The 111,061-nt window shown below is 38.9% G+C and overlaps 2 protein-coding genes across 12 annotated transcripts; both read left to right on the forward strand.

The window, feature by feature from the left end:
• The first annotated feature begins 13,308 nt into the window (after positions 1-13,308).
• Positions 13,309-48,521, forward strand: CAPRIN2 (caprin family member 2). 10 transcript variants are annotated; one of them, XM_059817162.1, is made up of 19 exons: positions 13,309-13,494; positions 15,529-15,591; positions 19,274-19,360; positions 21,927-22,165; positions 23,566-23,648; positions 25,636-25,800; positions 26,305-26,348; positions 27,729-28,348; positions 28,457-28,571; positions 33,850-33,981; positions 34,176-34,263; positions 34,986-35,041; positions 35,682-35,783; positions 38,259-38,411; positions 41,346-41,529; positions 43,783-43,968; positions 45,234-45,334; positions 46,089-46,155; positions 47,639-48,521. In XM_059817162.1, exons 1-19 carry the CDS (start codon positions 13,324-13,326, stop codon positions 48,205-48,207), a joined length of 3,225 nt encoding a protein of 1,074 aa, XP_059673145.1. In that variant the 5' UTR covers positions 13,309-13,323; the 3' UTR covers positions 48,208-48,521. The 10 variants fall into 10 exon arrangements, with proteins under 10 accessions (XP_059673145.1, XP_059673146.1, XP_059673147.1 ...); XM_059817163.1 differs by having other exon boundaries at positions 43,786-43,968; XM_059817164.1 differs by having other exon boundaries at positions 43,846-43,968.
• An 8,560-nt stretch (positions 48,522-57,081) lies between these two features.
• Positions 57,082-103,102, forward strand: IPO8 (importin 8). Of its 2 annotated transcripts, none has more exons than XM_059816490.1 (25): positions 57,082-57,165; positions 65,664-65,745; positions 67,854-68,010; positions 70,249-70,407; positions 71,212-71,368; positions 72,412-72,501; positions 73,318-73,412; positions 73,979-74,063; positions 76,617-76,751; positions 77,590-77,689; positions 79,353-79,429; positions 80,716-80,832; positions 83,121-83,210; positions 83,895-84,060; positions 84,656-84,816; positions 85,264-85,389; positions 87,164-87,230; positions 87,935-88,060; positions 88,561-88,658; positions 89,704-89,799; positions 91,280-91,509; positions 99,618-99,823; positions 101,275-101,511; positions 102,190-102,306; positions 103,003-103,102. In XM_059816490.1, exons 1-25 carry the CDS (start codon positions 57,082-57,084, stop codon positions 103,098-103,100), a joined length of 3,156 nt encoding a protein of 1,051 aa, XP_059672473.1. In that variant the 3' UTR covers positions 103,101-103,102. The 2 variants fall into 2 exon arrangements, with proteins under 2 accessions (XP_059672473.1, XP_059672472.1); XM_059816489.1 differs by having other exon boundaries at positions 91,280-91,500.
• The last annotated feature ends 7,959 nt before the right edge of the window (positions 103,103-111,061 follow it).

Here is a 111,061-nt window from a genome sequence, read left to right on the forward strand (position 1 = left end):
TGGGAAACTTCCTGACAACCATGAGATTCCTGTAAAAGGTGCTGGCTAAAATTAGCTGAGCTCTGTGTGCGGAATGCTGCACTTAGAGGATCTGCTGGAACAATGATTAACGTGAGCCTAACAAGCCACTTATTAGCTAACCAGTATACTTTTTAGAAGTCTAAATAAACTAAAAATTCACAAAAAAGTTGTTTAAAATTAAATTGGGGTCAGTTGAATTTTCTGTGCACTTAAGTATGTGCTTTGCTGGACCAGCACAAAGTAATCACATAAAATGCGCATCTACTCAGAAATAGCCCTGTTCCTTCTCAAGCTGCCAAATATGAATAGCCCCTGCCTCCCCACACACACGAGTGAAGCACATGTTCCTCTTCTGATAATTGCAATGTAAAAGAACAGCAACTTCTTCTTCCTCTGCATATTTGGAGGGGCAGGCTGTTTGGAAGGCTGAGAAGGCATCTGGTCAATTTGCTTAAATTCAGTCTGCTAGTTTACATGATTTTTTATCTATATTTGACACCGATTTTCAAGGGAAAGTCCCATGTAAAGTTCTGTTCAACTGTACCTGCAGGCTTGAATGGTGTTCCTAACTGCAACAGTAACATCAGCTAAACATGAAAAAAAAAAAAAGGTTAGAAATGTTTTATAGTCCATTGAACTGCTATATTTTTTCTACTTGAAGTCTGTATGAGTAAATAATCGTATCTTGATGAGCTGTGAGAAAAGTCATTTGCTGTGAGGCTGGGGAGGAGGAAGCTTCACAAAAATATTTTCTTTAAGCTGCACTGGAGATTTAGACAACTAATTTACGTTCCACCCTGAGGGTCATTCTTAATTGTTGGGGTTTGGCATGTTGTTTTCTCTGCTACATCCCACCATGTAAAGCAAAGAGCAGAAGATGAGCTAAGCAGTACTGTATTGCACTATGTGGAGTCCTTTCATACTTGGGGATGTGCCTGGTCTGTGAATCCCCTGTATCATTTGAAAAAAAACCCCTACACCTATCAAGTAAGAGAGACTGAGACTCAGCCTGTGAGCCACTGAAGTAAGACAAACAAATAAAAAAAAAACCCAGTTATAAATTATATTGGCATTTCATATGGCCATCATATCGGAGTATCTTCTTTATAAAATCAAGGTGAGTAATGCAGTTTCTAATGTATTTTTAAGATCCTCTGAGTTTTTACTGTACATTGCTCTATTCTGTTTCTCTGCAGAGAGCAGAAATGTCCACCTAAGTGCGGTCAGCCACTGTTCTACGGACCTTTCTGTAATGGTATAATATACTTGAACTACACAGCAAATGAAACTTCTGACAGGAGCAAACTAAAATACAAAGCTGAAACTAGTAAACCTTTGGCAGAGTGAAACTAACAGCAGCAGCATGGGTAGGCATTACGGCAAGGTAACGGGGAATGTGGAGGTTTTTAATTTAAAATCTCTCTCATAAAATATATCCAAATATTCAGGGTTTTTTTGTGAATACATAAGTCAAATTTAGGCCTGCTCTCAATACACAAGAAGCCCAGTGGGGAGTGAGGGGCAAAATACTGACCGACGAAAAGCCCATGGCAATATTTCCAATGGCTTCAATGAAGGCTGGATGCTGTCTTGCAGGATTACATATGTACTTAAAGATAACCTGTGAATGAATATTTACAGACCCAGGGGCTTTTGGTTTTATTTTCAGAGTGGCTGAGCATCTCTGGTTACCACAGACAACAGAGGGAGCTGTATGTGGCTCGGCATTTCTGGAAGTGGAGGCTTTTAGCTACGGAGTGTCTGCTTGGTCTAGGGCTACCAGGAGTCCTTCCTACCCTGGGGGACTTGAAGGGTGTCAAGCTGGACTGGATCCTGGTTCTGCACATGAGATCTTATCCACTCATCAGTCACACAGCCTGTGCTGGGGTGCACCCAGCCTCTGCCCTGGTGCGTGCAGCCGGCTATCTTGGGAAGGAAACTCAAGTGCAAAACAGGCTAGTGTTCATCATCTCACACACCGACATGTAACACTGAATAATTCAAGTGATTCCAAAGGACTCTGAGGCCTAGGAAGTGTGGCCACGATCCAGGCATCCAGCGTGGCCCAGGATTTTGCACTCTTGATGTACTGATGGCAAGGACAACGTGGCCATAACCTAGGCGTGTAAAACAGGGCAGCATTCAAAAGGGAATTTTTTTTTCAATTTGTGTTAACAATCCTGTGTATCATGCTGTTGACTTTTGAGTCAATCTAGGTCATTTTCGTCTGTGAAATGAATGCATATTTACTTATCACTGAAACATGAAGATAACCACATCTGTTCATGCTGCCTTTCAGCCTTACTGTAAGAGAAGATTTCAAGGTTGTGCTTCATCGTGGTTTTTATAGTTTTCCTTCCAAGCTGTAGGATGGTCACTAAATCTCTCTCTCTCTCTCCCAGGCTCACCCCTGGCTCTTTGTTTTCTTATCAGCAGTGGTAGTGGTGTAGGAGTGTAACACTGGTCTGCTTTTCTGAGGATCTGAAAATACTCTGCTGCCACTAACTTGACTGGAGGCTGAAGGCTCTGATTATTTCACAGGCTTTTGTCTTCAGTCGTGCTGGTGTACAGCTGGTTGAAAAACAGAAAAAATGAAATTATTCTCCTATATTCTGGCAAGCTTCAGGGCTAGTTCTGGTATTTTTTTACCAGAAAATGTTCCCAATATTCCATTGGCTCTAGGAGGTACAACAGCAGTATGCTTTTGACAACATTATTCATTGCTTTTTTGTAACTATGTTTCTGCATGTTCAAAGTGCTGCAGAAACACTAGGTTTTTGTTTTCCTTCTTTCTTTAAACAGGATCTCTGAATTGAGCAGCACTTACAACTTTTAAAACATAATAATATATATGTATCTGAATTACATGAATAATACAGAGAGTAAACAATTATTCATAAACATTTGTGTAAAGTTCTTTCATGTCACTTTGCCATTAGCATACAAATACTATGCTGGAAAGCTGTCAAGATTTTTGTCTCAAGGAAGCACTCACTCCTCCTCTTTAACAAGATGAACTGTCCCATTAAGATCACAATTCTTGTGAGCAGGAAAAACAGCAAATGTAAAAATCCCCATGCTTTTCAATATTGAATTTTTAATAAAAATGAAATTTATAGAGTATATTGTCTTAATTAAGTCAGTGGGATTAGTCAAATGCTCAAAGTTAAGCACGGGCTTATGCACATGTTTAATTAGGGTCCTGCACAAAAAAATAATTTGCAGGCTCAACTGCAGTTTATATTCCCTGTGGCTCCAGGCTGCCATGTTCCGACACTTGTGTAAATGGCTGCACTCATATCAACACGGCCAACATAAAAATGCAAAGTACTTAATCAAATTGTTCTAAGTGAAAGCTTGCTTCTTGTGGCAAAACTTAATAATGTAAAAGAAAAACAGATTAGTTTCTATGCAGGCATTTTAAGAGGGAGTATTTGAACTACTGTTTGTAACAAATATTGAGAGTAAATGCAAATGGGAGTTAGGTGAGGAAGGTGATTAAAACAATGTCCAATATTTAATTCATTTTAATAGCATAAAAAATACTAAGACCCAAGTTGTCAGGATGCATCCTGCTAGTTATCTAAGAGTTTTATGAAATTGTTGGGGTGGTTTCAGCCCTGTTACAAATTGTCAACAATATTCCTATTTCTGATAAAAATAAATTCCTAGTTTTAAAAAGATACTGATAGATCTATGAGCAATGTATTTGCTGGTGAGTCTAAGAAAATCATGGTTGCAACAGAAATAGATCTTTTTAGAATACCAATTAACAAACAGCCTAGATTTTATTAAAAGGTAGGAAAATGAAGGACTACGATAAAAATTGTTTTTCATACTTTGAATTCTACAGGGAATCATTGGAGGTCTTCAAGAAATAGAGGCCCTATCTTATACATACTTAAACTTGTGTTTATTAGCATTCATGTGATCATTATTGTCTTATTTTGTAAGAAAATGGGCAACATAAAATTAAGCATACACATGAACATTTTTAGAAAACACCCCTCTACTTTATTAAAGCTGTCAGAGGGCTGTTTTGGGTCTCCACTTTATGATTTTTTCCTATAATTTCTATTTACCATGCATTTTAAACTTCTGTTAACATCTTCCCCACATAAATAACATACTATTTCAGGTAAATTTTAAGTTTTTACAGGAACACAGATTAATGAAATAAGCTAACTGACAATAAAAACTCTACAGTCTTCAAGCTTTGTTCCCTGATCGTTTTGGGTGGGTTTTTTCCTCCTGACTGAATCTCATAATAGCACTTTGTGAAGTTGCTGGATTCTGCCCCTCTTTTTAGGTGATTACATACAGGTGCATAACATGTTGCATATGAAATTGCTCAGAACTTGCAGAAGAAAAAAAAATGAAGCCACAGAAATTGAGTCCTGAGTTCAGGTCACAGACAGATTTCAGGAATGTCAGTTTGTCTGCCACTCCTCCTTTCTTTCTAATAAGGAAATGTCAGAAAGTGGGACCTTTTTTTTTCTTTCCTCACAATGTATTGGGTAATAATGCAGAGAAATGTACCAGATTGCAGAGAAAGTCTGCAATGGTGTGAAATGAGACTTAATTTAATTGAGCCCCAGAATGCAGCTGTGACATAGTAAGATTGAGAGGGAAACACAGTGAAAATATTTTCTACAGGACCACCTGAAAAGCCTGAGATCAAAGGTGTTTAGGTGACAATAAGGAGGAAATAAATGTCATTAGTATTTCCCTAGGAATAATAAAAATCCATTAACTTCTCTGGAGGAGTTAGGGTTATTGCTCATAGGATGAAAGACACGAAAGCTTCTAGCTGTCCAAATCATCACTATCTAAACCTAAGATGACCAACTGGATAAAGAAAACAACCAAGTCAGACTGTTATATTTTTAAGACCTATTTAACGTCAACATTTTTGAGCCATGCACCCATGGTCATAAGGGTACAGCCAGGACATCCTCTGCTACACAGAGACTGGAGCCATTAGCAATGAAGGATCCTGCAGCTGAGTCACTGGACAAGCAAGCAAATCAAATTCTGTGAGAAGAAAATGTGTTCGTGTAAGAACTCAGAAATCTGAAAAAGAAGGACCACAGATGTTTGAGGAAGCTTTTAAAAAACAATTGGGAAGCTACTTTAATGGAGATGAAAACCATAGCAAAGAAGTGCTCTAACAGAGAAATACAACATAACAGAATAATATTTTAATGGAGACCTGCAGCATCAAAAGGATCTTCAGGGCTGCGATGGAAGGACAGAGTCACTAAGCAATTTATAGGTACTTCTTGGGAAGCAAAGAAGCACTGGTCTGTCTGGGTTCTGCCAGAGGAGCAGATAAAGGCAGCACACCTTCCTCACAGTATCACGTACTTAATCCTTGTGCAGAATGGTGAGCATGTGCAGTTCTACAGTTCCTATTTGTAATAAATTCTTCCCATCACAGAAGTCTCCTTTACATTTAGGAGAAAGAAAACATTTTTCCACAGACTACTAAAACTAAATAAGAAACTCTGTTTTGGAAACAGATTTGGTTTTGAATGGAGAAATACACTGGGCAGCTTTTTATCAGCATTCCTCTGAATGGTGGAGGTGGTATTATCCCCCTTTTCTACAGGCAAAAGTTAAGACACCGAGAAATTGTCACAGATGCTACTAACTTTGAGTGCGTAATGTGAGACACTTAATGCCTCATTATCCAGAATACTTTGTATGCAAAGGACTATATTAGACTCAAAGCATCCCCCCTGTTGATGTTACTTGCAGCTGTGAATGCTCTGTATCTACAACCAGATCCTAAGCCTTCTAGAAAATGAAGATCGTATCCATGTAAAGTTCTTCAGAATTTTGTAGCAAAGATAGGGTTACATTTAGCTTAAAGGTCAGTGTTCACTTGCATTTTCCATGAAAACATCTTTTCCTACAGTTATTTTGCTCACTCACTGTAAGTCTTCTAAATCCCACAAAACCTAGGTATGAGTCCTGAACTCATCAACTGTTTTAATGCACGATCCAGTTTTGTTCTAAGGCCACATCCATAGCAGGCACAGAACAAAAGAGGGGCAAGGGAGAGGTTTCATGGAGAAAATAACACTCTAAATGTGTTAATTTAGCAATTTACCAAAATGCCAACAGACAGACATAAAATTAAATTAATTAATATTGGTTTTAATGGAAAATTTACTTCTACTATTTTCTAATTTTTCAGTGCCTAATTTTACAAGCTTACTAATATTTTAACATCAAACTTCCAAGGTTCCCCCAATAGTCTATCACTCAGACTGTTCTTCTGTCCCATATATTATCTCTCTGCCTTTTATCTCCTCTGCATCTGAATTAAGCATCTTCTTGCCCATGTGCCCAGTAGTAGAAACACAGAAAATGTAGGAGTATGATTCCCGTCCTGAAAACAAGAGCAGTCCTCACAGCAGAGCACAGCAGCCATTCACAGCCTTACAGTCTGCATGTTCTCTGCACATAAACTCTGGAGAGAGTTTAGCTGCCAAAAAACCTACAAGCACAGGTGTGACTTCCAAGACTTAAGAGGAGGTGAGCTTTTTTCATAGGGTCAATGAAAGAAATGCACAAACAACAAATCCACTTTCACGTGCCAGTCCCTCTTGCAAAGCATTTATGGGCAAATGTTCCCTTTAATCTCACCCTTGGAAATTAATGGATTTCTTTTGAAATTTTCACTCATGTACACACAAAAGAAGAAATTCCATATGAATGCCTGCTCTGCAATGTTTCCCCTTTTGCTGCTGAGGTCCTAAGCGAGGGCAGAGAAATTAACAAAAGCAGGCGTTGCTACATGCACTGCTTGGACCACAACATATCTCTCCGCAGCTGGCCCCTCTAGTAAGGTTGCGCAGCACTTCCCAATTTATTTTTTTTAATTTGCCTTCACCTTAACAGGTTTTTCAGTTCCAGATGAAATCTTCCATTCTAGGTGTCTGCCTCAAACTGAGTTGAGACCCACTGGGTTAGCCATTTTCAAGACTGGGACTGAAAAAACAAGCAGTTTGCAGGGTCCTTTCTGTGCTTCCACTGAAATTCCAGGAATCCGCAGCCTGGGAACAGGAATTTCAACTTTGCTGTCAAGGAGTGGCTTTTGTGCAGTATGCTTATATGTAGGCAGTCGGCACATACTGCACAGAGAGCTCTTTCAGCTGAACTTGTAAATTCTCCAAATATCCTTCTGCCAGGGAGCATAACTCCATCCCCGTGCAGATCTTATAGGTGTTAACACGGGCTTTAATTAAACATATTCTGTTTGGCCTGCAGCTACATAGGTGAAATTTGACTAAGCTTGTAATGGCTGCTCCCAGACACAGTAACTGTTTCTGCTTACTTTCATGGCTCCCATTCCTCTTTCCCTTGGACATTATGGAAGAATAAAATGTCTGATGAAAATGCAGAAAATGGGGGGAAAAAGCAAAATGAGGGGAATGGAAAGGAGTCAATAGAATCAAGAATTCTGGTGAGGTGAGATCTGAGTGAGGAGGTTAAAACTGGCTGGGAACTGGAAAGGGTGCCTGGCACTGATTGCACGAGAAGAACAGGAATGTGAACCAGTTTGCTAGGCAGGATTGAACATGGAGGTAAAAAGGAAGAAGAAAAAGTTTCTATACAAAGAAACTGAAACTAGGATCCTGTGAAGAAAACACGGAAGATAAGGAGCTGGATTGTAAAGGGATAACTGTATCTTTAAGAAACATTTGCAAAAGTTAGTTAGAAACCATTGTGGTGTGCAGCAGCTTGTGTAATGCAGTGCTGGACACTGAGTGAAGCAAAGTGACAAAGTGACCCGCTTAGTGGACAAGGGAAAGGCTGTGGATATAGTCTACCTAGACTTCAATAAAGCTTTTGACACTGTCTCCCACAGCATTCTCCTGGAGAAGCTGACTGCTCATGGCTTGGACGGGCACACTCTTCGCTGGGTAAAAAAAAACTGGGTGGTGAATGGACTTCAATCCATTTGGCGGCTGGTCACAAGTGGTGTTCCCCAGGGCTCAGTATTTGGGCCAGTTTTGTTTCATATCTTTATCGATGATCTGGATGGGGGGATGGAGCGCACCCTCAGTAAGTTTGCAGACACCACCAAGTTGGGCAGGAGTGTTGATCTGCTTGAGGGTGGGAAGGCTCTGCAGAGGGATCTGGACAGGCTGGATCGATGGGCCCAGGCCAATTGTGTGAGGTTCAACAAGGCCAAGTGCCGGGTCCTGCACTTGGGTCACAACAACCCCATGCAACGCTACAGGCTTGGGGACGAGTGGCTGGAAAACTGCCCGGTGGAAAAGGACCTGGGGGTGTTGATCGACAGCTGGCTGAATATGAGCCAGCAGTGTGCCCAGATGGCCAAGAAGGCCAACGGCATCCTGGCCTGAATGAGAAACAGTGTGGCCAGTAGGACAAGGGAAGTGATCGTGCCGCTGTACTTGGCACTGATGAGGCCGCACCTCGAATCCTGTGTTGAGTGTTGGGCCCCTCACTACAAGAAGGACATTGAGGTGCTGGAGTGTGTCCAGAGGAGGGCAACAAAGCTGGTGAAGGCTTTGGAGCACAAGTCTTATGAGGAGCGGCTGAGGGAACTGGGGTTGTTCAGCCTGGAGAAGAGGAGGCTGAGGGGAGACCTTATCGCTCTCTACAACTACCTGAAAGGGGGTTGCAGAGAGGAGGGTACTGGTCTCTTCTCCTGAGTAAAAAGTGATAGGACAAGAGGAAATGGCCTCAAGTTGAACCAGGGAAGGCTTAGATCGGATATTAGAAAAAACTTCTTCGCTGAAAGGGTTGTCAGGCATTGGAACAGGCTGCCCAGGGAGGTGGTTGAGTCACCATCCCTGGAGGTATTTTAAAGATGTGTGGATGAGGTGCTTAGGGACATGGTTTAGTGGTGGACTTGGCAATGTTAGGTTAATGGTTGGACTTGATGATCTTAAAGCTCTTTTCCAACCTGAATGATTCTATGATTCTAAGCACTCTTTCACCAGACTCCTTGGCTTTGACTTGTGAACAGCAGACAGGTAGCCACAGGGTGTACATGAAAAAAACTTGCAGCATGGCATAGCTTTGCAGCAACATATTTCCTAAGATCCTCCAGGTTCTTCCAATAAATTGGGTGCAATTTTGACTAATACTCCTATTTGTGAAATCTAATTTATTCATCGTTGCTGGTTCCAGAATTCCTCAGCCTTCCTTTCGGAGAGGTGTTCCATGACTGAAGCAGGCTTCTCTAGTCCATCACTGTATAATCTTTGCAGCACATTTACTGTATGTCTTTCTCTCCTAAAGTTAACAAACAGCTGATCTTATTCTATACATACATTTACTTTCTGGTGTTTCACAATACGATAGTAAAAGTGATGTCAAGGAATGGAAGTGGGAACCTTGTCTCAGTCTTCACCCCAGCCAGCTGGGTGTTGGCCCACTGTAGCTGGAGGGTGGCAGGTTGACACTGGATGCCATTGGGATTAGGAAGGGTTTTGGTAGGCTGGATGAAGAGTCAGGTGTGGAAAACTGGAAGTGCTCGGGCAAGGGTTGAAATTGTATGCAAAGGAGATACTGCTTCTCAGAGGAGCCTGTGACTCGGACAGCATGCAGACCTGGGCAGAAAGACCAAGCCTGGGGTTCAGGAATGGAAACAGAAATGAAAGAAAAATGAGAGTGGGATAAAACGGCTGGGACTGGGAAAAAATGAGGGCAGTCCCAGTTGGAGGGGATAAGCAGAATCAGTCGAACATGAAAAAATGAACAGCATGTTTTTCTTCAGCCATTAGAGTGCAATCCCCTTCAGATCTTGCAGTAAAGTGCACAGACCCCTGGGTTAGGAATACTGACAGTCTAGGACTCCGTGGCTGTGATTGATGTGTGGCTAGACTGTAATAAGCTATGACCATCTAATTAAAGATGATCTCATGACGGGTCTGCAAAATGGCATTAAATTAATTAATTTAGGCTGTTCTGAATCCTGGCATTTCCTAACTTTGGTGTGCTTGACCTTGCCACATTAATAATGCTCTTTAAAGTACACTAGTGACCACACACATATACTATAAATGTATATAGCATCAGTCTCAAATAGTTATTCTGTATTTGTTTTAAAATGAAGTTCAACTATCCTTTGATTTTAAATATGGATTTGGTTTATATGAATCTTCCTTTCAATTTTTTCCTCTTTTATACAATTTCCTTATTGTAAAAGTGCACTATAGTTTGCCAGCCGTAATTATGATTTATAGAATAGTCCCAGGTGTCTGCACATTAATTATGACTTTTTGTTAATATATGCATTAATTGATCATTCATTTTATAATTACTTTGCAACGATCTAGCCCATTAGTGCTAGCTTTGAACACAACCTCACAAAGAACAGAAATCTACTGGAAGGACTTTCAGTGTACGTTGCTGATCCTGGACACAAGCAGTGTCTTATTCATTAGCATTTCTTCTCAGTCATGAAAACTAGCTTCACAAAGGGACCTTATTCTAGGAGCTAGGGCTTTAAGAAAAATAAAGTATTTTGAGACTTGTGATTAAACCAGGAGAAGTGGCAAGACTCTGGATGCTACAGGTGGTTCCATATGGCAGAATTGGATTCTGCGATACTCTGTGAATTCTCCTTATTTTTTGAATCACTTATAATTTCTTTGGTTTTTGCAATCTTTCTTTTGTATGAGCCCTTCCTCTCCAGTTCTCTCATTCATCCTGTGTGCTACAGGAGCACCTTTTGTGTTCTGTAAAACCTCTCTTTGCAAGCCTTCCTTACTCACCCATTTTCGTCTCTTTCAAAATGACTCTATTTTCATAATCTTCACAATTTTCCTAATCTCTCTGAACTTACTGTATTATTTATTGCTTTTTGAAGTAATGGCCACAAAAAGAGAAACACAGAAAACATAATTCCAGCTTAATCCTCTGGTCTTTGGAAGGTTTTCTCTAGTCTTCCAACCTTTGATATCTTGTAGAGCATTGATGCCATCGTTAGAGGTTACCGCAAGTTTGTTTGTGATTATTTTATTGTCTATGTTCAATGGACTTACGTGCTTTTACCAGCTATCAAAATTGGGTTGCATTTATAGGGAACGTACACATCTTTTGTTACATAAGATGACCCACAGTCCTGTAAGTCTCCTCAAACGAGTCTGTACTGGCTCGGAGGAACACTTCTGCTGGTTTAAAAGAGGCACAGACCAACATTTCTTCCTGTCCCATGGCCACCCAACCCATGCTAGTGAGAGAGTGCGACTGGGTGCTGGGTTATGAATGGGTGGAAGCCGGGATCCCCTTCCCCTGGGGTGGCAAGACCTTTTTCTCAGGGCTGCCCGGATTGAGAAGCCGGCTGGCCTGGGCTGGCTGTTTCAAGAGGCTGCTGTGATACACGTGACTAGAGCGCGGACCACAGCTTCACTGGAGACCTGTGTGAACCTCTCCCTCACGGACAGAGCAAGGCACAGGGTCGCGTCACGCCATACATCCCCTCCCTATGAACCTGGTGGCAGGCCCTACTCTCCCTGGACGCCCTGTTCCCCACCTCCCGCCAGCGCCGTCGCTCGGGTCCCTTGTCCACACAAAGCTCCGGAGAAGCACCAGGACTTGCCCGGAATCTTGACGCCTCAGCCCCCAAACCAGCAACCCGCCGATGCAAGGGCGGCCCCCGGGTGGGGCACCCTGACCTTCACAGGGAGACGTCCCGCCCTTTCGCGCACGCTGACGGGTAACGGCTCCCCGCGTCACGTGAGGCGCGGCAGCGCAGAGCGGGAAGGCAGACGGACAGGTGAGACGGCGCCGGCGATTGGGAGGCGGGCGGTGACCTCCGCGGCGGGCCCCGCCCCCGCCCCGCCCCGCCCTTCCGCGGCCGCTATATCAGGCGGGGGGGCGGGCGCTGGGGCGGGCCTGAGCGTGTGCGGGCACCGAGGTGAGCGCGGAGGCGGGAGCGAGGCTGTGCGGGGCTGGCCGCGGCTCCCCCCCACAGCCCGGCGGCCGCTGCCGCAGCAGCGTGGGCGGCGGCGGCGGCGGCGGTGGTGGAGGAGGTGGTGGTGGTGGTGAATCCCCGGGACGGCGATGCCGGCAGGAAGGAGCTCGGCGCTACTCTCTTCTCCCTCTTCCTCCCTGCTTAGGGAACGGCGGCGAGGCGTGAGGGGCGAGGGGCCGGTGCGGCCGTGCCCTCCCTGGGAGGTGCATCCTCGCCGTCCCTGGCGAGGGCGCGATGAGGGGCGGACCACAGGCTCCCTCCTCGGCAGGCCTCAGAGCCGGCGGGGTGGGGTGCGGAGGCACCTCCCTGCCCGCTGGCGGGGGCCGCGGCAGGGGCTGAGCGGGCGTCCCGGGGAAATGCAGGTTTTCCTTCTCCTTGGCCCCTCATCGTCCTCGTCGGGGGTGGCTGGTGCCCGCCGGGGTCATGTGCTGCAGGCCTCCCTGGCGGGCAGGGAGGCAGAAATGTGGTGTCATTGCTTTCCAGGAGCAGGTGTAAGTAGTTGAAGATGAGGGTGGTGGAGCATCTCTTGCAGAAATTCTCTGTTCAAGGTTAAAGTCCAGCCCCTCCCATCAAAGCTGGTGTCTTGCCATGGCACAAGCAGATCTTTTGGATGGGTGTAGGCAGAGGCCAATTCCTTGTGAAGAATGATGCTGTTTTAACTGAGTGTGCTGTTTGCATTATTAAGCAGTTTTTTTAGTCTTCACTTTTTCAGTTGAAAGCTTTTTAGTTTGAATTCTTGTTTGGATTGCTGCAAAGGTCATGAAGGGGTACAACTGATGTAATGGGGGTGAGAAGAAGAGGGGCTATAGATCAGGCGTGCCACTTCTAAATCTTCATTCCGGCTGCAGCCTGGATGCAAGGCTGGCGGCGTGATTTGCAATTGCTTGCTTGCAGTTTTTCCCTTGTGGGTGATGTGTGCAGGAAACCCGCCTAGTTTTATATGGACACTATATTGGGTTTCTGGAATCATCCCCTGTGCTGTCTAATTCTGCCTATGTAAAGGTTTTCTGGTGTCTGGATGGGTGGGGAGACTTGAACAATACAAAGTTTGCCTGGCTTTGAAATTCCTGCTACAGATATTTTGAAAGGGGGAGGGAGAAGAGTGAAAGGTTGTGGTGAATTCTTACTGAGTTTTAATTTTTTGGCTACATTTTCTGAATGTGTGATAAGAGAAGATGTAACTTAAAAAGGGGGGGGGGGCGGCTGGTGATGAGAGAGAGCTAAATAAAAGGAGTTTCTTTGCAGCTCCATCCATTTCAATGGTGCAGCTTTCCCAAGCCCCTTTCCGTCGCCCATCATCACCTTCAGGCCGGTCAGAGGAGGGGGAGGATAAGAGCATGAAGGCGGCCAAGCAGCAGGTGAACCCGTCTGGGGAGAGCCAACCTCCCTCCAGCCCCCTGCAGTCTGCGCTGAACTCGGCAGCCTCTCCTTCCCAGGCATATGAGACTTACATTGATAATGGGCTTATCTGCCTCAAACACAAGATCAGGAACATTGAGAAAAAGAAGGTAACTTGGGTTTCTTTGGTATGGCACATACTTAAATTACTAATTGTGAAACTCGGTGCCTATTTTATAATAGCTGGAATAAGGATGTGTGTGTATATAGAGAGTAATCATGGATTATTTTTAAATAACCTGTGAAAGGACCTAAAGGTGTATTTGCTAGGGTTTTTTTGTTATCAGTTATAACCCCTGTACAGTAAAGAATGGTGTTCTTTACTTTTACTGTTCTGGAATGGGCTGCTTGCATTTGACATCTATGGTTGGACTTGATGATCTTAAAGGGCTTTTCCAACCTAAATGATTCTATGACATTGTGTGAGCATGACATTATTGTTGCAGGGAATCAGGAATGCAGCTAACTATAAACCTGTTCTCAGCTGCTGGCTTTACAGTGCATGTCTAATAGTTAGCAAAAGTAGTTGAATATTGATCAAAACTGGGGATGCTTCTCTAATAGACTGAATCAGTTCAGAACTAACTTGGAACTGATTTGGAGATGGTTTATAGTCTTGCAGAAACATATTTCTTCTATTGATAAGATGCATCTAATATTTGGATGTAGAGATATATGTAAAATGGAAATTAGGAAAAGGGTTACCTCTGACTTATGAAAACATCAAATTGTATTAAATATGTATTGCACTTCACTTCGTATAGCTCTTTGACTTCTGTATTTTAAATATAGACAAATGTTGTTCACTAGGAAGCTTTTAAACAGAAAGTGTTAAAAGCCTGCTCTCTCGCTTTGAACTGTGTTTCTGGGGTGGGGGGTTAGAATAGTGTTAAGAATAAGAACTGAGATAATAATATACCTAAAATATTGTGGCTATAGCTGGTCAGGCTTTTGCATTCTAAGACTTTTCAGTTGATTGGCAGGTGACTGAAGGCTATGTGTATGATTTTTAATTGGGGAAAATGCTATTTTCTGTAAGATAAAAGAAATAATGATGCTGTTGCTTTTGGTACTGGGTCAGGATTACATGTAAAGCAAATGTATGAATATGTTGTGCTTCTCAAAATGTCTGAAAAGCTTTGTGTTATGTCTTAGGGTGAGAAGAGGGAGTAGATCAGACTTCTGGCCATGTGGCTAGGGGACTTGATCCACCTGCAGGAGATGCAGTATTACTGCTGTCTCATGTCATGCATCATGCTGTAATTTTGAATAATGTCAGATAAGCGTCTTTTCCTTGTGTGATTAACCAACTTTGTGTTGTATTCTAATTCTGTCCAAGGAAGCTTATTGTTGTGGATTTCTCGGTATCGTTTTCATTCGCATGAATGACAATATGGCCTCACCAGCAAATGAAAGTGTGACTTACTAGAATGAGTAGAAAGTATTCCTAGTCCTAGGCTCCTATAGGTACTGTGACAGTAAACCCTATGTGGGTAGATACACAAATAATATAGTATTCAACTTCATGGCAGTGAGCTTCCCTTTCTTTTCCCTGTGGGTATAAAGAAACTTGTAATACCTATAGTTTAGTTTTGTATAGTTTACATGAGCTTTTAAAGACTGTTTCAGTATATTAGAAATCTATTTCTTAAAGACATTAGTCCACTTTCTTAGGAAATAGTGCTATAAAATCTTGGTGACATAACTGAATCGAGACTTTGAAAGACATGCTCTACAAAATTAAGATTATTCAAGGGTAAGATAACTAAATTCAGCATTGACTTGGAAAAGCTAAAAAAGCCTAATTTAAAATGAGGACGCTGGATGTGTTTGAAACCCCTTAAAGATCTAGGGTCAATGCATTAGTATTTCTTAAATGAAACAAAGGTAGCCAGTAAGAAATGAAATACCAAAGATAAGAAAGGGAAGTAGGCAGCCCTGGAGACTGAGATTGCTATGCCTTTGGTTTGGTAAAACTTTCTATGTTCCTTTCTCATCAAAATGAGAGGAGGTAGTAAAATTCCTATTCTGTTGCATTATGCAGGTAACTTAAAATATGGAAGAAATATGTAGCTTCACTCGTACCCCATATTCCACATTAGACAGAAATCAGTATAAAAAATTTGCTTTGGATTTTCCTACAGCTCAAACTAGAAGACTACAAAGATCGCCTGAAGAAGGGAGAAGCCCTTAATCAAGACCAGTTGGTAAGTTTGCTTTATGCAGGAGTGGGCGGCCTCAAAATCTTCAAATGTGTCAGAAGGGATGGGTTGCTGAAGGAGGTGGTGGTGTAGATCTGCAGAAGTAATGCCTACAGGCTTGCATTAATATTTGCACAAAACCAAATGGATAAATTATTGGTAATTAAACTGAATGGTGAGCCCACAAGCTTTAAGTCTCCTACTTAACCTTCATGTTGTGTACTAAAGTAATAGAAGGTCCTTGTTTATCTTTGCTCTATAGACTTTTCAGCTTCAGTGCTCCTGCACTGTTATTTCTTGATGAGGTGTCTGTATGCAGCTTATCTACAAGGCATTGCAGTGCTGGAACACAAACCTCAAGACTTCTGGGGTAGCTAATTAATCCTCATGACTTCCTGTTTAACAGGTGTTACTTGAAATTGCCTGTTGGCTATGCAGTGCTGTTGGTTACAAGTAGCTGTTAAAGTATAACTGAGAAACAGTCCCTGTTAGTACCAAGGAAGACACTGGTTTAATGCGCATGGGATCTAACGGCTTCCCTAATACAAGAATATAGCTACATGTTACTGACTTAGCTGGGAATACTCTCCTGTCCTTCGAGTGCTGCTATTAGATGGCTGGGAGTTGCCAGCACTCTCAAATGCTGTTAGATACAAAATAGACATGCTGTTAGATACAAAATAGACATACTGTTCTAAGGTTGCTGGAGTTTGGAATGCCAGGTTGCAAGATCACTACTCCACAAATGTGATCCACTTTGTGGAGCTAGCTTAAACTTGCCTGATGTTAAAACAGTGGTTCTGGGTTTTTTCTGTCATGGATTAGAATGGATTCTAGAACTGAAACAAAGTTTCTGTAATGTGAAAGCTATTGCTTCTTAGGCATGTCTGAGTAGCAGTGTCACATAATCCACAGGGTTTATGGCTGGAGTCATGTTTAAAATGTACCCGATGCACATGCTAAAGAACAATTGTGTGATGAAGGGCACTGACACTTCAGTGGTAGTGCTGATCCTGCTAATGAACCAGTTGGAAAAATACTTCATTGTTAGCTTTATCACAGCGCAGCAATGTGAGAACACAAATACGATTTCCTTCTCTGAATCATTTGTAAATGAGAACGGGATATAAATGGGGTAAGAGGGGAAATGATAACTTGGTACTTAGAAGTAGATTAGACCTATTGGAGTGAATGTTCATTTAGCACTTAACTACAAAATCTGATGTAGTCTCTTGCCATCTCAAGTGCAGAAGTAAACTAGTTAAATCTGATGGTTTGTAGTAGGATGATGTGTTAGTTCCTCTAAACTCAATCTGGAATGAGGTGGGCAAGAGCCTTTTGTGTTTAGTCTCACTAATAGTGAGACTACTGAACAGTATTCTGTGTAAGTTTGATTAGTCTTGAACATGTTTTAAAGCTACTTCTAAATTTTACTATTTATTTTTTGGTATATACCCTGGACTGTGAAAAGCTGTTAAGTGAAATTAAGACATGGGGAACTAAAGAGGTGAAGGATTCTGCAGATGTTTTTCTTGCAAATGTATCCCACAGCACTAATGTTGGAGAATGTATGGGCAATTAACTTCATTACTGGCTTTCGGTATTCCCAGCTGAGCTTAACTTTTCAAGTATTAGTATTTTCATCCCAGTTTCTGGGGTATCTCAGGCTTCTAAAATAGGGAATTAGATTCAGTCTTGCTAGTGAACTGACCAGTGGTAGTAAAAGTGTTCAGATGACTATTGTAGAAGCATGTATCAACTCAGTATTTAACTAATAGTTTAGTCAAGACCCCCATTTCAGTGGTTAAGATACAGAAATACTGCATTTGTACCTTTCAGGTGCAAATTCCCAACGTATATACAAATACTGGGACCTGGTGATTGAAGCTAGAGCAGAGCTTAATAGTTTGGACACTTGCCTAAAGAAACCTAAATGCCTATAATACAGTGGAGCTCTAATGTAACTTGATGTCATCTATATTTTTCATTGTTTCTCACACAGAGGAAGAAGTGCACATCTGGTGATGAACTTGTTTTGCAAGCAATTTGGATTAAACTGTAATTACTTATGGTGCATGCCTGCCAGAGCTACTGTGTGTGGTAGCCTTACTTTAGGAAACATTTGTTTCAAAAATGAGGAGCTTCCAGCAAGTTAAATGCTCTCACTGGTAATGTGCTGTTTTGCAAGCTGAGCAGACTTTCCTCAGTAGTGTTATTCCAACGTGCTGTTGATGAATGTTAATAACGGTTGTGACAAGAGAAAGCTATTGCTTTCCTGCAGGCTGAGTTATAGCTTGTCATCGGAGCAGTGCTAACTGTTCTTGATGTTTTCAGGTAGGGAGTTTTACTCTGGGATTTGCATGGTTAAAAGCACAATTACCGCAATCTGTCTATAAGTTGGTGTTAAATTGTGAGTCTTCCTCAAATGTCAAACATGTGGGCATTAGGTTCTTTGAAGTCATTCTTCCAAATGCTAAATGAACTTGCTAGTTAGTTCTTAAAAGTTGCTTGATAAATTGTGTGAGGACAACTTAAACTACCAGATAAGTGCTTTACAGTAACTCATGCACTTTGTTATGATGAGTAGCATTTAAGCCTAGTAATGTCTAATATACTACAAATAAGTGAATACAACTGAACAATCAAACTGATTCAACAAATGAATGTGTAACTTGTTTTCCAGTTGCTTAGGAACACATATGGAATTTGCACATGTCCCAAAACTTAGTAGGACAGTAGATTAAGCTTTTGTCATGGCACTGCTGAAACACTTAACACTAATGCTGCTTTGAAAGAACTTTATGTTACACTGATGGGCCCATTCTAGAAAAACTTCTGCTATCATGTCATGAGTGTAAAGCACATGTGAACAACTGAAATTAAACTTAACTTGCCTTATGGTATGAGGATGTGGGCAGCATGTCTGAACTACAGCATTTAGCTATCTTCACAGCTGTCAAGGAGACTTACAAAAATGAAGTGACTTGTTAGTGGGGAAGAACTCATAAAAAATATGGTATATCAAAATGCAATTAATGATCTACTTTAAGTAGTCTTTTGGAAGACTGGTTAGTACAACATTGGTTAAAGCCATTAGTGAAGACAGGAACACTGCTTTATATGTGGAAACTAAATTTGAAAGGCTTTTTTCTGAAAGTATGACTTGCCTTCTATATTGTTTTCTTTCTGAAGTTGGTACAAATTATCTGTAAAGGTATTCAGCTAAGCATCAGGGTAAAAGATCTGTGCTGAACTTGTCTGTCTCATGTATTCCTTCCAGGCTTTCATATCAGTATCTGATTTTACATAGCTGTTTACCTCTGATTGCTGACACTTATAGGAACAAAAGGAAAAATGAAATAACTGGTATCCAGGCTTTCCTGTTTCAACATTAGGATACCAAATATTGTACAAGATGTTGCCTGGAAAGTCTAATGCAGACAAACTTGTAGGATATCTGTGTGGTGGTATGAGCTGGCTTTGTACTGCATCTCACAATCATGGGTGAGTGATATTCACAACTAAATTCAAAGTACCAGTTACAGACATAGTATCTTTAAAAAAGTTACAATTTCAGAGAAGTACACATTAAATAACTAGTTCTCAATGAGGAGTTAAGTACAAGGAGCTTGAGGTGCAACCAGTAGTCTTTAGATAAAAAGTGTATTTTTCATGCTTTTCCTTGTAGGAGGCAGTAGAGAAATATGATGAAGTAGTACACAACTTGGAATTTGCCAAGGAGCTTCAGAAGACTTTTTCAGGACTTAGCCAAGATGTAAGTACAAAATGCTCTTCCCTATATTGTCAGGAGGTAACTGCAAAGTTTGTGCTGCCCTTCTAATGGCTACACTTATATGCCAATATGCAGAATACTAGGAAGTTTCTATCTTGGAATTGAGGGAACAATGTGCTTAAACTGTCTGGAGGATTGAGTAGAACAGAGTAAATGTTGACAATTTTTGTGTACCGCTGACCTCCACAATATAGTTCTTCGCTGCGTACCCCTGTAAGAACTTGTGCTTAAGTAAATTGAGTCATAGGAACTCAGCCGTGTTCGAGATGACTCCACTTTACTTAGGTTTGAAACTGTTAACCGTCTTGCTGGTAGCTTGTGTCTGAGGTAGACTTGTCACCCGCATAGGTGCGGACTGGCAGGGGAGCCACTCTACTGGAAAGGACATGCAGGTCCTTGTGGGCAATAGGCAAAGCAAAGTAAGTGTACTCCTGGAGCAGTGAAGGTTAGAATTAGACTGAGGACCAGTAGATTAAAGGGAACTGATTATTTGGCAATTGTTAACTGGTTGTGTCTGTTTCTGGTCACTTGGTACACGAAGGCTATAGATAAACTTCAGTGAGTCCAGTGGTGGGCCTCTGAATGGTTAGGGGTTGGGGCATGAGACCTGTGAGGAGAGCCTGGAAGAACTGGGCTTGTTGGGCCTGGTGAAGTGAAGGCTTAGCAGGAGATGCGATATTAGCCTTCAAATACCAGATTACTGGAAGGATGGAGCCAGGCTTTTTGCTAAGAGATGTGGTAGTAGAGGGAATGATCATAAATTGGATAGTAGGTTCCAACTAGATAGGAGGGAAATGGTCACTCTGAGGATTAATTGAGCAGTAGAGCAGGCTGCCTAAAGAAGTAGTAAAAACTGTCCTTGGATCTTTTCAAGACCTGACTGCACAAAGCTCTAAGCAATCTGGTCCTGATTCAGTGTAGCTTTTGTTCTGGAGGCTGGGCTAGATGTCATCCCAACATCCCTTCCAAACTGAATATTTTGATGTTTCCCGTGAGGGAAAGTGCTGGGGTTAAATCACTTTGGTTTCAGTGAGAAGTACAGCTCTCAGTAAAATTTTACTGAAGCTTGTGGAGTTTGCCACTTCTTCTGCTGTATTTTCTAATTATGGCTAGTCACAGATTTAGTGCTTTATTTAGGTTTTTATTCAGGATTTAATGCACTACATTATTTTTATGTAAGCAAGTGTTTTATCTTTGGAGAAACTGGTTTCTTGGCTCAAGCAAATACTGTCCTTATGAAAAGATCTGATTCAAGGTAGTGCTGGGGATGCCAAACATGATTAGTCACTGCTCTGGCATTATTCCTCTGCCTCTTACAGAATGCTGAAGGACTAGTAAAATGACTTGTCTCAGTGTTGACTGAGACCCAAGCAATTTTGCTAGAGAGGCTTTTCTTGTATATGTAGTAATTCCAGCTAGTGCAGTAAATATCTCAAAGCACTAGGGAGCAGAGATTTAAGAGCCTCTTCAGCAGTGTTGCTGCTTTGGGTTCCCCCAGTCATTGTATGTTGAACATAAACTACTGTGCTGAATGTCAAAACTTGAATTGCTTCCTATTGCTTTCCTCCATGTAGCTACCCATAAAATATCAGAAATGAAGGATTGTGACCCAGTGTATCTTTCTGTAGGTGTTTTTAGTAATCCAGCATTAACTTCTACCAATTCATGTTTGTTCTTGAACTTATGTTATGTTTAAAGGTTAACCCATTTTGTTTTTTCCTTGGCTCTACTTCTGCTAGTATGGATTCTACAGCCAATATCCATTACTAGAATACTAGGGGCCATTTTGGCAACAACATCCTTATATCCTTTGCAGTGCATTCTAGAAAACTAAATTTTCATAGATCTTGCGAAGAAACTTAAGATACCCCATATTGAGGCATTTTAAATTCTGCAGTTACTTGGATAGCTTTTGGTGCATAATTCTATCAGTACATGATGAGAAACTTCTCCTCAAGTGCATGAGGGCTGTGTATGTTCTGTGACTTGTGTTGTTGCTTATTTAATGAGTGCTTCAGTCTTCTGCCAAGGGAAATAAAGGTAACTGTAGGATTCTGCTGTATCATTTAAACTGGAGTATGCAAAAGTGAAGAGGCAGTTGTCTCACTAGGAGAAATTTGAGACAACTTCTGCATCACTAACTTCATGTGATAAATGTTAAAGGTCAGCTAGGCTTGGATTTGTGCATTGGTATCAATTCTATCAATTCCTAATATTCAGTTGTGAAAGCTGTTATAATAAAGCAACTAGCAGGCATAATCAGGATCTAAATATCATAAAGGCATATCACAAGTGAAGCTACCAGTACCCAGTTTGACTAAAAGCTAGATGTGTAGAGAATTAGTAGATAAATGAGGAGCTCTTCCAGAGGAGGAGCTTGAAAGATCTTGGGTATCTGAAGAGAGAATTAGGAGCTTCTGTTATCTAACCAAAATTTTCCTACATCGATCACAATAACTGTTAATGAATACTAGAACTTGATGTGTCTTATCCTAAATCCTGTTACTAAACCACTGTGTTTAACTGTTGAATTCATGTATTGAAATAGCTGCTGAAAGCACAGAGGAAGGCTCAGCGAAGAGAGAGTCTATTGAAGCTTGAAGCAGAGAAGAAAAAACTGCGTACAATACTTCAAGTCCAGTATGTGCTGCAGAACCTCACTCAAGAGCATGTTCAGAAAGATTTCAAAGGTGGTGTGAATGGTGCAATATACTTGCCTTCTAAAGAACTAGACTACCTCATAAGATTTGCAAAACTGACGTGTCCAGAAAGAAATGAGAACTTGAGGTAAGTTCAAGATTTTTGTGTAGTTGGTATGCTTCATTCATTATAGTAAATGTCCTCTGTTTGACACTGCCATGTCTTAACGTACTATGTTTTTGGACTCTAATGAAAATTCTATTCAGTACACTTGCTTTAGTCTGAGGCTAGGAATGTAGCAGATTTACCTCACTCTGACTATTGAAGGAAAGCTGCAGTAATTACAGCCTCAGTTGTGCAAGTTACGTGCAAGCCCTGCGGTTTTGTCTCCCTGTGGGGTTGAGGGGAGATAGTCCAATACCATCATAAGCAGGGAGGCTAGTGGCCTGCTGCTTCCCTGAGGTCTTGCTGTTCATGAAATGAAAAAAGTGTTGTAAACACAAACTGCTCTATATTCCATTCACATGATGACCCAGATGTGCTGCTTTATTCCAAAGGAATGTAAGGTGGTAGTACTGAGGCTCTCTTGCTATTAGCTTCAAAGTAATTTTAAAAATTTGACTGAAGGTTTCTAACCTCTGCACTAAATGTCATACAACTTAAGGTAACAGGTTGTCAACAGATGTAATGTATGTCAGTACTAACTTGGCATCATGCTTGTACTATGATGGCTTATGTTTAACATGACAGTCTGTCTGTTTTAAGACAGTGTAGCAAGAGTTGTATTTAAATATGGAAAAAGTAGTTATTAGGTGGCAAGTTGAAACACTTTATGGATAAAAGCAACTATTTCCATATCCAAACATGATTTAAGTTCCTGAAACTTCTAATCACTTGTCATAGGCTAAACTGGTCTAATCTTTGCTCTTAAGTTAATTTCTAAAGAACAGTTGTTTATAAAAAGCCACACAATAGGAAGTCTCCAATCCCAGTGAAATAACTTTTTTATTTCTAGCTTATAAATCTTATTCTATTACACTTTCACAAGAAGCATAATCCTTTCCTTTGAGATACTGAATTTCATCATGTAGACTTTAAAATCAATTGTCTGGAGGGGGTGGAGTGGATTATGGACCTATGTCAAAGCTTCTCAATAACTAGTAGAGTGGCAGGAGCTGTTGATGGTTGCACATGTGCATCTAATAAACAAGGTGATCAGCTGATTAAACAGCAATTATTTCCTGGTCTGGGAATCCTGGCTTGGAATGAAGTCTAGCCATATGGTCTTGTGGGGTAGTGTGGGACAGCTCTCTAATCTGTCTTAATTACCAGTGAAAGAACTTACACTTGCTAGATTAAACTATGTGCAAACAGATATAGGTGCATCACTTTCAGTAGTGGATAATGAGCTTAGGATTCACTCTATATACATAGCTTTAATTTGCAAGGCTAAACATTAGTCAGTGTCTCAAAATGAGGGATACTGGGATACTACAAGACTTGATCTTGGCTATGATTCTACCTGGTAAAACTGTCATTTATTTTAGTGTGGAAGACCAGATGGAACAATCATCTCTTTACTTCTGGGACCTTTTAGAAGGAAGTGAGAAACCTGTGGTTGGAACAACATGTGAGTGTCTCATCTAGAGAAATAACTTAGATCTGAGATTTGTGTGCCATTTAAACATCTTAAAACAAATTAATATACATGGAATGCTACTAAATTAAGCACTTCCAAGTGCTGTGTGTTAACATGGTTATCCAAGGATGAACTGCTGTTTGTTTTAAGTTCTGTTTTTAAGTACGGATCAAAACAATACAGTAAATCTTTCCCTGTAAAAAGAAAAGCATGTTCTTCTACCAATGTACTAGAACCTTTTAGAGGAATAATTATGGTAGAAATTCAGAAGGTGATGCATGAATACCTTACAGAACCAGCAGTGGAAAGCTTTTTGGATAGTTATGTGCAAATGGGTTAAGACTAGAACACTGTTCCTGGCCATGAAATGCTTAGTTGAGTATACTGATGTGTATTACAAAGCTTCAGTGGCCCCAGGCTGAAGGTCCCATGGCGCTGAAGATTCTCTCTTCTTGGAATTCCAGGCTCATACCCATTGTCTGACTACAATGTAGGATATACCACGCTGAGGAAGGATAGTCATTAATGGAACTTGCTGCGATCTCTAATTATGCACAGTGCAGTCTTGCTTTGACCTGTTGCAAATGTCCTCATCTTTAAAATCCCACAGATTTCAGTGTGCTTTACCTATTTTCTTCCATCTGTGGCTTTTAGTTTCGAAACCCTGGTTGTAAGCTAACATTCTGTGTTCCTATTTAGAACTTGCTTGTGAAGAAACTGTCCTTAACTTGAGTTGTAGTGTCTTTCCTATTGCAAACAGACCTTGCTTGTCCCATTTACTCCAGTCTTGTAATGGCTGTGCGGTGGTAATCCTTCATTTGTCATTGACAATAGTGTTGCTGAAACTGTTAGATGAGAGCACTAATGTGCCCTATCTAATTTCCACATACAGATAGTTGAACTGACAACTAAGTGTTAACTCTATTCATAGTTCTGGACAAAGTGCAAGCTGGCCTTGTAGAGCTACAAGCTGGTAACTTTAGCCTTGTATCTGTTGATATGAACTGATAGTTGCCTGGTTATCTTGGACTCCAAATTTTTGTAGCTTTTTGGTTATCTAAACTCTTGTGACTATTTTGTCATACCTCTATCCCTTTAGTGTTAGTCTTCCATCCTTTTGTGTGCAAGCTAAACTTCAGATAAAGCTGTTATGACTTCTTATTAGCATTCATTGCCTTGGAAGGCAATTTTTTATATCGGTATTAAATTCTAGCTACTGTTCTTGTTTATATGGTTCTCACTGGTAGGAGTGATCTTTCACTGAATGTTCTTCCTGTTGTCAAGGCTGCCCTATCTCTGGCTCCTCTGAAACAATTTCTAGTATCACTGCTACTTCTGAGGTCTTACTCTCTACTGTAACCTGCTGTCTCTTTTTTGCATGAAGGAGGGAACTGGACAATGCTCATTGGAAAGAGTACACAGTTAAGTTTTTCTTCAACCGTGTCAACTTTCACTTTTTTCCAAAACTTCAGAAGATTAAGTTCAGTCTGGAACAATCTCTTGCTTTCTTCCCCTGCTTGTTTTTGCAGTTCTTAATTTGTCCTTCTGAGACTTACCATCCTACACTGGGAAGGGGGGTCTTGCAGGGCAGTTGCATAGTGACTTTGTTTAGCTTTACCTATGCTACAGTCTGCACAATGTGCTTTTAGCATCAGTGCTGGCTAGTTTATAATGGTAAACAAATTGCTTTCTAAGCATGTGGGAGACCAGTGGCTCAGTGTTTACCTTGTTTGCATTTAAACACAAGCTCCCGTCTTACCTCTGGATTGCAAAGATGTTTTCAGCTGTAATATATAAAGCAGTTTAACAAATACTTTCCTTTTAGTAAAAACATTTTTATTGCTATAACTCAGTAAGATGTGTGAACTTGAAGTTGCAATTTATATAAAGGGAGGAAGTAAGGAGTCCTGATCCATAATCTGAATACTTCTCAATTTCACATTTTCATATTTTAACTTGATGGATTTTTACTCTTCAGATAAACACATGAAGGACCTGTTATCCAAACTTCTAGACTCTGGCTACTTTGAAAGTATTCCGACTCCTCGCACCACTGTGCCAGTAAAAGAATTGGAAGAAGAAGTAAATAGAAAATCTGAGAGAACAAGACAGATGTCAAAAGGAGAGTCTGTCAAAGAACCAGGTGGAATATTCCAGCGTTCAATTTCTATAGCATAATGTTGGGATAAGCTTGAACTGAGCATTGACTTTACATAGCTTGATGCTAAATCTAATCCTGTGCTGTAGCTTACTTGCAATGTAATAACTAAAATGGAACCTGCAAGGCTTGCAGCCCTATTCTGGTTAATATTGTAGAACCTCCCCCCTAATTCATAGTAACAGGATGTCTTTGCCTTTTGAGCAAGCCTCCGTGCTGAAGATGTGTCTGCTGTGGGGAATGTTACATACTACAATAACCAAATTATGGATACTACAAAATGCTTCTTAACTGTAAACTTCTGCAAATGTAAAACTGAATGAGAAGGTAAAAGCTTGTCTAAAAAGAGCATGTTGAATGACAAGCTGAGCTTTAAGAATATCTAATTTAGCAATTGTCACTACTATTTAAATAGTATTAAAGACTTACTACTGTTTGGTCTGCCTTTCTGCATTTGATCATTGAAACAAATTAACATTCTTTCTCTAGGATCCCTTATGGAACTTATGAAGTCTGAAATACAGCCACAGGAGGTAAGATACTCCACTGCTAATTGCTTTCCGTTAGTATTGTGATTCTGCAGAAACATAACTGCACTTCTGCAACCCTTTTTTAAACTTAAAAAAGGAGTCTGAACAGCAGCTTAGATGTTGCTTTATGTAGGAAGCATTAAAGACTTGGTTGCATTTTTATTTCTAACCCCAAATTCATGGTTTCTCTGGGGTATTTTGGGATAAATGGGGCAGGATTACATGAAGCAGTATAGTACTTCAATGCTCTGGCACTTTCCTGAATAAACCAAAGCATTAGCCTTTAGAGTGGAAACACACTGATCTTTTGTGTACTATGGGATAGGGAAAATACATGTCACTAAAGCTGCCTCTGAAAGCTAAGCTTATTGCAGTAGACTTGATATTGATGGGGTTGAGAATGATGGAGGTCTTGCTCTGATTTGTCAGAAAAGCAGGGATCCCAAGACACATTTGTATACATGGGTTGTGTAGACCTGTTTCAACAGCCCTTCAGACTCCTGAGTTAAGTACTCAAGCTTCAACTGGCAATAGCATAAAAACCATTAGACTTAGTTCAAAAGGTGGGGAGGGGTGTCCTTTTCTAAGTGGAAATACTGGTTCTTAAAATGCTGAAAATGCCTATTTCCCAGGTACCCCACTAGAGGGTGTACTGTAGAACAAATTTTTGTAACCTGCTGCTAACCTTACTCTAAAGCTTTTCTGGTGACTTGTCAGAAAAGATCTCAGCAAGTGAGCCATGTACATTCTTCACTTCATATATTTACTTCCTGTTTATGACTAAGTGGTAACTTAGGGAAACTTTAGGACATCTTCATTGAACTCTCAGACTTACTGACAGTAAACACAGCCTGGAGTTAAAGTCCAGTGGTACTAAATATGAGAATGTGGTAACTTAGTATTTAAACTCCATTAAGAATGATGGTTATACCTGGTTATTGGTGTTCCAAAGGGTCAGAGATTTTGGGGGAGATAATGCTGCTACACTTAGCAGAATGTCTACTAATATAGTAGACACATTTTAGATGCTTAGGAAGGGAGCTACCTTTATAAAAATCACAACTGAACTTGATATTGTCACTGCCTAGGAACATCAGTTAGCATTGAGGATAAGGGTAATAGATTCACTCAGCTCAAGTATGTTTCACTTGTGCTATTCAGGACTGTTTCATGCTTCTCTGTGGCATGCCAAGCAAATCTAGTCTGCAGTGTTGTAGGATAAAGCCATGGCTGTCCATGTAGTTCCTATGGCTAGTGCTTAAATTGTCTAGGTGGTGCTTTTAGTCAGAAATCTTCAGTAGCTGGGTGACCTGACTTAACTGACCTGAACTGTAGTAGCAAAATGTTTTCTTGGGAGCCATTAAGTTTCTTTGGTCTATATAGTTTCTCAACAGGCGTTATTTGCCTGAAGCAGAATACTCTGTCAAGAAGAAGCCAGAAGAGCCCAAATCTTGGGAAGCTGAGTGTGCTAGAAAGCAAGAACCTCCAAAGTCCTGGGAAATGCTTGTTGATATTGAAGAGCAGGAACAGAAGCAGAAACAAGAGACCTTAAAGCCTTGGGAAGCTCGTGTTAGGCAGCAAGAACCAAAAAGACCAGATTCTCCAAAGACTTGGGAAGCTCGTGCTAAAGAGGAACAGAAACGTGAATCTACAAAGGCCTGGGAGACCCGTGTTGAGGAGGAAGAACAGAAGAAGCAAGAAGCTCCAAAGGCCTGGGTAGCACGTGTCCGAGAGGAGCAGGAGTCCCCCAAACCTTGGGTAGCAAAGGTTAGGGAAGAGCAGGACCAGAAGAAACAGGAATCGCCTAAGCCATGGGTAGCAAAAGTTAGGGAAGAGCAGGAACAGAAAAAGCAGGAGTCCCCGAAACCTTGGGTAACCAAAGTTAAGGAAGAACCAGAACAAAAGCAGGAATCTCCAAAACCTTGGGTAACCCAAACTAGGGAGCAACCAGAACAAAAGAAGCCAGAGCTTGTGAAATCATGGGAAATGCCTGTTAGGGAAGAGCCAGAGCAAAAGAAGCAGGAGCCTGTGAAGGCTTGGGCTGCACATGTTAGGGAGGATCCAGAACAAAAGAAGCAGGAGACTCGAGAAGCTTGGGAAAAAGCTGACAGGCAGCAGCAAGTGTCATCACAGCAGTTACAGAACCCTCCGAAGTCCTGGGGAGCTGCAAGTGTTGGGCCAAAGGAGCAGATGGGGCCAAAGAAGTTTGATATGGAACCCAAAGAAGTGAGTTGGCATATGTAGTATTACCTGTCATAAGCTTTTCACACTAGTGTATTGGACTAAAGCTACTTATTAGCAGAGGCTTTGTAAGGTGCATTTTGTAGGCCTATATTTAGATTCCTATTTCATTCTTCCTTGGGGGAAATAATGCTGGCAATTAAACTTTATATATGAATAGCAAGATGGTTTGCTTTGCTTTTTACATCAACACAGTATTGCTGTATTTGAGCCTTGAATAACTGCTTTATGCATAAGACAGAAGAATTAACTTAGTTTATCCCCAGCTATTGGCTCTGTCTACTGTTATCAGTACAAAGCAGGTATGACTCATCCAGGGATCAAATACTTTGTCTGTGGCTGCATACAAATAGCACTTCAGTAATTTTTTAGGCTTTTGATTAAAATAGCTGCTGATTCAAGAGAGATCTAACATCTAGATCAAGCAATACCAACTGTACAGGGGCTTAAATATGTATTTCCAGATTAATGCATAAGCCATACTGCTGTCCTGGAGAGTCTAATGATAGCATAGTTTGTTTTAGAAATGTAAAATGGAAGTTATTGCAGGGTTTACAGCTGAGTAGGCTGCTAGCCTCTTGTTACATTACCTTCTTTCTCAACTGTGCTTGGGTAGTAACAATTCTGATACTATAAAAATAGGTAAGATGGTAGGCAAAGCAGAGTTCAGTTATGTCATTAAGAGCAGTGTTTAATTTGGAGTTAGACTTCAGGGAGAAAATATGGGGAATCGAGCAATTCTTTTGTACACAATGTTAGCACTACTACCTCGTTTCTGCAAAAAGCAGAAATCAATTCATTCCATATTACTTACAGCAAATGATTATGCTTAAATCTTGTCAGTAAACTTGGCCTAACTGAAAAATTTTTGTGCCTAGAGGCGGGAGCGCAAACAGAAGGTTGAACATGAAATTAAAAGAGTAGGTAACATGCAGCACTGGGTAACAATGGGATTAAGGTGTTTCAAATTGATTAATCTTTACACTTAAGATGAGTAGAGTCTTGTGTCCACTGGTGGTGGTGGCACAGGTACAAAACCTGGTTGCCTCACACTAAGTAGCTCTGAGCACAAGTAGGTGTTGTGCACCCAACTATGCATAGTATTACTATAACTGAAACTTATCATATCATATTGGAATAGTTTCAAGCACTTTAAGATGCCTTGGAATTTCTGGTGTCAGATTATCTTAAAGCTTAAATGCAAGATGCTTCCTAATGAGATGGGGCTCTTATTTTTTTTATAGGATGGAAAGATGGATGGTTTAAGTGGTGGTCAAAACTTTGATGCTGTAAGGAAAAAGGAGGGTCTCCAGTCAGTTAGAGAAACTTGCAAACTGCTTAGGAATTTTCATAGTAATGTGCAGGTGTGCAAATCAGCCAAATTAAATCAAATGTTGGAATATGAGGTTGCTTAAGCTAGATTACTGAATTAAGTAAACAAAGCATATTTTTAAAGTACTCAAACTTTGATTTACACAGTAGACCATAGTGAAACACCAGCTGGCTATATTTTTGCTTAGTAGCTATTGACAAATCCTAACATCAAAAATACACTGAATAAGTAAAAAATAGTGTACTGTCAACCTAGCTAGTTTCCATAACCACTTTTTAAAAAATAGATGTCTTTATATGTACCTCACAAGTCAAATTAAGAATGATTAAAATCATGTGTTAAACTTGTTGGATAATTAAACTTGTCTTGCCTTTGCTTATATGAAGAAAGAAGAGGCAGTGCAGTGCTATAGCTGGATCCATTTCACTCCCAGGCAGGACATATAAATGACCTTGTGCAGGCATCTAGGCATGGTAGATAAAAGGCCTATGTCGCTGCTGCTTTCTGGAGCTGAAACTAACCTTTCTTTATTCCCTGAAATAACTTAGAGCTCTGAAACATCTTTTAAGATTTCAAAACCAAGCAGTTTATTAAAATATGCTTATTTAATGTAATATACTAAAGGTCCAATACCTAAGAAGTTTGGCCTAAGGCAGCAGAGTGAGCTGATGTGCAAGCCTGTTAAACTGTTATTCTTTTAAATGTTTGTGCAACCTGTGGACCAGCAACTTTGGTTAGAGCTGAATTTGTGGTCTGCCATGTGAAAGCAAAACAGTTTGGCTTTTGTTGTCATCCAGTGCCATTTAATTCATACCTGTTGTGAATGCTGCTCTAAGTAGAAAGCAAATGTTAATGACGTAGCTGGTGATCACTGTTGTGATTACAGCTTAGATATCACCATTCCAGCTCATTTAGTACTCCAGAGCTAACAAACATGAAGAGGAATTGAGGTCCTGTTATCATAGGATGGAGTTTTACTAGTATATAAGGTGGTTGAAATGTATGTTAATGTTATGTATAAGTAGACCTTCAGTCTCTAAAAAAAAGTCAAGCTTTAACACGAGTACCTAGTATATTGGCACTTTGACTAGTAAAATTCCAAAGTGGTCAGTGTGCATTTACATTGGTTTATTTGCAATGGTTTAATAGGTCCTAAAACAAATTCAAGGTTTTTCAACTCCATTTTTAGTCAGTTCTCTGGGTACGTGTCAAAACAGTTTTTGCTGAATGTATAAGTAGTGTTGAAGTTGGCTTTCAGAAATATTGTTATGACAAATTAGACCACGAATGTCTCAGTATTATGTAAAACTAACCTGAATGTTGCTTGAACCACTAGTATTAAGTAATCTCAGCATGTGTAAGTTTGATGTGAGCTGGCCTAGTAGGTTACTAAACTCATAATCTGCTACTAGTTTGTAATGACTTCCAGAAACAGCATTTAAGTGTAGGCTAGAAAAAAAAATTTGGTTTCAGATCATGTTGAAGATATCAAGTACCTGCTCTTTTTCAAAGCATCTCTTTTATAAAGGCATAAAACCTGAAATATTTAACTTTCTGATGGTTATTCAAGTATACTCTGTATTGTACTTTAAATATTCTAGTTTTGAATCCTTAAGTACCAGCAAAACAGCAAATCAATATGAGGTAATGTCACTATAGTTACTTCTGCCTGTTGTATTTTAATAAATGCAGGAACTAGAAAATAACTGCTATAGAATGGAGAGTTTCAATGTTTCAATCCTGACTTAAAGCCCTAATATCATATGTAATGCTGTATGCTTGCTCTTCGAATTGAAGTAAAAGATGCTACTAGGATAATGGACAGAGTATGAGTTGGGGAAGGAGACAGACTCTAACAAATTGTAAAAGCATACAGAAGATTGTATCATCTTTGCAACCGCAAGTGAAACACTGCAGTCTCTTCTGCTTCCATGCCTTTGAGGCTGTTTTTACTTGTTTGTATTTAATGTACAAGTCTAACTTACATAGCTAGTGGACAATCTAATAGCTTCAGACACTGCCAGACTTGACCTGGTTAAGTGACTTAAAGGTGAAAAGCTTCTGATTACCAAAATAGTTCTGTATGTTTGCAAATGCATGTGTACTGGTATCTCAGTAAACTGTGGTGAGGAGGAAGAGGGTAACAGAAGCATTAATCAGTTTGATCCATAATAAATCTACTGTGACAGCAAGTGTGTTAAGATTTAAGTCTGCTTGTAAGTGAGGGCTAATAAAGTGATGGACAAGAAGATTCAGATTCCTAGTAACTTAATCTAAACTTGCTGAGATAGAATGTTATTCAACTGTATCTTTTGTTATGCACTTAGATCCTTAATAGCTTTAGTTCCTGTTCATTATTGGAATCTATACAGCAATATAAACTTGCATAGTCAGTAGTTAAAGGTAGTGCTTGTGCATCAGAAATTCTCATTAAGATAGAGTAGTACAAAGGTGCACTCTTCTAGCTCTAGAATAAAGTAAAACTTCTCACAGCTCAACAAGTAGCTGTTGTGTGGGCCACGTAGATATTAGAAATTGAGTCCTGCAGAGTTAATGGTGTGCTGCATGTACATGGTTATGCTTGTGAAGCTCAGTAAACCCTGCAAGCTTCTTCCTTGTGCATGCTATTGGAATTTCTGCAAATGCTAGTGATTAGTTTCGGATAACTGTTGAAGAGGAAATGCAGGAGTGCATTTGGGCTTGTTGTCCTAACACTGGACAAAGAGCATTTCATCAGTTTGTTTTGAATTTAGTGTGACATTAAATGTCATGACACATAGACACATTAGACATATAGTTGTCTAATGAGTTCATACAAATACTCAACTATACTGCTATACAGTATATTGAAGTAGTAACCTCCTATTAGAAAGTCAAATGTTTGTACTGAGAAAGTAAAGGCTTTCACATGTTCCTGTGTGTCTCAACACTTGGGCCAGTTGAAATAATGCAACTGCTTAATGTCTTCAGATTTGCCTCCCTCTAGCTGCATAGACAAACATAAGAACAGCAAAGCTTTAGAGAATCACTAAAAATTACGGCTTTAAAAATACTTATAACAAGCCTACCTCTTCCAAGCTGCTTTCAAAAGACACGTTAGACTATGTAGACACTTTGATATTATTGTCACTGTGTAAATAACAGGGCTTCTGCTATTTAAGGAGTTTACTGTCATGATTTTTCTGATACCTTAAACTTGCCTATTCTCTGACAAAACACTTCCTTCTTTTAGAGAACCAGTTGTGATGAACTGTTAAGAGACCATCTGAAACAATCAAGGAGTAATAAGGCCCTGCAGAAGTTCTTATTTAGCTACAAAGTTAGGCTCCCATGTGAAAGCACAGGTGTATTTCTCATGCCAAACTTGCAAAAGTTTAATGTAGTACTTTCTGTGGGAGCTGGTGCGTTGAGTGTATCTGCTTGTAAGTGGAAGCACTTTGGTCTAATCCCGAGTAACCCGCTTGCAATGTATCTCTTAGGTGCAATTTCTTCAGAATGTCTGGAAATGCCATCCTAATAAAAGATCTGTAGTTACTGACGTAGGCTCTACTGGGAGGAAGTATGTTTAAACCTTGAGTGATGCGGCTTTGATTTTTAGGTTTGTTCTGGCCTTCAACTTAAATACGTGGGTTTCCTTAGGTGGAGGTGCCTAATTTTGCACTAAATGCAGGCAACTTACTGTCTTCTGTACATTTGACTGTAAGAAACAGAAGGAAGTGAATTAATTCTGTGGCTTAACTAGTTGTGGCAACAGTAAGCTGATTTTTTTTTAAAAAAGTGAAAGCTTGATTCAGGAAATATCAGTAACAGTACAGAATTCCTTGGCCCATGGTGTCTGACACCTACAGGTTGCTCTGGAGTAAGGTAGCTCTTGGGTAAGGCAGCTTGTCTTGCTTCCACTATTAGATTTAGTATCTTTCTCCTTATTAGGTGCCTAAACCTGTACATCAGCCAGCTGCAGAATTTTGCTCTACTTCAACTCTTCCAAAAGATCCAGTATTGAGAAGAGAAAAACTTCAGGATCTGATGACTCAGATACAAGGGACTTACAACTTCATGCAGGTATGTTTTCTCTGCTGTTGTAGCACAAAGCTCCAATTCCTACTGAGTTAGGGAAAACAGCGCTGACTAATGGGTGTTTGCACTGAATGAATGAATCTAGCTCTAATTAGCTAACAACAACTTGTCAAATTAGAATGTTTCACTTGTATCTAGAGTTTAATTTTTTCTTCCAACTGATGATCTTTTTCCAAAAGGAGTCCATTTTGGATTTTGATAAAGCTTCACCAAGTGCCATTGGTTCATCCCAACCACCTTCAGTTACTCCAGCAAGTAGTCCTGTAGGTAGGTAGTACTGTAAGTGTAAACTTATGTAAGTTTTTGCAAACACTAACAGGGTTTGCTTGGGCTGTAGATCAGTAGGAGTGGTGAAGACAGCATGTCTAATTATAAAGAATACCAATGTCTGATTTTAAAAAAAAGGCAGCCCGAGCCACTTACCTGCTTATTTGTTGCTGGAGGTGGCTTAAGTTAATGCATCTGCCTGGAAATGGAATGCTTGTATAATCACTGACTGGCATGTGCATTTGAACCCAGCTGCAGAACTGACATGCTATGTCTGTGTAACAAACTTGTCTAGGTGTGGTATATATAGACACAAGCCATGAATGAGCTCAGGATGAAGAGCAGTTATCTAGCTACACTTAGAAAACTGGAACTTTCTACAATGGGCCATGTTAAGAAATTGTTTGGGTGGCTCTTGGGCTGTAAAACACAACTACCCAGTTTATTAAATATTTAATTGCTTTTTTATTCTGGAAACTGGGTATCTCTATTGTGGTAGAAATATTTCTAGCATTGAATGCCTGTCCTTTTACAAAAGAGAAACTAAAGTTTTCAATTGATTGTAGTTTACTGATGCCTAGTCTAAATATTTGCAGTGCATACACTAAAATAGCGTGCATCTTCATATACCAAATGTTTTCAGAAAGTACAACTGCACACTGAAACTATATGTAGTGTTTGAATTTAAAAGTAAATGTTGCTTAATGCATTCTTTTTTACAGCTTCAAAAGAACAGAAACTGCCAAGTAAGAGTGATTTTCTTCAACAGCCCCTTCAAGTAAGTTGAAGTTAAGACTGCCCTGAAGAGGCAGAGGTTTAGCCAAGGGATGATACAGAGGTTATTCACTAGAACAGACTTAGTACTTTAATTGTTTTTCTTGTTGTCACTAGTTTTGTAACAAATTTCATATAACTTAGTAGCTTGCAAGTTTAAGATCAATCAAATGCTGACAAAGTTGGCTACTCCTCTGCTTGAAAAGCAGCAACAAATGTTTGAAACTTCTTGACATAAAACAGTATGTTGAAGACATGCTGAAATAGTTTGAATATTTAACCCATAGATTCAAGTCATAATAGTTGTGTGCAGGAGAACATGCTGCTTCTTTCCTAGATAGTGTATGTCTTGATCTTTGAGATCCTCACTTATGCCAAAGATAGTGTCTCAAGCTTTGGCAGCCATGGTTAAGTGAACCTTAAATTCACTTACTGTGCTTGCATTTCTTGCTACTTTGGCTTATTAAATAGGTTTTCTTGCCACTAACAGGAATGCTTAAGAAACTTAGACTGTCTGGTTAAAGCACTTCAGCTCCTGCCTTATTCTGAGGTTTGCTTGGAAATGCCCAGAGTCTGTGTTTCAGTGAAACCAAACGTTTAAGATAACGAAGATAAGGTTTTGAAAGATTTTCTTCTTTTGCAAGGCTGCTGCCTCATCCATGACACTGCATGGTTCAAATACTTCCCTAGCGTCTGCTGATCAGACTCTTTCTGGCTCTGAAACTGAAGACTCGGTGACACCACAGGTAATATACCTTGGGGTTCACTGCCATTCAGAGATCTGTGCGATAGCCAGCCCTAACAGAAAACTGTGGTGGGGCCTCTCCTGAATAACTATTCCTGAACAATGTATAGGGACAGAATGCAAGTAACAGCAATAGTATAGCCTACATTCTGGAATACTTAAAGATGGTTGGAAAAGCCTTCCTAATACTGCATGAATGTAAAATGAACAGTCTGCCCCTTGAAATGGGAAGGGTGTGGGATGAAAAATGAAAGCTAGGAAGTGTGATGCATATTCTTGTGGGAACATATGAACAGCGTAAATATTTGCTTTGGTTACAGTGTAGGATACTCCCTCAAATGACAACACAGAGGATGCATAAATTGGGATAGATATTGTCATGAAATAGCAGACTTCTGTGTAAGCTGAAGACTGAGATGTGTTCTCTCAAGCACTAACTGAAGAAATACTGGGAATGTGACTTCCTGATGTTCAGCCAAGACCTCAAACTTTGCTTCCTTAACTGTATTTATGTGCAGTTAAATCTTCAACTAGCATTCAAATATTGCTTAGAGCTGAAAATAGTGTTTTAATTTATGCAGATCACTGTCTTAAAGATCTCTTGCTAAATGTTGCTGTGTTCAGAAACACAGCTGGCTCTTACCTGTTGGACTCTCTAGTACAGTGTATGTAGATTATACTGGGGAAGTGTTCATGCTTTTTAAATGTTTTCCGCTGGTGTACATGCTATCAGTATACTGTGCATGTAGCATTTACTCTATTCCTTAATATACTGTATAGTTGAATATAATAGTCTTGACAGGGATATTAGTCTTGCTGCCTCTTGAATGAGCAGTTTTGGCCTGGTTCTTGACACAGTCTCTTACTTCTACAGTGTCATAAGACTTCTGCTGACAAGGATTAAGTAACTTTGCTGTTTAATATACATCCAGAAGACTTGTGCTGTGCTATAATGTAGAACGTCTGATTTAGTAGAATGTTCTGAAGTTTTTTGCAAACTGACTGTTTGGAATTAGGGTTGCTTGTGCCCAACATATCTCTAGTCCCTTAGGCTTGAAGTGTGGTGTCTTTCTTTTCTAGTCCTGCTTCTCATGGAAAGCAGTAGATAAGCTTTGTTTGGTCCCAGCACAACCAGGGAATACACTCCATGGTGACAGTGCACTCTCCTGGTATGCAAGTGCAGTTCTGTCTGATGCAGCTGTGATGGTATACATGGTGAGAATGAGACTTAGGGTCTTTAGCCCTAGGCTGTGTATCTAACTATAAGCAGCTCTTAAACTTAAAATTCTAAGTGTGAGCTAACTACAGAACATGCAGGTTTTGCAAAGGCAAACCAAAGTTTGGCTCTGAAGCCTTGTTTGACAGAGCTTACCAGAAGTTTAACATCAAACATGCCTTTCCATTTAATTCAGTGAGACGAGTGTGTGTCACAGACTTAACAGTAAATAGCTGCTTGAAACAATCTACAGTTCTTAAAATTATCTGACTTTGCAGGGCTACTTTTACAACTTCTTGCATAAGAAGGGTAATCTAAGTCTGAATCTCAAAGCTTAATTACTTGAAGCTTTTGGTTAAGATGACTATTTAGAACATTTACTTTGGACTTAATGTTTGTCATGGTCTTTCAAAAGCCACCTGTTTCAACTTATGCAAGGGTATTTCATAGCCCTACCAGAACTTTGTGCTTTCTGCAATACTTCTTGTAATAGCAGGTGCATGTATGGTTTCTTCTAGGCATCAGCATCACTTTCTCAAGAGACTGAGAAATATACTTCCCAGCCACTGTATCAGACAAGTTCACGTATTTCTGAGCCGCTGATACCTAAAAAGATTGAAATTGCCCAGGTGAGCTATCACAAATACAGGTAAGGTAAATATTGGTTGCTGAAAAGTGTCTAGAGCCTTACATTCCTTTTGACTTATGTTTCCTCTAAATATTGGTATTCTAAATCAACACTTCCTTTTGCAATCTGCACATATGAGACTTAATGCTGTTTAATACTTTGTCTGGATAACTTAGCATTGTTTCTAATCTGAAACTTAATTAAGTTGAGAGGGGAAAAAAATCAACCCTCCTAAACTTCCTGAGTTCCTCTGGGAAAGAGAAGTCACTTTTAATATCAGCCAGAGAATCGTCTTCCAATAAACAGAACAGAAGGCATTCTATGTTTCCTTAGTGGTGGGGAAAAATACCTAATGTCTCTTTATTGTGAAATTATTGCAATGAATGGTATGTATAGTAGCTCATAGGCACATTTCACTTAATCAGCAGAGACTGCAATAGAAGTACTGTTTGCTGAGAATGCACAGCAAGATTTGAAATTGTAAGCAAAAGCTATTTTGTAGCTCTATGTCCAAATGTCATCCTGTAGAAACTGCTGACTTCTGTCAGGCTAAGCTTTAGAAAAAATTAACTGCTTCTGTTACTGCCTGATAACTATCAAGTGACCTTTCGTTACATTTGTTCTTCCCTCAGGCAACTATTCCCCTCCCAAGTGAGCCACAGTCACCATTGCCTACTTCAAGCACCTCCATGTCGCCAGTACCATCAGCACAAAGCTTTCAGTCTCCTCCAGCAAGTAGCAGTTCTGTCACAATAACAGCAGCTCCCTTTCAGGCTATGCAGACTGTAAGTATGCAACTTGAGGCCACAGAAGAATAATTGACAATAATGCTAATAACATAGTCCTAATATTGGGGAACTGGCTCCCCTTGATTTAGTACAGAACTTGATAGATCACTTTGTTCTAATGTTACAAATCTAGATTAGAACTCTGCTTCTCCAGTGCCTTCAGAACTTAAACCAGATCACCTAAGAATAGAGAACCTGGGTTTGCTCTGTATAGTCCCAAAATCTAATACCGGGATATCTTAGTAGCCTCAAGGAACTAAGAGGGAGAAGTCAGATCTGAAATCAATAGATTTATAGCTGTGCCCCAAGGTAAAGTTGACTCTTAAACTGTTTTTATGCATAGATTTCAAATAAAGACTGCAGAGGAGAGAGGGAATCCTGAAGTACATAGCTGTTACGACTAAAAGCTTTCTGAAGCCTGAACCTGTCTTGCTGCTTTTCAAATTGTTTGCTTTAGTGGGATAAAATTCAGTCCACTGGAATAATGGAAAATGTGTCCTTGATAAAGGCTGGTGTAGCTTGTTATCCTATCTTGTTAACCAGTAGTCAATATAAATGTCTAGGGAATAGTCCACACAGACTATGAGCAGTGTTTCTTGCAAATAGATACTATTTTTTCAGGCCATACATCCTTAATGTTCCCTAACATTACTGACATTGCTACTGTCTAGTAATCTGCAGTGCAAGCTCAGAGGAAGGGTCTCCATTTAGTTGTTAACATTCACTTCCCTGTACTTGGGCTTATCTACTTCTCTGATACCTTCTTCAGAAGATGCCAAAACCTTCATTTAATGCTCTTGCTCAAAAGCAAGCTTAAAGAGATCATTGAGATTCTCCATTTCAACAAATATAGCAGTGCAGTTCCGCAACTTGCTGGACTATCTACGTCTTGCAGTATTGAGACGTATGTAATAGGATTTGGTGGAAGAAGGTAGCTAATAGCCTTTTAAAGCACAGGAATTAAGAACTAAACATCTGACATTCTGATGTGGCTCTAGTAAATCACTACCACAACTTTTTCTCATTGGTTTTCTGTATTTGTAGAAGAGATTCAAGTAGAACCTTCCTCAGAGGTACAGAATTTTGATAAATAACGCAAGTGGTGGCAGGGAGGTGGTTCTTTCTAAGCCAGATCTATTTAAGTTATGTTAAGTGGCTAGGAGGTGATTTTCATGAAAGTGGAGAATAGCAGTGTGCCGTGATTAAGGAATCCAGAGTCTTTCTGGGGACCCAGTCTTTAAGATAAGCATCTATCACGATATAAATAGTCTTGGTCTTAGTCATCCTGATTATATCTGAACCCAGTGTCTGTGTTCAGAGTGCTTTTGATCAAAATGGTATCACTGAAAGTTAACTTGAAGTAATGCTGTAGTGTTTTCAGAGGTGGGATTTTTGAGTCAAGCTGGCAAATATCTGTCACTAAATTGCTAGGATGTTAATTCTTCTTGTAGTAGTGGCAGTTTTTAACTTCACAGTGCAGGGTTTTCTTCCCTACACTGCTTAGATTCTCACTGCTGCCAGGAAAGCACAGCCATTGGATTTCAGTAGATAGCCAGGAGTCAGATAGTTTCTTGCCAAATAGTGAGAGTACAGTGACAGTAATGGAAGCCTCTGATTACATGTCCTCAGATGTCTGAACACCCTATTGCTGCCATTGTGCTTATGGAAGCTTAAAGGCAGATCCTACCTATAGCCCAAGTATGTTTATTGGAATTCCCCCTGTAACCCTCACTGGTAGGAAAAAGTAGACCACTTGCTACAGATAGTCCAGGATGTACATGTTGACAGCCCGATTGCACAGCATCTTCAGATTTCTTTCAGAAAGAGGATTGCTTTGGATCACTTAGATCACTTCATCTAGTAAATCAGAACCAGAATTTGTTATTTATAATGGTTCAAGCTTTATACTCAATACTTCGGTATCCTGAGGGGTTTCTGTGCTGGCCCCCTGTTGGAAGAAACACTTGGCTTCTTGGCCCTGGAAAAAGTGTTCATTTCCCATTGTAATTAGAGGCTTCTGCAAATGACAAGAACAGTCAAGTTGAAGCTGTTCCTTGCATCTAGCTGTAGTTAGTCTTGCCCTGGTCTGTTTTAAGACAGTTTATAGTCTTGGAAAATGGTTAGATACACCTCTAGACTCAGTACTGCTGACAGCTCTTTATATGAAATTTAGATCCTTTTACTCAAAATAGACTTCTCTCCTATATGATCTTGATACTAGTTGTCACTTGACAGCATCAGTTCTAGTAATTTTGAGTTATTGGCTATAAAGCAATACAGTCACTAGAGTGACTGAACTCTGAGATTTAACTAACAGTAATATTTGCACACCACTGTACTGCCCAGGCTGTAACATTAAAATTTGAATTACAAGACTCTGTTTTTCAAGTTACATGTTTACTGTGAGGGAACTTAAAACAAATAAGGAAAATTGAGTCTCAGTTTATCAAAGGGGTGAAGACTGCAATATGGTATTTATTTGAGTGGATAGTAGAGTTGCACCAGGTTCCAAGATGGGTATAAAGACCCAAATTCTTCCCAAACATGAGTATCTCATCTCAGTATATGCTGTCTCAGCTTCAGGTCAAAAAATGTAGGACAGGTAGTCAGCGAGTCGATCCAACAGTTGACTTCTCATAGAAGCAAAATAGCTTACTGTATGGTAGCTGTTCTTTTGATCAAACATGGTAGCTATGATTAATCAAGCTACGTTTCTTGAGTAGTAGCTACATAAATAGGAGTAAGTTCTAGAAGCTTACTGAGAAGGAAAAGGATGGGCTGAAATACAATGTTCTTCTTTCTAAAAAAAACCATTGGTGTTCTAGAAACTGATCTAGGCATATGGATTTAAACCACAGCATAGCAGGGTGGTGGCATTAGGCAGAGACTTTAGCTGGTAGTGTTAAGCACTTGTCTTGAAATATGTTGTAGGTATTTAAAGTGAATGCACCACTGCCTCCACGTAAAGACCAGGAAATTAAAGAGGATTCTTCATATTCAGCAGGATATAACCAGAGTTTCTCTACAGCAAGTACACAGACTCCTCCTCAATGCCAGTTGCAATCTTCTCATGTTGCAGAACAAACGTCTCTTTCACAAGAATCTCTATCTTCAGGTGAGAACTGTACTTTTATCTCTATATTTCAAGTAGTCTTTAAAGTTCTTCAGGTTATAGTAGTATTTTAATTCATTACTGTGTGCTGTGAGTATATTCAGGTTCTTCTACCTCAGTGAAATTCTGAACCACTGTTATGTAGCACCTGTTAACATTTGGTTACATCAATTCTAATCTAGTTGATCGTATGATATGTAAACATAATTTCAAAACTGCTAGCAGGATGAAAGGCTGCTTCAAACTAGTTTCTATAATAGTTGTATGGACAGTGTCACCTACAGGCCTGATAAAGATAACTTCGCACCTACTGGGAAACTCAAGTATGCAGTGATACTTGTCAGTTAAGTGTTTGCTTGGAATTGAAGCAGTGATTAAATACTCCATTTGGAACCATTAATGTGATCTCCGGTAATAGACACTAGTGTTGTCTGTAGTGCTGGGAGGTGCAGAATACTAAATGAGAAAGTTGGGATAAGCTTTTGTTGCTGAGGTGAATCACTCAAAGTGATACATATTTTGTGCTACTGGTACAAGACTAAAATGTGTCATCTGGGAGCTGTTTAGGATTTAGAATTTTCTTGTTTTAAGAAGGGGCTGTTATTTTTCCTTTGAACTTGTAGCTCACAATATAATTACTGTAAAACACATGGACTGTACTAGTACTTGCCAAAATCTTCACATGGATATTACACCTTACTATATTACAGATAAGCATTCTAGATGTTACTGACAGGTCATGTCAGTAACATGCCACTCCTACTTATCACTCCAGCTGTATCTTGTGATGTTGAAGTTCTAGCTTTCTGTAGTAGAGATCCATGTTGTTCCTAATTAGGCCCTAAATTTGTCACTTGTTTGTTAACTTGAAGGCTAGTTTCCTAACTAGGAGGCCTCAGTCACAAGTTAGTGTAATTCAGTGAGGTATTGAGAATCAGCTGAGCTGCAGGAACTGTTCATGTGTGTGCTTTTAGCCTGAAGCAGGTGCAAGCTGATGACAGCCTACTCTGCAGCAAAAGATAATCCTCCTTTTACTTCTGTTTATATAGTGCTGACTTCTTACTGAGGCTGGTTGAGTCTGAGTGTCTGACCTGAAGAATACTAAACTTCTGAGAAGTGCGGTCTTGAGCTGCCTTATTTGACACAAAACTAACCTGCTTAACATTCAGATACTGTACCAGATGAATTTATATAGCTGACACTAAGAATCTGAAATGAGACTAGTCCCTAAACTTGCTTGAAGCAGGTTCCAGGATGAAGGAAGCTGACAGCTAGGGATCTGGATTTATAAGACTATCTAATCAAGTGACTCGAGGTCACTTAAAATTACTGTTTTTCTGTCAGAGGACTCTTCACAGAAATTATGGTAGAAATAGACTGATAATGTGTGAAGTTAGTGAGACGCATGAAGATTAAGAGCTCTAAAGAGCAATAGGAGTATAGCAGTCAGGAAAGCATGTTTAGCTTATATGTTCCTTATCACTGACACTACAGGTGATCAGCCTTTTGTACAGTTTTTTTGATGGAACATCATGGTTTTTTGATTAATCTTGTGCAGAGCCACTGCACAGACTTCAAAAAGTGGTTTAGACTGTCACTGTAGATCAATTTTAAGTTTTTTGCATTGATACAAAGCATCGTCCTGTGGAAACACATTCATGGTTGCAAGGTCTGTATTTAAAGCTATCCACTCAACCACTCTGTTTGAAAAGCATTCTTGAATACCTGTTGGCTTGGGGTTGAACTACCTAATAACATGTGGTAGGAATGTCTGAAGAGATTGAACCCAAAAATCTAGCTTTCCACAGTTGTCATCTTGCTGTCTAGATAAGACTGAGTTTGTCTCTTCATTTTAAAGGATGTCAACGCTGAAGTGACATAGACCACTGAATCTTGCTAGTAGAATAGTGTTGGTTCTAAGTGAAAATTCTTAATCAGATGTTACTTGATTTTTATTCTAGCTTAGTTATATTCCTGATGCTGCTAGCCAGCTTGCTCTGACCTATGCAACTGGATCTTGTTAAATGCATTAGAGGCTTATACTGAGCCTGGGCTGTCTACAGTATACTTTAACATGCATTACACTCTACAGAACAAAGGGGAGGATCCCCACTTATTTGGAGTAATGAAGGGGCACAACAACAGGATATTCAGAGCAGTTTAATCAGTCTCTGAACTGCTTCCCTTACTTCTAGGTGTGGTAACTTATTACAGTTGTAAAAGGTTTTTTAATTCATCTGTACCTTCTGTTTTAAGCAGTGAATTATCAACCTGATGGAGCTGTTCCTGTTAGCAATGGTAGCCTTGCCTTTTATCCAGCACAGACTAATGTTATCCCCAGACCCCCTCAGCCTTACCTTAACAGTCGTGGGTCTGTCAGAGGATCTGCTAGAGGTGGAAGATCACTGGCTAATTCATATCGTTCCCCTGGTGGGTATAAAGGTATGTCTGTATTTACTATCAGCTTAAAAATCTAATGTAGTAACACTAGAATGTGATTTAACACAACATGGTATTAAATTTAGGTTCTATATGTGAAAGTTCTTAAAACAAGACTTTAATGTGTACAGAATGGGGTCTTCTGTTGTAGAATTTAAGCAAGTTCATTCTGATTTTTATTTGTAGTCACTGTACTTCGGGTGTCAGGTGAACTGGCAGAGCAGTTTCTTAGCTTTTGAATTATGAAAGTAGAAACTTCCACTAATAGGTTATTAAGTTACTTAATGGTATAGACTTTTCTGCTTGCTATTTCATTTACCACTTTGAACTTTTTATCCCCTTTATTCTTTCTCTTGGCATCTGTCTTGCTAACATTCTGGGCAGGTATTTTCTCTTCAGATACCACTTCCAGTATTTGCCCAAAATAAGATACTCTTTGCTTAGCACTGCTGGCTTTAATACTACCAGCAGAAACCAGGATGGCAGAGAAGCTCCCAGTAGTGGAGAGCCCTTCTGGATTAATAACAAACTGAAGAGTTTTAAGAGGAAGATCGTTTGGGCTCTGGAAATCACTTGCTATTCTGCTAGCTGAAGTACTATAGAAAGTATCAGCTGACTTTAAGCAGATATTAACTTAAGGTTTTTGGTAGCTGTGGCCTATTCCACTCTGAAGTGGAAGGGCACTTAGTCTGTGATAGTTGTTTCAGTTATTGGGCTAAGACTGCTCAATACCTTGTAGGAACACGTACTAGACAATGAGTTGCATAATTCTAATTTAACAGCAGTTAAGGGTTTGGTAGTGTCTGATACTAAATTGCTTGCAGCTTCTCTTTGGTAGTTCATCTAATAGCTAAAGATGCTAAACATTATAGTAGCACCTAAATGTGTAACAGTAATAGCTAACATCTGGAATAGAATTAAGAAATACTTTCTTTTGCTGTGTGAAATCCTGTCTCTGGATCTAGCAAGTCTTTCGGCTGTTCTGTGAAGTCCCATGAGTATCAAACAGGCAGTTGTGAAGGTCTGATGTTAATGCTTTCAATCATGTAATTTTGATACATCCACAGTGGCTAGTTCTAAGTAGCTAATGAAATGCATTCTTTATAGGAGTAGTCAGACTCTACTTCAAATTCTGATTTAAGGAATAGATGTGTAATTGCATAACTTAATACACATGATAATTCCAAAAGTGAGCTCTAGTTTTATTCTGGACTTGTACTGTAAACCAAACAGTGAATGATATTGAATAATGAACTTTATCTGAACAGGTTTTGATGCTTACAGAGGCTCAGCTTCAATAACTAATGGCAACTATGGTCAGCTGCAGTTCCCTGGTAGAGATTATGCTGGAATGCCATATTCTCAGAGGGTGAGTATTGACTTTGTTTCCAGTAACCTTTTGAGCACTGTACAGGAACTGAGTCTTCTAATACTGTAGCTTTTCATTAGCTTAACAGGTGAACTATTCCTTACAAGGTAGAGGTTTATTTTGTTCCCTAGAGAAAACCCTTTTTTGGAAGAGTATATAGCATTTGAAATAGGAAGTCAATTCAGCCAGATAACATCTCTGTATGACAGGTTGATTTTAGTCTGAAGGGAATCCCCAAAATGCAAACAGATGGCAAATAGGATGTGGTATAATAAGTCTATCTTACTATAATTTTAAAGTTGGTACTCAATGCCTCTGTAGTATAAAATAATGAACTCTTAAATGGACTGACTGAGAAAGTGGTTAGGCAAAAAAAAAATTCAAAAAACAATGTGTAAGAAAGCAAAGGTTCCTGGTGGGAGGAGGGTCTTCAGCTTTGAAATGAAATATATTCTTCTGTATAGACTCATGGACTTCTAACAGACCTGAGATTTAAGGAACTGAACCAAGTGTATAGTTCAGAAGCTAACTTGCTAGAACTGGCATCGAAATAGCTCTAATTTCACACAAGCTATTGTAAAAGTATATTTTTCCATAAATAAGGCTGCTTATCTACATTGTAATTCTGAACTCCATCATTGTCTATGCTAGAGCTTGAGTTACCTGTGCCAATGAAAAAATACTGTATTTGTTAGCCCCACTTGTTTTCAGATTTGCTTATAGCCATCTCGCTAATATTTCTGTTCTCTTCTAGGATGTTAATTACCAGCAGTGCTATAAACGAGGTGGGATAGCTAGTGGTCCTCGAGCAAATTCAAGAGGTAAGGCTAACATCAGGTTCCCAGTGGTATGTATATGTGCTTGGGCACAGCAGATGCTGAAGTGAAGTGTTACTGTGAATAGTGAGAAAAACTGTGTGCTATCACTGATCAAACAGATCAAGCTTGGTATAAATTAACCAAGCTAGACAGAAGCTTAAATACTGTTCTTAGACAGCATTGCATAGCAGCAGATTTAATTTCACTATCCTCAATTTGGTTTCTTTGCATGTCAGTGTTCTGACACAATAGTACCTCAGTGAACTTTCTTCACAAATAAACTGACTAGGAAAACACAGTTACGGGGAGACACCAAATGCAAGACTGGAACCACCCTGTGCCTGTATGATTCTGGGTAAGCTATCAGATCCCAGAAACTTTGTAAGATAACTTTTTCTATGAAAAATAGTTTGTTTGGGAATACAGCTTTACTCTACTTCCATGCTGGAGTACAAAACCTAAAGAAATACATAAGACTAGCTGTTTCAATCCAAGCATGAATAGCATGTATTTTGAAAAGTTGTAAACAAGATGATTTAAAATCCTACTGTATGTGCTGGAGAAAGCTGGACTTACAGTGCTATAGGTGAAAAATGAGATGCATAGTAACTGTAGATCACTACTTTGAAGAATAAAGGGAAATTATGGCATATGGAAACTGTTCTGGGATAAAGCCAGGTCATCTCTCTCTGAGGGAGGACTCATAGAATATACTTAAGAAGAGAATTAAAAGAAATGAGATTGTGGCGAGTTAACAGTTGCTGGAAGTACTCATTAGCATTAAGATATCAAGCAACTTTACTTAGTTTTATTGGATATCTTAAGGTGTTCCTTTCCAGTGGAAATAACAATGGTTTGCAGCTTGAGGGTGACTGCTTTAAATTCCTTGGATCTATTAATGTTTTCATTCTAGACCCTTTTAACTTGGATATTTGACAAGATAAACAGCTTAATTTTGGGGGGTGGGCGCACAGAAAGCTTAAAACCAATTCTAGTTCTTCAGACTTAAAATATTCTAGCATTGTAAGTTGATAGGACCTACTAAGGATGCTATTCCAGACGAACAGTATTGAGGTAACTTTAAGTGGAATTTCAGGTCTTGAAGGTGACTAAATGACTACTTGCCTCTTGGTAATCTTGCCATTTTTTTTCAGAAATTACATTTTATCTCCACTCAGAAGTTAGCAATGCTTTTTTACAGTAATATATGTATATGGCAAATACTAAAGCTAAAACTATTGCAAGCTACTGCTCTCTCCTACTTAAAAGCATGAAAAGTCATTGTTCATAGTTAAATTATGATCCATCTTGCTGAATGCAAGTGAATGTAAACACCTTCAAAGTTCTGTTCTCACTGGGGTCATTTGACAGCTTCCTGTAGCTGAAAGACAAATCTGTTACAAAGCCCATACACTTGCTGCTTAAGATTATGACTGCAGGTTTAAGGGTGTCATTAGCAATGATAAATAAGTATTATCTTTAACAGCAGGGTGGAGTGATTCCTCTCAGGTGAGCAGTCCAGAACGAGACAATGAAACCTTTAACAGTGGTGACTCTGGACAGGGAGACTCCCGCAGCATCACCCCTGTTGATATGCCAGTGACGAGCCAAGCTGCCACCATACTACCAGTGCATGTCTACCCCCTCCCGCAGCAGATGAGAGTTGCCTTCTCTGCCGCTAGAACATCTAATTTGGCCCCTGGAACTCTAGACCAGCCAATTGTGTTTGACCTGTTGCTGAACAACCTTGGAGAAACTTTTGATATCCAGCTTGGTAGGTTCAACTGTCCAGTGAATGGTACATATGTCTTCATCTTCCACATGCTGAAACTGGCTGTAAATGTTCCCCTGTATGTCAATCTCATGAAGAATGAAGAAGTCCTAGTGTCAGCATATGCAAATGATGGGGCTCCTGATCATGAAACAGCTAGTAACCATGCAGTCCTGCAGCTGTTCCAAGGGGATCAGATCTGGTTGCGTCTGCATCGGGGAGCCATCTATGGAAGTAGCTGGAAATACTCCACCTTTTCGGGATACCTCCTTTATCAGGACTAAAATCCAGTGCGATGTTTACAAAAGAGCTGCTCCAAACACCTTGGTGGAGGGGGGTGGGACTAGCTTTGCACTTACTATGACTTTATAGAAGATATGTGGTTCCATTATTGGGGGAAATGATGGTCCTCTTGTGCAAGGTGAAATCATGGAGTTGGGGTACTGAATCAGCACTAATTTGGCACTTTATCAGTTGTGATGTAGCCTTGCTAGTAAAGCTGTGAATGTATATTGTTTGCACTTACCCTAAACTGTATTAATGTCCAGCTTACTACACTATTGATTGCCTCAAATATGGGCTATTCACAATGCCTTGTTGTGCCTCAATAAAACAAGTTAATATGCATTTTAGTATTAATCTTGCCAGTGGTCTTTATTTTTAAAATAGGTCAGACTGAGCTTATTCCTGATGTGGGGTGTACATGCTACTACATAGAACCAGTCTTCACATTTCAATAATTCAGGGTAAACTGTATAGTTAAATGGGATTACTTGTTTGTTTAGCTCTTGCTTGATGCCATTCTCAAGAGTGTTCCCTTGATCAATATGAATTCAAGATTTAGTTACATACCTGCTTCCTTTTTAACCAAAAAGTCAAGAAGTTAAAAGTGAAATTCTACATACTTCATTAGGACTACTTATTTGAAATGCATATCCTGTCAAAATCTAGTTTTGTCACATCACGGTCCTTCAGTAGTAATGTAGTTGAAGTTCTTAAACCTCAAAACAGTCACTGAAAGGCTGGCTTATACTTTGTTATTTAGCTGCAATATATTTTAAAGTTAAAATTGACCCTTGTGAAACACAAACATGTATGGCTTCGTCGCCCATGAGACTTAACTTGCATTACAAGCTGATTAATCTCCTCCATTCAGAGAACTGCTGAGGAACTTGGTATTTGTAGCTGAAGCCTGCTGCTTGCATTTCAAATCAAACATAAATACAAATGTTAAGAAGCATTTATGATTTTTTTTACAGTTAAAGGGCTGTGTGACCAGTCTTCAGCAATTTCTTGTGGCCTGAGAACTGAAAAGCCATGATGTATGTCCTTGTCTAAGCTGCAGCATGTCAAATACTATAAAGCATTTCGGTGTTTAAAATAGAAGTATGAACTAGTAAGGAGACTGTAGGTCACTGCCTTTTTCTACTTTTAAGCTTCAATACTTTGGTTTAGCAGTAGGAAGTATTTTATTAGAGTGTATTAAGGTAGCTAGTGCAAAAGCCTGACTGGGGTATCTAAGGATGAACTAGAACTATGCAAAGTAAAAACAGTTTGGCTATCTGTATTTGAATGAAAGTGAAAACCTAAATGGAATCTACTTCAGATCTGATAGAAAGCTGCTGTGTCTTGGTAAATGGTTTCACAACTTCCAACTTTAAACAGTTGCCCTGCTACCATGCAGATGCCAGACAAGTTTGTAAAGTTACTGCCATGAAGACCTTGGTTTTATTCCGAGCTTAGACTTCTTTTTCATACAGATTTTTAGAGGGTGATCACACTTCAAGTCTTGGTTTAATTCTTTTGGCAAGTTCTGAGATGAGAAGTTTAGGTAGCATAAAGCTTTAGGGAACCTGTTTTTTACCACTACAGAGAAAAATGTCAAACCTTAGCCATTGAATACTGTATTTTGTGGTTTTAAACATGCTGATTCTGACTTTAGCCAATAAAGGGGCTTATTTCTAAAACATTCTCAATAGAGGATAAGTCACAGGAATTTAACTAGCAATTTTTTCTTAGTGTTTGACTATCCTAGTATATTAATATGGGACTATGGTAGGTAGGCCTAAGTGCTAGCATAACTTGCGGCTCGCAATAGTTTTGCAGCTGTGAACAGACTCTGGTTTTCTATCAGACCTGCAACTCTGGATTTTTTTTTAGACATGCAGAGCACTGACCCAGTCACCCCTCTCCCAGGCTGTCTATACAGGGATTAGTAAATAAATGAGCCCTATTGTGCATATAGCAGGGTCTCCCGTGCACTTCAGACTGCCTTAGCACAGGCTTCTTCATTTAGCATGCAGCTTATCCTGCTTGATTTTATACAAAATCCATCATACAATTACATATAATGTTTTAAGAACAGGTTACCAGTACTTCTAAGCTTTGCTAATAAGCTCAGCCTTTGGCAACCTCAGACATGTGATTACTGTGACTACATGAAGCACATGTTGCTTTCTAATGCTCCAGTTCAACCAAGTCTGGACAACTGCTTGCTGGATCCATGTTATAACTTGTTTGAGACTAATCTTATTTCTCACTGGCAGATCTAGCAAAGCTTTTATGTATTGCTAGCTTGCATATATTTAAGATATCTGACAAACCTCTCAATTTCAGAGCTGGTTGTCCATCTGTGTAAGATGGATTTTTAGATTCCTAACTACAGGAGTACACACTGTCACAGCTAGAAGTGTGCAGATATGATGAAACATGAAATCTAATCATTATACCATTCCTTGATAATAAACTTGACCATAAATCATATAATGGATGGCTTTAAAAGACTTCATATTTTTATCAGCCTGAATCAGAATCATCTCTACAGTACCAGCTACTTTAAAATAAAATGTCTGTTTTTTCCCCAATATTTGTTATTAAAAAAGTACAGAACTTAGACAATTCTCTTCCTGTAAAGTAACTGAAAATATGATCAATTTTATCCTGTAGGTTTCTCACATAGTAGCTTCTTAGTTAGAACTATCGGTTTTCACTTCTAGTCAGAGCTGTGAACACAGCTCTAGCTAACCTTTGTTACAAACAGGAACAGAAGTACAATTGAACAGGTACCATCATAAAAAAGTTTTCAGACTAGATGCGACTCAAAAGGCTAGTACTGAACCTTAAATGCTAAGGCTATGTTTAAAAAAATACTGCAAAAGACCAAGCAAAGCACCTTTTTTCCATACCAATAGCTGCCCAAAATCCACTTGTAGAAAATTGCTATTCTAATCTTCAAAATACCTAAAAACATGATGTCATATGATTTCCCATAATGATAAACACTAGGATATTGATACCTCATTCTTTATGCTTCTAGATTAATACTTGTTTTTTGAAAGCTTCTTGGTACTTCAGAGTATTTCAGTGCATTATTTACTGGCACAGTTTTAGTCTACTGCAGTATGTCCATATTAAAGACCTAGATCCATATCCTACTTCTAGTCAACGCATTTAACGGGGGAGTTTCACAGCTGGAAAATATTTGTGGTAACACTGGTATAGACTTCATGTAAGTACTGTCTGCCAATACTTTTTTCCTCAGTTGTTGTTAAATGAAGTTGCTTGAATTGTTGCTCTAGGTAATATGCCTTAACTATATAAGGTTGATAATCAGGTCTAATTAAAACATACAAAGGGGCATCATAGTTCTGCTAACTTCCTATTGCTGTCTTTGCTATGCAAATCAGATACCACCTAAATTCTCTCCAGTTTAGTTATCTTGTGCAGCCTGCTGAAGGTAAACTATAAGGGTAAGGAACTAACACTAGGTTTTGATTTGGAGTGAGTGAATTTCCAAGTTTTCTTCTCTGAGTTCAGTGAAATACTGGAACTACCCTTAAATGGGAGGGTGTACTGGTTTTGGCTGGGATAGGGTTAATTTTCATCAGAGTACGTGGTATGGTGCTGTTTTGCATTTGTGACCAAAACACTGTTGGTAACCCAGGAATGCTTTAGTTACTACTAAGAAGTGCTTACACAGTGTCAAGGCCTTTTCTGTTTCTCATGCTGCCCTGCCAATGAGTGGGCTGGGGATGCGCAAGAAGCTGGGGGGGGATGAAGCTGGGACCGCTGACCCTAACGGACCAAAGGGATACCCTAGACCATATGATGTTGTGCTCAGCAATACAAGCTGGGGGAAGAAGGAGGAAGGGGGGACGTTCGAGTTACGGCATCTGACATCCCAAGTAACTGTTAAGCATGATGGAGCCCTGCTTTCCTGGAAATAGCAGGAAAGGCACCTGCCTGCCAATGGCAAGTAGTGAATAAATTCCTTATTTTGCTTTGCCTGAGCGCACAGCTTTTGCTTTACCTATTAAACTGTCCTTATCTCAACCCATGAGTTTTCTCACTTTTGCCCTTCCGATTCTCTTCCCCATCCCACCGGGAGGGAGTGAGCAAGCAGCTGTGTGGTGCTGAGCTGCCTGCTCATGGGGTTCAGCCATGACAAAGGGCTTCTTAAAGTTTTCAAAATACTAATGGACTTGTGACTTTAGTGTTTTTTCCAGGTTATGGAAGTGAGAGGAGTACCTGAATGATCTACCAGAATTGTCATGGCTGACTTCCTGCAGCTAAGGAAACCTCCATCCTGCAGGCTACAGTGGTGGTGCAGAGAATGTCACTGTTCTGTTGTGCTGGTTCAGTTTATGTACCATTTCCTCCCTGACTGTTGTAAGTTATCTACTCCAACTGCTCCAACAAAACAGTGGGGGAGAGGACTTTGGAATTTTAACTCTGATCAAAGTCTTATATCTGGAGGCCTGGCATACATTTATCTGCTGCTGATCATCCTTCCTAGCTCTTTATCAAATCTATACATGTCTTTTGAGAAAATTAAGTTTGAGAGTCTTGTGGAGGATATGAAAAGTCTGTTGTGTATTCTAATTGGAGATGTAGCGTACCATAACCAGAAAAAAATGAGTTAACTCTAGTTATGCACTTGTTCACAAGTCTCTGATTAACTTAATTTTGTGTCTTGTCTCCCAACTATAAACAATCCTATTAAGAATGAAAAAACTTATAAATTTGTATCTGCTGACTGAACATTTCCAGGTGGTGGTGTACTAGAAAAAAACCATTGTGAAGTACTAATTTTCTCGGAGAGTACTAGTTCATACAGGTTTTGGACTGTGGGTTTTACATGAGTAAGGGCTATGGCTGATATGGAATGAAGGCTTTATGCTAAGTACAGCTCCAATCCCTTTGCCATTAGTTTACTACAATGAAGTAAACTCTATATTGAAAACAGTGGATTACTTTTAGCTTGTAGCACATCACACAAAGGATCATTGTCTTCTTTCTCATACTTTTCCATGAGTATCTCTTATTAACTACAACTTAAAACCAAATGCTATCCTAAAGGAACTTGGTTGGCATGATAATGGAGCAGTTGTTCTATGCCAGCAGATAGTATGTTACACATAGCATTCAGCTAAAACACTACCTGCATTTCAAAGCAACCAAAAGTCAAAGGGCTAATTCTAAGTAACCTGTAATATGTAAGGTTTTTCTAGTTTTTCTCCACCTCCCAAAGTTCTTGAACTTAATGAAGTTATCTTCATAGCAACTCTGTCAGGAACTTGGTCTGATTTTCGTTTAGGTCAAACTTATGTTGCTTTAAAAATCCTTGGTTTTAGCAACTGAGTTTCAACATATGATTGCTTGTTCTAAATACTTCATAAAACTGTTGTTACAGTGTACCTGGAGAGTTTTTGGAGCTTTAAAAAAAAAATCTTTGCTTTCCCTTATCTCCCCACGTCCCTTTAATTCTCATCTTTTTTTCCTGTATTTGCATGCCGGTGTAACTTGGATTTCATTTATTCGTTTTTAATTTCTTTGTATATCACTTGTCCCTTTCACATCGGGTCTTCTCTCACCAGCAGTGTCAGATAGCTGACAAGAAAATCTCAGAATTTTACATCAGATTCTTTATTTTGCAGAGTAGCAAAACAGATTTAAAAAACCCTGAAATTCTAATTCAGTTCCAGCTCCATTATTTCTAACTAGATGAAGCCCAAAATATTAACAGAATCTTTGCTCTAACAAAAAGGCATACAGGTTCTTGCTTGTAAGTAGTTACTTTCATTCTGAAGTTTTTGAAGTTACATAAAAATATTTCAATTAATGACTAAACTTATTTTTATAATAACATAGGCACTGGTATTTATGGAGGTTCATATTTTACAGAAAGAAGTATCAGGCATACATCAAACCCAGTGCATAGGTAGACTAAAATGCTTGCAACAATACTTCCACAACTATATCACCACTGACATATTACAAAGGAAATAAGCATTGTTGGACTGGATGTTACTTGATTTAGAGACTTGCTGGCATTGCCTCATTGATGGCTCTGTGCACAAAAAGCAGGTCTTAAAAGCAAAATCTTAGGTGTAAAATCTTTTCCACTTTTTTTGTAGTGAATGTTGTGTGTTAAAAGTCATTTTCAATACAGGTGGTAAGTACAATAAAATTATGAAAAACATTTTAGGAAGATGTTAAAATAGCCTTTAAGCATATTTTGTTCTTTATTGATATGTTTTACATCACCAGCTCCACAAGACTAATGTCCTTCAACAAATAAATTTCATAACTTTTAAGTTCTTCTATCACAGATGAATACACAGAAATGAAATAAATTAGAACTGCTTTTAAACTGTCCATAACATGCTAATTTGAGAAAAGGAAGTAGAGATATAACACTACAAACCCTTTAAAATAATTTGGGTTTAGTATGATATGTGATCCAAGATCTTTAAAATGGGCAGTTTTCACTGGACTAGTCTTATTTACTATCTTAACCAAAATGGGAAAATGACAAAGAATTACCGTAGTTAACAATATATAGTTTTTACACTCCCATTGGTTTTTGTTTATATTTTATGATTACTGAACATACTCTTGCCTGCTTCTAAGAAGAAATGAAAAGGTGAATGAAAATATGTTATGATTTCTTGCTACATGCTGTAGAGCTGCATTTCTGGAGAACAGAAAGACAGTTCTTGAGTGATAATGATCAGATGTTCCGCACCACTTCAAAAAGTGATGAAAACCACAAGAGAGCAGACGATCTCCAAATGCTAGGTAGGTGCAATTCATTTTTACAGCTAGATTCTTTTTTATAGGCAATCTTATTAAGGGACAATTTTTTGTATGAAATCATTATAGTAGTAGCTGCTTTAACATTTTCCTTGTAAAAAATTTAGGAACTTAAGTTATTTAGTGGCAGTAAAGATGTTGTGGCAAGCATTACCGTATAGTCCCCTTAGTTAGAGAAGGGTATCCCTACCATAAATGGCACTCCTGTACATTCAGCATTGTTAAGAAGAGTATTCTTCAGTATAGGTCAGGTAATAGAGGGAAGTACTGCTGTTTTCTTAATTGAGGAGCAGTAATGAGAAATGATGTTTTATACTGTAATTACAATGAACGAATGACATACTGTCCGACTGTATTCTTAAGGCATCTATACAATGGGATGATCTTGTAATTGCCCTCGTGTTTGACTGTTCCAAAACACAGCAAATAGTCTTTCTGTTTTTTTCTACCAGTTAATAGCATGTTTCTGGTTTGTAAATGTTACGTAAAACATCACCTGCAGACGTAACCGAAAGATTTGGCTCACTAAGATCATATTAGTCATGAGGTTTTTCTGGCATGCTGTTGGTCTGTGAACTGCACCTTTGATAGTCATCTTACACCTGCACGGACACTTACATCTTCCTTTGGTTCACTTGCATGTTCTAGGATTTAAGGGGAAAAATAGGACAGAGGAGGAGAATCACAGTGGGGCAAATGCTTGCTGTTAGAAGTGGTGTTTGTATATTCCTGACAACCTGGGTGATAAGCACCTTCCACCCACTTTCACACACAAACACCATTAAGTTAAGCAAACCATTTTCAGGGTCTACTAATCTACTTAATGATGAGGACATGTATCACAAAGAAACATGCTCAGAAGCACAGTAGGAATTATGATGTGCATCCCAGCTGCACATTTTAGGAACCTCTTTGCAGCAAATTTCTGCCGTCCTGCATGTTATGAGTTTTTCTTTTCCAGCTGGACATACCTTAGGTACCTGGATATCTGTGTGAATAATGTCAGTTCTCCACCATGGAACGGACCTCACCACCATTCAGTCTTGGTGTTCTCACTTTAATTCTTGTGCAAACAACCCACATAGTAGCAAATACAGAACCATCAAGCCTGGTACTCAAGCTGGAAAACTACTAGAAAAAACGAGTAAACTATTAAGAAGGAAAACTACGTTTTGTTTCTTTTTAAGTGCAGTGAAAGTGTGTGCTGGCAAAGACAGATGCTGAAGAGAGTCTGGAAGCATCCCGTGGGTTGGGCAACCAGGTATCTGTGGAACTGGTGTGCCTTAGCCAGCACTGCCACTCCCTTTAAGGTACTAAAAGAGGCCACCACGCAGCGACGGACAGAGGTACCTCAACACAACTGCAGTTGTGGCAGCTGTACGCTGGCAACAGTGCTCAGGCCCAGCGTCCCCTGGCCTAGCTGACCCCAGCCCAGCCGTCCCCTCGCTGCCGCGGCTGCCCGGGCCTGCTCCCTGCCGGGGTCCCGTGCAGCAGGGCCCGGCTTCCCCTCCATCGCCAGGACAGCGACGGCTTGCTATCAGCCGAGTCTCCTGTTGGTGTCTCTAGGGATGGAGCGCGGGGCAGGTGCGTCCCTGGATGCAGAGGCTGCAGCAGAGGAGGCGGCAGCCACACACGCACCGTGAGGACAGCGGCCTCCGCGCCCCCGGCCGCTCGCTCTCTCTGAGGGAGAGGGGCGGGGCGAGCTTCACAGCCCGCGTTCCGTACCGCGACATGGCTGCCCCCACGGAGCTGCCGCCTGAAAACCACTCCCCAACCCCGCCCACCGCGGGCCATCCGAGCTGACTTTTATCCGTACGACAAGATGCCGGCCGCCTCGCGCCAACCTCTGCACGAAGCCAGAAGGAGGCGCTGCGGCCGTAAAGCAGTGCCCGTTTCCCGATACCCAGCTGTCGCAAACCGGTGAATGGCTCTGGAGAGGGACCGGGGGGGGTGGGGGACACGAGCCTGTGACTGTGGCACGGGGGGGCGGCGGCGCTAGCGGCGGCTCCTCTTCCTCCTCCTGCCCCCGGGGAAGCGCTGCCTGCCGGCGAGGGAAGGGGAAGATGGACCCCAACAGGATCATCCAGGCTCTGAAGGGCACCATAGACCCCAAGCTGCGCATCGCCGCCGAGAACGAGCTCAATCAGGTGAGGGGGACGGACGGCCCCGGCCGGGACCCGCCGGCGGCCTGCCCCGCCCCCGCCCCGCCGCGCCTCACCCGGCCGCCGCGCGGCACGGGGGCGCCCGGCCCCGCCGGCAGGGGCAGGGGCGGGGGCGGGGGTCGGGGTGCGCCCCCTCTTCCGCGCCGGGGCGCCGGGACCGCCCGCCCCGCGCCGCAGCGAGGGGCTGTGGGGCGGAGGTCGCCGCGCCGCTGCCCTCGCCCTGCGCGGGCTGCAGCGGAAAGCGGGGCCGGGCCGGGGGCGGCGGCATCCCCCGCCGGAGCGGGCCCTTCCGCGCCGGCTGTCAGCGGCCGCCCCGCCGCGCCGCTGGGCCGGGCGCTCGGCCGCAGGGCCGGGCGGGGGCGGCCTCGCAGCGGGAGGCAGGGCCGCTCCGGTCCGGCTGCCGGGACCCCCGGGGCGGGGTCTGCCGTTGCGAGACCCGCCGGCTCTCGGAGCCTGCGAGTGGCGGGCGCGAAGCGCGGCCCCGGCGGCTCCTGCTCCGCGCCGTGGGTTCCCGGCGGCCGGGCGGGATCGCTGCCCTCGCTCGGTTCTGACCTTAATTTTGTGGCCCTGGGAGCAGGGCGTACCGAAGTGGCGTGCGGCAATCTAATCCTCGGCGTGGCCTGAGCAGTAACGCTCGGGGTTTGGTGCTGGAAGGCATGACATTGAGCTCCGCTCTGCTCAGATCTCGCTCTTGCTCTTGCAGGTGACGGGTAGCAGTGACTCTCAGGGAGTCGTTTTGTCCCGTTCAGCAGCATGCCAAGTAAAACTTTCAGAAAGGCACATTAGATTTTTTTATGTGTAGTATTTATCACAGCATCCCACACTTAACATAGTGGCAGTATGCACTGCATCAAAACTGTGACCACTATCTCGGTTTGGACATTTGAAAAAAGAGAAAGTTCCTTTGCATGGCATTAATAAAGCTTTAACCTCTATAATTCGATGGAGTATTCGATCAATTGTATTGGAGGACTTGGATTTTTTGACTGTGTTGGTGTGTTAACAAAATGGTCAATGACAATTGGCTGTCAGGAATGACTGCTACTTCAGGATTGCTCCTCTGGCTTAATTTTCTATTTAGGCAACTTAAAAATCCTTCTGAATTAGATATAGCTAATCCTTGCTTTAGCAGTTGGCAAGTTCCTTTAGTAAGTCAGTGGATTAAGTGCCGGACATTGAGAATGCTCTTGGGGATAGTTAGATAAAAATGCAGAACTTTTTTTCTTTATTTGGCATAGTTACTTTAAAAATTCATCAGTACCTAGTTTTATCCCTACTATTAAGGATGGAGAGGGAAATATAAATATTTGTCAGTAGCCTGTTGCACAGGAGTGAAAACTACAGTAATAAACTGCTGCATGTTTGGCACGCTCAGAACAAAGAGGCAGCTATCTGGATTCTTCGGTCCTGCTCCTAACGCTGTTGTTTTAACATCACCAATAAGTACTGTGATGCTCATGAAAAGTTTTGAAAGTGTTTTAAGATTGAGACCTGTAAAATATTTTAAGTTCAAGTGACGGATAATGCAGTTCTCATGAAAGACACAGGTTTTGGATTCAAGAGTGGAAGTACATTTACTGAGAACAGGTTGAGATACAGATTTTTATTTAAAATAGCTGACACATTTTATCTTTTCTAACTATTATAAAGAGTGAGTCTTGAAATTAAGACATGCCTGTTATTGTGTAGGCTTCCTGTTACTAAATGAAACATGATATATCTGACTGACATAATGTACTGATGCAGTGCTGGGTTTGACATGACTCTTTGGATGAGTGGAACAAAAGTGCTCCTGAGGAATGCTGCTTAACGTGGGCCTTTGACATCTTGAAGCCTTTCACTGCTTTTGAAGCAAGACTTCAAAGTGACGTGTCAGACTCCTATGGAGCTAATGATAGTGTTGACATGTCACTGTGCTCCTGCAACTACTGGAATCTAGATGCTGTTCTAGCATTTATCTTGTTCTAGCAAAGGAACCAATCCACCAACCAAACAGAAAACCCTCCAACAATAAGTACTTAAAGTGGTAATATAACACTTGACCAGCAGAACAGGGGTCATCTTTATTCTGTGCAGTAGTTAAAGTGATGCTGCTCCTGATAACACTCTAATGGGTATCGAGGTAAAAGTTCCTCTTGTGTTAGCCTGTCTGCAGTGTACATTTGCTTTCAAGTTTGAATCCAGGTAGTGACAGGAGCTTCTCGGAGAGTATAAATCCTACTAGTACACCAATATAGCACTTCCCTGTAGGCACCTCATTGCTTGTGCCACTACAGAGAGTCCTTTAGAACAATATCATAATAGTCCCGACTTCAAAATTTGCTTCAGTGTAGAGCATGGGGAATGGAGTTAAAATGAGTGAAAGCTTGCCTGCCTGTAAGAAGTCCCAGCGTGTTTGAAAATGCTTCTTTCTCTTCTGTATGTTCCTGCACCTGTGTAAAGATAGAGCTAAATCAATGAAGTTGCTGTCTGCCTTCTGGATTATCATCTAACTGCATTCAGAAATGGAATCAAGATTCCTTTTTTTTTTTTGCCCTTGTTATATCTACTGGAAGGCTGTTTGTGAATTTTCTTCCTCTCGCAGCTGGAAACAAGTGTTGGTTTCCAGCCAAAATTAATTTATGGTCCATTTATATCCATTTGTGCCAATCTTACTTCTTAACTAGAATAGGTTTCTTGGTACCCTCTCTGATGTATTTGTCAAAGGCAGATCCCTACCAGCCTGTTTTCCTGGCCTCAACAGACTGTATTTCCTTTGCCTTATCATAAAACTGATTTTATGAAATCTAGTAATAGGAGAGCACGGCTATTCTCTGCACTTGTTTCGCTTTGAATTAATCTTTCTTGTGCAATCTGGTCATCTGTATTTGCAGCATTCCAGAAAGTCTCATGCTCAGTGCCACTAATACCTCATTTGATACATCCTAAAACTACAATTATTTTCTTGGTGTGCAACGTCTACATATTTCTTATCACTTAATATACCGAGATCCTTTTATCCTATGGTTGTTCCTCACTAAGAAACCTCAAGCTTTTAGGAGAAATTCCTATTATCCTTGAGTGCATGACCATATACTTTGTCCTGTTACCCCACTCTGGTTTTGTTGGTGCAGTTCTAAAGATCTTTCAGTTCCTTGTAGGATTTTTGTGATCTTTCTCCTTGGATGATGCGTGCTACTTCTGAGTCATCAATAAACTTCACTTCTCTCAGTGACCTGAACACAAATGTAAGTGTGGGATTTGTCTGAAATGTGATTCTTGATAAACTAGAGCAGTAATTTCCTGGCAGGTCAGTAATCTCTATGATGTAACTGCTGTCATTTCCCTTTTAGCCTGTTGATTTTCTAAGTGTACACATCTTTCCATCCCTCTCTTTTTCTTTCTTTTTTTTCCCCCCAGCATGTTTTTCTTCAGCTCTGTCGCATCATAATCGGTGTGCACTTTATGATCATATTTATCCATCACACTGTACTTATTAGAACAGTAAATTATCATACCAAGAAGGATACTCAATTTCTTTTGTATCTGTTCTAGGCTGTTACTCTTGTCAGGTCTGTCTCACGAACTTCATGGACTTTTGCTGGTTTTAATTTTTTTTTTTTTAATGGCTAAATACTGCTTTCATGTGCCAGTTCTTGGAGTGTTGTGGAATGTACTGTCTGATTATGTGAACATACAAAGTCATTCTGATTCCAGTTTAGATAGGATTACCATACAATTTTTATGCATTAATCTTCATTGGCTCAACCTGCTGTAATACATTTCTTTGGCCTGTAACAAACAGGAAAATAAGAACACAATTGCAGAAATACAGCTGTTTGTTTAAATATTGAGAAGGAGTTGCAGAATTTGGCTTTGATGGGAGCTGAGTAGCAGTGCTGGAAGAAGAGAAAGAAGTGTGAGAAGAGTGCTTTTTGGCAGAAGCAGAAGAGTCCAAAACCAAGTTGGGCTTCTTTCCATATCTTCCACATCTTTGTTGAGCTGGCTGCCATAGTAGACAGGGATCCTGAGGCCAGTCTGAGAGTGACGATGAGCACCTCATGTTACCTAGAGGAAAGACTGTCAGTTATTTGTATTGAAGACCAATTTGATGAGGAAGTTGACTTGCATGATTAGAAATTCTGTGGAAAGCTGAGTTTGTTTGAAACAATAGCTTTGCATGTAGACAGGGAAAGAAGAAAGTGTCTTTTGAAGTTCTAGTTTGTTTCAACAACTGTCTGTGACTGACAGTGTAAAAAACAAGAGAGAAAATACTATTAACAACTGCAAAAATATTCCTGAGTGTGACGAATACTGATGGTATTTCTAAGTAACACATTTTCAGTGCACAGCAAACAGAAAATAAAACTTAGTAAACCATATAGTTGAGTATTCAGATCAAATGTATGTAAACCTTAAAATAATCTTTGTAAACAGTTAATTGCATATGTATGCAAGGTACAAATTTCTGCTGTGTGTTTGTCTTTGCAAACAGAGCTGTAGTGCCTTGATTTTTCAGCAATTTTTGTGTGCCATACTTGGATTTGGAGGTGCAGAGAAAGAGATGTTTACTGCTGGCGGAGAAGGATGGTCTTGGCTTCGCTTGCAGAACCTGATGGAAGGCTCCAGTTTTCCATATTCATTGTCCTAGTTTGTCCCGTTGTTGTTCTGCAGGGGAAGAAGCACCTTCCAGTGATGTTCTGCACTCAGCCACTGTGGTTGCCATCGGTGCAGTGGGAAGGTTACTGTCAAATGTGATTATGGAGCAGTTGCTTGCTGTGGGCTTTAAATGTGACAGCAAGCACGACACAAGAATAATGCTTACTGAAATTAGTTTAGTAGTATATAATGCACGATAACCTGGGAGCCAAATCTGAATGTTAGATATGAAAAGTATTTGCTTCAGTGGGATCCATTTGGGGAAATTTTTATATATTTTTCCTGCTTATCTCTCTTTGCATTCTAGTCTTTTACATGTGATGGTGTTCATCTTGCTGTTTTTCAGTGGCCCATCTGAGGCTTTCTTGGATGTCATCTGTTCTGTACAGAGGAATGTTCCTCTTCCTCAAATGGAAGAAGAAATAGGCAAAAAATTATGTGTTCTGTGATCTTTTGAAGACTGGAGCTGTGATACTAAGGCAGGGAAGAATACATGTTAGGCCAAAGGTGAAAGGACAGAGTGCAGAAGGCTGTACAGCTGCAGTGCACAGATCCTGAGACAGTGGACACAGATGGAGCGAGGTGCATAGGGACATATGCATCTCTTCTCCATTGCTGTAAATTTACCCAATTGTATCTTACCAGGACTGTATGCCTCTCCCCGTTTAGCTGCTAGCCTTGCACGTTGCTGTATCCCATCCTCTTAATCCCCATGGAAATTAAATGAGAGGGTTTTTTTAGCATAAATGCTCTGATCTGTGATTCGTACAAGAGCAGTCAGTATGTGTTTTACACAGCTTTAAAATAATTGTTCTTTATAAGTACTCAGTGAAATTTATTTTTCAAAAACTTTTACTTTCTCCTTCAAAATAAACATATGCCCCCATCAATCAGCACCTCCATAGAAAGTTTTACTGAATCACAACAATGTGAATTCAAGGCAATGTAATTATTCACAAACTGCACAAAGCAGCGTGCTGTGTTACAGGAGTTGCGCTGAAGGTCTTTTTCAGCCATCTGGTGCCTCCCTGCGGCTCCTGGGCATGGCTCCTCAAAATCTGCAGATAGCTTTCCATTCCTTCCGTGGGACTGACGATATTTCTGTTCTCCTTTTGTAAAAGTTCAGGTGCAGCTTTAAGGGTATAAATAACTGTCTTGCTGAACTCCTCTAGCTCCGAGGTCTCTTGCTTGTCTCTTTCCATTTACACAGTACACACCTGACAATTGCTTTGCACCTGCTTATGTGATACGTACAGCTTTACTTGCTGGTGTCCAGGCGCCTGTCGTATGGTTTCCTGAGCAAGGCAGGGGAAGGATACATCCCAAGATCACAATTAGCATGACAACTAAACCAACGAGAATGTGCTGGTATAGGAAAAATGTTGCTGCATGCAGCTTTTTAAAAAGTCCTCTGTTCTAAAAATTGCAAGCAGCACGTAGTTTTCCTGACCTGGTTTGCTGCTGAACAAGAGAGCAGGATGGTGTTTGAGCTTCACAAATACAACAGAATCGGGTGTCTTTTTTCTAAAATGGGCACACAGTGTCTGTTGATCTCTGCAGCATTCGTGTTTCTGATAATGAGTAGAAAACAAAGCTAAGTAAAAATGTGAATTATGCTAATGACAATAGTATGGAGTAGAAGGATTTAGTGGGAGCTTGATACTGTGTGATCTCTTTAGGGATGTCGGTATGTAAAGTGTAAAGAAACCCTCATAGCAGTGTGCTGGTAGGGATGGGGCCCCCTTTGAGACACTGTATATACCTTCTGCGTAACATGTCTTTTGTCACTCCAGGCACTTGCTGAGAGGATTTGCCACGCAGGCCAAATAACCGTATTTGTATATATTCTGGCAAAACTTCAGGGATAGCAGTTGTACGCCAGCAGAAGTGGTACCAATAAAGCTTCCTGGAGTAACGGTGACTTCCGTGTAGATTCAGTAAAAGCTGTTTGCACAGAGAAAGGGAAATAATTTATACTGTTATCACTGTGTCCACCCTAAATGTGATACTGGTAGGATTACTGCAGGAGAACAACAACAACAACAACAACAAAACAACCCCCAAAAAGGTTGCAGTAGTAAAAGCTGTGTGTAGATTGGGTCTGAGAACAGCATATTGGCACTGTTTAGAAGAAAAAAAGGATTATTAGAGTTCATGCACATTTTTGGTTTTCTGTGCTGCTGGGATTCCTCGTGCTTTCCTTATCTCCCTGGGAGCTGGGTGTTGAGTGCTGGAGGATGCTGCAGTCTACTGCAGCCCCCATCAGAACTGACCAACATTGTACAGATTCTGTCTGGTAGTGACTGAAGGGTAAGCTGTGGACTCCAGGATACTCGATTAAAAGGTGATCTTTTGAATCCAGTACGCTTCAACCAGTTGACGTTGAAAGCTGGTATTTCAACATGTCCATAGATAAATGGAGTTCCTGTGCTGTCTGTTACAGCTTTTAGTTTATTTGGAGCATTTCTTATGGATAATTAAAGTTTATGGAGAAGGGAATTGCAGGAGATTATGCTTTTGATTTGCCGTTACTGCTTTTATCTGAGATCTCAGATTACTCCGTAAACTATCAAATGAGTCTCTGAGCACAGAATAGGTTAGAATTACACTATCATTATAATGCGTAAAATGAGGGCCAGAAAGTTAAGTGATTTGGTAAAATTATTGAATGATAGTGTTGTGATACAGCTGTTACGCTTAGGCATCATGAAAGCAATGTAATTTTACCTCATTATGGAAATGTTAGATCAAGGAACTGGGTACATGAAGAGCAGAACGTACCTCTTATTTCACAGCTTTTGAATGAGGCAAAGTTTACAGGAGGATGTAGTATACTTGTACTTAAAGCACAGCTTTGGAAACAACCACAGAACTGCCAGGCATAATCTAGTTGGAAAGAAATTCTGTAAAAAGTGAAATAAAGAAAGCTTCTGCCATCTAGCCCCAAGAAACATCTCTCTTTGAACATAAAGCACGTGGATCTAAGTGATGAAAGATCTGACCTACTAGTAACTACTGATGTTGCCAAGGCTTAGCAGTAACTGCACCATGCTGAGTCAACAATTCTTCATGTTGGAGGACCCCTGTTGAATGACAGCAGTATAATGCTATCAGATTTTCACATCTTTTAAATCTGGCGTGCTTTGCTCAGAAGTTCAGTGAGCATTGCTTTCTCTTTGAAATTATTGAGCTGCATGGATGATGTAGTGTTTGAAAAGTTCCCAGGAAGGCTGTGGATTTTGAAACGTTATCTGTCTATACTTGATTTTAATTAAAAATGGTTATTCCACTGTGTTTCCCCCATTTTTATTTTTCTGTTAAGATGCACTACACATCTAGTTCATTAAAAGATAGCTGTATAATATATGGCTAATGCAGATGCTGTTTACACTTGAAAATAATTTTAAATGGTTTTCTTAATCTCCTCAAAATTCAGTATTGCTATTATACCTCAATCTATTTTGCAAATAAATGGTATGTATTGATGAAGTATGTCAATATTCATTTGACTTAAGAGGCTAAGTTAAATAATTCAAAGACAGATCTGTAGTGCTTCTCATTATGCATTCTCAGAATTATTTAAATATTCATTATCACTAATCTCTAATAGAGAGCCTTGTCACATTACTTATTCCACCCATGCGCCATTATATGCTCAGCTTTTACAAGTAATTACTTGGATTGCTGCAGATCTGGGTAAATCCAAGTGCTAAAACCTTTCGAACTTCATGGGGAGAGTCAAAGAACAGTGCAAAGTCCTTAGTATGTATGTAGTATTCAGCTTTTGGTAATACAGTCTTCTTTAAACATAGTGTTTTGCTAACTGTGTTTTATATGTATTTCAGTCCTATAAGATCATCAATTTTGCTCCAAGTCTACTGCAAATCATAGTATCGGATCAAGTTGAATTTCCAGTGCGTCAAGCAGGTGAGATAAATTCCTTGTTTCATTTTCTTTCAGTAGAAAGTCAGTCTGTTAGTTATTTCAACAGAGCATTGAGCTGTTGCAATGTGAGTAAGTTCACATTTATTCTGAATGTGAAAATGAAAAGGATCTATTTTTGCCGTTTCTTTCCAACATGAGGGTCAGATAAAACCATGGGTATAGGGTAGAGTACTGCTTTGGCTTCCCTGTGTTTCTAGTGATCCCTGCTGGATTGCTGTGATACTGGTATGAAAGGAGAATGATTTCTGCTCAAAACTGTGTACCCAGGGAGCCTGAGGTATTCTTTCTCCTGGTGGTGAAGAAGTAGTGATGCCAAGACAAGCAGGAATTTAAAAAAAAAGGTGGATCTCATTTGAATACATGTTTCTCTATTTGAATCCCTTTTCCTGGAAAAGTGAAAGTTTCTGAAAAATTAAAAAACCCCATAGTTCCCTAGGCCAAGGGTAGTCACATATGCTTAGTCAGTATCGGTGGTGTCTGCTCATAAAAGTAGATATAAAGGAAAGTCACATCACTGGTAAGTTACAAATTTATAGTCTGAGCATGTCTAGAAAGATTGCCCAGCTGTGTGTGTGAGTTCAGGTATGGTGACACAGTTAACTTTAGGGTATACATTTGTGTAAGATAAGATTCTAAATTTTCATAATCTATTTTAACTACTCCTACACAATATTTTTGACAGATACAGAAAATACTCAGCTTTTTCAAGAAATTGATTAATACTGTTTTGTTCACAGTTCTTTTTTTATCCTATGGAACAGCATTTCCCATAGAAGCACTGTTGGTTTTTTTGTACAGATCCTATTAATCCCCTGAGTGCGTTGTGCTGACATATGCTGTTTGTCATGCTGGCGTTTATTTTTTCAAAGATAATCCAACTTTGAATGGCATTGTTAAACCATTCTGTAGTAAAGTTTGATGCTTAATCTAGACTCCATAAGGTAATTTTTATAAATCAATCTCTCATTTCAGTATCATGCAGGAAAAAACCCAAGTATGTAGAACATAATTGTTTTAATACTTGTTTAATTTTCTTATTATTTACAGAGCAGCGGTACAAAATAGAACAGCACGTTTAAATTATGTTTGTAAGTCAGCAGATTTTCCTGGGAATTTTTTAAAAGCCAAGAATTTGTATAACAACAAGATCTATGGACAAAGTAGATTAAAGTCTTGGGCTGGTCTTTCTGGACCTGTTGCTTGTCTGAATATTCTGGCACATCGTAGACAAAGAACTGTTTTTCCACTTGCTCCTATAAAATATTTTACAAACTACATGTTTTCATACTTCGTAATTTGCCATCACCAAGAAGAATGATTGTACCCAAGTATATCTTATTTATACTTTAAAACCCTAGCTAGTAATCAACCAAAATAGTACAGGGATAAGAGTTTATTAAGAACATTCCTTTAATGTCTTACACCATATTTCCTATGTTTCCTAAAGAATGCCTACAGGCATTTTAGTACTGAGGCATAAATACTGCTTTATTTTCAGTTGAAGATTAACTTTATTTTTCATAGTTTTTCATGTGAGACAGAAGGGAACAATTCTAAGGGATTATGCGAAATCCTAATAGTGGGATAAAGCTTAGGGAATTCACAACAAACATTTCTGTCTGAATAGAAGGTAGGCCACATGCCAGTTTAATACTGGGCATTTCCCCAAGCAGAGTGTCCCATCTGCGTGCGCAATGATTTGTTTACACGAGCCTTCCAAAACTTCTCTTACTGAACTTGCGTTGTTTTAGGGATGAGTAAGAATGCAGATAAGTAGATTTTTGTTTGCTTGTTTATGTCCGTATGGAAGACTGCTGTAATAAAGAATGTACGCCGATAGAAGCTGACTGAAATACTATCCTGTTCTGTTTAGAACCAGGCACTTGAGCCTGATCTTGTGTGGAATCATAAAAAAAATGGTTTTCTGACTCAGCTGTCCTTAGTACCTATAATTGTTACGAATTTATGCAGTGGTTTTCAGTCATCTTTTCAACTCTTTGTTCTACTTTCAACTGTACTACATGTTGAGCAGAGAGTAATGTGGAGATGTGTTAGAATTAAATTATTATTTCCCGAATGTTTATACTTAGCTGCCATTTACCTGAAGAACATGGTGACACAGTACTGGCCAGACCGTGAACCACCTCCTGGAGAAGCAGTATTTCCATTCAACATTCATGAAAATGATCGTCAGCAGATTCGTGATAACATTGTAGAAGGAATAATTCGTTCTCCTGACTTAGTGAGGTACCTTACATTGTGTAGAGATATTTCTATAGCTCAAGTTTTCAGACCTACCAGTCTGGATGTTGTTAATGTGAGAATCTAAATTTATTGGGAGATGAAGCAAGCACTTGTTTTTAAAATGTAATAATAATCAATTGTTTTTCAGAACTGTAACCTGGCTAAGAGCCCTGTGATATGATTTATTCTCTTACGGTGTTGTTTGAAGTGTCTTTCAATACTTGCTGTAGTGACAGCCTGTCTATTTGGCTGATTCAGGGCAGATAGTATAGAGGCCTATCTGCAATACAGAATTAACCATTCAGAGAAATACTGCCCAAGATCTGTTTTCTTTTTTCTAAGAGCCCTTTTCTCAATTACTTTTGCAGTTTTTATGTGTAATCCCAGTATTTAAATGTGCACTAGCATTCTTGGTTTTAAGATGTTAAAAGAATGAAGAAATGCTGTTCTCTTTTTACTGGAAGAATAGTTAAGATTCACAGACATACTACAATCTATGGTTGTTCACTGCTAATTACAGTGAGGCTGATAGGATGGGATTAGGCTGTAGTGTATAGATGTTCATCTTTGAAAAACAGAAGAAAATCTTTCTCTACTCTCCTCCTTCTCTCCACCAGCTAGGTGCCCAAAGATGTCTTTTTTTGTCAGTAGTCATATCTGGAAGAGGAGTGATTGACTAGAGATTGAAACTGGGATTAGAGAAAACACTTCTAAAAAATAATGAAACACCAGAATGCATTAGACTGCTATAGCATTGCTGTCATTAGACGTCTTTATGAATAGATTAGACAAACACCTGTCAGGAATGCTTAGGCTATAAATGGTCCTGCACCGAAACAAGAAAATGAGCTAAAACATCGTTGCCGGTTCAGCTTTTCTAACACACTCTGACGCAGATGATTAGTATCCCCACTGAAAGAGACAGTTGCTCCTTGCCAAAGTTATGCTACAAGGTAAGGAAGCTTGCGTCATTTCTGTGATAATGTAGTAAAGGCATGTAGTTTCCTATGCCATCACATCATAAATACTAAGGCTAAGTTTATACAAAAGAACAGAAAATAATGGAAGTTTGAGGAATTTTTTGCAAACTAGTTCAGGCATCATTTCATAACCTGATATTCAAAATGTCCTGACATTACAATGACAATCTACATCTAAAAGGATTGTTGAAAACCTCAGGACAATCAGCTGGAATGCAGTAGAGGGTTTCTAAACACTGACTAAACTTGTAGATTTGTGAGAGGTTAAAAAAGTTAAAGAAACTTTACTGGAACTAGTCTGATGCTGTAATACTGATATTTTTCACTGTTTGCTTGTGAGCATAAGGGGGGAGGAGGAACCAAATCAGCAACAAGCACAAACTCCAAAGGCTTGAGGGGAAAGGTAAGTTTGTACAAAGCTAAAAGGATCAGTAGGTGGAGGGCCCCTTATTGAACTGCTTTGTAATAGTGGCTCCTTATGTAATGTACTGCAAGAGGCTACCCAAGGAAAACTAAATATAGAAGAACCAATATTTTCTGCAGACTTTTTTTTTTTAATTATCCCTTAGTGGAGCCAAGAGAATTTATTTACAGCTTCTAGTTCAGTGCCTCTCAGCTTTTTTAATCACACATCACTTTAGTCAATTAACAAACCTATTTTGCCTCACCATTGTGAGTGGCATCTAAAAGTGTGTGGATGGAGAGGAATGGTAAGATGTTTTTACCTAATTGGCTCTGCATGTGCTTCGGAGGTTGAGAAGTGCTGTTCTAGAAGATCCCAGGAAAATTGTAATTTCATGAGGAATTGGATCAAAACATGAGGCTTGGATCATAACACAGGCCAATATTTTTTAATAAAAATGTAAAAGTTTGTGTTTTTGTGGTCGCTTCCAACCTCATAAGCATGTAGAAGTATAAACATTCATTTTCAAAATACAAAGCTAGCTGGTTTCATGAGCAATTAATTGTTTTCAAGTATTGCCTGATGGGTGTGGAGAGGGAGGAAGAAGGGAGAAAAGTAGCTAAAATGTTCTGAAACTAGTTTTTTCCTTAAAGTTAAATCCCCTGGGGTTTTTTTTTATTGCTTTTCCTCTGTCACTTCCCAGAACTCTTTCAGTGCTGTCAAAATATGTATGATACTTATGATGTAATATGTATATTGTGGGCAATAAACCAAGATTTGGGACCTATCCTTTAATAATAAACACTATGCCATGATCTTATTTACTTATAGTGTATTTCTTTTTCCTTCCTACCATAGAGCCCAGCTGACAATGTGCCTCCGTGCTATCATTAAACATGACTTTCCTGGCCATTGGACAGCCGTGGTAGACAAGATAGGCTACTATTTACAATCTCAGAACAGTGGGAGTTGGCTTGGGAGCCTCTTGTGCCTGTATCAGCTGGTGAAGACTTATGAGTAAGTTGATGTCCATCAATAGATGAGCAATCAGTACTTTTAGTCTCAGCTGATTGCTGAGAATGACATTCTTAAGAGCACTGGGAGCTCTACAAGGAATTCAGATAGAAAATGGGAATTAATGACTGTCATATGCTTCCTTTCCTGCAAATAAATGAAAATTATTCATCATTTTGTATAATCCGTGAATTGAAAGCAGAGATGCCATCAATAATCTGTATGATTTTACTGACATTTTTTTCTTGAGGCTTTGCATATTGTTATTTGTACCATCCTCTTGATAGTCTAAATCCACAAAGCGTAAATTAGGAAAAGTGTGGTGAGCTCTCACTCATTTTAAAAAAAAAAGATCCATTGTTAGAAACATATGTATAAACTGCACAAAAGAAATGTGAATGGAGAAAGAGAGAATCCTGTCAAAACAAAGGAATTGTCTTTCCCTTTCAATGGCTGTTCACTCCTATTTGTTCAGCACCCAACTTGGGTTTGGCATTGGTACGAATGTCAGAGAACTTCAAGTCCCTGCTCCTGTGAGCTGACAATTCAGCAGTGACAAACATTAGTTTTTCCTCCCAATAGCTGCATTTATATAAGGTAACATTTGTTGTTTTTTATTTCTCTGTTTATAGGTTAGAGAATTTGCACAAATTGTTGAGATGGGGGCTAGAGGAGGGGAGACTGAATGAGTGAGTGCTGAATGTTAATTTTTTTTTTTAGGGTACAAAAATTAAATTGCTGGTGGGGAATAGGCATTAGAATCTCCAGTGTGTAGATCCTGGACCAACATTTTTGTTTCCTTTGCAGATACAAAAAGGCAGAGGAGCGAGATCCTCTCATAGCAGCAATGCAAATATTTTTGCCTCGGATTCAGCAGCAGATGATCCAGCTTCTGCCTGATAACTCCCATTACTCTGTATTGCTTCAGAAACAAATCTTAAAAATCTTCTATGCTCTTGTTCAGGTTGGCATCTGTGTAGAGGAAAATCAAAACTTTTACTTTGCTGGGCACAACGACCCCCTTCAGTACACTCATGGGTGTGATTGAGTAAGAATACCAATTTGGGTAGGAAAAGTCATGTACAATAAATAGCTTTTATAAAAATAGGATCTTTATAGATTTTTCTGGTCACATGATCCCCCAGATTGACTTTTTAATGAACCTAGGTACTTCTCCACATCCTGTCTGTAAATTTACTGGAGAAATGTTCCTATTTTGATAAAGTCACACACAACCTGATACAAACTATATGAGTATCTAGTCTGTGCTGCTTAGCCTCTGGAAGTGGCAGTAGTGCATATTGTAGTATAATTGTCAAATAGTGACTTCAATAGGTGGCATTTCTCATTATCTTCTGAAGATTTGGCAGAAATTATTTATTGAGGCACATACATTTATCAGAGATGAGTTTGGCTTTTACAAGGATGAGTTTGGTGAGGAAGTACTTTTAGAGAATGAGAAATAAAACAAGATCCTGCATAAGGGGCAGCCTGAAAATTCTTACTGGAGGCTAAAAAGCTAAAATAGTTTGTTATTAGATGGGGGCAGGATTAAAAAGATCCCTAGATCCTTTTTTACCTTCCAGTAACTTGCCTGAATATTGTCACTTTGCTTGGAATTTTGTAGAGAAGTGGGATTTACTAGATAGTAACTGGGTAGTAATTAGGAGTGCATTTCACTTACTAAAATGCTATTGTAAAGCCCTGTGATATAGTTACTGCTGTGATCCCTAAAAGTCAACTGGGCTATTGTGAAGAAGAGGAAGAACCAAAAAGAATTAGCAAGTTCTTATACCAAGGAACTTTCCTCAGATAGTGTCTGCTCAGAAATTCCTCTTTAAATTGTACCAAGAAGGATGCAATTAGAATAGTATTGATATCTAACCTAATTAGTTTTAATTTTGCTTAAAACCTCATCTTCCTGGGAACGTAGCTACTGTAGAAACATCTATCTTTTTTCAGAGAGAATTAGTGTTTCATTACGGTGTGGTTTTTTTCTTATTTCAGTATGCATTGCCACTCCAGTTGGTGAATAACCAGACTATGACTCAGTGGATGGAGATCTTCCGTACTATCATTGATAGAAATGTACCTCCGGTGAGTTTTAGTTTTGTGAAGACCTCTATTACTTGTATGTTGGCATTTGAGGAACAGTTAGTGTGAAGATTTTCTAAGTTTTTTTTTTTAAGATGTCTTCTATTTAGGATTCTTATCCTTGGAATAAGTGGTGTTTTTGACAGAAACGTAGGAAGATCATAGAAGCTGTCAGAGTTCCGTTGTCTGAGGTAGTGATGCTTTGTAAACTCTAATCTGGGATATTTTGGAAGTCTCCAAACATTTTAGCCAGTTTATATCAAATAAGAAGCAAAAGCTCACAACAAACCCATCATTTGTCTCCGTTCCTCTTTTTCTTTCATGTCTTCCATATTTCTTGAAGAGCAAAATAAAAATTCTTGTTTGTGTGTGTACAACATTAACTGGCATTTCCTAAGTTTTTAGAAATTTATTTCATAACTTTAACATTGTTTTAATAGCTTTTGCATTAGTATATGGTTGGGGTGTGTAAGTTAGGAGGAGTTAGTGTCGCGCTTAATTTTTAAGCCAAAGTGCACGCTACTGTGTGGCATTCAAGTATATGTGAGAGTTTCAGTTTTTTAAGCGTGCATAATTTTGAAAAGTAAAGTACAGACGTTGTACAGGTGTTGCACATACACAGTTAAATTGACTAATTAAGATATTTGAAAGTTCTGGATGTTATAGAACTATTTACAGTTCCAAAGTTAACAGTTAACACAACCGGAGTTTAAGTCAGTGCTGTGCATTTGTATTAGTTTACTCAGCAAGGAATGTTTAAAACATCATTTCTCTCAACAATGCACATAACTAATTTAAAATAAATGTGTTTATTTATAGGAGACTTTGCAAATTGATGAAGATGATAGACCGGAGCTGGTGTGGTGGAAATGCAAGAAGTGGGCATTGCATATTGTAGCTCGTCTTTTTGAACGGTAACTAACTAACAGACTGATTAAAAACTAAGTTGGGGTTACAAATCTGTAACATTACTTGTGGTGCAGTTAGGCAAGACAGTTTAGTTGATTGAACAGCTTATGGTCACCAAAGAGCTATTCCTGCTCCTGTCCTCTGCCTTGCACTGGCTCAGCCACTGGTCTGAGCTCTTAGTGAAGTGATTTGACTCTCTAAGCTGGCAGGAAACTAGCCAGGAAAAGTACTTTTTTTTTCTTAACTACATCCAGCTACAAGTACTTATATTCTCAAATATAAAGGCAGGGGAAGATTTGAAAAGAAATCCAAAAACAGTGAAGTTATAGAGCTTGCAACAAAAAGGCAGCTGTATTTACTTGACTATAGTATAGTACCTTATGAGAATCTAAGAAAAGAAAAGGGAAGTGGGGCATTATTTAGGAAATAAAGGCTTAGAAGGAATCTGTGGAAAAGGATTCCTTGCACATAGAAGGCTACTCAGAGTCCTTTGTGTTTTGTAAAGTAATATGTTTTCCTGACATAGTAGACTTCTCACAATGTAAATATCTGTGTCCTCTTATTTTCAAAGGTATGGAAGTCCTGGAAATGTAACTAAAGAATACTTTGAATTCTCAGAGTTTTTTTTAAAAACCTACGCTGTGGGCATACAACAGGTAAGTACAGTTCATTTGTTTCTGAATTAGACAATTTTGGCTATTCAACAGTGTGATCTTATTGAAGTTCATGAAACAAAACTGAACAGAGTGAGGCAGATTTTCCTTGTAGTGATCGAGGAGTTCTTTAGAACTCAGTGCCATATGCAACTGAGGTATAATAACAGAAATTTTCAGCAATTCAAAAAAACCCTGCAGGAAAATTCTCAGAAAAGGCAAGCGCTGCTAAAACGATGTTATCAATGTGTATAAATATTCTAGATATAGCTGAGAGAAAAAACTAATGATGCAGACACCTCACATCATAGAAGGGTGTATTTTCAGGCCAGTCTTTAGTTAAAGTGCTTTTGCTGCAAACAACTTAGGCACAGTAATCCAGTGATACTGTTTTATTTCAGGAAGATACAAGCAGATTAGGAGGTGTCTGGAGAAAAGCAATAGAAGTTATTTTATACATGAAAAACATACTTTATGAAAATATAGCAAAAATTCACAGTTTGCAAGGAAATTATTTTTGTTGGGGAGTGCTAATGATTTGTGATTAACTTGGTGGTATGGAGACAATTCGGTTTTGATAAAGTTGCAAAGAAGAGAGGCAATTCTTGTCAGAGTTTTCTGTGGTTTTCTGACAACTCAATGGTGGAACCCTGAGAACGTGGGCTTCCAGGCTTCCAGCATCTCCCTGGTCAGGTGGAATGGCTATAGCAATTGGGTGCCTGAAAGCCCTGAGAGTGCTGGCTCCCAAGCTTAGATGGTTTTGGCACAGCTCTTCCTGTTTCTCATTCAGCCTGCCATATACTAGATGACTACGAGCGGTAGTTCCCAGGCTTTTGGCTCAGCTAAAGCTCTTGGGTGTCCAGGCTTTTGGGTTACATATTCCAAACAAGTTCCTGAGAAGCCAGGAGAATACTTTACACTCTTCTGCTCGTGATTCTTGGGTTTTGATTCCCTTTGGCCTGTAAACCTTGAAAAACACCTGGGAATGCTGGTTTTTTGAGTGACAAGTGTTTGGATAATGTGTATTTCCAGAATATGTGGCTCCTCAGCATGCTGCCAGATGAAATATCCCTGACATGGCATCTGCAGGCTTCATACAGTTTAAATTTCCAATGTCTTTGATGCAGGGTGCCAGGCTTTTGTTGTCACTTCAAGTCAGATTTAAACTAGATTTCAAAATACCAGGATTATCTGCAAAACAAAATTACTTTTCTCCATCCAGTTTGACAACAGAATAGTTTATCCATCAGTGTATTAATTCTGTGTGAATATGTAAATACTAAAAACTAAAGAGAGGAATGGTTGTGGTAAGGCTGTAAGCATTAAATGAAAAGAAAAGGGAAACGGTCTAATATCTGTTCTAAACTCCTTGCAATGTTTAACTCCTGAGTGGAAAAATAGACTCCCATGAGCAGTTGTCATTTGAAATACTTCAAGTTTGTCTCTTAAGAGATTAGGCTGCCTAGTAGAGGGAGCAGTTTAGCTTTCAAGATAAATGGACTGGACAATCTGCACGTTTCTTCCATTTCTGGGTCTTAAATGCTGATTTGTCACATTTCCTTGCAGAGTTAGTAAGAATTCTATTGTGAATATTACATTACTAAGCCTTCATTACTTATTTATCAGTTGTTAAGTGCTGACATCGTGCTAGAGTCTGTATGAGATATAGACAATTCTTGCCCAAGGAGCATATCATATGAAAGACTTAAGATCAGACTTAGTACTCCTAAGGAAGGAGTTATGTTCAAAATAATATTTATTATAATGTTGTGAGGAATTATGAAGCAGAATTGTCCTTCTGAAAATATATGACTCAATATTTTGTCATGCATTGCCCTTGATTTTTATTGTTATTCACGTACATGCCAATTCTTTACACTTATTAACACTTAATAGTTCATCTGCCATTAGTGCAAATTAGTGGCTTTGTACTGTAGGTTTGTCTCAGTAGAGCGGGCCTCTATATTAAGGAAACTTTGCGTGATAGAGTTTGTGATAGCATGCTAGGTGATACTATCTGATGGTCACAACAGGTAGTTGAAGTTAAGGGCTTTGCATCTCTTCTGATTCACAGATTTAGGTGCTAACCTATTTTTCTTTTCTAGTTTAGTATTTCTATTCTTATCACTGTTCTTCCAAAGTAATTTGTCATCTTTAGGGGCCTGTCCTTAAAAAATGAACACAGACATCACTAACAGGTTTAGAAGCCAACCAGTTTGAAAATCTCACGTATCTATTCCAAATTTTGCTGAGGCCTGTGTAACCTGTGAGCCTATGAATATTGAAATACATCTTTGGTTTACAATTACAAGTGATCACATGGTGGGGCTAGTAGTAAAGGTAAATGTGTACATAAATGCTTGCAGGATTACATCCTTAGTATTTAAATGATTTCTGATTTTTGGATCAAAGGCATTACAGTGATTACTAACACTAGAACCTCTGCTGTAAAACTAATTAATCTGTCCATGTACATTCACTAAAGAGGTGCACTGTCTGTGCATGAGAGAGAATTTTCAGTCTTCATTTAAAAATATTAATTTGTCATTTCTTCAGGTTCTCTTAAGAATCTTAGACCAATACAGACAAAAAGACTATGTTGCGCCACGTGTTCTTCAGCAAACGTTAAATTATCTGAACCAAGGGGTTATTCACTCTGTAACATGGAAGCAGATGAAGCCACACATACAGGTCAGTGCATAAAATGCAGTCATAAACACTGCGTGTCATCAGGGTGATTAAAAAAACCCCAAAAACCCCACCAGTTTTGCAGTTTTAAAGAAGGTTTCATGAATCTTTCATGCAGCAATTGATCTGGGCAAAAAATAGCGCTTCTACATTAATGTAGTTGGGTTTTTTCAGTATTATGACTACCTTTTATTGCAGATGTTGTTAACTCGTTTAAAGATTCAGTTCCATAAGTTACTTATTTTTATTTTTGAATGCAATGTTCTGGCTTTTATTAGTTGCTAGTGTTCAGAATTGTCTATAGATTTGGAAATTCATAATTGATTGTAGTGCAAAGATAGTGGATAAAGAGAACATGAACTATGAGGAACTGAAATCTGTTTTAAGGATGAGTTTTGTAAGTGAACTGAGAACAAATGAAAAGTGATTTTCATGCTTTTCTTTTTTCATATCATAAGTTCCCCTGTTGTAGTTAGTTAATCCCATGACTGTTAAGAGGAAGAAATCTGACATCCATTCCCATGTTAAGTGTTGCATTGGCGAGATCCTTCTGCAGAATGCGATGTTCTGCTGTTTATAGACTATGTCCTGAATTATATTTTGTGCATAGTACTGTATCATTAAAAAGGTAGATTATATAATTACTGCTGTCTGGGACTGTTGCAAAAAGAAAGTATGTATATTATAAGTTTATTTCTGTTAGCCAAAATAAAAGACCACTAGTTAAAAGAATTTTACTCTTCAGAAAAGTAGGTCTAGTAAATTAGTGCATAGTGGAGGGAAGCTATACTGGAGTTTGACTTTATGTGTACTTATGTGTGTTTGATTTCTCTAATACTAGAGTATAACAGAAGAAGTGATATTCTCTCTAATGTGCTACAAAGATGAGGATGAAGAGCTCTGGCAAGAGGATCCATACGAATATATCCGCATGAAATTTGGTAAATGTTGGTGTTTAGCATTTATGCTTTCATCATAACTGTCACTATAGTCCCAATTAACAGCATGACCACTGTAAAGTCTCTGCCTTAACCAGTGTCCTGAACAATAGGAAGAAGAAAATTTGTTTCTTAAAGCTCACCAACTTGTAGTTAAAAGAAGGTGGCAGATCAAGTGAGTTTTGGTCATTTGGCTGGTAGTTTTAAACTAAATGATTCTCTTAATGTATTTTTCTACTTCACATGTGCTCAGTGCGGCCCAAATAGACTGGCTTGCTCACTTTTTAATGCTAGTTTCAGAATCCTGAATTGCAGATGTGACAGCTGTCTGTAAGTCCTTGCAGCTCTCACTTTGACCAGAAGAGGCCTGACTTGCTCTTTCGCTATTGAAAATTGTTGATGTCTTCAGCATTTTTTTTCCAATTATTATTACTAAATTGGAAGATAATTAGATATATGTATTCTTTCAAACGATGCAGTGCAAAATTTTGGGAATATCGCATAGGACCATATTATGAATAATTACTTTTATTAAAAGAGTCATGTCATTGAAAAAGAGAAGGGTACTTTAAAAATATAGCAAATTTAGCTGGAACACTCCAATAAGCCAGGGACCGCAGAGATATGTAGCATTTTGGAATTTTTAATTACTTGATTTGTGATTAGGATATGTGAAAACAGAATTTAAATGTTTATGGTATAATTAAAAAAAATTGGAGAGTTGTTATGCAAAAAATCACGATATAGTGTTGATCACTGTGGTAGAAATACGTTGCTGATTTTTGGTATATGAATTCAGTTATTTCTGTGTCAGTAGTGAATCCTATTTTTATATGTAGCTGAGAGTTAAATAAAGATTTAAATTATATTATGGAAGGTAAAAAAAAACTAAGCGTGAAAGTACATTAAATTGAAGTTTAGTGAGACATGTTTGGGTTTGGAACAAGAATTCCAGTAGTCTGGTAGTATTTCTTAATCATGTTTTATCTGCAAGTTCTCAGAAAAAGTTAGTGTGTAATTTTAACCACATTTTAAGTTTACCTTTTTAGATCTTTTTATTTAATTCAATTTGTGTAGGGATGTTTGGATTAGAACATGTTTGGCAGCACAGATTTTTTTTTTTCAAGATATAAATTATATTTTCAATATGATTAAAGGAAGTTTACTTGTAATGAATGAAGCTAAAAAGCTTCAACTTTCAGCAGATTTAAAACTACCCCAGATCCAAGTAGTTTTTACATACAAAAAGTTTTCCATGAGGTTTTAATAAAATCAAGTCAAAATTGTGTACATATGGTATACAGATGTTACTGGAATGTATTGTTGTTCTTCCTATCTTGGTTTTAATTAAAAAAGCCAGGATTTTTTACTCCTGAAATACACGATCTCAAAAGAATTAATGAATAAATAATGCATTCCTGATATAAGGAATGATGAGTGGTCAGTAGATTTGGAAGGCAAGAAGTAAATGCTTTCATAGGTGACATAAGCTTGGGTCTGATTCTTTAACCATGAAGTGAAGACAACTACGCCAGTAGTTTTGAAGTTACATATTCACCCTGATTTTGTGATATCCCACAAACAAGATGGTTTACAAAAATTTTATTATTATGTCATACTGAGAAAAGGAGATATTTATTTTTTATTTTTATTTTTAATTTGTTAGATGTATTTGAGGATTATGCATCCACTACAACAGCAGCACAGAATCTCCTTTATACTGCTGCGAAGAAGAGAAAAGAGGTACGGAATTAGTGGTATTTAATGATTTGAAGTTTCCTTAATAATATTATTTTCCTTTAAATTTGAAGATGCTACAGGAAGCTAGTCTTGAAAAATCTACTTGCTAGTACATAGTCAAACTCTTTCCTGGCTAAGCACTATCAGTTTTGGGAGAATTAAAATATGTGTGTATGTATAAATAAATGAATTAGTAAATGGATTCCTCTTGCAGCTGTAAAATTAACCTGCTGGATATGAACTGAGTTGGAATAGATGTACTGGTATTTTCCCAAGTTTACAAACAGCCTCTGTGACGGCTGTTCTGAGCTTCCCAAACTGTAGCAGGGGGGAAAGTGAACCTGATCCTTATTAATTTTCACTGATGCTATTTAAAATGCTGTTGACAGCAATCAAATTAGCAAGAATGAAACCAATTTCATACAGCTGCTCTTTAAATGAGGACATAACTTTTCTGTAGATCTTTCTGTACTTACGGTGATCTGTGCAAAAGAAAGTGCTCAGCCTACTCCTGGAAAGCATATGTTAGTTTGCTAAAACTGCTGACTTTTTCCTGGATACCATTTTAACATCCAATAAAGATGGAGCTGCATTTTTAGATGAATTTTCAGAGAAGAGCATAGTCTTTACGTCAGGTGGAGTAGCCTATGACCTTTCAATTTCTGTGTTGTCAAAACAGTCCTTGCCCGCTGACCTCCTCATTTTCATAATTTATACTGTGACTGTCAAAATGTCATAATATCAGAAAAGCACATAATAGATGTGGAAATGACATTAAACAATTGGTTTTGCCAAAAAACCTTTCTAAATCTAGTCAACTTTACAAGTTACTGCCAAAACCAACAGATTAAATTAAGTTTATGAGGTTTTAGTCCAAGCTGTTCTTGAATAGGTATATGTTCATACATATATGTACACACACGTATGTATTTATATACGTGTGGGACAAGCCAGAAGAGAAGTTAAGAGAAAAAATCAGTGAGGTACTGCTTGAGCCTCTTGTCTTTTCGTCACCTTTTTTGATTTCCCTCAAAGCAACAAAATTCCTTATTTGTTGTTACTAATGTGAAATTTCAAGGAGATTAATTTAATTTTGACAAGTTTGAGTGAAAGGCTGAAAAGGGAACCTTCTAAATTTTAACCATGGAAAGATGCTACATATAGTACCTCGCAGTTACTTCGGCCAAGATAAAATATCTACTTATAAAAATCATGTGAATGTTTTAATGTAAACAATGCTATTAAAGTAATTTTACAAAAGGAGATTGTGTATTTTCTGTATTATGTAGGTATTACCAAAAATGATGGCATATTGCTACCAGATTCTGACAGAGCCAAACATTGATCCAAGAAAAAAAGATGGGGCTTTGCATGTCATAGGATCCCTGGCAGATATTTTACTGAAGGTAAGTGGGTAAAGAACGGAAAAATGTTTATGTTCGTAATTCTTATTATCAACTGCAACTTCCAATAAAAACATCTTAACTTACAAAGTATGGCTAGCCCTTAGCCATATTTATGAAGTCTGTAGAGAGATCGCACTGTGCAATAAGAATCTGAGGGTTTGTTTCTTTAAAAAAATATTAACATTCTTTCCTGGTTTTTATATTCCCATTTTATACACAGGTTTTTCTTCTGAAGTTTCTCCAAAGCTCTGTTTGTTTGCTACAGAACAGTCCCTTGGTCCTCTCCCACTTCACTAGTAAAATGGAAGGGTGTTAAAAAAGCAAACATGCATTCCATCAATAACATTGCCTATAATTCTTTAGCAAACCCCCCAACAGCCTGCAGTATTGTGGGCTTCTTCTGGTTCCAAAAAAATGTTTACTTAACATGTTGCAGGAATGTTTTGTGTAGCTTTCCAGCTTTCTTACCCTACAATGTGTGGTTTTAATTCTTACTTCATCATCCAGCTGGGAGTTTTGAAAATAACTGGAAAGAGCACAGAGTTTCTATCCTTCCTCCATTTTTTACAGACAGTATCTTCAGAATTTTGAGTATTTTTCTGGAATTTGAATACACATGTAATCCACATTTTTGCTCTCTAATGTAATATGATTACAGTTTCCTTTATGCTTTTGTAGACAGTGAAGTCCAAAGTATGCCCTCTCTCCATGTCAAAAGTAACTGCCAAGAAGTTACCACTTTCAGCATAAGAATGGCAGCCTTGTGCTGGAGGCTTCCTTTTAAAAGTAATTTTTTTTTTTTATGTGAGTTGTCTCTCTGTGCAGGATGTGTCTTCACGTTACAAGCAACATTTTACCAACATTTACCATCTATTTTTTATCAGTGTACCAGTCCCTGATCTGATCTGAAATCCTGAAACATCAGTAACTTTTGCAGAATTTTTGTGAATTACATTGGATTGTAAATGCCCTCCCTCATGCTGGAGTGTAACAGTGAAAGAGGAAGACGTTGTTCATGTTGCGAGTAGCCTTTAATATTGACTGGGGGTTTCTATACCCATTTATCTCTGTCCTGAGGAAAAAAAAGGGATTTATTCCAGTGTACTGCTCCTATTTGGGATTTGCAGTCTTGACACAGAAGTTATAATATACTTTATGAAAGAGTAGTAATTCCCAAACACTGCAGACTCCTCTCAACTCTGAATTTCTTGTGTTTGGGATTTGGCAGGTTGAAAAATTCCATGAACTGTTTCTGCATAAAAAACTCAATTTGTAAGTGCTTTCTGGCTGATGAGCTGACTGAGATATAGATTGTAAGGAGCTTGCAGACACATTGATCCTGACTTAGCCACCTGGCTCTCCACAGTGGCTCCAGTTTAATGCATGCAAACCTCTGACCTGTGTGCACAAGGGAAAATTCTTTTCCCTTCTCTGTGTTTTTTCTCTGCCCAGTTCTTCATCTGCCTCTCTGAAGCTTGGCCAATCAGTGTGGGAAAAAGTGATGTATGCATTGGTGAAGTAGAAGTGTGACCTAAGATACATTTTGTATTGAATGTCCCCTTTCACCCTCTTCCTGTCTTAGCCACTGAATCATTCCTTTAGATGGTTACATGGTCCCCAGCATATATCTTTTCTAGTATCCTGGGGCTATAGGTGCTAGTCTCCCTGCTTGCTGGTCTTGGCTTCCTGTGAATATCTTGGGATTTGCCAAGGTTGGAATAATGAAGGATAATTTTCATTGAATATGCTCCTCCAGCCAAGCAGACTTCTATCACAAAGGAATTGTCTTAGTCCATTAATAAACACAAAAAAAGACGTGAGTTATTGTTGTAATGTGTAAAAATAATTAGTTTTGGTGCTTATCGTAACGGTCGTTTGAAACTCAGATCTGTTTCATACTGAGCTTATACTTATCTTCAGGTATGTATGTACTCCCTTGTAGGAAGAATGGAGGTACTAGGTTATTGATCCTAATTAATTTTTAAGAACAATCAGCTGGAATCAATTGCCTTAAAGAAAATGAAAATTCCAGTTTACAGTATTGTAATGAGTAACGTAGAATTGATATTATATGTACAGTTCTTTCACTTACCTGGCTTTGAAGTTGCTATGCTTTTGAGGTTTGTTCAGTTCAAGGTACTAGATCCAGATCTCTTTGTGAGAGGATACCTTTATTACATAGACAAATCATTGTATTTGCCCTGGTTGATAGTTGAAATGGATTACTGGCTAGAATGAAGTAGGTAAAATGAATGGTCTCCAAAATTAATTTTTATTTACACCAACAGAAGAGTGTCTTCAAGGATCAAATGGAACTGATGTTACAGAATCATGTATTTCCGTTGTTCATGTCTAACCTGGGGTACCTCAGAGCTAGAGTAAGTTCACCAGTTATATCAATTTCAGTATTTGCCATGATTCTTTCCTTTGCAGTTTGACTTCATTCTGAATGTTAATGAAAGAAATAAAGCAAATACGTAGTAGAATTTCAAATAACGACCTTGTACAGTAATTTTTCAGCATTTTAATTTAAAAAATGATTTGTCAGTTAAATGAATTGATGGAAAGTCTGTGTCATATTATTGTTTACCTCTTAGATTAGACTGGAGAATTTGAGCAGTGGTTGTGGCCCTTTTGTGACCATTTTTCGTTAGCAGATCTCAATAACTAGAGTGGTTGGATGGCTGTGAAGAACAGGTAGGATTTCCACAGAGTAGATAATGTCAGTTTGAGTGTAGCTTGAAGAAAATCCCCAAGTGCCCATATCAGTCATAAACAAACAGTTAATTTTCTTTAATTTTTGTTCTAATTTTTTTCCCCCAGAAAGACCAAAACTATGAATGCCAATTATGTGCATACTGAATTTATTGGAATTTGGGAAAGGAAAATAAAGAACTGCTTGAGTGCAAAACTGTGTTACATTTACTGTATGAATACACCATAATTAAGAAAAAAAAAAGCAATACATGCAAACAGAGAGATAGTTAGCATTGTTTTTGAATCAGTTAAAAAATGCTAAAAATTGCAATAGTCACTAACTTGCTTTTCTTTTTGTCATGCAGTCCTGTTGGGTACTTCATTCATTCAGTGCTTTGAAATTTCACAATGAGTTAAACTTGAGGAATGCAGTAGAGTTGGCAAAGAAGAGCCTGATTGATGATAAGGAAATGCCTGTCAAAGTAGAAGCAGCCATAGCTCTTCAGACGTTAATAAGCAACCAGGAGCAAGGTATGCTACAGTGATTCATCAGTTGTATACACTGATTTTTATTTCTTTTTTATAGAGATGAGGAGGTTGGTGCAGATTTATCTAATCATTTCTACCATTTAAAGACATAGGTTTCAGAACATTTCATCATGTTTCAACAGCTTCACTTGCTCATTAGTTACCGTATACATATGAGAATTCTGACTTCAAGTTTTTACGGCAGGTCTCTGCACAAAAGAAGTTAGAATCAACATATTTATTTTAATAAAGTAAATAACACTTGTCTTTGTTTTTCTTTAGTGAAGTGAAATAGTGTGTATGTTTAAGAACGAATGCTGCTTATGTATGAGGGCATGTATTCTCCCAAAACAGTGGATTTTTGTTATAGATGGCATTTCAGTATTGAATGTGGTAAATGTACGATTTATTTCCTTTGTTAGTCTACTAGTTATGGGCTGTAAAAGTGCCTTGAGTATTGGCTATTTTATTTTTTTTAGTGAATTAAACTTCAAAAAATGATTTTGTTCAAGAGTAGTCAGTTACCTAGTAGTTTTGAGATGCTGTATATTTGTGTTTCTGGATTGTTGATTTCACCTAGTGTCAATTGTTTTTTTAGCCAAGGAATATGTGAAGCCTTACGTAAGGCCGGTTATGCAAGAGCTCTTGCACATTGTTAGAGAGACGGAAAATGATGATCTTACTAATGTAATCCAGAAGATGATCTGTGAGTACAGTCAGGAAGTAGCTACTATCGCCGTTGACATGACTCAACACCTGGTAAGAGACAATAGTAAAATAACGGTCCAGTCAGAAGCGCATGCCTAGCTTGGTAAACATTTAATGAACTTTGTTTGAAGTGCTCGCTGTTTAAAGTAATCTTTATAAAGGTCCACCGATAGTATTCACAATATTACTTTTTTTCTGTATGAAGCATCTTTAAAATCTATAGGTTTTTCAAAGATACTGAATTTTGTCACTGGTTCTAATGAGCCAAGCTCTAACTATGTAACATTTCAAATAATTTAACATAGTCAGACTTCTCAAAAAAAGAAGAGTTTTTAAATTTCTATATTCCCCTTTCAAAAGTAAGGAGCATATTTTTCAATGCTGACAGGTCTTACAGATAACACATTGCTGCTGTTGCATTAGCTGTCTTGGTTTTGCATGACAAATTAGAAATGTGAGTTTGCTCTTGAATGTCAAATTGGTTGGGTTTTTTCATAGGCTGAAATATTTGGTAAAGTACTTCAGAGTGAGGAATATGAGGAAGTAGAGGACAAAACAGTTATGGCCATGGGCATCTTGCACACCATTGACACTATCCTGACAGTTGTGGAAGATCACAAGGAGGTGAGATTTTCTTTTATATGTCTTTTCTCCTGCTGTTCCCTTACGCCTTGCATTCATGACAACAAGCACTTCTGTGTATGTTGCATCACTTGAATTGACATGAATGTGCATTTACTATAGCAGGATGGTGAATTAGTACCAAGTGATCTCTGACAAATTTGAATTTAAAGCCCAGTTTACTTTTGTGATTTCTTAATTGTTTAGCTCTCAACTTTGAAGGGAATTTATATCCTGAGGGCAAAATCCTTAGCCCTTATTCTGGTAAACACTTCATCGGATAATTGTATTACAGACTGTTAAAATAGATTTTAGGGAGAAATATTTTGCATATGACTAATTTTTTACAATGGTGACTCATGTTTTGTTGTTTACCAGCAATTTCTTGGATAGAATTCCTAGGAATTGGTCTCCCAGTTGTGGTGCAATGTAAGGCTACATTTCACATATTCAGGGAGGAAAGAGATTCTTTCTGCTTATATCACCTGGGCTGACTGAGGTAGGAAGGAGTTCAGTGACTGACCAGAGAGGCAAAGTCAGTCAGTAACTTTAAGCTCAGTTGGCATGAAAGTGCTTTGTCCTAGATTGTTTTGCCTTCTTGATTTACAAGGAGAATGTTTCCTTGGAAGTGTGAAATCTTATGATGCTTATAATTTTAAAAATACATTAACTAATATACTAATTAATTTTTTGTAAGACCATTGTGTTCCTTTGGATTTCAAAACATCTTTCATTCTTTTACAAGAACCCATTGCATCTTTTGAAAGATAAAATGAAATCTGGTAGCTAAGCTGATCATCAGGAATGACAGTCTGAAGTGGATCTTCAGGTTGTAGCCTAGGAAAACCTTTGGGGTTGGAATATTTTTGGTATAAACTTAGCAGCTTGTTTTTCTGTTGTGTGAAACACAAACTAAAATACTGTGCAGAGTGCTCTTCATCTCTGGATCTTTATATAATTTATATCACTTCTCAAATGATTTGAAAGGATATGTGAGGCTGAAAACTCCTTAGAAATTCCTTTCCCTTTCACCATTAAGTATGGAGAGAGTTTAGGGGATGATAACTTTTGAGTCAAGTGTCTGAAGGTAAGTGGATGAATCTGTGGTCACATTTGCCCAGAAAGCCTGACATCCTGCAAGATTATGTTTGTAACGAGTGACCTGTGGTAATAACATGGAATGTCTGTATTTGCTGGTTTTAATTAGACTTATAAGATGGCCATATAGTTCTCCTTGTAATTTAGTTTAATTCATAAATGTAGTCTCTCTTCCAACATGGCAAGGCTGAATCCTGACTTCAATACAGTTGTATACTCCCCATTTATGCATGTGTTCCTCTTGCTGAGCCTGCTCTGGGAAGATTTCCATAGACCCTAGGCAAAATCATCTCTTCCTCTCTTCCTTTTAACCCATTCTACTTCAAAGATTTTGGACAGAGGCTTTGTCTCAAACACTTTGAGTACAGTGTAACTTTGTATCCAGACAGGACAACAGATACAGTTTTTGATAGGACCTGTAGAATAACCATAAAATAAGATTTTTTAAAAATAAAGTGCTGTAAGTGACAAGTTTTAAAGCAATACTGTTTATTGAAAATTTGAGTACTTACATCAGTGAGGCCTTATTTCATAATATTGTGATCGTTAATGCAGCATTTAAAAAGTCGTAAAAGCCTTTTTGCTTTGAAGAATTTCTCAAACTGAATTAGTCAAATACATTTATTAAATTACTGTATTTCTAAGTTTTTAAATAAACTGCTTTATGTTTTTATTTCAGATAACTCAACAGCTCGAGAGCATTTGTTTACAGATCATTGGCCTTGTTTTGCAGAAACACGTTATAGGTACGTTTTAGAGATTATTTTTACAAAAACATTACATATTTTTACGTAAAAACATATTCATTATTATTGATTATTGCAAATAATACTATCTTCCTGAACAGAACTTCATCTTTTTTTGTGTGTGCTTCTTTAAAGAAAAAAAGGTGTTAATTTTCAATTATGATTTGTTTCTCCTGATCTTCTCTTGTACATTAGTCAGTCTGGTTACTCTGTTTTGGAGGTCAGACTCAAAAGCAGAAGCTGCAGTTCTGATTATAGTTCTAGCTAGCTGTGTTAAAGGACAATGTCTACAATTACATTAGTATTTTATGGATGTGGTCTGCAATTAAATTACTGCTTTATCAGTACCCTGCACTAAAGAGCTACACAGTTTTGTGATAAGGCCTTTAAGAAAAAACAAAGATTGAGAAAATAAAAATATTTTTCAGTAAATCATTTAGAAGCAAGGTCTTTGATGTGTTGGTAATATATTTTTCTGGTGTGTATTTATAATGAAAAACTATGCATGTTGTAACTATAGCCAACATAAGGCCCGTCTAAAAGAGTCTTTTCCAATTTGTATTATTTTTCTATGTATTGATTTAGTTACTAATTGCTGTCTTCCATTTGTTATATGACTTGAGGCTTCGTTTCAGATTTCAAGGTATTTGCAAGCTAAGTTTATTTTTTAAAGCACCCTACTTCAAATTGTTTCTCCTTTCCAGAGTTTTACGAAGAAATTCTCTCCTTGGCCTACAGCTTGACATGTCAGATGATTTCACCTCAAATGTGGCAGCTTTTAGGTGTTCTATATGAGGTTTTCCAGCAGGATTGCTTTGAGTACTTCGCAGGTAAGATCATTTCTATTCTATTGATGTTTCCGCTGTTTGGGAATTCATCTCTAAAAGCCACCTTAATAAGGGTCACTTCCATTTAGTGTCTTGGTTTAAAATGATCATGTATTTGTATTTCATGCCCTGACTGTCTGTTTAATGTGGGAGTGTAACAGGAGCATATTTAAGTAGGAAAAGCATGTTGAAATCTGTCAGTTTGATCAGTTATTGTAGGAGGTCCTGAACTCAAAGAAAGCTGAAATATACAAAGTTAATGTGAAACTACAAATTAATTCATTAAAATTCAGTCCTATTCTATTTCCTCTTCTGAGAATGCAACCTGCATGGTGCACTTTATGAAGAATTCTGCTAGAATACACTTTTGCAGAGTTTGAATTTCCAACCATGTTCAAGAATCTGAGCTAATGAATTCTATTATAGGACTACAGCCTCACTGGTTAGCACTTGCATGGATTAGTTTGTAATTTTTTTTCTCTGTTGCTCTCCCTGTTCTGCAGATATGATGCCTCTCTTGCATAATTATGTGACCATTGACACTGATACTTTACTGTCTAACCCAAAGCATTTAGAAATCATCTATGCTATGTGTAAAAAGGTAAGGCTTCTGATTCTTACTTATTGTTGCATTTACCACTGGTACTTAACAATCAGATTAGTGGAGTGACCTGAACATGCCAGGTGGTGGCCAGTCATTTCAGGACAAAATGAAATTTGGTCTCGGCTCAGTTCCGAGTACACATAGCACCTTCACACTTTTTAAGTGACATGCTTTTTGAAAAATTACACGCACAAATCTGTGTGGGAGAAAGTTGCTTTTCGTCTTGACTCTCTTCTATGAACAGCTATTTTGGTAAGTAGAGGAATTAATGAAGCGTGATTTCCTTGGGTTGTGTACGTTGCGATTGGATTCTTTAGTTGTCAGCTAAGGTGCGAACTCATTTGAAGTTCTTCCTACGTTTATAATGTTTCTCTTTTATGCTGATTCTCTCATGTATAATGAAGTGTGAGATCACGCTGCAGCCTTTCTCTGATTTTGGGCATTATAGAGTGTTAGGCATCTAGCTACTTGCTTATTTTGAATAAACTTACAGAAATTGAATGTGTTTGAGAATTCTGCTTCTTTGTCAGGTTTGATTGACACTGACCATAGGGCTGAAATGTACTGAGAAAAAGCAGTCAGTTTCACATGTATGTGCATATACATAGAATGATTGCAAACATCTTGGTTTTAATCAGAAACTAGCCTAGAGATAGGACTTCACTTTGCCAGGCTGTTAATCTGCCAGTGTCTATTAGAATTGAAGTAAAAAAAGGAAAACAGAATGTGGAAAACATCAATGATTCTGATAAGTAACATTTCCTTTAAAAAAGGGAAAGCTATGACATATAAAGAATATGAACATTCATAAAGAACTATAGCAATTTGTTCTACATTTTTAAATTCATCTTTAGCCACTTATCTTTGTTTATGGTCCTGTAGAGATGGTTTTTTATGTGTCTTAATTCCTCACAAAATATAGCTTGAATAGATATGTATATGCCATGTAGAGGTTTTTTGATGTATGCAGGTACAGGAGCACTTGTTTTCAAAGTTATTAGTGATTAATACTGATAAACTGAATTGTCATTCTGGTTGTTAGGTATTAACAGGAGATGCAGGAGAAGATGCAGAGTGCCATGCAGCCAAACTCCTAGAAGTAATTGTTCTTCAATGCAAAGGACGGGGTATTGACCAGGTGATATATATTGAGCAGGTTTTCTCTCTTACTGGTTTCCAATGATATGTGTATGATTCCTGAGAAAAGCAGTTGAAATTAGAGGATTTGAGGAAAATGTAAAGTGTAGGAATGGGGAGAAATACAGAAAGAAGTAAATGAGCTCAGGAGAATTTGTAAGGTTGGGTTTGGTTTTTTTTTTTGTTGGGTTTTTTTTTTTTTTTAGGTTAGAGATTAGTGGGCATGACTGGAAAATGAGTATAGATAATGATATAGTATGATGTGTGGGATTGTCTTTTTTTGCTTTCTTCTAATAGGTTTTCCCTTTTGATGAAAAACACACATTGTTAAAACTATTGTGGCTGAGAGGTTAACTATACGTATCCAGCTACTGAAGTTGTTTCTCCAAGCAATATGAACTTGGTCCTTTTTAGTATTTTGAATTACTCAGTGCATTTGGGAATGAAGAATTTCTAGCGTGGCTGGATTGTGATTGCTTGGAAAAAAATAATCACAATTTTCCAGAGTTTCTTCGAACACACTTCTAGATAGTAGTCTTTTTCCTATTAAGGGCTAAATTCTGGTCTCATGTTTTACATAACGCTCTAGGCTAAATTACTTTAACATATCATATTTGATGTTGCAACAGTGCAATCCATGGACTTCAGTGATAAATTTTCAGTTACTTTCATTGAAACCAATATAACTTTACTAATGTAAATCTGAAGTCATTGAAGATAAAAAATGTTCCCTGAAAGATTTTATTTTTAAAAGAAATCTGGAAGGGATTAAGGTGAATTGTATGCATTTGTACTGAAAGAAAAATGTAGTGGAGTGCTTAATTGAGCTCCACAACTCTGTGACTTAAAATGATTGCAAACTGAACTAAAAGTCATAAACTAAAACATTCATAAAGTTTCCCAAATTACTATAAAGCATAAACCTGCACATTGAAATATATGTAGGTATTTATTTCATTGTGTAGAAATTTGTGCGTACTTGCTTTTATCTGAATAAACTCATTTGAAACTTTTATAAGAAATTTAACATCATACTACATTTATTAGGAAAAACTTTTCTTTTTCTCGCAGATTTAGGTAATTTCATTTTTAATGCCTGTTACTTTTGAAATTGTTGGATAACTTTATTCAAAGATGAGAATGTCTGTGAGTTCTTTTCTAAACCTTTTATAGACGCTGGAACAAATTCCACCAAATGGCCCCAAATATTCTCCTCTGTGTTGAAAATAACATTGGCAATTTTTAGCTCAGAGAATAGCTGTTTTGGGGAAGATTTATAAGCATGTAATCAGAGGCTTAAAATGCTTTTTTACTAGGAAGTGAATAGAATGAGTTCCTAGGCTACACCCGGACTTCAGTTAACTCTGGAAATCAATTCTGATAGAAGTATTTTAAACTTTTGTATAATCTGGCAACATGTATAATGCCTGTTTTGTTGGTTTGTTTTTTTCTTTTTGTCTCCTTTATATTTATATGTCCAGTGTATTCCACTCTTTGTGGAGGCTGTTCTGGAGCGGTTAACCAGAGGAGTTAAAACAAGTGAGCTTCGTACCATGTGTCTTCAGGTTGCCATAGCTGCGCTCTACTACAATCCTGACCTACTTCTGCACACCTTAGAGAACATCAGATTTCCACACAATCCTGAGCCCATCACCGCACAGTTTATAAACCAGTGGATGAATGACACAGACTGCTTTCTTGGGCATGTATTGTGTTTTTTTCTTTTAAACCTTTTTACACTTTTTGATGTTTTGTTCACTTCTATTTGTATCCCTGGTCATGTTGATGAAAGAGTTCTCATTCCTTGGTTAGTCTAAATAACAGCAATCCACAGCAGGTCTAATTGCTGTGATGCCAGTAAAGGTGACCTACGTCCATTTAACTTTTCCGGGTCTGTTGAGCTATGTGCTGAATTTTCTGTGTTGCAAGGATACAAGGTTGCAATACGTATTTCAGCTTTTAAGTTCCTTAATCACAAACTATCTGCTTCTCCAAGAGATGGTCCAGCATGCAGTGAGGGTAATATTCAGAGCTGACCAGCAGGTTGTCAGCAAGATCTTAACTTTTTTTCTGAAACACAGTGTATACATATTTTCTCTTCTATATTTTATAAAGTATTTTTAACTGTTCTGTTTAATGTTAAAAAAATGTTTTTCTGTCCAATGAATCCCACACCCTGGTTTTAATCCCTGCAAGTTGTTCATTATCAACTTTGCATATTTGTCATTATGCTATTGATGTAGTGACTGTTTAGCATACTCCTCAACTTAAACTTCATTCTGACCTTCCTTGTACATGTGTGTACACTGCACTAGTGTACACTTCGGCAGCAGCCGAGCATTTGTAAAGTAAATGAAGGAGGACAAAGCCTGTCGTTACATAGCTAAGCGTGCGCTTGATGCTGGGTGGATGTGAAGTCCAGTGCTCAACAGTTAGTGCTTGCCTCTCAGCTGAGATGTGGCGTCTGACTGTGAGATTCAAATCCACTTAAGGGCAAAGCAGACAGTCAGATGTAGTTAACAGCTACCTCTCACCCTCCTGCTATGATTACATTTTGTCACTGGAGGCTGACATCTGACTGCAGATGTATGTATAGGCTTGGAATGTGTCTTCTCTGTGCATAGTCTATGCCAACAGACTAAGTGAAGTGTCAGTTTGTTAGGACTCATGCCATGAGTGAGCATGGGCCAAGACAGGTAGCTCCTGACCCATAGATGCATACCTTATTTTAGATTGGTATTCTTTTCCTATCTGTTTTTTATTGGTACAGTCTTGTCTTTCCAATTCTAAACAAGTGTCTAGGGGGCTTCTTATAAAATGGTTTCTCCACTCTCCAGTCATCCAAATAGCTTTTGTCCATACCTATTCTTATTTGAGTTCATCTTTCCTGAGCAGAATTATATGCCATCTTGGTATCTTGGTCTAGCTGCATTATTGCCTCAGTGTCCATCTTGGATTTAGACTGTGTGGTGCATTGTAGCACTGAATTACCTTTTTCATAACTGTAATAAAACAGTGACTCCCACTCAATCAATGACCAACTAGTATGTGCAGATTTTGCTCTCGGTATGTCTATTGTAGTATTTTTAAAACATATACCAAATGTTCGCGATAAAAATTCTTTTCTGCCCTCCTCTGTCCTAAGTACACAGTTTAGTGGGATGAGGATGAAAGTGCAGTAGCTTGTAGATTTGCAGCACAGACTGCCTTATTTCAGGTCTGCATGTTAATTCCGACTGTTTTACTAGAATGAAAACCACTTGGAGATACAAGAGAAATTGCCTGCTTAGGTGTATACAGGCTTTGTGCAGATTCCCCATTCGTGTCTGTATTTGAAGGTGTTACCATAGCAGTCTCTCCCTGAAGGAAAAAAAAAAGTGCTAAATTAAATGGTTAAGAAGTGGGGGGAAAAAAGATCTTATTCATTATAACAAAAACAGACAGTTCATATTATCACAAGCATTCTGACTTCTTCTGCTGTGTATACAAAATGTCTACAATACATCCTGTATCTTACATAAATACACATCTTATCAATTAGAGAGGTTACTTGAGTTGGTGACAAAGAAGGCATAAAGGACCCAAAGTCCCTCATTTCTTTTGGAGTGCCAGTGGCTGAAAAATGGCTTTACATCTACCTTTCCCACACCTTGTGGTAGTATTATTGTTAATTACTAAGTTATTTTTATATCTGCCAACTTTAGAGAAGAGCAAGACTTTTTAGGATTTCCATGTACTGATTTTTTTAATGGCTGAAGCAAAGTTCTTGAGATTCAGCTCTTTGTGCTGTCATTTTTTCTACTGCATATCCACGGCTGGATGGCCGGGCCCAAAGGATTGTGGTGAATGGAGTTAAATCCAGCTGGCAGCCAGTCACAAGTGGTGTTCCCCAGGGCTCAGTACTGGGGCCGGTCTTGTTTAATATCTTTATCAATGATATGGACAAGGAGATAGAGTGCACCCTCACCAAGTTTGCAGACGACACCAAGTTGGGCAGGAGTGTTGATCTGCTCAAGGGTAGGAAGGCTCTGCAGAGGGATCTGGACAGGCTGGATCGATGGGCTGAGGCCAATTGTGTGAGGTTCAACAAGGCCAAGTGCCGGGTCCTGCACTTGGGTCACAACAGCCCCATGCAACACTACAGGCTGGGGGACGAGTGGCTGGAAAGCTGCCTGGCGGAAAAGGACCTGGGGGTGTTGATCGACAGCCGGCTGAATATGAGCCAGCAGTGTGCCCAGGTGGCCAAGAAGGCCAACGGCATCCTGGCCTGGATCAGAAATAGTGTGGCCAGCGGGAGCAGGGAGGTGATCGTGCCCCTGTACTCGGCGCTGGTGAGGCCGCACCTCGAATCCTGTGTTGAGTGTTGGGCCCCTCACTACAAGAAGGACAATGAGGTGCTGGAGCGTGTCCAGAGAAGGGCGACGAAGCTGGTGAGGGGTCTGGAGCAGAAGTCTTATGAGGAGCGGCTGAGGGAACTGAGGTTGTTTAGCCTGGAGAAGAGGAGGCTGAGGGGAGACCTTATCGCTCTCTACAATTACCTGAAAGGAGGTTGCAGAGAGGCACGTACTGGTCTCTTCTGAGTAAAAAGTGATAGGACAAGAGAAAAGTTGCACCAGGGAAGGTTTAGATCGAATATTAGAAAAAAACTTCTTCACTGAAAGGATTGTCAGACACTGGAACAGGCTGCCCAGGGAGGTGGTTGAGTCACCATCCCTGGAGGTATTTAAAAGACGTGTGGATGAGGCACTTAGGGAGACAGTTTAGTGGTGGACTTGGCAGTGTTAGGTTAACAATTGGACTTGATGATCTTTAAGGTCTTTTCCAACCTGAATGATTCTATGGTTCTATGATATCGAATGCTGAATGCATACAGAGACAGTATGAAAGAAGATATTCCATATAGGTGGTAAACTTGTCATTCCTTTTTTAAAAGAAATCAAAAATGAAAGAGATTTATAACCTTAAACAGTTCATCTTGGAGCATTCAGTGAGAAACTAGTCAGATCCAGAGGGGAAAAATGCTGCAGATATGACTAGCCTCCAACCTCAAGTAGCCCTGTGAGCTACAGCTTAACTTTCAGTTCTTTTGTGTTGCTTTTCAAAAAGTATCAGCTAGTGCAACTACTGTTCAACTAACTTCTTCAGAGCTGAAACAAAAGTTGACAAAGCCTATGAAAATAAAACACGGAGATCACGATGCTAGATTCTGCTCAGACTCTGCACTTGAATGGCAGCAGATTAAATGTATCTCTTTGATCTGCTGCTACCAGCAGTGAAAAAAATATCTGTAATACTGCTTAAATCTAAAAATCACTCTTCCTTCAGCACTGTCTCCTCAGTATGTGGCTTCCAGGTGTAGGGCTTTTGCTATAGTATTGCTTGTCAGCCACTGTGATGTGATGTGAGGGACTTCATCCCTTTCCCTCAGGATAGCACTGCTTCTAGAGACCATTTGCTTTTAGGTCATCGTCTGAACAGCAGGCAGATATTCAGAGGCCTAACTAAACAGGAAAAGATAGTATTGCAATCAAGATTTGGCTTTCTTGAAATCTGTCCTTGGGTCCACCCCTGCAGACTTCATGTCTTCATCAGTGAAGACGGCAGTAGACACCCTGATTTGTACAGTCCTTTTTTTCACCAGCCATCATTCACTGCTGCTTTGGTTTACAGTTAGATTGCTTTCCAGCAAGAGGCAGTTTTAGGCTTAAATTCAAATCAGTTGGAAGACTCACGCATCCTCGAAAAATTGGAGAAGATCAAAGCAGGTCCACCTCCAGGTGTCAGGGACCCGGTGAATCTTACTGCCATTTGTTTGTAAGCTATGCAGGAAATCTGTGACTTACTGGTAACAGTGGCTCTTCAACATGCATTGTCCACAGAAATCTCACACCCTTCTGTCCTCCTTCTGCTCCTGTGAGTTCCTAGTACCCATAGATCCTGCTCTGTCAGCAGTAGGGTTGTGCATGTCTGCACGCTCTCAGGCTGCAGCCAACGGTGTTTGCCAAAAGAATGCAGTATTTCTTGAGCAGCACTTGTGAACGCATGAGATGGAATCCATGGGGATAATACATCTTGGGGGCGGGAAAGTAGTTATGGTAAGACAAGTAACTGTTCTTCCATGTTATTAAAAATATGGAAACTATTTAAAACTGATTAGGAATTTGGAATGTTAAAAATTATCCAGGCAAGGAGAGCTCAGAGCTCATTGTAAGACTGTGCGTAAATCCAGTATGTCATTGTGGATATTACATATCTGTGGATGTATGCCCATAATGCCCAGGTACCCCAGTATATTGTATTTATTTATTTCTAAATGTTTTCTGCAATAACTTCAAATTGAATAAGGGCAAGAGACTGAAAAGCCGTTTGTAGAAATATTTGTTCCTTACTGCTTTCCACCTTTTCCCTGACAGCCTGAAATTTGGGTGAGACTTCTGCGTGACTTATGCTTACTCTCATAATAAAAATTCTTCTATGGAAACCAGGGTGAAAGGAAAATCTAACTTGCCTCAAGAAGAACTAAATAAGTGATTATTTTTTTCTGGAAGCTGAATAGGGGCATTTATTTGAGTTCAAGGAGTTTAAATAGAAACCCTAGTTTTTTCAGAGTTGTGTATAAAATCCCAGTCTTATATAGGAAAACAGGGTTGGTTCCAATGTTTCAACTAGAAGGAAATATCTAATTAGTTGCAGTTTGTCCAGGAACTGGACTGATGTAATAGAAAGCAACTTGATCCTCACATAAAGGAGCACAGCAAACCAGTAAAGGAAAGGCTTAGTGATTTCCCTTTGAAATACTTTAAGCTTTGTTTAAAATACAAAAGATACTTAGATCTTTTTGTCCTGTATTGGAAGGAAGTGTATCAGCAAGAAAAGGTCCCGCAGCTTATGAAGACCACACGCAGCTTGTTAAGAATACTTGCCTAGGAGTCATGCATTGCACTGCCATGTGTTGCATGTTTAGCACTCCAGGCTTGATACACCATTGAGGGAGCAAGCAGAGTCCGTGATCTTTAGGGAGGACTATTGTGTGCTGCTGAGCAAATAAGTATGGATCTTGAAGCACAAAACAGTAAGGAGAATTGTATCCAGGGTCCCTCGTGCGGATGGAAGGGTGCTGAAATAATGAGCCTTTTGATAGCAAAGGAACGGTCCTGAAACCATTCTTTGCCATTACAAAAATATGTAAATGACATAAAACTCTGTTTTGCTTTGTCAGTCCTGTGGGTACTTGATACAGCTGGGGCATAGTAGAATGCTGAACTTCAGGCAAGGCGGACGTTTGTCCTGCTGTTTGTCTCTGCTGGTGGGTGGAAGAAACAAGTGTCCTTCTGGCTCAGGTTCACTAAAGATGTCTTGAAGATGTCTTGATGCCTGGATTTCTTCTGTCCTGTTGGGCCTTCTAATAACATGCATGTTCTGAAGATGTGTGTTCATTCTTAGAGCTTCTCTGTTCAGAAGCTTGAAAATGGAGCATGACAAATACGCTGTATTTTTTGGCCATTTGGGCTACTTCCTAATGATGACTCCCTTTTAAACAGCAACGCTTGATTCTTGCACTTTTGTTTGCTGTCCAGAAAAGATAATTTGGTATGAAGCTAAGCCACTAATTACTAAGATTTTTTTTTTTGCATTTTACTGTGTTGCATTTGGCATTGTGTAACTGTAGCTTTTTCAAGTGTATCATAAAAGGTAGTGCCAAGTGTCATTAACTGCTCTGGCGCATGTACACTGAAATTGCTTGAGTATACATTTGGGGCTTGAAGAAATTTCATGGCTTCCCAGTGTCCAGATGCAGGATAGAAGTGCTGTGCATAGATTACAGAGCTTTGGTGAAACTTGGATGAAGGTCCTGGCAGAGAGAGGAGCTAGAGAAAGTTCTTTCATTTTGTACTTGCAATAAGGACAACTCTCCCAAGAAAGTTATGCTTCGTTCATAGGTAGCATCATCTTTAGCTTGGATTTTGGTCTTCACAGTGTTGGCATGAGAGCAAATGATGATGAGCTTGTTTTCAACATAGATAAACTGACAGGAGTAAGTGGTTTAATTTTTTTTTGTGAAAGCAGACCCTGTTCCCCTCACTCATTTTCCTTGGTTGGTTTGTATGCTCTCTTTTCTGCCCCATTCCTTCTGAAAAGGAAGTATTGCAGTTAGCAGTGATGGAAGGACGCTCTTCGCCTACTTGTGTTTTGGTACATTTTTCAACATGTGTAAATGGAGCGGCCAAACCCAACATGACAAAGCATGTCATTTGATATGCTAGTTGACTTTGTTTTTCTTGGAAGGTCTTCTGTGATCATAATGTTACGCATGGTCATATATAATTTATTGTTGTTGTCAACTACTCTGAGAATGGAATCACTTCATTAAGCCCTAACAACGTGGGAGGTGTAATGAAATCCCTCCAGATCCCCAGCCTTGTTTAAGCACATGTAAAGTTCAGAAAGCTGTAATAAATGATCACTTGTATTAATTAAACAATATTATAGTTCAGTAGCATGTTATATGGGATCTTTGGTAATGAAATTGTAAGCACTTTTAAAATGGTATTTCTATAGCAATGTTTGAAGTGATGGATTGAGCGGGCTGTTCCCCTGTAAGCTTCATCGCAGTCTGTGGTGCCCATCTTGTTAGTTTCTTCTCTCTCAACTTTTATCCCCTTCATTCCAAAGTAAAACTGATTCGGTAATGGAAGTATCTACTGAGAGTCTGGAAGATGGCCATTTTCTGCCAGCTCTGGAGGTTTGCTTGGTTTCTGTAGGTCTTGCTGAAACTTATTGCTGGAACTACTTGTCCTGCAGAAGGCTTGCACAGAAGCTGTCAGCATCAAATTGAATTGTTCGAACAAAACAAGCTTCTCTCAAGCCCTTAATAGCAAAATACCATAATGTTAAGAGAAGAGTTGAATACTACTGGTGTTTCCAGTAAAGGAGAACCAAAGAGTATCTGCAGAGGTAGTTAGAGAATTTTTCCCTGTCTTGTTTGCAAATAACTTCTCTTTCTGGAAGCGAAAACCAATTCTTATTTTTAAGAGCATAGGCTCTTATCTAGTTTCCTGGCTGTGGTCACGTAAAAATCTTTCTGCTACTAATTTCATGATTTTTTTTGCCTTCAATTATCTATAGTTTGTTTTAGTGGAGGTCTACTCATTTGCGAGTTCCCTGTTTGAGTGTACTGCCAGTTATTCTTGATACAGTGGAATTATTTCCCTGCTTTCACTGGAGTTAGGAATGTGGCTCACGTTAGTGTTGGAAATTGGATGTATAATACAGCCATTCTGATAGACTCTTAATAAATATGTTTAAATACAGTTAGCCCTGTGGCACTCCATAAATGCACCCTGCAATTCAGTGCATTCCTGCTTATTTATCATTATTCTTCACTAATAGTCTTTTTGCGAACTTCAATCCCTGCAACAGTACTGCTATCGAAGCCAAGGCAAATTAATTTTCCATCCTATTTAATGATGATAATCTGTATCAAATGCTGTATTAAAGACAAGATATTCTACATAATTATTAAACAGTATTTATTTAGCATTACAAACTTTGCATTTGGTAATCAGAAACAGCTGTTGCAGGAATTTGGCCAGTGGTTGAAATGTATTTAATTGTTATTGGACAAGTACTTGCCAGTGGGGAACTTGCATTCAGAACAAAGGAAATAATGTGTTTAGGAGCTTTGAACATAGACTTCGAACATAGTCTCTGTGACATTATCTCTGTCTTCTGCCATGTCAAGCACCAGAACTTTAATGCTCTCTACATATCCTTGTAGTGAAAATCTTTTTTTTGTCTAACAAGTGTGTGTTGTTTCAGACTCCATGACAGAAAGATGTGTATAATAGGACTGAGCATCCTAATGGAATTGCAGAACCGACCGCCTGCAGTGGATGCTGTGGCTGCCCAGATTGTCCCTTCAATCCTCCTCCTCTTCCTGGGCTTAAAACAAGTTTGCGCCTCACGAGAACTCACAGAACATGAGGATCATGCTAAAGATGAAAAACACGTTGCAGAAGATAATGGTAAAATCTCCCCTTTTCACATTGTGGATTTTGTCTGGATTTAATTTAAAGGGGGTAAGAAATTGCAGTTCATTTTTAAGACTCATTAGTCTGCTGAAAATAGCTAGGCTTACTGGGTGCTTGAAAGATCATCTTAGGAATTGATTTTTCCTCCCAAAATGTAATCAAAACATTTCAATGTATAATAGCTAACACTTTATGAAAGGGTAATACTGGTTTGGGAGTAACAATAAAACTTGCAAGTCCACTCTTCTGGGTTGTGAATGTGCTCCATCGTCTCACATAGGAGTTTGCCAGGACGGCACTGGTTATATTCTTGATTCCTGGAAGGAAGCTGTTCCTACTACCCAACTATTTGAAAGACCTGTTCTGGTGAACTTTGAAGGAAATCCTAGCAAGTCTTCTTTGTCCAAATAGAAAGTGATTTGCAAAATGGGGTTTGAGACAACTGAGGTTCCTGGAGTAGACAGACCTTTTATTGCTGTGTCTGCCAGAAGAGAAAAAACATCAAAAAATACCTTGTGGAGGGAATTGTGGGGAGTGAATTTTACATAGCACTGCAGGCATATATGTGTGGCTGTATTTGCGTTGGAACAGGAGATAGATGGTTTGAGGTCTGAAAATTAGATTGGATGTAAGATTATGTAATCCACTCAAATTTCACACATGATTGTTCTATAATGGAATTACAGAATTCTTCTAAATGCATAGGAATACAGTATGGAAACAGCACAGTAATTTTCACATCGCTGTCTTGTGATTCAGTCTGTCTGCTTGTTGCAGATATAGTCATCTTTATTCTTTCTAAAATGTCAACACAGGAAGAGCTGAAGGTTTGGAATTGGAGGGGAATTTTTTTTGTCTTGGTTATAACTCAGAAATATTTTTCGTTAAGTAAGAAATAGCAGTGTTTAGAACTGCATGTTGGAGTTGCGTTTAATTCAGGGTGTAATAGTTGTTTCATAAGCAGAATGGAAGGTAAAGCTAAACAAAAGGTGCTATTTTAAGTTTGTTCAAATAAAGGAGCACTCTGAAGAAGAGCAGGCAGTCATTTGGTCTACATCTGTTTTTCTCTTTGTTTTGTGACAATTTGTGAAGTCTATGCAAGTCTCTATTTGTTCATAATTTAAAGAGCACAGTGATGGAACACTTTGTCAAAGACACATTTCCTCAAAATTTTTGGATCCTATAATTGCATACATGAAAGAAGAAAAAAGATGGCAGTTTCACATTCCCCAGGTGTGCTTAGAAACAAAAGTTTAACTGATCTTCAATGTAGGAAACATTTTAACAGCTTCTTTTTTCCAATTCTAAGATTTTGGGGGAAGGGTGTTAACAGAGGTCCCCTTTCCAGCCAAAACATAGATTTATTAATTGTTCTTCATTCATAAGTCATTGTTTCCTCATACTTTTTAAACTTTGTTTTACAAAACACATCAATGTTTTTGCAGAAGAGATACCGAGTGATGAGGAGGAGACAAATGAAGTGAGCCAGGCGATGCAAGAGAACCATGGTGGAGGAGGAGGTGGTGGTGGTGGTGGAGGTGGAGAGGAAGAGGATGAAGATGATGATGATGATGACTGGGATGAAGATGCATTGGAAGAGACTGCTCTTGAAGGGTTCAGCACACCTCTTGACCTTGAAAATGGTGTTGATGAATACCAGTTTTTTACACAAGCACTTCTAGGTATGTGTTTGCTAGTTGGCAGAATAATGTAACATAATGAAATAGTTTGGAAATGTTTATGGTTATCACTGGGAAAAACTCTTTTTTTTGTTACAAGTCATAGTTTAGATTATTGATACTGGAAAATGTGATCTTGCTTTCTAATGCTAGTCCTAAGATTTTTTGGCTTAAAAGTACTCCAAAAAAGAAATGGTACTGAATACAGTCAGAGATTAATTCTCTTCGTATTCTCTTTCAGAACTTTTCAATCACAGCCTAAATAAGTGGGACTCGGTCACTAGAGGGACTCCTATATGTAGAAATATTTGTCACTTTCTAGATGTTAAAATCATAATGGAGAAATTATTTTCTCCCTTTCCTGTTTGACTAATCCTGTTGCTTTTAGTTTTGATATGTTTTAAATTAAAAGATTCACTTCATCACTGTCTATGAATAATGGCCACATGGTTAACTTTCTGTTTCAGAGAGCAGAGGATGTAATTAAGTTCCCCAAAATGGATTGCCTCTATTACAGTGGGGATTCTGTGCTAAGAAAACTGACAGGAATACTGAACCTCTTTTGCAGTGCAAATTCTGTTTTAAAACCAACTAGGGATTCTCTGTGTTTCATTTTGTTCTTCTGAAATTAACTTGCAGGGTAACCTGATAATTACTTTTCATCTATCCCTGTTCTGACAGCGGTGCAGAGCCGAGATGCAGCCTGGTACCATTCACTGACAGCACCACTGAGTGAGGATCAGAAGAAACAGCTGCAGGAAATTTATACATTAGCAGAACACCGGCGAAATGCTGCAGGTGAGTCACTTCTCTGGAGCCATTTTCTCTGTTGCAGGGATGTTGGAACTGCATCTAATCTGTAACAACAGAGAGAATAAATCTCTGTGCTAATTAACATTTCCTGAGAAGCGTGAGTATGATATTGTGCTTATGTTATCCCTTGCCTGGAAGTGTGTGTTAGTCAGAGAGATTTCTGTTGCTTCTAATTAATTGCCTTCTCATTGACATGTGCTGCTTTTTAAACAGGGTACAAACTAGTTTTGCACAATCTGACATTTGAAATGAAGAGCAAATTAAGACAATACCTAGCTGTCAGTCAGGCATTTGACTAAGATCACTATAGATTATTATGTGTTTAACAGTTTTGTAACTTTTTAACTTTGCCTTCACTGTCAGTGTGAGGTTTTAGATGTTTAGAAAGCTTGCATCATAGAAAATTAATTCAGATTTAATCAAAAAGCATGCAGAATAGTGTAGCATAGACTGATTCTGTAGAGGATTAATTTCTCAGCTCTGTTGTAGAGGTTTGTGTGTTTATGCATTTAGAGAAAATCTGAGTGTAATTTATTACTGTCACTGCATTTAGGGAATGAAATTCTGACTCAACTGAGAGTTTTTTCCACAGCTTTGAATTCTTAGCTGAGCTGTATTGTCTCTGGCAAAAGTGTTCTCTATAGACTATTTTTCATATCCTTTCCCTTCTTTGAATTTTAGAGACTAAGACAATAGAACAACAAAGTGGCTACACGTTTGACAACAAAGGACTGATCACAGCATTTAACTTTGCTGGAAGTACTCCTGGTGGCAACTGAAGGATCAGCTACAAAGGTCAATGGGAAGGGTCTCATCATTACATTTTCTTGAAATCATCATGACTTCTGAGTGGTAGGGGAGGGTAATTTAATGCTGCCGAAGTTTTTCTGGAAAATAGCAGTGTGCTTCCCCCACCAGAATGCTCTTTCTAACCAGCTACTGTAATGTACAAATTCTTGTGGTGTTTTTATAATTTGATGGACTGAAAGGAAACATTTGTCCTCAAGGAACCTGAATGACTGGGAGGGGCCAGGCTGCATCTAATGGAGTTGCACTTCTCAGGTTTTTGCTGTGCAGAATTGATAGATTCATATGGATAACAGTGCCTTCTGTTGTACATGGATTGCCTGAACAAATGGATTTTGGAGTGCATTATAATTTTTTAAGTGTAAGGACATTTCTTGATACACTGTAAGCCTTGGTTCCATGTTTTCCTGTCACCTGCTTTTTACTACTCAGTTTAATTGTTCGTTGGTTGCATACACATTGCTGGCTTCAGAATGTTATCTCATCTTCCCTATTTGGTGCAGACCAAATGTGTAAAGGGAGGTGTCTGTTGGAGTTGCAAAGCATACACTGGTTATGTCAAAGGGTCTTAAAAAAATTGCAGATTTTCCCTTGATGCAGTAGTCTTAAATTATTTCTTTTAGCCGTGAAATCAACTCGCTTGAGTTATGATGGCATGCATGGCAGGTGGCTACCCTAAATCTACACTGATATTACCTGCCTGAACAAGTGGTGTGGCCCTCACATGTAGATGTTCTACATGACAACTTTTTATTTCCACTATTTTTGATGAATACTGGATTTTATTTGGGATTCTATAAACCTCTTTTCTGTTTTTATTCATTACCATTCCAGTAGTAGTACTGAATAATGTGGTACAAAATATTTACAATATTTTATTTGTCTTGATAGAAGAAAAATAGCTCCGAACTTATTTCTTCTTACTCTTAAAATTCTGTGATTGAATTTCTGGTCTACATTCCATTATCTGCCAGATTTTTTCCTAAATTTCAAAGACTGGTTTCTCATAAGTTGAAACACATCTAAGAAGGTGTTTGTGAATATGTTCATTTAGTGAGGAACTGATAGCAGTACTGATTTGAATAGGTGCCCCTCCTTTAGATCTATTTGGGATCGCAGTGGTGTAGCCAAAATAAGTAGGGGTGCTTTAGAATGTGAAGGTTGGATTGGAGATAAAATGTTTAGACCAGATTTTTTCTCTATGTGTTAATTTCTTTATGATGTAAAAATATTTACCAAGGAATTTTAAGCACATACTGATAATGTATTTCTTTAGAGCAGTGCCCCAACTGAAAACTCGAAGCCCTTCCCATACCCCATTGACTTTTCAACGACTGTAACTAATTACAGATTGCTGGCCCTGCACTGTGCTGAAGCTTTCATTTTTTATATGTCAGAGTAATTCTAATTCAGTCTGATAAATCTGAAGCGCTCCTCGCCTTGGCTTCTGGAAAAGGCCGAAGTGTCTCTGCTCGTTCCTTGCCCCATCCCCTGGAATTTTCTCAGTCTGGCAGCTGTGAAGCAGAAGGTTCCTCACAGCTTTTCTTTTTCTTGCACCTTTGTGTCAGACTCTCTGGTGCTGTTCTCTGCTGCTGCCTTTTTTTTTTTTTTTCCTTCTCCCACAGCAGCTGCAGAGTAAAATAAGCCTGGTTTGTGTAGGTTTTTCACTGCTGCTACTCACTTAATAGCAACAGTGAAAATGTCTCACTTTTAGATCTGTTGTGTGTATGGAAAACTGTGAGAATTCCAGGGTCTGTACTTCCAAAAGTGAACAATACATTGAGCTGCCTTGGACAGGCTCTTTAAGCTCAAGTAGCAGAGGGCCGGGACATCCTTTATTTTGAATGTCAGGCCATGAAAATCATAGGTCACTTTTGCTAATTTAGGCCTGGGGGTGTATTGACTGAGATGATAGGAAGGCATTACATACAGTTTGTTGGTTAATTTCTCAGTTTTGAAATCCTTCACAAATTTAAGAAATGTTTTTTGGAAGTTACGGCATGGATGACACTTACCTGAACTTAAGTATTAGACAGGTAAACTGTTAAAGCCCTTTATTATTTTGTTTTAAAAAAATGAGATTGCTGAGTTGGGTTTCTTTCAAAGCCCATTTTCCTTCTCTATACTGGCATGCAGAGTAAAGAAGGACGTATATTTTTCTTCTGCTAATGAGGTTGCTCACACAGTCACAAGCTAATATTTAGGAGTTAATGCATTCAGGGAAAAATCTGCTTTTGCATAGCATCATCTTTGTGTCACTCAGCTGAACTATGGCTGCTCCCTAGTTCTGCTTCTTGTATACTTTTCAAATCAACTGCCAAGAAAATTTCATCCAGATGTTTCCTACAAAGGGTTTAATCAGCAGTGTGGAGTCGGGAATCTTTGTTGTCTGTTTTGCAGTGGGGGTCAGAGGTGTCTGAGGGGATGGCATGTAAAAAGGTTAAATGCCCTTCCCTTCCCAGGAGATTCATGAGCAAATGTTTCTACTGGCAAAAGCAAATGTTAATTATTTTATTCCTTTTTTTGAAAAGGGATTTCATCCAAAAAGATTTATTGGGCTCTAGCCTCCACTTTAACATATGGTTCTCTTTTAACATGATAAATGTCCGTTTGTACATGATCACAAATAGGTAATGGATTTTAGGGATTTCTTTCTGAGTGGTGTCCAGCTTTGTACTACATTAAAGGGAGAGTAACACAAATGTGCATTACTGTCTCACTTTGAAGCCCAGGTAATCATGGAATATCAGATACCAGCATGAGCCAACCAAGCATGATGTAATTGCCATTGGAATACAGAGAATCATGAATGTATTGTAAAATAAAACAAAGGCTGGTAACCAGTGACCTATGATGCCCCATGCCCATGTTCCCAAAGTGTGAAGGTGACTCATATGAGCACCATGGGGGCTTTACATAGGAAATTAGCATTGTGTAGGTTATAATCATAGCAAATGTTAACTTACATGATAAGCTGCTTTTTCAGATAAAATGAACTGATCTTGGGTATTGAATTGCATATACTGTTTTGTCACTCTTAGAAGGAAAAGAAGAATCACTACTCTTTCAAATTTGAAGTACTTCATTTGCTTTCATAACAAAGTGAAATCTTTAATCAAAATGGCCAACTTCAGAAAGAGTGCAGAATATCAAGCTAAAGAAAAAGCTAAATAAACCCAAAAAATCCAACAAACCCCAAAAAACCCCATGTTCACAGTCTGATTGAAATAAATGTGCTTTGGGAGTGTAAGTCAAAATATGTAAAGAATGTTGCACAAAATGATATTGTGAGATTCTTTGCTTTAGGGGGAAAGGCTGCCTGTGTGGTGTCAAGGAGACATGAAGTGAACTGCTTTAGGACATTGCCTGTGAAGTCCGGGCAGTTTGTGACTCTGGATTCCATCATACATTGTAGAGGAGAGAAGGTAGGACAGTAAAGGATTTTTTTTTTTTTTTTTAACTATAAAGCAAAAGTCTGTCTTGAGACTTTTGTGAGCCAAAGAAATTGTAGGCAACATGAATGATTAACTGTCTTTTGTTTCCAGAATACTTTTCAGCCTTTTTTCTTCCCCCCTTTCCTTCCCTTTGCCAACCACTATGTTATCAGATATTTCAGGAGATATTAAAAATATCTGAAAAGGTAAAGCTCAAACAAAATTTTTAAAAATACCATTGTTCTTGAAGCAATGCAACCTATCCATTGCATTTGTATCAATAGAACAAAGTCTCTTGTCTGACTTACACAGATGATACAGAACTACAAAAACCCCTCACGTGTCCCTGCGGTCTGAGAGGAGCCTTTCTGTGATTTACTTCTTAAAATGGGTACTTTGAAATCCCCACACCTTGTACTGAAATTTGCTCAAAGGGTAGGCGAAAATGCACTATGTAACAAAGTACCCAGTTCCAGTTCTGAGATATGCTCTAGTCAATCTTTTCATAATATTTGACAGTCTGGTGGTCGGCTCCTTAAGGATCTCTGCCTCTGATTGAGGACATTCTTCAAGTCCAAGAGACTCTGTATCTTTGCAGGTGGGCAGAGAATCATGTTTCCCTCATGGCAACAAAGCATACAGCAGGAATGGCTAATAACTTCTTGACATTATGAGAGAAAATAGCACTCTCTTCTCTTGGATGCCAAATCTTACCCCAAACAGATGTGATACAGTAGAGATGGATGTTCCCAATGTGTTAAAGGAATCCAGACGCTGTTGCAGATACTAGAAAGTCTTAGCATAAAGCCAAATCTTAAAGAGGATATATGAACAGGCCAAGTTGCTTGCTTCTGACACCTCTTCCACTGCTATTACTTTTGTAGAAACAAACAAACAAAACCAATATAAGACAAAAGAGAACTAAAGTAGTGCTTGTGCACTTGACAGGTAGAAACTTCCCTGGCCTGTGGATCTAATCCCAATACTCACTGCAAATGCACTCAGATACTTTTAAAATAGAATATGTAACATCTGTATGGATATCAGTACCCTGAAATGACAGCAGTTAATGAGAGGTAAAGACTTAGTGTGATTTTTCTCTGGCAGAGAACAGATGCATACCTTTAAAAAGTCTGTGAACTTCTTGTCCTGGCTGATGTGCAATCACCAACGGGAGATGCTCAGTGGGATTACAGCCTTTCTTAAAGATTGTCAGCATACCTCCTACCAAAGGGCTATCTAAAGTGCTCCATGTCTAGGGAGCTAACCGATGAACCACTCCCCGACTAAAGAATTTTGGGGACAGCCGTTCAAAGAGGATCTGCAGGCATATGTAATCGTGATGAATTGGGAAAGCATCCATTTAAATTGAGGTGATGTGTTTGATACGATCTCAGATCTGCAGTATTCTTGGTTTTGCCTGGATCTTCTGGAGGAGTGTCCAAGAACTTTGTCCCATGCCTTTGTCCAGGAAGAGAATGTGCTTGACTTCTTGAACAGCCTCAAATTTGGTGCAGTGCTTTGAGATTGGGATCAGAAAGCAATGTTCATTGCAAGCTGTTCGTTGTCTGTACCAGAAAAATGAGGTGAAAGTGGTATACTAATGCTAGGATTCTCTTCAGAGGCTGTACAGAGGTTCACAATTTTAAGTGTTTGGCTATGTGCATGGTGGGGTAGGAGATGAACTTTCAGATGCATTGATTTTTCCAATGTGAATGCAACAGTGTCAGTTCCAGGATTCACCTGAGGTGAATAGAGAGTGTTGGTTCCTGCTGGACCATCCAGGATTATATTAGATAAAGTGAAATGCAAAAACTGAAAAATTACTTGATAGTTGAAGCTGTTGAGCAACAAAAATTAGTATTTTCTTGAAATGAGATTTTAATATTATGTTCAGGTATGTTTTAATTTTCAGGTTTCTTGCCCTTATGCAAAATACAAAATTACTACATGACATGGAGACCTATTGATTTTTTCACAGGAGTGTTTACCATTGAACGTGTTTATCCAAAAATTGTTCCTCATGTTTTAGGTATTTTCAACATGTTTGTTAGTAAAGTTGCACATATCCCTCTTTCACTACTTTCCACGCACAGAGATCTTGGAAATGAACTTAACAAACGGAAAAACAACAGTGCTTTGAAAAGAGAAGACAATGCATAAGCAGGTTATTTTTAGAAAACAGAAGAACTATGGCCTCTGAAGAAAATATGAAACAATAAATATTTATACAAAAGTGCATGAGGTAAAGAAATGAATATAAGACAATATAAGCAAGATTCCGTTCTTTGATCACAGCTGTAATGTGGGCTTTTTTTTCATTGCCAAACAATGTGTGAAAATTGCTTTTGATTGCATGTGTTGTCGGTAGTACGCTTAACGTAAATCACCTGAAATGTTTTTGGGCTCAAACAGAGACCAAAGAGGCCATGCAGATTTCTTTTGATATTAAAAGCAAAGATATGAGCCCATGCCTGGAGTGACTAGAGGGAGACCACTATGTGCTACATTAGAGGATTGAATTGCAGGGTCATAACCTTTGTAAGAAGCCTAAAATGCTAAACTGTGGGTTGGCTTTGAGGGCAAAAATTGACAAGTGCAAAACATGCATCGATGATAAGAAGAACCTCTTTCTAGCTTAAAGAATTCTGTACAGTGTTCTCTTAAGCTGTGCTGAATTTGCTTTAAAAATAGTAATAAATCTTATTGCTTAGGTCGAATGTTACATCTGTTGTGCATTTATATGGGAGGAATAATATTTCTGAAAAAAATATAACATGCCACCTACCAAGGAGCCCAGTCTCATTTTATAGCCTCTCTTCATACAGCCGTAAAACTTATTTGCAACACCCCAGAGTTAATTTTAAACAAATGTGTGCGTTATCCAGAGTTAATATGTGCATTTGTGTAGCAGTGTGTGTTTGTTAATCTCAGACTTTTGAAGGCAACTATTCACATTTATGCTTTGCCTGCAAAAGAACATAACTTATTAACGTAGGTAAGATCATTACGGATCATCCAAATACAGTTCTCAAAATATCAAAATAGTGAAGATAGATAGTCATCTTGCAGTCTGAGAGAGGGGATTGCACCAGAGCTTGGGCCAGTCTTCTGTGCATGGAATTCATACAGAACGTAGTTTTACCAAGCCTCCACAGGACAAGAAATTAATCCTGCTGAAAGTGCAGTGTATCAGTGGAGTATTTCCCTGACAGTGAGTTGCTGAAGTAGCCTGTTTGCTAAATCACAGTGTTTGATAATGCTTGCCCTTTTCTGTATGGGGCACTTCTGTGAATCCTCCACAGTATCTCCAAAAGCAGTGGTTAGTGGCCCATTTTTATAACTGGGGAGGTTGAGTTAGTGTAGTTTGCCCAGAGCCGTAGCAGTGTGTTGCAGCTGGCATGAGAAATTAAAATCCTGGCTCCGTAGTAGTGCCTGGGAGTTTTGCCATTGGCTCTAATGGAGCCAGGATTTCGCTCAAGAAATTTGCTAGGTACTAGTGTTTGGATCACTGCTAATACCTTGCAGAGAAACTCTGCCAGAACATACTTAATTTATGAAATTGCTTAGTAACAGTGAGTTCCTCTATTGAGCTGCAATTTTAATCTGTCTAGCAGTGACATTGTTTAATTATATCTTGTGTGGGTTGCTTGGTATGACGAGCTCTCCTGTAGAAAAGTGGTTCTCAGCTAGGTGATAAATGACATCCCGATTGCTAATTCCTCTCGAGGCTTTGAAGTGAACCCGATGATGTGGGAGCAGAACTCCAGGTGACTTGTAGTATCATCTGTACCATGTATCAGGGTGTTGGAAAGCTTATAGCCTCTCTGCAGGTATTAACAAAGATGCTGGGTCGGTTGTGAAGTTGTAAGTTGTGATTGCCACTTTTAACAGGCTCTAAAGAGTGTATTTTTTACCAAAGTAAATATGTGGCTCCTATTCCACCTCCTGCCCTCTGACAGAGTGTTGATCTCTTTTAGATAGAATCACATTCTTAAGCTGAATTCTAACTTGAAATCTCTTAAAATGGTAATTTATTTTGGTCAGTCCCCCGCAAGGGTGAAAGATGATCAGTGTTTGCTTTCTCTTGTTATCAGATGTGTTAAATGAATACTTTAAATAATTTAATTACCTGTTTCATTAAATCACTGGGACTTCAACCAATCCCATGCAGTTCCCTTCTGAATTTATGTTTTTTCTGGCAGAGTTCAAGCTATATGGATTTGTGTGCACATCAGGAAAACTCTCCATAGTCATATACTTTACTCTGGATCCCATTTATATGACTATGGATAGGTCCTATCAGTATATGAATAATGGGTGTTTTCTTTTTTATTAAAGATATTGGCCTTCTATCTCTCAGCACCTTGTAGAGCAGAGTATGCAACTGCAACAAATAAGGGTGCCTTCAATAGCTTCAAAGTCTCCCTACTCTATTAGATATAAATAATAGGTACTGTCCTTTTTAGCACAACATACCTTGCCTTGCACCTGACTGC

This window comes from Gavia stellata, chromosome 4 (genome assembly GCF_030936135.1).
Source record: "Gavia stellata isolate bGavSte3 chromosome 4, bGavSte3.hap2, whole genome shotgun sequence".
In the NCBI taxonomy this organism is placed as follows: Eukaryota; Metazoa; Chordata; class Aves; order Gaviiformes; family Gaviidae; genus Gavia; species Gavia stellata.

Coding starts and splice junctions, on each gene's coding strand:
- CAPRIN2 (XM_059817159.1), top strand. CDS start 13,324: ATGAAGGCGGCCAAGCAGCAGGTGAACCCGTCTGGGGAGAGCCAACCT. Junction 26,349..27,728: donor CTGAAATACAGCCACAGGAG/GTAAGATACTCC, acceptor TGGTCTATATAG/TTTCTCAACAGGCGTTATTT. Junction 45,335..46,088: donor GAATGCCATATTCTCAGAGG/GTGAGTATTGAC, acceptor GTTCTCTTCTAG/GATGTTAATTACCAGCAGTG.
- IPO8 (XM_059816490.1), top strand. CDS start 57,082: ATGGACCCCAACAGGATCATCCAGGCTCTGAAGGGCACCATAGACCCC. Junction 80,833..83,120: donor TGGCAGATATTTTACTGAAG/GTAAGTGGGTAA, acceptor TTACACCAACAG/AAGAGTGTCTTCAAGGATCA. Junction 85,390..87,163: donor TTGTGGAAGATCACAAGGAG/GTGAGATTTTCT, acceptor TTTTTATTTCAG/ATAACTCAACAGCTCGAGAG.